The sequence below is a fragment of the Copadichromis virginalis genome, linkage group LG7 (assembly GCF_057382275.1).
Source record: "Copadichromis virginalis isolate Kocher_CV1m ecotype Utaka linkage group LG7, C_Virginalis_male_GT1.1, whole genome shotgun sequence".
Taxonomy (NCBI): domain Eukaryota; kingdom Metazoa; phylum Chordata; class Actinopteri; order Cichliformes; family Cichlidae; genus Copadichromis; species Copadichromis virginalis.
The window spans coordinates 25673728-25817906 of record NC_140624.1 but is presented as its reverse complement, the minus strand read 5'-3'; the positions used below and the strand labels follow the sequence as shown (position 1 = coordinate 25817906).

The window sequence follows — 144179 nt, the reverse complement described above, 5'->3', positions numbered from 1 at the left end:
ACCCACAGAGTTTGAGGACGTCACCAACACATCTACCTCAGTGCCATCGGACACCCCTAATGGGCACATCCCAGAGTCGTTGCTCCCCAAAAGTGACCTCTACGTGGAACGCTATAACCGGAGGACCAATGTGCTCTTTCGGAAGTCAAAAAGTGCTAGCCCACAGAAACTACCCCGGACCCAAGAGGTCTCCTCTGGGTCCCCCCCACCCCTGGGCGCCAAAACCTTCCTGTCAGTAGTGATACCTCGATTGGAGACGCTCCTTCTGCCAAAGAAAAGAAAACGCAGCAGCAGCGCTGATGGTGAGGACGACGAGGAGTCGCCGATCAAACGCCTTGGTACAGGTGCCAGTCAGATATTAATTATTTTGTTTCAATTGCAAACAATGCTGGTGACAAAAAGATTCAGTGAGTTTAAAACAATTCTTGTATTATTATCCCTCTCAGGAATGGCAAACGGTTTTGTGGTGGAAGAGGAGGGTGTGGTCTCACAATCTCCCCGTTTGCTTGAGCCACGCCGACGCTGTGCCTCCGAGTCGAGCATCTCTTCAAGTGGAAGTATCCTTTGTGACACAAGGTGAGTGAGAAAAGAACCAACCAAATCCTGAGTGGCTATGCTTATTTTCATAATTTTGTCCTTAACTTCTTCCAGTGTTAACATTGTGGTGACCAAGTTTATAGTATAATCAGAACAATTAATATATGCGCCTCCAAGGCGAAAGGTGCCAAGACACTTTCTGTTTTCAAACCAAATTAGTTAACCGTCAGTTGCACACAGAGGTTTTCCACAAATGACAATACTGTCACAGTAAGTCTCCTTCTGTGGTCAACACCAGACCTTTAACAAACAAAAGATCATAGCAACAAAAAACTCACGCGGCAAAATGAAACGACTGAAATTAAAAAGGTGCTTGTTTGTGGTTATAACATATAAAAATAGTAGAATAAAAAATGTGATGACTTTAAATTACAGAAACAAAAGTCTTGATAGTGTCTATAAAAAGAACTAACCAAGAACAGTCACAGGTGTCACAGCTGGTTTATTTAACGTTTTCTTTGGTGTGTGGGGAGACGCTGACATGCGGAGTTTAAAACGAGCTTCATTTTGTAGTGGATGACTTTAGCTGGTGGAATACATTTGTGGTGCTGCTACCTTTAGTGGCAATAGTTTTACGGCATCCTTCCTGTGAAATCCAAATGATAGTCTCCATCCCTCGCTCGTCTGAAACTCCTGCTGCGATATGTTTTTCCTTATCTGGTAGTATATAAACACACATGCTCAGTGCAGTGTGCCAGGTAGAAACATTTCTGGTAGGGAGCGGGGGATTAATGATTCATTGGATGCATGGGAGAAAAAAAAACTCCTAGTAAATCCCATGCAGACAGCCTAGTATTGCCATGGCAATTTATAATTGTTTTAACCATCGTACGTGGAAAACTTGCAATAGATCAAGTATATTCGATATATCACCCACCCCTAGTTTGATGTATTATCTATTAGCTTATATTTTGTAAAACTAAAAGTTCTTTTGAAGTATAAAATTTGATATTTAATAATTTGGAACAATGTCATAAGACAAAAATATATTTTTAATAATATGAAGTAGGTTTCTTTTGGTTTCACTTGCTTAACTAGATTTGGAGTTTGAAAATGAATTGGTGAAGACAAAATTAATAATTGTTAGTCAATCATTCCAGCAGCTCATACATGAGGGTTTTTTAAAAAACAAAACAAAAAAACATTTTCCTCATTGACCTTTGCTCCTGCATCTTTCAGGACCGTTATCCTGTCTAAAAGTGGTAAAGGGCGACCGGCCACCGCTCGACGTAGCACTGTGGATGACAAAAGCACTCTAATGACCTGCATTGAAAATGGCGAGTTCATCAAAGCTGCAAAGATCTCTTCAGGTGAGCCGATCAGCTCTGGATTGTGACCTAATGAGTGTGCATGAAACAGCTTGGCAAGCTTTGATTTGTCATTTCTTACTTCTGTCTTCTGAAGACATTTACTAAACTAATTAAAGAGTGGCTCTTTATTGGGATACTAATACTTCTTATGTCCAAGCATGCAGCATTTTATTAAATTAATTTCTTGCTTTCATGTTACATCTTCACTTTTCTACTTTTACACCTGTGTAATACAGAGCAATTGAAGTTGAATGAGTCATGTTGAGTGTCATAGGTTTTGATGTAAAAATCCTTTAAATAGAAATCCTTGAAAAGGGGTTACTACAGAACCATGAAATCACCGATTCATCAATGGAGTCTTCCACACTGGTTCTGAAACTGAGGTTAAGTGGTTCATCAGGTACTGGATTTAAGTCAGCATATTCTGCGCTCACACTGAGTTCAAGCTACAAAGGAAGTTGTGAACGCAGGAGAACAACAGAAACGGGAAACCGCGGATGGACGAGGTGGAAGTGAACTAAAGACTGGTATTTTCTTTGTGGATTCAAAGCGAATTATACACTCGTGCCCGTCAGCTACATTGTACTTGAACTGATGTGGTGCAACTACTAAAACTGCATTGTTCATCATTACTGCCGACGTTAATGAACATTGCATTATGACAGTCTTGAAGTTAGGAAGTTGGATTGATTGTGTGTGTGTGTGTTTGTGAGAGTGCGTGTGCAGTTTGTTTTTGAGTGTGAGTGTTTGCAATGGTAAAAGCAAATCTAAAGAAAGTTATTTCCTATGCCATTCATGAAAAGTATCAGCAGTACGTGAACTTAATATATAAATTAACACAGACATATTTATATTAAAAAAAAAAAAAAAAAAAGAGCCAGTACCCACACATACATACGATATACACCCTAAAAATGGTTTACATGGTCTACTTAATAGAAAGTATTATTGGCGGTGTGTGTGCGTTGAGATTGGTTGTGCTCTCTGTTGCAGTGTATCCTTCATAACTTGCTTGTTGTTGTTCCTGTAGAGGTGTGGAAACCCACTGCTGCTTCTCCATTTGTTCTGGAGCCTCTTAAACTAGTTTGGGCTAAATGTAGTGGATATCCCTCCTTCCCTGCCCTGGTGAGTGAGTGTTAGTCCCCTCTGTATCTCATTACCCATCTGCCCCTCTGCCATTGTCCATCCTGTAGCTCGTAATTTGTGCTCATGGCCACGCAGGAGCTTCCAGCTGGCTGATAGTGGAATGGTTGTTGTTGTCGTCGTGTGTAGTGTGGGTCGCTTCGCTCTGGGTGTATTGGGCTTGACTTGGCCTTGCATGCTTGTCTCTCTGAATGCTGCCTTCTTTCACCAGGTTATGCACTTCAGCTTTTTTTCTTTTTTTTTTTCTTAAAAATACTGGAAATCAAGTGCTTTGAATTAGAATACAGAAAACACAAAGGACATGGAAGTGACTAAATATGTCAACAAACAGGGCAATAATTTAAGATACATCAGTTGAAAGAAATCTCACGCATTCACACAACTGTCAGTTCAAGATGGGGGATTACATTGGATTAGTTTATCTAATTTTACAGGCTTCTGCAGATTGTTTCACTTGTGTGCAGCATAATAAAAGTCAGCTCCCTAAATTTAGTATTAGGATAATGAATTTCAGGACCAGTGAGTCATGGAGCTGCAGAGCAATGTGAAATTGATCTCTAGTTAAAGGATAGTCCCTGAAAGTTTGCCCACTTGGGCAAAGGATGAAATTTCCCTCCATAACATGCATTGAGAACCAGGAAAAAGGCTAAGTGTCACAATGGTAAAGAATTGTTCCAAAAAGCCTGGATCCTTCTCCTGATTGAACCACAAGTTAATCACTTAAGTTGGGCCAAGAACCCACCTCTGCTAAAAAACATCATGCTAACCCCATCCATAACATTTTGTGTAAATCTGCTAACAAATAGAAACACTGAACCAATCCCCCTTTTTGGCAGAATTAACAAATAAAATCCAGTAAAGTTCTTTTCAACAGCTACCTCCCAACTTTCACATATGGAAAGAAACAATGCATTCTAAAATCTATCCCCTGTTACCAATGACAGGGTGGAAAGAGACTGCGCTGAAGGGTTTAAGGTCAGAGGCAGTCTAATGCAAATACATTACATCATCATGTATAACAACAATTTGCTCCTTGCAAATCTGGGCAGAATAGTCTCTTTAAAGAGCTTAAGTTCATTAATATGATTTTAAAATACAGTTTGCAAGTCAGAAACAAAGATCTTTCGATCAGTGTCACTTAAAAAGAAAGTCACTTTACAGGAACTGTTAGTTTGTATAGAACAGCATCCTTCAGTTTTAGTTACAAACTTTAAAGTTAGCAACATGAAAATCAAGTCCACTTATAGTTAAGCATGTAATTTATTTCTTACATTGTCAAAAGCCTTAGCTAAATAACTTGGCTGGCACAATGTCAGTGTCATGTAAGACTTACACTGCTCACACAGTACTGTCTAAAAATAAAGACAGTACTCTGTATTTAATTGGTATAATATTTGCTAACTCCTTAGTCTGAATGTCTAACAAACTGGGGTGTTTTTAGTCACTGCAATTAGACATAAAATGTAAGTCGAGTAGTCAACTTGTAGCAGGGCTACAAATAATGTCTTTAGCTTTACTTGATCAGCTAGAATGGAAACGAGTGAAATGAGAATTAGGAAAAAAAAAAAGCTCAGGGTCAGATTTTTCTAATGCAGAAAACACTTTCAAATATGCCCATCCAAAAAAAATAACATTCATTAAAACATCACATCTACTGTAAGAATGAAATAGAAATAGTAATTATAGAACTGTTTAGATCTTCTCTATTTCCTTTACTTCCGAGTGGAGACAAAGCTAATTTTGCATTTTGAATTATTTGATCTAGCTCAGTAGGAATTGAGCCATTTGGAATTAATAGTTTTTTTGGACTTCTCAGTTATCAGTACCTTTTACAGAAAGATTTTCCCCCAAGCAAGACGTGGACAACTTACAGCTTAGATGTGGAGTTGATGGCAGAAGCAGATATTTAACTCTTCACAGAAATGGCACTGACTTGGTGATGTTAGTGGGCTGTTCAAATAACACAAACAAACCAAAAGTAATGTACTTATCAAGACAAATTAGTATTTTTGCAAGTTTTCAGCCAGCCATTTAAATTAAAAAAACAAAACAAAAAAGTCCCAAACTCCAGGTGCCAATTTTTGGCCACACGTTTTCCTGCGAGAAGTCTGCCTCCCTCAGTGTCCCGCTCCATTTTCTTGGTCTTCACAGATCATGGACCCCAGGTCACGGAGGACAATGTGTCGGCACAGCGGGGTGGAGCTTCCCCAGCCACCGTTGGACGTTCTCAGAGCCGGAGAGCGGATGCAGTTCAGGTCCGCAGAGAAACTCTTCCTCGTCCACTTCTTCGACAGCAGGCGCAGCTGGTGAGCAGCCAACTTCTTTCACTGTTAGCTGGGATTGAATTAATCTTGCTTAAACAAAACAAGTGATCAAGACAGATTGTACGTTTGAAACCTATTTAACCTGGAAAGCAACATTTGATCCACTCTAATCTACTCCTGCTGTTGTCGATGAGCTCCACCAGTCATATCTGTGGCTAGCCAATGTATGAGTCACTGTAGCCTGCTTAATGACAGCTTTTTAATGTGTTCATAATAGGAAACTTAACTATTGTGATGTGGTCCCCAAACAGTTTTTCCAGAGACCTAGTTTGGGAGAAGAGGGGGAAAAAAAAGAAAAAGAAAAAAGGAAAGCTTCACTTTAACAAAAATTTACTTTTGTACTGATGTTGTTTAAGAGTGACTTCTGAGACAAAAAACAAAACACGTTAGCCACTTAATACAGACCTTTTTTTTGTCCTATGTCAAATTATTACTATATATGTAAAACAAAACCAATTTAGACTGATCAGACTATGAAAGAGATGCTGAACTGCATTCTGTGTCTTGTACAAAAGGTCTTGAAAGGAACTCCACTTCGTCACATGTGAAAACATTTTCCAAAATGGTCTTCTCTCTCATCAGGCAATGGCTTCCTAAATCCAAAATGGCTCCCTTTGGCGTCAATAAGATGCTCGACAGAATGAAGCTGATGGAGGCTCGGTCGTCCTCCGTCCGAAAATCTGTGCGACTCGCCTTCGATCGAGCCATGAACCATCTAGACCGAGCTAGAGAGCTCAAGCCGAACACTGGCCTTGGTGTCACGATTTGAAGCCCCGCCACCTCAAGAATCCTCCCATCTCCCATCTCTTAATCATGTTTTTGTCACTGCAGAGAACACGGTGTCTGCTGTATACGCACAACACAAACACATCTTGTTTACTATGTCCTTCAAACTGGAACCAAATCATTTCCACCCTTCCTCACACACAGGTTCCACCTCTCTGAAATACTGTAGCTTGAAACAGTTGTTCTTATTTGTCAAGAGCTATGCAATGAAAAACGTCTTTGTTAGTGGATTCAAAAAGTTGACAGGGGAAAAAAAACAAATCAAATCTTGGCTGCGAGGACTGAAAAGTAGCAGGTCTAAACCTGTTGAATGTGGCAGAGTTTGGCCTCTGACCTCCTTAAATGTGCTGCAAGACTGCTGCAATCTCACTGCCATGAAATTGTCCATCATTGTGTGTGACAGCAGCAGCTCCTGTAAATATCCTGTACAAGGCCTGACACTAATTTATTCATTCCCTCAGTCAGTTTTGGTACACAGCATTCTGATATTTATACAGTGAGGTGATGATTCGCGCTGTCAACAGCACTGACAGTGTTGGGATTTCTGCTGGTGCTATCTCTACAGAGAAAAATCAAACATGCATACTGTATTGAACCTTTTTATTTCACCTTCTTTTGTACGTTTTTTTGTAAGTTATTGAGTTCTCAAGCTTCAAGTTCTCATCTTTGGCATTAATGTGTTTTTGTGTGTGCTTTTTTTTTTTTTAAATTCTGAATGTTTTTACTGGACTACTTTTTTTTTTTTTTTTTTTTTACTGTTTGTACATATTTATATAACATCTATAAAACTCTCAAAGTTTAAAATGCCCAAAGTGCATCATTCACACCAAAACAAAGGAGAAAAAAAGCTGCCCACAGGTTCCCCAATTATCTTTTATGGGGTTTTTATTAGATTTTTTCAGGTTTTTGGCCTGTTTGTTTGCTGTGATGAGTTCAAGTCTTCTGTAAAAATGTCATAGAATCACCTTCTCAACCTGGAGTGGACAGTCAGCTGTAGGCGAGAAGAGAATGTGCCTGTACTAATTTATTGTAAATTCAAAAATGTATATGCATTACTTTATAGAGAAAGTAAGAAAATACTACAGGTGCACTAGGAGTCACATAGAAGCCCCTTCTCTTTTACCTGTGTCAGTCTTTGTTTTCCCATATTGATAGCATTAAATCTGAAGGGTGAGGTGACAGTGTTTTATTTTGGCAGGGTAGCAGTGGGTAGACTTCCTGTTTTCTTTGGTCCTTCTGAATGTGGATGTTGTGTGTAAATAGATTTGGTACTTTAGCTGATTCTCTGGGAAAAACCACAGTTAACAGGGAACAGAACCCAGCTGACAGCAGGCTGGTGGGATTTTTATACTAAAACACTGAAATTAAAATATGTTATTAAATCAATCCGAATGTCTTCTGGCTTTGTTTTTACACATTTTTCATTCAGACTTTACAAGAAAAAAAAAAATCAAGGCTGTTTGCCTGGTTTTATAGTACTTGTTATACTGAGAAGTTTTTATATTGAAAAAAAAAAAAAATTTGAGTAAACAAGTTCAGCAACTTCCCTGTATATCACCAAGTGACCATTAGATGGAGCCATTGCACCTTAACTGATTAAAGGAAATATGTCTTATTAACACAAACAAGAATAATAAATGCAGAACTCAATGCATTGTAGCCATTTAGGGACAGGGATAAGTCATCTATTCATTCCATATACTACATCACCATGACACTGTTTGACAACACAAATCAAAGTTGCACTACTTTATAGAGACACGTGCTTCTTCTGATAATGTGGATAGAAGTTGTTCTTTAAGAGCTGGAGCTTCCAAAGTCTGCCTGACCTCAACTCTGCTGTGGATGTTGTTTTTGATTTTAATGTCAGGTTCACTACATTTTCCACATGCCTTCAATATGAAGTCTGACCAATTTAAGTGTTAACTGAGCACTGAAATGTCACAAAAGAAGGAAGAACCATTTCCACAAATTACTGCACTAATTTTTCAAGTGAGAAAATATAATTTCATTCAATATTTAATTGCACTCATTTGCACTGCGAGTATGCATTCACTAGAAGAAGAAGAAAAAAAACTACTTTGAAAGACTATGATTACACAAATGAAAAGTCATTCTGCTCCATTCTTCAAACTGCGGCTGCTGTTTGTTTTTATTATCATTGCTGGTTCAGTTTTGACAGCCGTCCTTCAAATGTTTTTCTGATGACTCGTTATCCTTCAATTAGAAGCAGGGTCCAGGGGTTTAAATGTCTTTGAAGTTGGAAATTGTTAATTACCCATTTGGATGGATAATTAACAATTTCTAGCTAATCAATAAACCTAACACATGTTGACAACAATGCAGCTGCCACTGCTGCATATACGATGCTGGCTGAATCAACCAGCTTGCATCTGTTTGTTTGTGTTGAAGGTCATGAAACTTATTTTCTCCAGAGTGAAATCTAAAAAGCTGAAACAGTCTCTCTAAAATTCTGACAAATTCTGCTGAAATCTCCTTCCTGTCAGCACCAGTTGGATTCCTGTTTTATTATGTAAAAATCATGGTGTTTGATGCAGCATCACTCGAGCCCTAACCAATATCGTTGTCAGAATACAGTTTTTAGTTGAAGTTTGTGTTTTGTTTTCTTTCACTTAAGCCAAGAGGCAAGGATAAACGTGAATGTGCATTCATGTGTATGGAGGAGGATTTTGAGGACTGTTCAAGTCTAAAAATTCTGGGGGATTGGAAGGTTAAAAACACAACCCACTTTCAATATTTTCCTTGTTACAGGGACAATACAGCTAATGTTGAGTCCACAAGTTCACATAACACAATCTTATTCTGGTTGATGAGATGCCATCCCACAGTGGGTAACCATCAGGAGGTGGTTCCTCTACATGCAGAGGGACCATTAACTCAATAAATTGTTATATTGCCAATATGACTAATCATCCAGTCCAATAAATGATGAACATAAGTCAATATCAGAGTAAAGAAAGATTGTGCACGTTTTTCATAGACATAGTGCATACACTCACACATCTTATGCTCAACCCCAAAATGCATTTTCCTTACAAATGTGCCACAATTTCAAGGGAAATAACGCCAATAGCATAAGATTTATTGCCTAGAAGCGCAGCTACAACAAAATAATCATGGTGTCACAAAGTGTGCCAAGTTTAATTCCTTCCTCTTCGAGGTAAAAAGGAAATTAAAACACAGAAAGGAACTTTAGTCTGAAGTGATGCCTTTAGTTGAAAAAAATAAGTTTTTAAATCAAGAACTCTGGTAAAATCTATTTAGTGTGCACTTTGCATAAGTCTGAGCTGTGAGGGATTATGCTGAAAACTGGGTTAATATAATTCAGTTCATTTGTATTTGCCAACTGGCTATTAAGAATTTTGCTAAAATATGTAGTTAAAATAAATAAATAAAACCAACCACTGCTGAGATACCTGGAGTATTCCATTAGTGAACAAACTGCTCCCAATATATCAACAAAGCCTAGAGCTGGAGGCAGCCACCCGCCACAGCACTAAAAACAAAGAGGACAGAACAACAAATATGAAAAACACAGTTATTAAATAGCTAAATAAACAATACTTCAAATGAAAGCTAAAAAATAAATAAATAAATCCCAGAATAAACAGCAGTCAGTGCTCCTGAAAAAACAAAACATAAGTTAGCTATGGCACCTACAAATTACTAAATGGAAATATACCAGTACAAAACAAAACACTGGAGTGGGTAAAACTATTAAAAAGTCCACTATTTCAGCTCACCAGGCAAAAGTGTAAATCAGTTCAACCCACAGGGGAGCCAAACCAGAGTCCAGGACAATGGCAGGAAGCAGTCCCCACACCTGGCTGCAATCACCTATTTAAGCCTTTGTAGTCCCCTTATGATTGGCTGTTCAACTGCTACACCTGTATGACTGATTGTAAATCCAGCAATAAACTTTGAAATGAACTGTAACCAAACACTTTTATAATTGTCTTTTTTCTTGGCTTGTCCTTTTTAAATCTCTAAATAGGACTTTTTTTTGCCAGCTCAAACCTTATCAAGTATAAGCTTCATAAAGTATTCTCACATATCCTTATAGTGTTATACATACTTTAACTTATGTGTGTGCATTACTCCTCACTGTATTCAGTCCAGGTTTTACCATAATAGCTTTACAGGGTAAAAGAGAAGAAGCTGCAGGCTTTATTAGAAGCCTTCTTTTTACCTTTTAATTATGGGGGAGTGCGCTGCAAGAGCTGGCTGATTGAAAACACACTAATTAACCAATCAAAAAGTGCTTGGGCAAGTGGTTACCTGTGTGATCACTCTGAGTGCAGTTTCCTTCTGCCTCGTCCCCTGATTCCTGATCTGCTAATGAGACAAAAGTGTTGGAGTCTATCTTAATGAAATTCAGTCATTCCCTCACATGCTGAAGCAAGTGCTCAATCTTCTGTCACATGGGCTTTTTGTAGCCCCTTGGCATTTGAATTTTTTTAAAGAGGAGAGATGGTTTCCTGATTTGGATTTTTGGATTCTCTCCTCGAAGAGAAAAAGGTGTTGGTGGAGGGTGGCAGGCTCTCAGCATGAAAACCTCGTCTGATTTCTTTCCCTGCTCTTCCACTTCTCATCTCTTGATGGCCAGGTCATAATTGGCTGTGACTGGATGAAAATGGCACCTTCAACCTTCCCGCTGCCTGGAAATAATATTTCCTCATATTTCTAACATGAGAAAATCTAAAACCAGGTGAAAAGAACGGGGTGGAGAAAAAAAGAGTACTTTTGTAAAATCTTATTTGTTTATTGGTGTAACATTTTGATTTACAGGACAAAAGCCAAAAAGTATAAAACCTTAGTTGAGAGATGAATTTTTAAGTTCTTTTAAAAATTTTGTTTTAATTCAAGGTAATATGTCTGAGGTATTAACATTACTACTAATTCCTAATTACTACTATTAAATCTTTCTAATTGTACACTATCTAAAAACTCATCAGTGCAAATTTGGATTAATCACCTGCAGAAATGTAAGTGTTTGAATACCTTTTGAGAAAAAGTACAGTCCCTGTTTTTTCCTTTCCCTGGAAACTATCAATTTCAGGTTCGCTAATCTGGCCAGAACATTTTTTCAAGCACTAATCAAAGCAGAAATAGAAAACAATGATGTGGCTTTATGAGATACAAACTGATTTGCAAAGTTTAAAAAAAAGGAAATTATTAAAAAAAAAACACCCACACCTATGAAATATAACACACAAAAATACCACTGGGGTCTGCATGACCCTGGTCAATAAGATGAGGGTCCAAACATTTGAGAAGACTTTAAATGAGATCTGGATCAATATGAGTAACTGATGTCTTTATTAAGTCAAGTCACAGACGTAAAGCAATAAAGAATACATTGTTGTTGTTTGACAGTGATGAATGAGCTTTTAAGGTTGTACAACCTGCCATTATATCCAATGGAATGTTGGACAGCTCTTTGTGTGTGTGTGTGTGTGTGTGTGTGTGTGTGTGTGTGTGCACTTGTGTATATTGCAGGGAAAGTGATAGTATAATTTGCAGAGGTATGAATATTTTATGGAGTGAACTCATTAGATGCTCGGGCTCTCGGGAGCTGAGAGGAGAGTTTGTTTTGTTCCAGATTATTTGTGTGATAAATTATACATCTCTGAGACTCAACAATATGAAAACAACACAGTTACAATTAGAGGAAGGGGGGTGAAGGGCTGTATTTACACTCCACACATCAAAAAGAAGCCTGGCCCACTTTTTTGTCCGCTATGCACAGCTTACTCTGTGAAGGCCACTCTGAAACTAAATCTAATTCTTAGATCAAGTCATTTCTGTTATGACATATTTTAACGGCAGTTCATTCTTAATTCAAGACTCAAGTTTGCACAGTCACAGTAGATACAAAATGTCAGTGATCTGTCATCATTTTAAGATTTCGTTCACTAGTCCAAATTATCTGATGGAATAGTTCACATACACTTCCTTTTGTTTTATAATACAATTCAAATTTGTATGTTTTCATCATCACTATAAAAATAATTTCTTAAGGGCTGCTGTCAGAGCAAAAATGTCATATTAATTTAATTATCGTATCCCTTCTTTCACACAATTGCAGCTACTTCACTAGAATTTGTGTCAACATCCAATCCAAAATTAAAACAATATAATTTTTATTTGGTTTCTCTTATCCCTTGTCTTGGTATAGCTCTGATATTTTTTACTTCTATCTGTTCTATTCTACACTATAAATGACCATATTTTACTTGGTACGTAATAATAAGGCGACTTTAAAAGGAAGGGCTACCATACTAAATCACCTTCTCCCTTGAGATCAAACTTAAAATAGAATAGGAACATCTATTTAATTCTTAAATACTGTAGGAAACTGGTAGAAAATCCGTTCCATATCTAAAACGCATTATACTTTTAACAGCATGGTGGCAATAATGATGGTGGGGTAGCACTGGTAACTGTGGGGTTGTCTCCAATCTCCTCTGGCTCTATTAGAGAGTTGACAGGCTGTGAATGGGCTAGAGGCCCTATGGCCTCGGAGCAATCACCATGGCCATTTCACACCCTGCTGATCTCCTCATCTGCAGCAGATATTGGGGTGGGGTGGGAGGGTTGTAGAAGGTGCAGAGGCCCCAAATGAAGTTTTGTCCTCACTCTCAAGAACTCACAGGATTAAAAAAAATTAATAAATGAAAAATTGTCATCCTGTTCAAAGTTAAAATGGCCACTTATGCTAAGCAACTGAAAGTTTTATATTGATATGAGAAAAGTGCCTCCGGAGTACCAAGACTACAAGAACTTGGTAAATTGTAAATGTTTACCTATGAAGTTTATAACTTGTCAGATTTTTTTAAAAAAGCACAACTTTAACAAACTTCTGATTGAGTCACCGCAAAAGATGTTAGAGGAAAAACTACGTTTTTAGCACATGATGTAACTTCAGCACATGTTGTTTTTAGTGAGCATAATACAATAGACAGCCAATCCTTATTGTTTACAGGTACTTGATTTATTTTTCAGTTGAAGGGTATAACTGAGCCACTACGTGATGATGAAATATAATCTATTGTGAGTGATTACTGCACAGTGGCCCAAATGAACTACCAGCAGCAGTTCAAAAGCAGACCAGTGCAATCAATTAGCTTACTGCCAGAGCTGAACTTGGCTGAACTTGGCTCTCTCATTGATTGTCTGACAGGACAAATAGTGCACATCTTCACTAGCTTTGGGAGTTTGAAGGTGATACATTGAGTATGAGTATTACAGATGGATGACTGGATGTACATCTTTTATGATGCTGTTGTTATGTTTTGTTCTAGAGATTAATTTGTTTTGGAAATCTTTGGAGCAACGGCTTTACTCCTCCACATAGAATGGATGAAATCCTAACTCTATGTCTAAGGGTTCTGACAATTGTACTTACAATTTCATTCAGTCACTATACAAAGTTTGTGGCCATAGTTGAGGGTAAGGACGAAGATTGACCAGCAGCTTCACTTTCACACTCAGCTCTCTCTTCATCACGACAGACAGTATCTGTATCACTGCAGTGGTAGCCCAAATCCATTTGTTGATCTCCCACTCCCCTCTTCCCTCACTCATGAACAAGATTCCAAGATACCTGAACTTTCCCCCTTGGAGCAGCAACTCGTCCCTGACTTAAAGTGTGCAGTCCACTCTTTCCCGGTTGAGACCAAAGGCCTCAGACTCGGAGGTCCCAGTACTCACCACTTCATACTCTGCTCCAAACCGCTCCAGCTAACAGACTCACAAGTGGAGAAAGTGGTGACAAAATGATAAGAGAGAAACCTGCACAACCAATTCAAGAAAAGTCTACTGTAGCAAACCTGATAACAGTGTCTAAGGTCCAAGTAGGAAGGCACAGATTTCCAAATTGTTTCTGCGGGAGTAAAAATCTTTTAAAAAATAGTTGGGGCGGGTATACCGGGACCTTAAAAGCAAAGTGTACGGATAAGTGTTTCAGCGGATAAGCTGGAGGAGGTGACTGGGGAGAAGGAGCTCTGGGCTTCTCTGATTCAGCTACTGCTCCTGTGACCTGGCCCCAGATAAGCAGAAGAAATGGATGGATGGATGTTAAAGCCTACACCTTTATTTGTTTTCCCTTACATATATTTTTTATTCATTCCGAGCATTTTGGTGCAGTGACATTTAACTGAAATTTTGTGGAATCACATGGACACAGCTTGAGGAGCAACTCAGTTGTACCAGTATTTAAAAGCTCATCCATAGAGATTGTCATTAAATAAGATTGGGAGCCAGGGACACCAATAAAAGAATGAGGAGCTGCTATTTAGAATTTTATGTCATTTAACTTTAGACTTGAAAAAATGTAGAAAGTGAAGACTTTTCTCAATCAACACCATAATCTGATTAAAGGTTACAGAATTTAAACACTCCAGTGTGTTAAAAAGAGCTCCAAGGCTGTGCTTATTTGTGTTAATTGAAATAGAGAAGTACCCATTTCTTGCTTTATTAAGCTCTTCATTAAAAACAGTCATTAACACTTTCGTTTGACTAACACTTTCATCACCCTGAACTGGTCACAGCAGATGGCCACCCCCCTGAGCCTGGTCCTGCTAGAAGTTTCTTCCAGGAAAAAAGGGAGTTTTTCCTTCCCACTGTCACCAAGAACTTCCTCAAAGGGGGTTGTTTGAACGTTGGGGTTTCTCTTTATTGTTGTAGCGTCTTTGTTATACAATATAAAGTGCCTTGAGGTGACTGTTTTTTTAATTTTGTGCTATATAAATATGGTTGAATTTCAATTAATTGAACTGAACTTTTTGATTATGTACTTCCAGACTTCTTGCTGGAGCATGTTACCAACATATAGGGGGCCCCAGCAGACCAGCACAGTCAGACTCAGAAAAACCTTACTCTAATTAAATTTGGAGGTCATCTCCCTCTGCACCTCTGCACTGCATTCAGTGCTGATGCTATTTTTAGATTGCTCTTTAAATGTTTTGCCAACTATTTGCATATCAGCACTGGCCGTATGCGCTGGACCTGTGAATCTTTAATGTAAATTTCGTATTGGGGAAAAGGGATTGAGCCACATTTGGTGAGTATGGCAGTTGTTGATCAGAGATTGTCTATCTTGTGAAACATTGTGTTTAATTTGTACAATCTGATGCACAATATTTATTGAACTGAATGCTCTTCCAGGTCCTCACATCCCTGTTGACAGCCCGATGCTAAGGATCAAATTTAAGGTGCACACTCCTGCCAAAAAATAAAAGAAATGATGACAATATTCCTTGTAGCACTTCTATTTGTTCTTTGATTTCACTGTAAACCTCAAAAGCCTGTAAAACAGGACTACTAGTGGTTGATCTAAAATTATAAGCTACTCTGTTGAAAGCTGCACGCGGCGATTAACTGAATTGCATAAGGTTTTACTATTTAAGAGCAGAGGTGCAGTGTCTTACTATGAGTAATGAATGTAGCATTGAAGTATGTCATTCATGAAGCATCAAATCATAGTTGTTATAGATTGTGAGTCATTGCTGTAAGACTACATGTGTGTTTTCCAAATCTCTCTGATCTAAAGAGCAGAAGATGAAAACATACTATTCAGTTCCTCTTCAGAAGGTTGTACTATGAAAATATTTAGTTGGAATTTCGGGAGGAGAGCATTAACAGCAGCATACTGTGTTAATGCCTGTACTGTACGTGCGTGTGTTTACATGTATGAGTTTGCGTGTTTAATGCAGCGTTTAATGATAATCTAATCTAATGATATGATAATGCTATCTGTAGTGTGGACTTATGATAACCAGCAGGCCTGCTTACTGTGTGCAGAAACTGGGAAGTAGCAATAGAAAACACATAAATAGGGCTGTAAGTGGCAATCTGCTGCCCAAAACTAGAAATAAGATGGAAGAAAAAAAAAAAAAAGAAATGCCACATTCACAGGCTAATGCCATTCCATTCATGTAATGATCTTGAATCAGAGTCCAATAAAAAGAGTTTTCCTCCCATGCTTTAATGTGTTATACTCATCAGCTTCTCTGCCTCAAATGGAACTGATGTGCACGGTCTCTGGCTGTTCCTAGGGAATGTGAGAATTTCACTTACTCCAACTCAACACCAGTTAATCTTAACTTCTTTCTTAAGTCATGTTCATGTCTGCATTTGGGTGTTCCATCTAGGCATTTTCCTCTTACAACAGCTTGGAGAATATGAGAGTGGCATCACTGAGCTCCATCAGGACATTGCACCGACCCCACCCGCTGCTCCCTGCTCAGCTCCTGGGGAATAAAGGTCAAGTAATCAGGCATCTGGAAGGACAGCTCATTTGTCACCCCTTGATAAATGCATCAGTGGCTAAACTGTGGAGCAGGACCCCACTGTGATGCACTGAACAGATAGGTTAACTGATCCAAAACAGGAAGAAATGGTGGTCATTTCTGGGCAAGTGGGGATGCTCCAGCAATAACACCCACCCACTGCTAAATGACAGCAGACTGTGAATACTAACTGTGACAAGACATTAAAAGTAAAGAGGCAATAAATTTTACTGAGGGAAGGAAAAGCTGCTCACATCAACCCCTCTCACACTGACTTTTCTCCTGGCCTCCCCTTAGGTTCTCCACTCATCAAAAGTGTTTTCCTAACACAAGAATCCAAAAGATAGATTTTATGATACATAGTTATGATGCAAAAATAGAATATCAGTCCCAAGAAGTACCTTCATGGCTTGTATGGATTCCCTTAGTTGTTTCAATTGTTTGATTTGGTGATTCTGAATGTCTGAATCACAGGATGTTTGGATCTTAAACTTTCTGAAGTGTTTCCAGACAAGCCAAGAGTCAGCAAAGATATTTTTATCTTTAAACTGAATTACCTCAAAACCCATGATTTATGAGGGGAGATTTGCATCATCAGTGGGACCTATTTCCTGGAGAAACACCAGGTGTACCTATAACAATCAACTCTCAGCTTATTTAGACTGACAAAACACAGCAGTGTAATTAAATTAGTCTGTATTAGATTTTTTATTGGACAGATTTTTTTTCAAGTGTCTGCATTATATAAAAAATATTCTCAACCCAAAATGTCCACTGTTTCTTTTGGAAAATAGTTTTTCAACATTTTCTTTTATTGAATTTTTGTCTTGGAGTAAGGTTACAAACTTCAGAAGGAGGCAGGCCAGCCAAGAGACAAACCGGGGGGAGGGCAATTTAGCCCTTGCTGAAGGCGTACTGACTCTGTGTTTCCTTTCACGAATTCAAGGAATAGTTTGATTCAGATGGTGAGCAACCAAGAAAGGATTGTAACCAAAGAATCAAAAAAGCCCATGAGAAGTGGTTAAAAGCACAATTTTTGCAAATATTGGTAATTATAAAAAAAAATCCTAAAACCCTAAACAATACTAGAAAACAGAAGAAACACTTTAAACTTGCAAAACCCCTGAGACTTCTAAAAGAAAAAGTAATTCTTATAACCTAGGATTAGGATGTTTTGTTTGGATCACAAGGCATCCTCAAAGGCTTTCAAGGGTTTAAGGCTCCAGCGGGTAACTTCAGGTTTAACCCCAGGTCTTCAGCGTTATTTTGCAGGTACCACCAATCCTCATAGATACTCTGGATGTCTGTGCACACATAGTAGACAGGCTTATAGTTTTAGGTCTATAATTTTAGAGGCTAATTTTGTTATTTACTTTTTTCCTTTTGGCCGCAAGCAATTTTTTAGTTTTTTAAGCTTTAATATAGTGAAATATTCCTACAAAAGCGCACTACTGTCAGTCAAGTATTTGTTGATGCCACTTAATTCAGACATTCATGTTTCCTTAAGGGTGCATTACAATAGCCGATGATTCCTTAAACTTTTATCTGTTACCCTTATTAATCTAATATTTAATCTTTCAAAAAGACCAAAGATCAAGACGTGTAGGCTCATATTTAATTCCACTTCATCTTGGTTCAGTCTGCAGCAGACTGGAGGACACAAGGATCAAACCACCAACCTTCCAATTAGATGATGACCTGTGCTACCGCCTGAGCTACATGCTCAGCTGCGTTTTGCATGTACAGTCTTGATGACCTTACTATCTTCAGGCTAGCAGCTTAGTCTACAGAAAGACTTAATAAGTACAATAGCCCATCAAGTGTCAAAGTATGGGATATATTTTTAATGTCTTCAAGAGAATAGATTGTAAAAAAATATACAGATAAAGAATTAAGACAATTTTAAAACATAAGTTCAAGAGGAAATACTAAATTTAAAAACATATTTCAGATTTTAGAGAAAAATATTGATTCAAGAAAACAGACAAAAAAGAAAAATCTCTGCAGAGGGCAGAGAGCCTTTTCACTAATGCATCCTTAGTAGCACAAAACTGTGTTGATGCTTGCCAGAGGATTAATCTTGACTTTAAAGATTGGTCTTTTGCTTTTATTTTAGAACCATTGTTAGGATGAGGTTACAAATTTTTAATGAAATGTCTCAGATACGTGAGATATTCGTGTAACATTTGGCAGGAAGACAGTTTTACTCCTCACAGGATGAAAAGAATCGGAAACAATGCAGCAGCGCCACAACACAATACAGGGTGTGTACTGAGCCCTCTCCTGTACTCACTCTACACCTACGACTGCACAGCCACTAACAGCTCCAACATCATTGTGAAGTTTGCGGACGACACTACAGTGGTGGGTCTTATCACCAACGGTGATGAGACGGCTTACAGGGAGGAGGTCAGCGCCCTGACCCACTGGTGTCAAGACAACCATCTCACCCTCAACGTCGCAAAGACAAAGGAGTTGATAGTGGACTTCCGGAGGTGCAGAGAAGTACACACCCCCATCACCATCAACGGCGCTGCTGTGGAGAGAGTGAGCAGCTTCCGGTTCCTTGGCGTACACCTGGCTGAGGATCTTACGTGGTCAGTACACACAAACAAAACAGTGAAGAAGGCGCAGCAGCGCCTCTTCTTTCTCAGGAGACTGAAAAGATTCGGCATGAGCCCCCGCATCCTCAGGACCTTCTATCGCTGTGCCATTGAGAGCATCCTCACTGGATGCATCACCACCTGGTATGGCAACAGCACCGCCTACAACTGCAAAGCTCTCCAGCGAGTAGTGCGGTGCTCTGAACGGATAATTGGAGGTGAGCTTCCCTCCCTCCAAGACATCTACAGGAAGCGGTGCCTGAGGAAAGCGGGGAGGATCATCAAGGACTCCAGTCACCCCAGCCATAAACTGTTCAGACTGCTTCCATCAGGAAGGAGGTTCTGCAGCATCCGGTCCCGAACCAGCAGACTGAGAGACAGCTTTTTCCATCAGGCCATCAGACTGCTGAACACGTCATAGACACCTCAGCTTCACTACTGGAACTTCAACATTATGCACTCCACACTGTATATAAATGCCACTTGTTTTGCACATATTCAACTCTGTATATTTTATATATTTTATTATTATTATTATTATTATTATTTTATTTTATTTTTTTACTATTTAATTTGTAAAAATGTGTATACACACACACACACACACACACACACACACACACACACACACACACACACACAGGAAAATATTTAGTATACACATCCAGAAATGCATACACTATTATATATTGTACATATATTTATTAGTTTCAGGTTGGCCATTTTTGTATTTTGCTCGTTTGTGTTGTTGTGTTTGCACATCTCTGTTGCTTGTGGGGCTCGCACACAAGAATTTCACTCGCATGTGCTGTGCCAGTGTGCCTGCACATGTGATGTGACAATAAAAAGTGATTTGTGATTTGATTTGATTATTGGCTGGCCAATAATTAGCAAATTGCATGCCAGTTACTCAATCTTAAAATATTTAACACATATTTTTCCGTAATTATTTACAATTAGCTCAAGCAGATATGGCCAAAACAATGCCTTCATCATCAGTACATTGACATTTTTGTCAGAGGCTGCATATGTCTTACCATTATACTGGTCTTGCACTATAGTCCCTAATCAATCAGAGTGATACTGACCATTGAGAAATAACCTCACTGCTTTAGAAGCCTACAAGTCTACATGAGAAACTTGGAAGACTGGTGGTAGTATATAGTATAACCTCCAGCTTTATTGGCCAGGGGACACTGGTTCCCATCCTGTTTGGATTTTGTACTTTTCTCCCAGAAACTGACTTGTTTCCCTTCAACTTCTTTATGGAGTAGACTGAACATTTCTAAAGTGTACGGTTGCAGAGTCAGTTGTAGCTTTTTTTGTTTTGGAACCTGACAACATGTCCACTGGTTTGAGTGCTTTCAGGAAACCATTTACCAGTAAACCAAATCTGCATGTCTTTGGACTTTTCGTGTTTTTTTTTTGTGAGAACGTTGGTTCGTTCTAGGTGTTTGTTCACAGACAATAACTAAATCATCATCAGAAGTTGAAACTTCACTTAAAGAACACCTTAAAATTTCTTGAGTTATTCATATGATTCAAACATTATGTTTTGTGGGCAGGGTTCACCTCCTGTACTGTGGGGAGGCCAAAGTCATCTTTTAAGAGAGATGTCAGTCACACACAAGCACATTCATCATCAAGTCAAATGACTGATCAATCTGCTGATTCATAAATAAAGCTGGGCAATATTCAGCTGCACCACATCTGTGTGATGGAATAGAGATTGAATATCTGTCAGTCTCCACACTGACTTATTAGCATATTTCAGACCGTTAATTAGCTCTGACACGATTGGCTAATGAGCTTGCAAAAACTAAATCTTTGTACAAGGTTAATGCTTCTGTGTGTGTCTGCATTGTAACAAACTGCAGTCCAAGCAGCTAATATGCAAAGCTGCTGATTCAAAGAGAAAATGACAAACATAGTTATACATAGTAGAGCTAGCTAGAGTTAATTACAGATAGTGAAAGTGTGTTTTTCAATTTGAAATGTTTTTAAGTTGTGAAACAAGAAAAACATTTATCCTAGCAGCAACAAATGAGTGATCAACAAAGCCAAGACAGCTTCTTAAGACATTCACCTCACCCATTCTGCAGTCCAATAATATAATATGACAATCTTGATATTAGTTTGCAAAGCAGAGTGCTGCAGGCACACATCTATTGCCACAACCCTGCCAAGGAGGTCCTGAGGTAATGACCTAGGTGTCAAGTGATGCTGGGGAGGAAGACACTGTGACTTTTTTTTAAAATGGTTATGGAGATGATCAAGGGCAGATTATGTCTAGGAGACAGACAGACAAAATACATTAACCTAACCAGATCTAAACTGTATCTTATCATACATCTGCTGATGGGTAATCAAGCAAGTTCTTTTTGCTATTCTTTTAATATAACAGAATTTTCCCATTATTTTAAACAGATGAAATAATAATAAAATTACAAAAATAAATAAAATAGTGCTTTTTGGCTAGCTATGGGGCGCAAAAGAATAAGTGAGTAGCCACACTCCTGCACAGAGAGACAGAATAACTTAACAGCAGGAAGAAAAAGAGAGACAGTTCAGAAGACCATAATACCCAAACTCAGGGAACCAAAAAGGCAGTGAGAGTAAAATGCCAAGTCTGTAATCTAAAAAGCTGAGGACATTAACAGGTCATCATTCAGCAAAGCATAGTATTCTGGAAAAGGCAAATCCAAACAGCTGTACAAAATAAAGTGCAAAAACAAGGCGAGGAAAATCAAACCTATGACTCAACAGGAAAAACATGGGAGGACACAACAAAAAACAAACAGAGGCAGACTCATGAGACAAAGGGTTGCAGAACTAAATACAAGGCACACGAGACGAACGTCTATCAAAATAAAACAGGATATAACAAACACTAAGACTATTACTGAGACATGACGTGGGAACTACATCTTGTTCTGGAGAAAATCATTGCTACAGAATCCATGCACAGTTATTGCCACTGTGGAAAAAGACTTCATATGGAACTATGAAACAATATTTACATGTTTTTGTTTTATATATTTAATTCATAATTTATAAAACATTATTCCCCCTTAGTATGTAATTTATAAACATGGATGTAAATGTCTTTATATAGGGGGGGGGGGGGGGGGCTGGGAGGAGTTCACCGTCCGATTGGGGTCTGGAATGTGGGGCCTCCCTGCTGCTGCGGAGTCGGGGCAGTCTGCTTCTCTCCACCCCAGGAAGAGGGTAACACTGACTGGGTCTCGGTGCAGTTTCCCCCTCTGGGGGCAAGGGTACCTAGACCTGGGGTATACGCTCATGCTCACAGGTGTACACACGGGTGCTCACAGACACAAACTACACCCTTTTTGGCTCCTACCTCAAAGCACACTGTGCGCTGTCGGTCTTACATGCTGCACAATAATATTCAGTATTTAGTATTTACTGTTATATTCACATAGATTATTGTGATGATGTTGTTTATTATACTGCTCTCTTTTTTGCTTGTTTTCTCTTTTTTCTTTCTCAACAGGTGATCCAGGTGATTGATATATGCATTTTTTGTCTGTTTGTTTTGTTGGTTTTTGTTTTTTGCCCTTTATCCCCATCCCTCTTCTCCGCTGTTTTTCTTTCCCTCTTTCTTTCTCCCTTTTCTTTCCCCCAGGCATGTCTGTCCCGCGTGTAGCAAGTGAAAATAAAATAAAATAAACAATAAAAGCAAAGGTGAATCAAATAGACCAATACAGCAAAGCTGGGGTGGTCCATTTGGTAAAGTAAATCTGCTGGGCATCTTTCTTTGCCTTTAGACAATAATTCTGATAGCAAACCAAACGGGACATGCGGGAAAGAAAAAAAAAAAAAAGCAGAGAGCTCCTTAAATCACAGTGAATGGCTAATTTGCATCGATTTTTCTCCAAGGACCAAAGGAATCACAGAAATGCTAAATGGGATGGCTAATCTGATCCCAAAGCTAATACATTAACTAATTTACAAGTTAATCCTGTAGCTAACAGGAAATAGAAGTGCAGTCAGGAAATGAATTTGAACATGACATTTCCTCCTGCTCATGGCCACTAAATCAGACCCATGTCATGTCTACAGTGACAAATGAGCAGTTAAACTATGCATTTCCCTACATTGTAAGAACATGCTATGTGGTGGTCGACCAGCAAATAGTAAAGTGTAATGAAAAGCTGTGAAGGAGAGTTAATGGAGCTTGATATTGGCTCTTTAAAGTTTAGTTCCCTGTAGCACTGCAGTGTCTAGATCACTACTGAATGCTGGCAGATTGTAAAGGTGATGTGAGACCACTCCAATGTCTCCACCATGATGGTGATGGATGGCTGAGTACTGCTATCATTCAGTACAAATCTGCACCAGTATAAATGTTTTACTACTCTTATGGTAACAGTTACAATGTAATATAGCTCCAATCCAAGAAATAAACACTATAAAGGGAAAATAACTGTCTGATCACATTCATTGGAGTATTTATGTACTAATAACGGGGAAGCAAAAAAAAAAAGAAAAAAATTACAAAAAATTTTTGAAAATCTGTTTTTTAGGCACTGAAATAATATTCACATGATAGCCCTTTGATTTCACTACATCTCTTGTATCTTCTTTAAACCTTTAAAGGTTTATTAAAGGATTCATAAATTTCAGTTTCCTTTCAGCACTCAAAATACTCCATAGTTACAAAGTAGGTTCGGGGGTGTCCAGAATCAATAAAAACCAAAGTAGAAATATGGTAAAATGGTGATGGGGAGATGGTTCTGATGCACTTGCGCCAAAGAAGGCATGTCAGAGAATGGTCAAATAAGTACTCTTTGTGCTGATGTTAATTTCTAAATTGACAGCTGCACACAGAGCTTTCAAAACTTTACATTGGATTCATTCAAATAAATGAAAATATTGCTGTCCCAAAGCCATGGAAATCTCTTTAGTTCAGTTTAGAACAAAGTAAAATGTCTATTACACATATTGCCTCGATATTGTACCACAGTGACAATGTGACAGATACTTTTTGTTTCATTTACTGGTGTTAGTACAGTACACAACTTATAAAACACAACTGCCCAGCAGCAAATCCAGCATTGATTGAAAGAATCAATAAAATTGGCATTTCCAGATGATTGTGAACAAAAACTCAGAACATACTAAATCCCATATTCAGCAAAAGTTACCAAAGTGACATAGCCAGGTAAAAAGAGAGCCACTTATGTGACACTAAAAATTCCAACTTCAAGCCATTACTCTCTTCCTTCATAGTAAACCCGTCAGATGTGTGTCTGTGACAGCACTGCTTTGTTTAGTCTTTCACATCACTTGAAATCACTTTAGGTGTTTCAGAAGGTGTTTCCTCACAGTGTTTTGAGTCCTTGTTGAATTGCTGATAAAACTTAATGGACTGTGTATCTAGGTTTGTTTCTTTGCATAATAGAAGTCCAGTCAGACTGGAGAAATTACTTTCTACTTAAATAAAATGGTTGCATCAGCTTCGGACTTCACATCAGACGCTGATGCACCATGGGATGACCTGATTGACTTTTTTACTGAATGCTTAATTTTTTCCCCCCATTTTTAAAGGGTTTGAGCTCTCTCCCTTTCATTTACTTTCTTTTGTGGGGCAAAATTCAATTGTTTGCAATGCCACAGTTTTGAAACTTGCAGTAGCCACAAATTCTGCTTATAATTGGCAATTATCTATATTTAGTCTCAACAGATGAAACAACATATTGAAATCAAAGCTAGAAACAGAATATAAAAAAAGTTGATGACTAATGTATTTAAAATCACACATTTTGGTGAAAATGCCACCTGTTAGCCATTTTCTTCTACACATCTTAAAGTCGGGGTAGCCATCACAACAAAAGAGCTGATCCTGGCTGTTTTTATCAGTCTTCAGGCTTCAAGAGCAAGCACTTTAAAATAATAAAAGATCGTTCCATAAAAGAGTTTTATTTTGATATAATGTTAAATGTGTTTCCCTGTTATATTTTATTGAAAGGATATTAACAAACCGAAGATGTGCTATAGAATTCAAGATAGAATCATCAACAAATCTGAAGGAAATCATCAGATAACTAGTGTAACGAAGCAACTGCAATTATCAAATTTATGTATGTTTCAAACATGAATGTTTGTTTCAATCACATTTACATTTACTTAAACCTTAAATGCTGCTTTTTCCCTTTTACTTGTTGTCTAATTGCCAACAAGTAAAAGGAGAAAACATTGTACACACTATCTCAGTGAAACAATGCAATCCTTTTACAGTCAAAAAGTCTGTTGCAAATAAAGCTTGCAATCAAGCAATCCAATCAAGAACTCAGTTTCTAAATTCTTGATTGGATTGGAAAATTAAGTTCATAACTTTTTGTTAGCAGTTTTTAGGATCATACGTTTTTGACTAAGGAACAGAAAGAAAGAGGAAGATGACACTGAACTCTCTAGTAAAACAGCTCTTTGCTGATGCCCTCCTCCGACATTGCTCCAGTTTCAAATTCTCCTCATGTTTTCTGCTGCTGAGTAATAACTCACTGGAGTTATAAATATAAAACTGCATATAAATATATATAGTCTTGCCTGAAACAGTTTGTGGAGTAATTTGTCTTCAGCGCTTATGATCAGGTTATGTAAGTAAATATGGAAGCAATCCATTGCCGGTGACATTGCCAGTCACCCCCAAGGTCACTGGGGGTGACTTGGAATGAGTGAGTAAATGAGTGGCAGCTTAAGATCAGCTAACTGTAGGCATCTAAAAAAAGATTTTTTGCTCCTGCTTACTGCAGTATTTATTGGTTATAGATCAGCAAAACAAATCAAACCAATGGCTGCACATAGAGTAGATCAGCAGTCAAAGGTAAAAAAAAAAAGAAAAAAGATGGATTTGGGTAAGGAGTAGCTAGAAGCAAGCAAAGAACACTTTTAGCATTGTTCAGTATGGAGACAAGCACCGTATTTACAAATGCAGAAGATGGAAATGTGGAAATTTGGAGTTGTTTTAGGATTCCATTAATAAGTGAGCTAACAGAATTGCAGCCATTGAATGATTTATTTTTTTAAATGAATAAAAAATCAAACAGTGGCTGGCCTTCTAAAGAAAAATTTGAAGTAGGCAAAGTGTTTTATTTCAGTTTTCTAACCCCTATTTTAGGGGTTTTAACTTTTAAAATCTTTTTTTACTTTTAACACAATACATTTTACTTAATAGTTAATAACAGGACTCGCCCATCAGCAACTACTGTGCCAATATATGAGAACAGTTTAAGATATTCTAAAGTTTAGGGAATATAGTATTTTGTTATATTAGGAAGTCACAGAAGAAAATTAAGTTGACACATTTTTTTAAACTAGGCATTAAATGTTTCAGAATGTCTTTCTGAAACATTGAGCCATAGCAACATTCAATCTACGGGCGACCGTGGCTCAGGGGGTTGGGAATGGCATCTGTAACCGGAAGGTCGCCGGTTCGATCCCTGGGCTCTCTGTCCAGGTTGTTGTGTCCCTGGGCAGGACACTTTACCCTACTGGTGTTGGCCAGAGGGGCCGATGGCGCGATATGGCAGCCTCGCTTCTGTCAGTCTGCCCCAGGGCAGCTGTGGCTACAACTGTAGTTTGCCTCCACCAGTGTGTGAATGTGAGAGTGAATGAATAGTGGCATTGTAAAGCGCTTTGGGTGCCTTGAAAAGCGCTATATAAATCCAATCCATTATTAATATTTATTTTTTTATTATAATTTAATTATTATTGTAATTATTTTATTATATATATTTTTCTTTGTTCCAAGAAGCATAGGCAATAATTTTCACATCCTTTTCAAAAGCACATAAAATTAAGTCTTTTAAGATATAAATTTTAAAATGTAAAATATATTTTTGATATTTACTTCAGAAAGGTGCAAAATTGTCTCCAAATCCCTGCCCATGAAGATAGCTGCCTTGCTTGTAAATTTTCACGCTTCTTGTGGATTCCTGCTCCACAATGCAATGCGTAATTAACCTCCTTGGACCTGGTGTCCACATATGTAGACATCACATTTTGGGTTGTCTAGATGAAAATACTAAATTTATCTCTACAAGGGCCTGATATCCACGTACGAGGACATCATGCTGCCACTGCTCTATTGAAATTTTAAACGAATATCCTCATATGTGCATCTCATTTTTGTCTGAAACAAAAATAAGGTGAAAACAAATCTGGCAATTCTTTGTTTTTACATTCATCAGGTCCCAATATGCCCAAATATTAAAGAGAAATTAAAAATGCATGCCATGGAAGAGTTCAGGTCTTAAGGGGGTTAAAGAAATACAGATAAAAACCTGTGAAATATCAAAACAGAAAATTCCTTCATGGAAAAACTGTAGATTGTACAGTATTTTTACGGATTTCTTTTTACTGTGTGTATGCTGCAAATAACAGTCTTGCAACTTGCATTGGCCACAAATTCTGCTTATAGCTCTTCATTGTTATACGTTTTGTGAAATGGTTTATGCTCCCTGCTTCTATTTTCATACCTTGGTTTCCTTGTGTTTATGAGTTATTATTATTCAATATTGTTTTTCCTCTTTATTATGCATCTCTATTTTAAATGTCTCAGGTTTATTAGTTTACCCTTTAGTGTTCACTCTTGTCCTTATACACTCACCTCTGTATTTTGTATTTTTTAGTTTCTTCCATGTTAAGTCTGCCATGTTTGTTTGTTTTTGTCTATGTCCAACTCATGTGTCTTAGTATGTTAGTGTTTTATTTTGACAGTCCCCTGTCTCATGTGCATTATTTCAGTTTTACTCCCCCCGTCTCATTATGTCTAATTTGTCCCTACTGTGTTTCCCCGCTGTCTCCACTCCCCTAATCACCCTCCAGTGTATACATTGTATCACTTTCGCTTTGCCAGCTCATTTTCCCAGTTTGCCATTCATCACTTTCCCAGTTTAGTTCTACTAATTTGAAATTCTCAGTTCTTTTATTTATTTATTTTATTTTAATATTATTTTTTTTGTTTTTGGAATAAATGTCTCACTTTTATTAAGATTAATCCTGTCTTTTTGTATTTGGGTCTTTTACCTCAGGACTCAGTCTGCACATCTTACAGACCTAGACACCCATATTGATTAAAAAATTTTTTTTTTAAAGTACTAAATATCAACTATAGATTGGGTTTTTATATGATACTACATAAAAATGTTTTTCTTGTCCATATTTACTTTTAAAATGGTATTCTGATAAAAAAATAATGGATGTACCTTTTTATGTTTAAGATGTTCATAAATGGTTGTTGTAATTACAAATCTTAATAAGTACATACTGATTGAAAGGATGTTATTACAGATAAAATCATGTGTATTTAATGCATATGAATAATAATTTTTTTGAAACAGCTGCACTTAACAGGAATAACTACTCATCTGTGGTCTTACGTAGCTTTTTGACTGTGTCACATCTGAAAATACTTAAGCCTGTAAGTTCAAGTAGGAAAAGATATCCCATGATTTTACACACAATGTCATTGCATTTACTTGTAAGGTGTGTCGAAAACATCTGTTTCTTCACTGGAGATGGCAGTAGGCAACATGCACTGGGGATACTATTTGGTATGCTTAAACATGGTCATTGGAGCATATAACTTTTTTTATGTTTTATTTTGAAAAGCAACAAAAAAGACATAAAGTTTAATGCAGGCTGCTGATATATTGTCCTGCATGTTAAGCTGTAATATTCAAAAACAAACTTCATATTCATTCAAGTCCACCAGCATACAACAGACCCCCACCCCTTCCCTGAGCTAATAGTTTATTCAATCATCTCACAAATCATCTGTCATGTTATGACAACTTATTAAACGCTAAATGAAAACCATTGTTTGCCCCTGAGGACAACAGCCATTTTCACTGACTGCTTGCTGTTTTCACTCAGAAAAGATCTTTGTTCACCTTCTCCTGCCGTCAGAGTGCCGAAGGGGCCGTGGCTGCCACCACCAGCTGCTGCTGTTTGAAACAGTGATAAATGGGCTATCAGTGCTGGTGTAAACAGTGTGACTCGGACGGCTTAGTCTGCCGCAGTGTTGACGTGTGAAGGGCATGGTCATTGGTTTTAAAAAAAAATTGAATGCCACTGACTGTAATTGAGCTTTGACTGGTGATGTCATGCTGAGGCTGTCGGCGCTGGCCATTTTTATGTGACCTCATGACAGAGTGACGATATGAGTGCTTCGAATATTAATATTTTTGTAGGGTAGTGTTTTTGTCACTTTACATTCTTTGATTCTTATGAATCAAAGAATCAATGAATTTAGTGATGAAGTACCATCACCAAAGTATTTGACTCATCCCAACTTCATTCAGCAGCTTCTTCATTTGGAAGGAGTCCTACAACAGATAACAAGGCTCCAACAGTCTCATTTTTTAGAAGTATGAATAAAATAAGACAATATTTGGACTGTTCAAATTTATATCAGCTAATCTTTAATAAGGAAAATATGTCATTATTGAAGAAAATTTAGCCAATATCACACCATATTTGTACATAGAATACAAGACTGAGGAGAAAGAAATGCTGGTTTCTATGGTTGTTTTCTAAATGTTGTCCTTACTTTGATTTAAGGTAAGATGGAGAGCTCATTAACACATTGGTTCTTTTCCTTTGTTTATAGTTTTCTTTTAAACGTAATGCAAACCTTTCCAAGATATCCATTGTACAAAAAGAGAACACTATGTTTTCTGTAACTGAAACAGCTAATGTAAAAACTGTAGACGACGTGTTTTTAACTTCAGAGTCAGCACCTCTTGAGTGCCTTCCCAATGACATTTACAAAAGCTTTTCGAACGAAAGCATATGAACCTCACTCAAAATCTGTGTTTCATGCTTGTAAATCCTCTAGAGCCCAGCATGAGTTTTATACTGCTGAGCATAGATGTTTCACTCAGATATTGAATATTCTGTTTCCCAGCCTGCTGATTCAGAAGCTGTTTTTAGTAACCTTCAGGAACTGTATATTATGCTCCTGAACTGGTTCTTCCCAGAGAAAGTTTAATGTGCAGGCCTGACGAGAGACTGTTGCTCCACCTGTAGCAGTGCAGCTTTGCCTGTACAGCTGGAGCAATAGTCTTCAGTGTCTCTCCAGAGACTGAACACCCTGCACCTATAATTGCATCTAGGGTGTGTGTGGCCAGGGCCCAGCCCATTCCTGTTCCAAAGTTGAGTGCAGCCAGTCCCCAGCCTCACCTTCAGCTTCCAGAATTGGCAGTGGGTCCTGTGCAGCCCCAACCTTCTGACAAGACTGCATACCCTGCAAAGCAGGCCCAATCATCAGAGGAGAATGTGAACCCTGCACAGCCCAAACCCTCTGAGAATCCTGAGCTTCCAGGGAACTCTGAGTCTTCTTTATCTCCAGTACCACTCCAGCCACCTGAACTTGAGCCAGTGGGTCCCACTTTGCCTGAACCAGAGATTTCAGAATTGGGTCCTACACTGCCTGAACCTGAACATAATGACCACTCATATCAATCACACCATTCAGTTCACTGTGCAGATGAGTGATGTGTTATAGAGTGAAGGGGTTAATGGGGCAGTCCAGGTTTATGCTGCCTTTTATGCTACAATAATTCAAGAATTATTGTGTTGAAACAAGAGCAAGCCATCGTGCAGATATGGAGATCTGACCTGTGGATCAATACTAACAATAGAGTCACACTTAAACAAAACAAATTGCACTTTTCTTTTTTCTTGAATGAGTTTGGGATGGAGACGCTTAAAACTTTACTTGTCATTGTGCACAAAAGGCATTCGGCTATTAAGAAGCTCAAAATGTGAAGGACAAGTTTTATGATTCAGTGAAAGCTCTGCCATTAAGTGATTTCTGGTCATAATTCAGAACTTTAAGATTAGAACAAACTGTGGCACTTTTATTTTTAAGGTACTAGCATGAGTCCTTGGCTGACATTCCTCCAGTGAACCTCCATACTTTAAAAACCTCAGTCAGCTACTCTCTCCCTCTGCAACACAACAAGTTTCAGACGTGAAATCAAAGTAGAGAATTAATAACAGTCGACAGCTTACCTGAGCTCCCTGTCTGCTACCTACTCCATGTTCAAGGAATAAAAAAAAATATTTGGGTCAGAACGTCCCCTCTGGTAACAAAGGATCTTCTGGCTGCTGTTTCTAGAACAAATTGTGTGGGGATTTCAACGGGATGGTTCCAATTCAATAGAGATTAAGCAATTAACCTCAATGTCGCTGTAATTATTAAGACATTTTAGCAAGAAATGAATTAATTTCCCAAAAGGTGTCAGAAAAAAAACGGATCTACTGCTCCTTGCCCAAAGAGAAACAGAGAGCAGTAACATGCTAATAGGTAATTAGAAGAAAATACAGAGTGAAAGATAAAGGTGACATCTTTTAAACACATAGAGATGTATGGAATCAGTAAAAGCTGTACTCGTTCTGACTCCACAAACCTTTAAATATTGCTTTCATGTTGGTGAAGGTTCACACAGAGATGATTAAAGGTGAGACAGCATGTATGGACTATAACCAGAAGCAGAAACTCAAACTCAAATCCTATTACTTTGGCATAATCTTATACTATGAAATAATAAACATATAGTTTCATGAATCTGCCTGCACTTCTCAGTGCGTGCATGTCTCAGCTTATATAGAAAGCATGTTAGCTGAGACCAAGTTGCTATGTTGATGTTGTTCCTCCAACTTTATTGCAACTGACAAATCAGTTGGGATGTCATAGCTCACACGTTTGGACAACACTAAAGTGCAGCTCATCTTGTAGTGAAAGAAGTGCATAACAACAAAGTCCACATTAAGATCAGGTTGTGGTGGATGAAAGGATCGAACACTGGACTTTAATCCACGACAAAAATATAATAATCAGTTCCACTCATAATTGCAGTGTGGTATAAAAATAACACCAACACATTTCATAGGAAAATGTAAAATAGTCATGAAAAGACAATTTGTGTGCATGAAAAAATTGTCAGTTTATAGCAAACTATTCTTTGCTAACCAACACCATAATTTTATTTTAAACCGGACTTTTTTAGAGGCTTAACCGGCTGCTTTTTATGTCATTAACTTAACTGATTATAAGGAACTGTTTTCAATGATTAATAACTCAATTAAAAAGTCCTAAAATCTATCCCACTCAAACTGTGAGCTAAGGTGTGACCAGTGGCATGATTGTTTTTAATGCAAACCCCTCCAAACTCAAAATGTGGCGTTTTTTCACCCTTTAAAACAGAAGAATCTTCACTTTTTATAGAATGACAATCACAAAATATAAAAATGTAAAATGTAAAAAAAATAAAATTTATGTTAATACAATGAATAAATTAAATGACTATATTATAAGCTATGTGAGACTGTGCTGTCTAACCATGTTTTTGTTTTTGTTTATCTTTAGTGTGTACTCAAATAGCATTTCTAACTAAAAAAGTTTGAGTGTTGCCTGTTAAACTTCATTACAGCTGTTTGGACAAGGAAAAACATTTTTATTTCTGTTTTCTCTCCTTTTATTCAGTGTAAAGATGCATTTTTATTCACCGAAGAATCCACACAGTGTTAGGAGAGGGGTTATGATTGTGACCATGCAGGAAGACTATTTAAAATGTTCAGCTTTAGTTAGTTTAGTCCAACATTATTTGAATGCTATGGTTCACCCAACTTATTAAACCCTCTGTTTTACCAAAGGCGTCTTTTAGCTCACATTCACACATTATTCACACTTTTCTATGCATGCTTAATGTGAGACCTTATCACTGATTATAGCTTGCTCTCTGCCCTGAAATACACAGTGCTTTTATAAGGCACACTTTTATTTGCGCTGCTTATTTCAGGAAAGCACTAGTTCCTTCTAAAAGTATAATTATTAAAACCACTTCATTAAAATTATTTTCACCTTTTCTGTTATCATAAATTGAAAAGTGCAGTTTAGTGCACTTTAATGAAATGACTCATGAATAATTTGCATGACTGAAATAAGCTAAGAATCTTTCATTTGAGTCAATGGCAACTTTAACACACCCACATACACATCACTCCTTATTCCACTGCTGTGCTGAATTTGACAGACAGGTGCGATCATGTGGGTGGACAGAAGTTGCCGCCAACATCATTACCACTTCAGAGATTGATATTCACCTCCAGTCACACTACTGGCTCTTTAATTACATCTGAGGATACTGAGGATTAATGAAATAGGTGACTTCATAACAGCACTGAGGGGTCAGAGGTCAAAAGGAGACCACAGAGAGTAGTGTTACTGAGTGGGAGCAGTGGGACTGCTGTGGGATTTGATGGTATTCTAATTAGTGTGCTAATCTACAACAGTTTAAATGTTTCCAGTACGTTCTGTTTCCATTGTGCTGCCAAGTTAGAGATTGAGATCTCTCGGCTCATGTTTATCCAAAAGTGGAATAAAAAGATTTAACATCCAGCCTTTTTATGGCTAAAGTAATTCACAGTGCCAAAACAGAGTTTATCTATATGTGGATATGCAAATAGTTAAGAACATTTTTAAACTTCAGACTTAAACTCTTTTAGGATAATAATGTACCATGAGATCTTTAAGATGTGATGACACCCATCTGGCTCCCCAATCCAAACTGGGAGCTGGTTCCAAAGAAAAGGCGCTGGAAGCTGAAGGCTCAGCCTCCCATTCTCCTTTTTTAATACTCTAGGAACCACAAGTAAACCAGCATTCAGAAAGTGCTGGGGAGATGTGATACTATGAAGTCTTTAACTTCTACCAGTTTGAACCAATCTGACTTTCTACTTTTAAAAGCATAATTGATCAATCGAGAAGTTCGAACTCGGATCATGATTCCCTCCCATCCCGGATTTTAAAGGATGCGTTGATGTCATTGGGCCTCATTTCTTATCATGGATAAACGTATCATTACTCACGGGCCGTGTCCCATCTGCATTTAAACATGCAGCGATGGAACCTGTCCTAAAGAAAACTAGCCTCGACCACACTGACCTTGCGAATTATAGGCCAATCTCTAAACTTCAGTTTTTATCTAAAATATTAGAGAGAATCGTCCTCTCCCAACTACTGGCCTACTTAAATGCAAATAATATTAGTGACAAATTTCAGTCTGGTTTTAAACCTCACCACAGCACTGAAGTGGCATTGCTGAGGGTTTTTAATGATCTTCTTTTAATCACCGACTCAGGTTGCCCTGCCATTTTAATTTTATTGGATCTGTCTGCTGCTTTTAATATGGTAGACCATAAAATTATTTTAGGGAGACTGGAACATGTTATAGGCATCAAGGATTATGCCCTTAATTGGTTTAAATCCTACCTCTCGGGTAGGACTTTCTCTGTCTGCCACTGCTCCTCTTTGTTGTGGAGTACCACAGGGGTCTGTGCTGGGCCCTCTACTGTTTGCCTTGTACATGCTACCCCTGGGTTCTAGCTTTGACAAATATCAGATCTCCTACCACTGTTATGCTGACGACATTCAAATCTATTTCCAGTTGTCTGATGACCTGCCAGCTTCACTGAATCGTTTGTCTGACTGCTTGAAAGAGGTTACAGAGTGGCTGTCAGCCAATCCTCTCATTTTAAATGAGAAGAAAACTGAGATTATGGTGTTTGATAGTCACACTCCACATGACCAGCTAGCTGCCCGATTTGGTCCCTTTGCTTGCTTTCTTACAGATACTGTAAGTAATCTAGGTGTTTGCCTGGATGGTTCATTTAAGCTGGATAAACAGGTTTCCTCAGTAGTTAAATCTGGCTTCTTCCAATTGAACCAAATTTCAAAGGTCAAACAATACCGCACAAAGATCTTGAAAAACTGATACGTGCCTTTGTGACCTCCAGATTAGATTACTGTAACTCTCTCTACTCTGGACTCCAACTCGCTCACCTCCACTGATTACAGCTCGTTCAGAATGCTGCAGCTTGTCTCCTAACTGGAACTAGAAAGTTTGCCTCTATTACTCCAGTGCTCTCTGACTTACATTGGCTGCCTATTAAATTTCGTATTGATTTTAAAGTTCTGCTGCTTACTTTCAAATGCCTAAACAACCTTGCCCCTGACTATCTCACTGATTGGTATCTTTTGCCACATTTACATTTTATTTTCCAGAGGCAAATATATCTACTGTTTGTAGACAACCCAGAGCATAACAGCAGGGTGCAAGATGCTAGCAGGGCATAAATAGAATGCCATAACCAAGTGGCCGGCATAGTATACAGGAACATCTGTGCCGATTATGCCCCGGAAGTCAAAATAAGATACACTCCCCAGGGTGGCTGAGAAAGACTAAACCAGATACAAATGGAGTAACTGGTGATGGCTAACCAACTGGACATAGTAGTGGTGAACAACCAGAGGAAGACGACAGTAGTGATAAATGTCACTAAGGCTGACAGCAACATCAGGAAAAACAAACATAAGAAGCTCGAAAAATACCAAGGATTGAGAGAGGAGTTAGAAGTTCAGTGAATAAATAAAAACTATGAATGAAAGTCAGGGAACTGAATAGAACATTTAAAAAAAATGTCATGAAGATTAGACTCAACAAATGTACAAATGGATATATTCAGTCAATTAAATAATTTAATTAAAATGATACATTCTAAACAGAATTGTATACTAAATGATTTTTTGCATCTTTGAGTGAAATGACTTATTTTACAAATGTATTTTATCTATATCTGTGATCCCTAAACAGAACCTTCGGTTCTTAAATGTCAGGAAGTGGAAGTGAAAGTAAACACTCCTGCCTGTTTATCTGTCAGTCTGTAAACCATTACAATCAGCCAACTGGTAGCAGGTATTAATTCTTATTCCCATCATTACCCTAGTAATTGGCCTTCTGTTGTGGTGCAGCTTATTAAATACTACCACGCCAATGAGGACACACCTTTATTTATCTTAACAAACACTAATTACAACTGTTTGTTAAGTCTTAACAAGCTTGTCCGTAACATTACAATTCACAGTGCCTTTGAAGCTGAGACCCTGGAAAAGATGTCCCCAGCACTGTTGCTATCACACAAAGGAAAAAATGTTACAGTGCAAACTACACAGTGCATTGTCAGTAAAATGTGCATGTATTCACCTTATGATACAGAAATTGTGTAAAGTCTCTTTAACACTGCCAAACACAGTTACAGAGCACAGAATACATCAAGAACACCTACAAAATTAATTTCACTTTACAGTTCATTATATACATGAATGTCACGGCACTTTTTAAAAGCTGATTTCTTTGAAATATCCCTTTTCAGGGTGGAATGATTGTACAGCATACAAATTTAGTCTTTCAAAAGCAGAACTTTGGTGCACAAGTTGAAATGTATTTTGGATTTTCTGTAATGCACATAGGCTGAGAAGTGGTGCTTAAGGTTCTACAATGTCCTTCAACATGACAAGACCAAGGTGGATTTAGCAGAAACTGACCAGTTATAATTATGGATAAGCATACTGTCAGTAGAATAGCTGGTTTTACAAAGGAAGATAAAACTAATGTCAGAAAAATCTTCTATATCAATAAACTTAAGCCCATTTGAAGTTGGAAAAAATGTTGATCGTGGAAGTGAACAAACTTCAGTTTCGCAAATCGAAAGAGTTGTGTAGACAGGCACTACACAAGTAACAGTCCATTTACCACAACTCTGCAATTAAGGCATGGGAGACTCACATCCAGGTATCACCCCTAAATGTGTTATTATTAAGCAAAAAAATAAATTAATTGTTTATAAGAAAACAATCATAAAAATGCAAGGCTGTAACTAAAACACTACATATTCATTTTTGTTTAGGTTAAACAGGTTAGAGTTTTACAGGGTGGAGATATGGTCATGAATCTCACAGACTGTTGACGTTTACAACAAGTGTTTGGCATGTAGAAAATTCTATAGATGCACCTGCTTATGTTCCAGTAATCAAAGCTTCTCTTTGGGTTTGTAGCTCCCATCTGGATCAGAGTTTCTTTTTTCTCTCCCTCTTTCCCTCTCTCTCATGCACAGTGGTGAATATATAGTTCAATAACAATGAAACAACAATAAATTATTATTTTTTGTGAAATAAATATTTTATTATGCATTAAGAGACATTCCAGAAACATACATTCCAATATTTGTTCTCACCACATCCAGGTTTCGAGGCAATAACTGAATGATGTGCAATAACATTCTTAGATTCATGTAATCTTTTTTTATCTGCTTCTTTTGGAGAAGATATGTGTAGGTCAGAGGACTTATTGATGCTAATATCACATTATGATAACAGTAAGAAGCAATTTATTTATAAAACAGAAAACCCAGGTTTAACCCTGAAGTTATGTCGATAATCCCAAATCCTGCTTCATAGCACAGGCTTCTGGTCTGACCCACTTGAGATCAAATTGGGCTGTTTGTGCCCCTTGACCTAAAATGAGTTTGACACCTCTATATTTGATTGTTTTGGTAATAAAATAGTGTATACAAAATAATGGCATGTCATGAGGCCCTTATGCTGTGTTGTTAAGCAACTTAGTTATGACTGTACATTTGATTTTTGTTTAGTTTTTTCTCTCCCCCTCATTCATTTATTTCTACTGCTATCCTAATAAATATTTAAACATTCTTCTCTTCGTTAGCTTGGGTCGAGTAAAACGTATAAAAAATTGATAACTGATAAAGAAGTCAGTCAGTGTGGGGAGATGAGAGATGGGTATTCCTGGATTACAGAACCTCCTGGAACAACCAGTGAATATGGCTCACTCTCTCTGTTCTCCAGCTCTCCCAAGAAAAAGAAAGGTCAAACTTTCAAATTTCAAACATCATCACAATTTTGCTTCATTAATGTCCACATTACATTGACTTCATGCTGAGTGCGACTCTCTTGTTGTGTAAATCTTACTGTCAGTATGTTCTTAGGGCCTTTTTCCAGTAATTGTTGCTGTTGCAATGTTAAAGTGTTTGTTCTTACCATTGCTGCATATTTAAACTAGCAGGCAAACAAAAATAAATGCAAAGCTGTTAACTGAGCTAAACTTTATTACCTAACTGTTATTAACAAGCTGTTGAGGTTGTTTAAAGGACATACCTCTGAACAAACTTCCAAGAAGGCAGAGCAGAAGAGTCTCTCCTTGTTAAACCAGAGAGCTTCCTGTCCCTTGGCCAACTCAGTCTGGCTTTTCTTGTCAGTTTGTGATTTGTGGGTCTCACAGGAGAGGAATGGGAAGAGCTCCTCTAGGTTAAAATCTGCAAACAATGAGTCTTCTGCGAGTGTGATGGATGGGGCACATCCTAGTCCATTTGTCTGTGCTTTAAGCTTGCCCATATCAATTGTTAAGAAAACTTTGATTAACATGCAGTCCTGAGTGTTGGCTGGCCACAGTAGAGCAAAGAAGAAGAGACTACAAAAGAAAGAACATAAGATGGATGCTCACTAGGTTCAGGAAGTGGGGTGTAAGGCACGGCAGTGGGGAAAGTGTCAGTCTATCACAAGGCCAACAAAGAGATACAATCATTCATGCTCACAATCACACCTGTGATAAATACATTTTCATGTGACTCTATGCAGTCCTGCAAAAAACTAAGTACACCCCTTGATTCAATAGCTACCTTCAGCAGCAAGAACTTTAAGGAATACATTTCTATATTTTTATCACTCTTTATCACTGTGGAGCAATTTTGGCTCTTTATAGATTTGCTTCAGTTCATTGAAGTTTCAGATTTTAGTCTAGATTTTGATTAAGTAATTTTAATACCTTGGATCTTTTCTCTTTTTTTTCAGCCATTGTGTCAGTGTGCAAGTGTGCTTGGGATCACTGTCCGGTTGTGTGACCCAATTTCAAGGTTTAGCTGTTAAACAGACGGCCTCACATCTGACTTTAGGATATTTTGCTATGCAGAGGAGTTCATGGTCTACTCAGTGATTACAAGATGCCACATCCTTTTGCTGTAAAAGAAGCTAAATCATCACCCCTCCACTACTGTTTTGACAGTTGGAATAAGGTTTTTGTGTTGATATCCTGTATCTGGTTTTTGTCACTCAGCATTACTGTTAGACATCTTTAACCTGGACTCATTTGTCCAAAAGACACTGTCCCATCTCGTTCAAGCTTTTTCTAATTTTACTACATGAATTTTAATGTTTAACGTTGCCAAATGAACCCTGTAGAACATGAGGAGCTCTTGCTTTTTGTTGTTGTGGTTGTTGTTGTTGTTGTTGTTGTTGTCTTGAAATTTCGGAGCATTGTATGATCTGCAGGAATTTGCTGGGATGTGCGCTCCTGTGGAAAATTGTGTTATAGTGATACCTGAAGGCCAGACAAAACAACTGCTAAATAATTTGTATTTAGAGGTAATCACAACTGCTGCTGATGTATTAATCAAGTGCATTTGATTAGCAGCACTGGTTTGCTACCTTTTAATTTGTATGGAAGCACTAAGAGCATACTTGTTCTTCACAGGACAGCATAGCATCCTGTAAAAACGTGTTTTTTCAACATGCCTACGTGGTCAATTTACAATCACCAGTCAACCTAACATGCATGTCTTTGGACTGGAGGATCAAGCTAGCATTCTGGAGAGAATCCAAGCTGTTCTGTTTATTTTCCAAAGGTGGACATTCATATAAGTAGTGAGCTTGTCATGACTCTTGAAATTAAGCAGGTGTAGAGACTGTTATTGAGGTTTTAAAGAATAAACCCATATTTTTAAAATATATCCAGCAAGTAGTATTTGTTACCCTTGATTACATATTATAAAAAGCTGGACACACACTGTATAACTGAGCTTGTTTAGTGTACAACATAACATAATTGATATCTTTATTAAGGTATTTTTATTTTATTTTCGTAAAGTTATCTAACAAGCACTGTGTGATGTTTGACTCTTGTATTACATAACTATACTAAATCATATTCGAAAACCTTCTGGAATCAACACAACTTTGTTACTTGGACTTCTGTGTGCAGTGATGGAACCGCATTTGGTCATTTGCTAAAATGAGACTTGCGTTGTCTTTGACAGGTTCCAGATTTGTAGCCATCAAAAGAACTGTCTCATCCGTGTGCCACCGCTAAAAAGTTTTTAAAGTTCAGGGAAAACACTAACTTTTACTTGGAATTTTCATGAGCAGTTTAAAGCTGTGTATTTTTAGCATCTTTTGTACCATATGCATAGATATCCAGTCCATTTGCTCCTTACAGGACCATCGTTTCGCTTCATGTCCGGCCATCGTTTTGCTAATTAGACCTCCTGAGAAATAATTAGATGACTCGATGAAAGCGACCGGGAGTTTTGGCTTCACCAACAAACGCCACGTTTCTCTCTTTTGTACTGCATATCATGCCGCATTTTTGTCGCCGCAGGAAATGCCGCCTGTTAAGGCAGAAAGTCTGTCAAAACTTTTTGATGATGAAAATCTCCATGTTTTTAAAGAAGACCACACAGTTCCTATGTTAAATTTATCTTGGAGGACAACAGAGACCGTTGTCACAATATTCCAGGAGAACTGTTGGCCCACTAAATTTTTTGTTATACTTCTACTTTTCACTTTAATTCAAGCACAATTTTTCCAAGAGGGATATAAAAATAGATAAATATAGATTATTTACACCCCTGTGCATCCAGTAAAGAAACAAAATACAAATCTGAAAGTATTTTGAAGGGACAAGAAAACTGTTAATATTCTGATGATTCAAAACAATTCATAGAGTCAGAGTGAACTAATAATGCAACAGGTCTGAAAGTTAATCTTTAAATGTATAAAGAAACAATCTGATTTCCAAATGGATTATATGTTCAATAGATAGCAAATACAGAGATGGCAGTATAGAGGAAATATTGCAAATTACATGTGTCACTCGGGATCTTGCACTAGCATTCTGCACCACCAGCATTAAGGCCTTACCTTTTCTGACAGTGATTTGCAATATTCCAGCCTTGAAGTTACAATCAGTCTTTGAAAGAAAGCAAGCGTTTGGCCACTTTTATTCTTTGGCTTTTAAATCAGAATGATTACTACTACTTTTATTTGTCTTATTTCTTACTCAAATCTTTTCATTTTATGCTTGTATTTCTCAATTTTTATCATTAATTTTTATCATGTTTTTTAATCTCTTTTGATTATCTTAAATGTATAGCACCTTAGTCAATAGTTATTGCTTAAATGTGCTATATAAATAAATCTGACTTTGACTTAGCTAAATGTCAGATGATGAAAAAAGATTATTTTGACAACAGAGCTAATTTGTAAGTATAGTTTAGTGGATTGAAAAGCCAAACAACTACAAGCATTAATAGGAGTTGGTGTCAGGTTTCACTGATAGGTATGTCCAACTATTATCGCCATCAAAGTGAAAGGCAATATTATATACAGTGTTGGGATCATTACTCAAAAATTACAGATTACTTTATTAAGTTAGTTAAATTAGTTAATTTTTTCTTAGAAGCAATGTTGTGCATTACTTAATTACTTATAATTTCTTACTCCACTCATTACCTGTTGTTTAGATTACTCCAAAAAATAACTTAAAGACATTATCACAAAGCATTTAAATCTTAAATCTACAGTTCCACACACCAATACAATACAAAATCCTATCCTAATGATAACGCATACAATATTTCATTCAGTATTTATGTATGATTACAAAATGACAACACTGAGCAAAGTTGAGCATCAGCCCAAAAGGACTGAAAAAGCGATTGTCATTCAGTTGTAGAAACATGCACAGGTAGAAATGGAGGGTACGCTACAATGTGTAGAAACATCTGGAAAGGTATCAATAACACTATTGGGAAATCATGACAAACCTAATGAAAGTCAGTGTGTCAATTAAAATGAAAAGGAGTTCTTTGAATGAAAGGAAAATAAAAAGCGGAAAATGAGAGAAATCTTGGCAGTGGTGAGTGGAGCAAATGCTAATAAGAAAATATTTAGAGTTTAAATACCTACATTCTACTAGTCTGTAACATAACTCACACCATTACTTTTTGTTTACTTTGACATTATTAGTTAGCTTAGCTAGCAGAGGAGTCTGGTATGGTGATCTCCCCTGGCTGTTATGTGACACTGGCAGTAGACTTTTTAGTGTGGGTAGCAGAGTGAAAGAATGCAGAAGCTAGAAGTCATAGTATTAACACCTTATAATCAGCCAGTTTGGTCTTGATTATTGTAACCAAAATAAATAGTCTGCTTTTCTTGAGAAATGTTTTACCTGTTGTGTTTTTTGAACACCAGTCATGGAGTGATTTGGAGGGTAAAATCCAGTATGTTGAACAACACTTAACTACAGTAACTGCAGTGCTTCCAGCACGTCACTTGTTCCATTTGTTGTCACATTACAGTCTTATTCCAAAACAGATTAAATAAAATGTTTCCACATCAAAATTCTACACTCAGTAGTAATAAAGTAATAAAATGAGGGTATTTTGCTAGAAATTCTTGCAAGTTTAATAAAAATAAAAAACACATAAGTATTTTACTAGAGGCTAACTTCAAGGACATAGCACAGGCTGCCATCAAGTGCGGGATCTACCAAGGAAATGCGCTTTCCCCACTGCTATTCTGCATAGGCCTGAACCCCCTCAGTGAGATCAATGACAAGACTAGCTATGGATACATTGATTCACCGAGCCACACCACCAGGATATACAACAAGGATATCGGAATGTCATTCGGATTAGAGAAGTGTAGTCGGATGGTAACAAAGACTGGAAAGGTTCTCAGAACTGAGGGGATCAAACTTCCAGAAGGCAACATTGCAGTCCCTGGCAATGAGGACAGCTACAAGTACCTGGGAATTCCACATGCAAATGGGAACCATGAAGAGGCTGCTAGGAAACTGGTAGGAACAGAAGTCCTACCAGTGGCTGGACAAAGCTGGACTGAAAGACAGCACAGAGGCACTAATCATGGCAGCACAAGAATGAAAGAAATCTCCGTCCCGGGTTTCTCCATGGATCGGGTTTCCTCCAAGGCGTGAGCACCGATAAGCAGAGTTCTGTATAAAATTAATTATTCAAAGTAAGCTCAGGTATGCCGTTCAGCAGGTTAGTTACAGCGCCGGGAGTAGCTTGGGAGAACAAAATGACACAGAAACTGCTTCAGGTTGCTCTTCCAAAATCAACTCAAAGGTTTATTCAGTATACAACAGTTTATATAGAGGAAAAAAAAGGTTCGTGTGTCAGCAGATTCTCAGTTCAAACCGGTACAGACCAAATAAGGAAACGTCTTCCTGCCTTCTGAGCAAAGAAGTATCCTTTGTGTAGTTTATCAGTTCAGCTACAATTTATGATCATTCCAGCAAAATACACTCCTAGACATAGAATACAGAGTTCTTTCATTAGTGAATTCTGAAACAAACCACCTGGCCTTTAACAAGCTCTTTTCTAAAAGATAAGGAAGGGAGGATGGGAGTAAGGAAGTGATCTCTGTGGTGTTTTCGACCTTGAGGTACCATCCTGTGATTCTTACACATTAATTCTTGGGTCACAGAGAAAGAGAAAAACAACTAGTAAATGGGCCTTATTGAGTAACAGTTTTCCTGTATAATATCACTATAAAACAATATCCTGTAAATGCTACCATGGTATCAAAATATCACAACAAAGAACAAGCTCTGAGCACAAGATCCAGAGAGGCTGGGGTCTATCACACCAGGCAAGACCCCAGGTGCAGGCTGTGTAAAGATGCCCCAGAGACAATCCAGCACATAACAGCAGGGTGCAAGATGCTAGCAGGCAAGGCATACATGTAACGCCATAACCAAGTGTCCGGCATAGTATAAAGAAATATCTGTGCTGAGTATGGCCTGGAAGTGGGAGACGCCCCCTGGGGTGATCGAGAATGACTAAGATCCCGTGGGACTTCCAGATACAGATCCAGATAGATGGACAAAATGGTGATGGCTAACTAACCAGACATAGTAGTGGTGGACAAGCAGAGGAAACCGGCCATAGTGATAGTCGTAGCGATCATACTTGCCAACCTTGATGCCTCAGAATTAGGGAGACGTTCAAAAGGGCTGTTGGGGGGGGGGGGTCGTCATCAGTGTTGGGTGTAACGCGTTACTAAGTAACTGTATTTTACTTTTTACGTTACTGTATTTAAATTACTTTTCCACTGAGAAAGTAGAGTAACTGATTACTGTTCATTTTTAGGTATTTTAAATACAGTTACTTACAATGTACTTGCGTTACATTGTAAAATAACTAAACTCGCTGAAAATCATTATTTAATTTCAATAATTTATCTTCTACAGGTAAAAATAAACTCTGCCGCTTTAAAATCGCTGTAGTGCAGCTGTACGTCATTTCGCGCCAGTTTGCCGCATAGTCGTATTCTACAGCGGAAGATGTCGGACTCGGCTGAAGCGAGGGCCTGTTTTATGAAATGGAAATATTCCCGTCATTTCACTTTTCTAAAACAAGCAGACAAGAACATTACGGTAATATGTAAGCTGTGTCCTGGGGAGAAAAAATTATCGGCCGCTGTCAATAGCACGAGTAATCTGCTGAAGCACCTGACACGGCAGCACAGACAAAGCCTTCTGAGTGAGCCATCTTCATCATCCATGGATAACACCGCGGCAACTCCTGCTAAGCAGACGAAACTTGATTTCACTTCAGCAACACAGAAAGTGTCTGAAGGTGAGCTGAAGAAAATGTTACGTTGTGGAAGAGATGCTACCGCTGCGTACTGTAGAGTCTCTGTCTTTTAGATGCAAATTAAACAAAATACCTGTGTGTGGCAAAAAAGCAGCACTGCATGATCGAAAAACGTTTTCTACTTACTTCGATAAGTGTTATGCTGACATGGAAATGGAGCTTAAAGAGACATTCGAGAGTTTGGAATATATTTCCACGACTGCTGACATGTGGACGAGCCATAACAAAAGTTTTCTCGGAATGACGGCACACTGGATTGATCCTTCTACTTTTGTACGAGGACATGCAGCGCTAGCATGTAAAAGAGTTCAAGGGAGACACACATATGATGTCATTGGCAATGAAATCGAGCAAGTACATTCGGCTTATGGACTCTCTAAAGTGACAGCCACCGTGACAGACAATGGGTCCAATTTTATCAAAGCTTTTAGAATGTTCCAAAAATCAGACTCTGATGAGGAATCGGAAGAAGATGAAGAGGTGACATTTACTGATGTTGAGCAGACCCTCTCCACAGAATCTGAAGGACAGTTTTCTCTCCCTCCACACTTAAGGTGTGCATCACACACACTCAACTTAATTTTTCATGATGTTGAGAAATGGCTTCAAGCAAATGAGGCAAAATTCATCTACAGAAGTGCAACTTCAAAGTGTTCTGCAATGTGGACAAAAGCAAACCGTTCTTCTGTTGCTTCAGAGTTGGTAGATAATTTTTTCAAGAAAAAACTCATAGTAGCTGTTTCAACAGGATGGAATTCATTTCACGACGCTCTGTCCAGGATCACTGACATTCCCCTTGCTGAATTAAATACTGTCTGCACTCAGTTTGGAATCAAATGCTTCACTGATTGGGAGTATCTGTTCCTAAAGGAGTATTGTATCGTGTTGAAGCCACTCACTGTTGCACTAGACATATTGCAAGGAGAAGAGAACTGCTATTTTGGAATCCTTCTTCCAACTCTGGAGATTCTAATGTCCAGGATGCTGGCACTGCAGGACGAGCTTAAGCTGACAGCATCCCTCCCTGATATCATTGTTAAGGTAATCTATATATAGCCTTACCCTAAAATAAATTTTTGTTTTATTTATCATGCTCTTATGTGAAGTGTCTGATGTATTTTTTCTCATAGGCGATCAAGGTGCGCTTTTCCTCAATGATGGACAATAAAGAAGCTCTCCTGGCTGCAGGCACTTTGCCTAAATTTAAGTTACGCTGGATCAGAGAAGAAGAGAAAAAAGACATGGTTAGGGCAATGCTTACTACAGAGTGCCGTGGGTTGTCTCTTGAAGACCAACAACCTGCTCAAGATCACAAGAACCCTGCTGACTCCACTGATGACTTTTTTTCATTTGAGGAGGACGACTGTACCTACTCTGCTGAAACAGAGGTGATGGAATATTTGAAATCTGCTGGGTCTGAGCTGGGTGTTCTTAGCCAGTTTCCCAGGATTAAGGCCATTTCACTGAGGTACAACACAGCCACACCATCAAGCGCACCAGTCGAAAGGCTTTTTAGCCTCGGCAATCTTGTGCTTACACCCAGAAGGAACAGACTGTCAAGTGAACGCTTTGAGAGACTTACATTAATGAGATACAACAACTTTTTCAAAAACAACACAGCTAAGTAGTACAAAAAATGTTTTGGAAAACATGAGTGCATACAGCATGCAGGAAATATGGTGCTCATTGGTTTGAGGAAGTTTCAGAGGAATTCTGTTTGTTAACCAAAGTTCAGAGTTAACTTCACTTTGTTGAATCACATGACATGATTACATACATTATGTATGAATATGTTACTCATTGCTTTGAAAATGTAAACATTTTAATGTTTACTGCGTGAAATATGTCATGTTTAACATTTCTTAAGTTAAGCTTTTTTGTTATTCAGATATGTTGCAGAAAAATATATTTGTTATTCTGGAATTGTGTTTCTTAGCTAAAGAAAGTTACATTCCTTACTAAAAAATGTAATTATTAAAGAATGTTTTTTTTATAGAATGTAATAAAGATGATTCAGGAAGCAAAAAGGCTAAACTATTTCATGTTGACTCGTATTTTTTTTTTTTTACTTATTTATTATTTAAAGAGTTTAATTTCTATTGTTTGTCCACTCAAGGTTTATGGGGATTTTAATAAGTATTTAGTTAAATTACTTATTGAGTAATTAAGTTACTTTTCAGACACAGTAATTAGATAAGTATTTTAAATACAATATTGATTAAGTAATTAGTAATAGTAATTAATTACGTTTTTAAAGTAACTTACCCAACACTGGTCGTCATATACATATACAGACAAAAAACTTGAATTTTACAGTGTTTATTTATCAGACAAAATAAGTTAAATTAATTAGCTGTCCAGTACCTGTGCAACAGATGGTAGTGATGGTTCAATAGGAGCATGCTATACAACAACAGATACAAGTGTATACATAAACAGAGAACTGAGGATACTCTTCCCTAACGGGTGGAATTTGGGAGAAATTCAGGAGAATGGTGGCTCCGGGAGATTTTTGGGAGGGGCACTGAAATTTGGGATTCTCCCGGAAAAATCGGGAAGGTTGGCATGTAGTGATACCAAATAGCAGAAGAAGGAACACGAGAAGCTGAAAAAGTACCAAGGGCTCAGAGTAGAGCTCAAGAAGATGTGGATGATGAAGGTAACAATGGTCCCAGTGGTCATCGGGACCATTGTTACCTCCCTGATAACGACTGTGTTTAGTCTGTTCCTTCCCATTCCATGCAAGGCCACCTGGGTTGGCTGGAAGACTGTTTACTTAGCCTAGCAGGGCGAAGGACACTGTCTCAGCTGAACTCTGGACACGCACACACATACATATACACTGATATGCACACCTCATCCCCCCTCCCTTTCCAAACGCCTTCGATGCTTGTTCCCTCCTGGGAACACGGCAGGTCTGAGCCCGCGCTGGAATGGTAGCGCTGGGCAGGATGGCTGCTGTGTTTGCTACGGATTACTCCTCACCCCCTACCCAACCCTGTGGCTTGTCACATGTTCCATAATGTTGTGCTGTGGACATTTATGTGCTTTTTTGTGCAGAGGAGTTTTTTTGTTTCCTGTTCTGATGCTGGCATCCCAGGAGCCCAGCATGAGTAGAGGTCTCTTTTTTTCATCTTGTACTTTCCCATTGTATATTTCAGTGTTTTTTCTGTAACACTACCGATCTCCGACCTGTATCCCCATGCGATGTCTGTGTTGTGTGTGTAAGGTCGGGGGGGGTTCCCATTTCACTGCAGGGCTACCAGCACGTGGCGAATAAAGCCTTGATTGATATATTGATTGATTGATTGATTGATTGATTGCAGTGACTCCCAAGCTAGGTGAGTGGCTCCAGCAGATCAACAACATCCGAGATCTCTGTCCAGAAGAGCGCAGTCCTAGGAACAGCAAAGACACTGCACAGGACCCTCAACATCCCAGGTGTCTGGTAGAGGACCTGTGCTTGAAGGACCACCCGCAGGGACGAGACGGGAATAAATATAAATCTCACAACAGCAGTCACCTCAAGGTGGTTTATATTGTAAATTAAGGACCCTACAATAATACTGCACAAACACACACACACACACACACACACACACACACACACACACACACACAAAGGGTATTTTATACGAGTAGACTGTTTTGACTCTTTCTTTGATTTTTGAGAAACACTTTGAAGACCCCTGGGATGAAGGGAGAGAGTACTCCCCCTCATCAGAGAGGGCTGCCTGTAGTGCTATTACAGTACATTTGTGTGTGTTGGACTCTGCTGATGGTCTGCTAATGACAAATGGATAGACTGAGCCAATGGGGAGCGAGCCGTGTGAAGTCAAGTGCAAAATTGATATTTCAGGACAGCTGATGCATTGTGGGAGCCAGGTCTGCTTAGTATCACTGGCTCAGTGGCACAGAGATGCAATACTGACTCTGTTTCTATCAAGGGTTCAAGAGTTTTTTATTTAAAACCTCTCCTAAGTGAGGAAAGAATGCAAAGGAATTGTCTTTAGAAACACTAACCGATGTAGATGATAACAAATACATTGGTTTTTGAGTTTTCAAGCTAGAGTTGACAAGGCTAAGCATCAGGGTTTAAAATGAATGAAAAGTCTGTATTAGTCTTTGGTTGATTAATAGGCTGGAATACCAAAGTAAACACAAAGAGAAAAACTGACTAAACATGGAAGATCTAATAGAAACACAGACTAGGTACAGGGGACATGGGAGAAAAGGAAAAAATCTTGAGAATAACTTACAAAGAAAACTAGGAATACTAAATCAGAATGAAAACATAACATGAGCAAAGGTGATATTCAAACTGAAAACTACTACAAAGTCAAACAGAAAATATCAAACAGAAACCGAGAGTCCAAAACTGAAAAACAAAAACAAAAAACAAACAAAAAACAGGATTAGATGCATGAATGCAGAAGCATTTTATATTCTCAGATGACAGTGAGGAAGATGCAAAGGTTGGAAAACATGAGTGAGTCTGCAGCTAATAAAAAATAATCCTCTCTGATAGCTTTGTTTCCTGTTTCAACTTCTTCTGTTCCTACACCAGCACTTCTGCAGTTTCTTTTCCTTTTTTTCTGAATTGCATCACCCATCATTTTGGGAAAGACTCAAACAAATCCACCATGTCTCAGTTGCAGGTGTAAATGCTTCTGTGTTCAAGTCACACTTTGTGCAATCATTACCAAGATTTTTTTTCTTTTGCAACCACTGAGGCCAAGTTCTGGCTGAAAGCACCTTCTTATGTATATACATGAGTGCAAGTAAAAATAAATATAAGCAAATAAAGTGATCTGTTTGTCCCCTGAAATGATCAATAACACTAAATTAAACCTGGCTTTAGTGTTTTTCCAGCTGATAGAATAAGAGCAGGTTTACTGTTTGGATCCTGCATGTTCTGAAGCTGGATGATGAAGCTTTTTCAGCTGATTTATTTCACACAAAATGTTTATTTATTGGAAGGAGCTCAAATCCTTCGACTCTGTGTGGATTTAAAACTGAAACCTGCAGTACCGGACTTTTCCTCTCTGGACTAAACAGCTCACCACCTCCCCTTGCAGACCATGATGGATCCTGGAGATTAATAAATGGATAAATTTCTCGGGAAGCTGAGGATAAACAGTACTCAGTACAGAGCAAATTCAACAACACTTGTTTCTGATAGTTGATGGAAGTATATGAAAAGGGCACTGCCTATGTTTACGTCTGCATTTGGGGTTCTCATCCACAACTCATAACATAATGCACTGGCAAATAAAATAGACTACTCAGACTATCAAGTTTTTGAAGATGTTCTTTCCCTTTCACAGAAGAATATTGAAGTTAAGACAAGGCTCATGCCATGATCCTTGGAGGACTTGCATGGTGCATGAGGACCCCCACTGGAAGCTGTGATCCCAGGGCATGCCAGTGCATGCAGGAGGTGTACACATTGCATGCCCTTTTTTCACCTGAGGTCAAAAAGGGTTTGTTAAACATACAGCCAGCTAGCCACCCACCTGGTGCAGTGACTGCTAGCCACCTGCCAGAGCCCACTTCCTCTCTTTTGACATTGTCAGTGTTTGCAGCAGCTCAACACCCAAGCCTCGTCACTGCAGCCCCACCCTCCAGAGTTGACTATGCAGTCTACATTGCACCAGCCTGAGTATCCTGAGCAACCTGAGTGGCCTGGGATGCCCAGGCAACATGTGCAGCGGCAACCATCCACTCCACCAGTATATACCATATATTCGTGCATTCGAGCCAGCCCAGTATAAGCCGGAAGATCCTGAACCTGCAGAGTTTCAGAGCCAACAGAACCCAAGTCTCTGTGCCCTGCTGAGGATAATTGGAGGTGAGCTTCCCTTCCTCCAGGACATCTACAGGAAGCGGTGCCTGAGGAAAGCAGGGAGGATCATCAAAGACTCCAGTCACCCCAGTCACAAACTGTTCAAACTACTTCCATTAGGCAGGAGTTACTGCAGTATCCGGTCTCGAACCAGCAGACTGAGGGACACCTTTTTCCATCTTAGAAGGTCTTAGAGTGTCTTAGAATTTGTTATATCTTTGTAGTCCAAGGTTATATTCTGGCTCTGGGTTTTGTAACATTTTAATGTAACAGTTTTGTAATCTCTTTGTTTCCCTCAGTCAAGCCACAGTGTCTGTCTGTTCTGTGTTTTTTCTCTGTATATATCTTCTGCCTTAGTTTAGTTACGTTTCCTGTTTCATTGTGATAGTCTATTGTGTGTGCACTGTGTTGAGTCTAACTTCCCCTTTATGTATATTAATGAATGGTTCCCACTTTGTTTCCCTTGTGTCTCCACTTCCCCTAATTGTCTCAGTCTCCCCTTGTCCTTTATCAGAGTGCAGTTCCTCAGTTTTTGTTCCCTAGTGGTTCCTTGAGCAGAGTTAGTTTAGTTAGTTTTTATTTCCTGTTGGATTTGTATTTTGCCTATAGCTAGGTTTTTTGTATCACCCCCAAATGAGTTGTGGAATCACAGTTTTAAATGTTAGAAATAAATATTTCTAACAAGCGGCACGGTGGTTAGCACCGTTGCCGCACAGCAAGAAGGTCCTGAGTTCAATTCCAACATCAGGCCGGGGTCTTTCTGTGTGGAGTTTGCATGTTCTCTCCATGTTTGCGTGGGTTCCCTCCGGGTACTCCGGCTTCCTCCCACTGTCCAAAGACATGCAGCTTGTGGGGATGGTTGATTGGATAATCCAAATTGTCACTAGGTGTGAATGAATGTGAGTGCGAATGGTTGTCTGTCCCTGTGTGTTAGCCCTGCAACAGACTGGTCACCTGTCCAGGGTGTACCCCGCCTCTCGCCCTATGACAGCTGGGATAGGCTCCAGCACCCCCCGCGACCCTGAAAAGGATAAGCGGAAGCGAATGGATGGATGGAAATAAATATTTGATTTGTTCCCCTCATTTACTTATTTCTCTTTGTTAAATTGTATTTTGAAAAAGATTTTGAAGATCTGTTTTTTAATTTGGAGTTCAAAATTGATTTTTGAAATGCATTACTAAATCCATAAATGAATTTAGTAATGCATGTTTTATTGCACAATTCTTTATTTTGATGCATGTGGCTCTTTTGGTCCTCTATAATTGGTCCTCCCGATGTCTGCATGGAATATGAAAATATGATGTTTGTGCATCATATCCTGCAAACATGAAGCTCCCAAGTCTTAATGATTTAAAATTAAAATCCTCTGAAACACACAAACTCACACACACTCTGTCATGGTCCCCACGTTTTTGTTTTTGTTCTCTCCCTCTCCCCCCTGCCGTGGCGGTTCTCATTGTGGGCTCCCGCCCCTGGCCCACGCACCTGTGCTCATCATCACACCTATCGCTGATTGCTACAATCAAAGGAGCTTCTTAAGATGGCAGACCTATGCTACTCGTCGCTGGAATGTTGAGCCACCAGCGTCATTCTGTATTCAGCAAGTCTGAGCCTGTAAGTCTTCGTGCGATCTTGTACTAATTAGATTTTCTGTGTGTGTAGATCTTCACTGGACCCATCCCTGTATCTTTGAGTGATTGAGTGAGCTAGAGGAGCGTTGGAGGAAAAGGAGTGGGATTGTTGCTGAGAGAGTGGAGTGTGTTTTCGGACCCTTCCCCTCGGACCCCTCTCCCGAACACTTTGTATGTATTATCAACTGGTGAAATCACTGTAAATAAATGCACTGCCAGCTTTTGCAAAGGTCTCCTGGTCTGCGCCTGAGTCCATCTACAAAACCATGTCACACTCCCTCACAGAGACCCACATGAATTTAGTGCATAATTCAATTCATGTTAATATGTATTCTCCAATGAGAAGCCTGCATTATGTTTGATAAAGTGTGTAGGTATGTATTTCATCATGTTAGCGCTACATGGAGGATGAGAGTTTTGGGAGAAGCTGTTGCATTTTTCATGCCTTTTGCATTCATATAGCCCTCAGCTTTAAGGCCTATACAGTAACCATCTGTTATTAGCAGTCGGGACCTAAGGCTAGTATCTGCAGATTGAATGTGTCCAGCAGATCCAGTTTCAAATGCATAAGGATAGGCTGAAAAACAGAGTTAATTTGCTGATTCAGTCAGGTCAATAATTTATTAGATAGACATATTTTTTTAGTAACTGATTATAACAAATATATGGTATATCCACAATATTTGTAGCTGCTTTTGTTTTAATTTCTAGTTGAATGTAATCACTAGGCTAAATGTAAATTGCTAGAACTCTCAAGGAAGGAAAATTTGTTCCCTTACAACTGAGCCAGAATTCTGACTTTCACAGATAGGAACAGTCAGTTAAAGATACTTCTGATCTCAACTCATTACATGTATACAGCAGTCTACAGAATCACTTTCTTCATTCCAACCTCTGGAGCTTGGAAAGACAAGCACCTGGACATCTTTAAGTTTCTTGAAGACGTTTCTGTGTCAAATACTGAGCTTCAGTGAAGATTCAAGTTCCAGTTATTTATATTTCCTATCACCTTAAATCCTCACTCAAAGACAAGTATCTTTGACAGTGTATATATAGGTGTATCATATATAAGAGACATATTGTTTGTTTAATTTGTTGGCAGCACTAAATTTGGCTCAATACTTACATATATGTGTAAAAAGCAAATGTACGAGCTGTGATAACTGTTTCTGATCGAATGAAGAGCAGACTGATATATTAAATATTCCTTTATTGGGTGAGAAAATCAGACCATGTCATAACTGCTTTAAGTCATACAGAATAGATATCAGAGCCTTAAACAGGCTGACGTCTGCTAAATGGGTCAAACTGGGCAGAAAGTATCCAAACACATAACATCCTTATAGAATATGATGTAACACTATAGATCAACTTACCTCAGAATATATAAAGCATATAAACAATTACAGCAATATGATGCAACAAACACAGCAGTACTACTAATCCAAAATACTCAAAGCTTCATAGAACTGAAACAAACATTTATTTTTAGCTCCATTCTGCTGCTGATACATACTTTAGGTTTCTAAGCATTAAACTTGTTGCTGCCTTTCATAGTGTGTAACTTGAAGGCCCTGAGTACTTTCTCCCACACTGAAAACACTGGAATGATCAAATTATTTGAACATTACCTAATAAGACAGTCTGTCTATTCTCTCCATCTGTCAGCTGCTGCAGGCTCTTCCTCCTCCTCTTCCTGACACACTGCTGAGGTTTTTTTTTTTTTTTTTTAAATAAGTTGACTTATGTAAGTTAGACTAAAGTGTTTTGGGTTATGGTAGTTTGGAGCATCTCTAGAGCTGAAATAATATTATTTAATATAAATAATTATTTTACTAAAACCTTATAGTAAACCCCAAGTGTGTGACTAATCAGTGATAATTGTTATGACTAAGTTTAGCAAGTGTCAGACGTTAGGAAGTGTGCAAAGCTTTTGTTATAAACATAAAAGGTATCGTTCGGTCAAAAGCATTTTTTATTGTTAAAAAAGTTAAAAAACAATACATAGATGAGTATAATTTTAATATCTGATTTCAAATTTCTTGCATAAACACAGACGTTTGTAATGGTTACAAGTATGGCTGCAGACATACAGCAGGTCATCCACCAATTACAAGGTTGGTAGTTCATTCTCTGGCTCTTCCAGTCTGTATGCCAAAGTATCCTTTGGCAAGATACTTAACCCCCACTTTCTCTCTGATGCATCCATCAAACTATGAAAGTGTGAATGATGGCTAGAAAGCACTTAGGCACAGAAAAAAGTGCTTGTATGAATGGGTGTGAATGTTGTATAAAATGCTTTGAGTGCTCAAGTAGATTGGAAAAACACTGTAAGAGAGACAATCCATTAACCATATTATATTTACATAAAACTTAATGTCGAGATCTGTAAAGGGAGACCCAAATACAAATATGAGAAGCAAAATATCAAAATAAAAAGATGTACTTTATTCAAAAAGTTGATAAGCAAAAGTCCAAATAAAAGGACAAAGAAAAAGGGAACATGGAGTAGAAGAACTCAGACAACCATTTGGAAGGACCACAGGGTAAACAACTAGAATGGAGAGAAAGACAAGACTGTATTTACACAGGGGGCTGATCATAAAATGTAAGAAGTGAAGAATCAAACAGAGGGGAAATTAATGAAGAATAATCACAAAGCATAGGAAAGAAACAAATCCTTAAAAAAAACAAAACATGAAACAACCCAAAGAAATAAATCCATGACATGGAAACTATACATGATGAGAAATAGGAGAATGTCAAAAGCATGGGAAGAAAAAAAGAGTTAGAATTAATTAATTAATTTGTTAATTAATAAAATTAAAAACTCATAGAAAATCATGGCGCCAAGACCACTAAACTAAAAATTAATAGTAGATGTGAATAACCATTTTAGTAAACCAAAATTAAACTAAAAGGAAAAAATAAAAACCACACAAGGAAAGAAAAGTGAAACTAAATACAAAATAACTTAAAACTTTGGAACTAACTTAGGAATATAATGTGCATACAATGTATTTAGTCTTTGCCAAACTGATCGAATTTGTGATCAAAAACCACTACACACTTCTGCATACATGTTTACTGGAGACCGAGATCTCATCATTGGCAATCATGTTTTATCTGACTAAAGATATACGGAAAATAAACCTAAAAGTATATACTCATTCATTAATAATATAAAAAAGCAAAAGTACATACTTTTAATTCTTTAAAATGATCTGAAATTTAAAATATATATACCGGGTATATGAAATCAAATTTTTATAAAGGATGAAAAATGCAAAACCACAAATATGTCTGAAAATAGTGTATTACATATATAATGCAATTAAAGGACCCTCAAGCAAACAAAATGAATGTGGAAAACAATATTTAATTATGCCATTGTACTTGCTGTACACAGATCGAATGCATTTATCTGCTGCAGCTTTATCTTTGACAAGGCTACCATGCAGGTATGTAAAAATGTGCTCGAAAAATATGTGTGTGGATGTATATTTTTACATGTCTATGACAAAAATAAACTAGGGCACAAGTCCTTTCTGAGATTTCAGCAGATCCAAACACCCCACTGAAGTCTCAAAAAGGGCAAAACACAGCACAGCAGTGATTACAAACACTAGATTCCTGAAGATGATGATAGTACAGAATCACTGAGATTTTTTTTTTTTTTGATGGGGTCAAATTCAATGAGGGGTGGCAGCGGCACTCTATGCTTTAATCACAGCTGACAGGATGGAAATAGGCTTTTGAAGGACCTGGCAGAGGAGGTGAATCTTCTCATTTAGGTGTCAGATGAACAGTCAGAGGCTGCAGCTGTTCACTATCACAAAGAAGCAAAGGGGAGAAATGCATCATAGTGATGTCACATTGCAGCAGGATCGAGCTAACTGATGAGATCTACTCCCAACTCAGCCTTACTTAAATAAAGGGTGAACACGAGTTTTAACTCACTGTCTGCTCACCAACTTGTTCATGCTAGCATGCCAACATTTGCTTAATACCATCCAGTCATCTAATTCAATATTAGTAGAGTGGCTGAACAGAGTTACTGTAATTTTATATTTTCTAATTACCGGTAGATTTTTTTAATGCCACTTTTTCTTTTTGGTTTTTAATTCAGTTTAGTTTCAGTTAGTTTCCAGAGTGAAGTTTCTCCTTTCAGTTTAGTTTTTTCTTTGAAAATGTGTAGTATTAGGGTAGTTTTATTAGTTTCATTGTTAGTTTTAGTCTTTTACTCTTTATGGTATGGAGGTTTTGTATGGAGATTTAGGAAAATCAGTACGGGAAAAACGTAGATTTTTTTAAACAGTTGACTCAGTCAAAGAGACATCCAGGTTCTCAATAAAAATGCTCATCAATGCCCAGCTAGACAAGTTGTAATAGAACAGACACGGAGACATGACAGACTGGGGAGACTAAGGGACAAAACACAGGTACAGGACTACAAATGTATTCACAAAGACTGAACACAGAGAGACTAGACAGACAAAGGGATGTGATGACAGGACGCAGAGACTAGACAGAGACAGATTGGACATGAAGGTGAACAAATATAAACAAACCAGAAATCAAGACCCATACCTACCTACCTTAGTTTGATTTTGTCCCCAAAATCTAGTTTAAATGTTAATTAACTAAAATGTTTCCAAGTATCTGGATTTGAGTTCTCTACTCTGCAATACTTTAAGTTCAATCTATTTTGGCCTCTTACTTGACAAGCTTATTTCAAAAATGTATTTGTACTTTAGAGTTTAATATTTTCATTTAAAACCTGGCTCAGGACTTTTTCACAGGATGTAATGCCCAACAATTGCATTTTTTCTAATTCTTCTAGACTGCAGACCTCCTGGCTCTCCTTTGACTTTTCTTGTCACAGCCAGCTGGACATGGCTTTCATGTGCCCTGAGGAAGAACGTCACATAGTTAATCGGTTTGTGATCGCTAGATAACAATAATGTCTGCCACAGCCATGTCCATGTTTGTGAGTGTCATATAATTAAAATACCATTGCATGTTGAACAGCCACAAAATCATAAGCAATAATATCTCACCACCAGCTTGTAAAAAAAAAACTAGTCTGATTTATAGTCAAAGGAGCTTGCAAAGAAAAGCGTCTGGACTTCTTTAAGTTGCTTGAAGACGTTTCACCTCTCATCCGAGAAGCTTCTTCAGTTCTAAGGTCAAATGGTGGAGAGTCCCAGATATAAACCTAGTGGGAGTGACCCCCCACAGAGGGACAAAAGGACCCCCTGATGATCCTCTAATCGCCTGAGCCAAGGTGTGAAACTGGGTGTGGGTCCCAATCAGCCAGAGTTTCGGGTGTGTTCATTGTGAAACCTGGCCCCACCTTATCATGCGAATTCCTGAGATCAGATGGCCCAGGATGTGAGTGGGTCAAAATCAAAATCAAGACACAAGAAGTGGAATCCTTCACTGCGCACATTAACGCTGTGGATAAAAATATCAAGTTCACCAGGGAAGACACAAAGGACAACTGTCTGCCTTTCCTGGACTGCGCTGTGCACATTGAAGAGAACGGCAAACTCAACATCGAAGTTTACCGGAAGCCCACACACACGGACCAGTACCTCCACTTTGACTCCCATCACCCTCTGGAACACAAACTTGGAGTAATCAGGACCCTACACCACCGGGCAGAACATGTTCCCTCTAAGCCTGAAGGAAAAAAGAAGGAACACACACATGTAAAGGAAGCACTCAAAACGTGCGGCTATCCTAAATGGGCGTTCTTAAAGTCAGCAAAGAGGCACAGAAAAGAAGACCAGACACCAGCGAAGGAGGATAAGAAGGACAGACGCAACAACATTGTCATCCCCTATGTAGCCGGTGTATCAGAGAAACTCAGGAGAGTTTTCTCCAAGCATGACATTCCAGTGTATTTCAGACCCAGCAACACACTCAGACAGAAACTGGTTCACCCGAAAGACAAAACGCCAAAACACAAACTTAACAATGTGGTGTATGCTGTACAGTGCAGCGAGGAATGCCCAGACCTCTACATTGGAGAGACCAAACAGCCACTTCACAAGCGCATGGCACAACACAGAAGAGCCACCTCCACAGGACAAGACTCAGCAGTCCATCTGCATCTTAATGATAAAGGACACTCTTTCGAGGATGCCAATGTTCACATTTTGGACAGAGAGGACAGATGGTTTGAAAGAGGAGTGAAAGAAGCCATCTATGTCCACTGTGAGTGACCATCTTTGAACAGAGGCGGGGGTTTACGACACCAACTCTCTGCCATCTATAATCCAGTTTTGAGATCCCTTCCCAGACGCCTTAACGCCCACTCACATCCTGGGCCATCTCACCTCAGGAATTCGCATGATAAGGTGGGGCCAGGTTTCACAATGAACACACCCGAAACTCTGGCTGACTGGGACCCACACCCAGTTTCACACCTTGGCTCAGGCGATTAGAGGATCATCAGGGGGTCCTTTTGTCCCTCTGTGGGGGGTCACTCCCACTAGGTTTATATCTGGGACTCTCCACCATTTGACCTTAGAACTGAAGAAGCTTCTCGGATGAGAGGTGAAACGTCTTCAAGCAACTTAAAGAAGTCCAGACGCTTTTCTTTGCAAGCTCCTTTGACTACGATGACCTGGATGACTGAGAACCTTCACAGACTAGTCTGATTTATAATGCACAAGTGAACTCCATTAGGCCCTTTCCGAGACAACAGAATTACAGTATCTTTTATAAATGAAAATATTTGAATGTCAGAAATTCTTGTCATTAGCCTATCCTTTTGGACACATGCATTTCAACTTGTTTAGAAAAACTAACAAACAAGTTTGGATTGTATTATGAAGTCTTGAGTACACATCCGATCAGGATGAGAGTGCAAGGAGCTTAAAAAGAAGGCAACTCAACTTCTCTAAGTAAACTGTAAAAACAATTGTAATTTTTCATTTTTAAATGCATGTGATATCAATAAAATTACAAAAAATTGTCTGTAAATTACCATGTCTAATGAACAAAGCTACTGGTAATTTTTTTATTCACAGTGAATTTTTTACAGAAACTGTATTTATTTTTTCACAAAAAATACACTTATAAGTTTAACATATTATCACAGGTATACCATGTTTATTTAAAAGATAAAACTATTCTTATTTTATATTGTAAATACATATTTAAAATTTGATGCATTCAGTGTAATGTGACAAAAATAACAGTAACAGAAGTAAAGGTTCTGTCATATTACATGGGTTTGCTCATTAAAGTGGACATGAAACACTAAATGTATAAAGGCAAGTATACCAAAGCCAAGTAACAATAGCTTTCTAATATAATAATAATAATAATAATAATAATAATAATAATAATAATAATAATAATACATTTTATTTAAATAGCGCCTTTCAAAGCACCCAAGGACACTGTACAACAGATAAAAACTGGAAATATACACAATGGTAAAAATAGAAGATAAAAGTTAAAACATACAGAAATTTAAGAATAGGCAATTTTAAACAGATGAGTTTTGAGGGTGGACTTAAAAAGAGAGAATGAACTAATATTTCTGAGGTCCGGGGGTAGGGAATTCCAAAGTCGAGGGGCAGAGCAGCTAAAGGCCCTCCCTCCCATTGTGATCAGACGAGCAGAGGGAACAGAGAGAGAAAGAGAAGATGAAGATCTGAGGCAGCGGGATGGGAGCTTCATCTGTAATAAGTCAGAGAGGTACGGTGGAGAGAGAGAATGAATAGCCTTGAATGTATACAGAATTATTTTAAAATGGATGCGAAATTTGACCGGGAGCCAGTGAAGTTGCTTCAGGATTGGGGAGACACTTATATGTCCTTACTCTAGATTGGCATTAATCCCTATACTCATATTATTGAGCTATTATTAAGCTAAACCAACGATTCCCTTCAAGATAATATTAAGAGGAGAGTGGGCTTGCTAGCAAAGCTAATGACTGTGACAATGTTAGCAGCTTTAGCTATTCAGCTACCTCTACACAATAGTTAGCACATGTGTTTCTTTGGATTTAGACAGATTTATCTATTTAAGTGTCTCCTGCACTCACACAGACTTGTTTTTCTTTCTGTCAGATGATTTGCATGGTTTTGCATGGCTCGTCTAAGATGGCGCCGGTGATGTCGGCTGCCGTCGCGACTGCTCCGACCACTTTTTCTTTGTCTTTGTTTTTTAAGTTAGTTTTCAGCGTTTCTAAATCGGCAAAATCACCACATTAGGTATGACAGTGACACTCTTGTTTCTATTGGTATACAATGTACTCACAATTCGAAGTTTTTAACTCCGGATCCGAGCTGGCCGAGTGAGATCTTGAGGGAGAACAAAGGGAAGCGGCGGCGGCCTAGAGGGAAGCGAGCCGGCGTCAGGAACAGGCTGAGAGCTCGTGCACACCGCACACCTCTGCCTAGCATCCTGCTCGCCAACGTCCAGTCACTGGAGAACAAGCTTGACGACCTCAGGGCCAGGGTAAAGTTCCAGAGAGACATTCGGGACTGCAATCTCCTCTGCTTCACCGAGACATGGCTGAACCCAGCGGTGCCGGACCACGCCATCCAGCCGGCCGAGTTCTTCTCGGTTCACCGCATGGACAGGACACGAGACTCGGGGAAGTCAAGGGGAGGCGGCGTGTGTTTAATGGTGAACAACAACTGGTGCAACAGTGCGAACGTTGTTCCTCTCACACGCTCCTGCACACCAAATCTGGAACTACTGTCCATCATGTGTCGTCCTTTTTATCTACCTCGGGAATTTACATCGGTCATTATAAGTGCCGTTTATATTCCACCACAAGCGGACACGGTCACCGCCTTATGCGAGCTGCATGAGGCACTCACACAGCACCAGACACAACACCGGGACGCTGCGCTTATTGTGACGGGGGACTTTAATAGCGCCAACTTCAAACGCGCAGCGCCGAACTTTTATCAACACATCACCTGCCCCACCAGGGGTGAAAGGACACTGGACCACTGCTACACTACGGTCAAGGACGGCTACAAGGCACAATCCCGCCCTCCTTTTGGCAAATCTGATCACGCCGCCATCTTCCTCATCCCAAAATACAAACAAAGGCTGAAACAGGAAGTTCCGGTTCAGAGGAAGGTCGCGCGCTGGACGGATCAATCGGTGGCCGCGTTACAGGACGCACTCGATGACGCAGACTGGGGCATGTTCAGAAACAGCTCCGATGATGATGTCAACGTGTTTACGGAAGCGGTTGTGGGATTCATCGGGAAACTAGCGGATGATACCGTGGAGACAAAGACTATCACAACGTTTCCCAACCAGAAGCCGTGGGTGGATAAAACCATCCGCGACGCTCTGAGATCCCGCACCGCTGCCTACAACACGGGACTCAAGACGGGGGACATGGACCCGTACAAAGCCGCGTCATATAACGTGCGGAGGGCGGTGAAAGAGGCGAAGCAGCGCTACGGGAGGAAACTAGAGTCACAACTCCAACAGAGTGACTCTAGGAGCCTGTGGCGGGGACTAAGGACAATAACGGACTATAAAGCACCAACAACCGGTATGACGAACGCGGCCGTGACTCTGGCAGACGAGCTGAACACTTTCTATGCTCGCTTCGAGGCTGCAGCTAAGGACTCCAACGATGCTAGTGTTAGCGGCGCTAACGGCTGCAGACAGGAAGATACTGCCAGCACCGGAAACGTGCTCGTCATCTCCGAGCATGAAGTAAGGAGAGCCTTCAAGAGAGTGAACACCAGGAAAGCAGCAGGACCAGACGGCATCCCAGGTCGTATCCTAAGAGACTGCGCATACCAGCTAGCTCCTGTGTTCACTGAGATATTCAACATCTCTTTATCTCAGTCGGTGATCCCCACATGCTTCAAAGAGTCCATCATTGTTCCTGTCCCGAAGAAACCCCACCCTGCTTCTCTCAATGACTATCGCCCTGTAGCCCTCACCTCAGTAGTGATGAAGTGCTTTGAACGCCTGGTCAGAGACTTCATCATTTCTTCACTACCAGACACACTGGACCCACTACAGTTCGCTTACCGTCCAAATCGTTCCACAGACGATGCCATCTCTCATCTCCTCCACACATCACTCACTCACTTGGACACTAGAAGGGGGAATTATGTTAAAATGCTCCTCATAGACTACAGCTCTGCATTTAACACCATAATTCCCTCCACACTCACCACCAAGCTGGAGCATCTGGGACTCAGCTCATCTATGTGTCTGTGGATCTCCAACTTCCTAACTGGCAGACCACAGGCAGTAAGGATGGGCGGACATGTCTCAGCCTCCACCACTCTCAGCACTGGAGCCCCCCAGGGGTGTGTTCTGAGCCCCCTGCTGTACTCTTTGTACACATATGACTGTGTGGCCACTACCAGCTCCACCACATCATCAAGTTTGCTGACGACACCGTCGTGGTGGGCCTGATCTCTGATAACAACGAGACGGCCTACCTGAAGGAGATTAGGAATCTGGAGAACTGGTGCCAGAGGAACAACCTCCTTCTAAACGTCAGTAAGACAAAGGAGCTGATAGTGGACTTCAGCACTAAGCAGGAGAGGAACTACCAGACCCCCGTCATCAACGAGTGCCCAGTGGAGAGAGTGGACAGCTTCAAATACCTCGGAGTTCACATCACGCAGGACCTGTCATGGTCCTGTCACATCAACACTGTGGTGAAAAAGGCCCGTCAGCGTCTCTACCACCTCAGACGCTTGAGAGACTTCCAACTGCCCTCCAAGGTGCTCAGGAACTTTTACTCCTGCACCATAGAGAGCATCCTGACGGGAAACATCTTAACCTGGTTCGGGAACAGCACCATGCAGGACAGACGAGCTCTACAGAGGGTTGTGCGGTCAGCTGAGCGCACCATCCGCTCCGAGCTCCCTGACCTGCACTCAATCTACAGCAGGCGGTGCTGGACCAAGGCCAGGAAGATCGTGAAGGACCTCAGCCATCCCAACAACAGACTGTTCTCTCTGCTGAGGTCAGGAAAGCGATTCCGCTCCCTGAAGACCAACACAGAGAGACTGAGGAGGAGCTTCTTCCCGCAGGCGATACGGTCTCTCAATCACACCACCACACAGTACTGACCCACACATACAGTTCTTACACACACTGGACATTCTGGACATTGTTTTCACTTCATTACTTAAATCATGCTGCTGTTATTGTGTATATATTTATTTATATTTCTTCGTACATTCTTACATAGTTCTATATTGTGTATTTTGTTGTACAGTTATTTTATTTTCAACTTTAATTTATATATTTTATCTTATTCTCCCAGTTAAATTTACCCTTCATTCTAATTTGTGTTGTACAGTTATTTCATTTTTAACCTTAATTTATATTTTATTCCTTCCTAGTTAAATTTACCCTTTTTAATTTTCATATTTATTTCCTATCTTATTCATAGACTTTTCCTTTTTTGTTTTCTTTAGGTCACGAGCAGTTGTCCAAGCATTTCACTACATATCGTACTGTGTATGACTGTGTACGTGACAAATAAAATTTGAATTTTGATTTGATTCTGTGAGAACAAGTCCCACTAAAGGACTGGAAGTGTCTGTTCTGTACCTCATTGCACTGAGACCATTGGTCCTTGGCTCAGTTGATGCCTTTCTACGGTCCCATCATGTCCTACTTTTCTCATTTAATAGCTTGTCCTCTGGCATATCTACCACACTCTTTTGACTGTGCTTGGAGATAAAGGAAACCTTCTTGCAACCACACATACAGATGTGGCGTCCTGGTAGAGCTAGACTGCCCGTGCACTGTTTTACAGTGAACTTAGACTGTATCTGTTGTCAACTGCACCTAGATTGAAACATCATTGAAACAACTAATAATACACTTACCAAAAAAATCACACCATTTTATATAAAATTGTTCATTAATTTCACAATCGACAGGACCCAAAATCTACATCATTGGGGACAGCTACATCCGCCTTGGAGAAGCACAGGCAAGGGAGACCATTGGGACCAACCTAGGTCTGGATGCCCAGGTCCAGTGGTTTGGCTGGGGTGGGATGGTTTGGAAAAACCTGATCCCTTTTCTTCTTCAATGCCTTGGAAGAAGAGCTTTTCCAGGTGTCCTGTTGATCCACTTTGATGACCTTGGCAACATCAAGAGCATCAGACTTGTGTCAGAAGGACTTTCATGATCTCCACTGACAGTTCCCGCAGATTCAAATGATTTTCTCTGCCATCACCCAGCGATGCCAGTAAAGAAATGCCCATTAAAAGAAGATGGACAAGGCTTGACTCTTTGTCAAAAGTGTGATGGCTACCTTCATTCTGTCTGTATGTGGTTGTATTGTACAGCATCCACAGATAAAGCGTAGAAATCCTGACCTGAATCCTGAATAATATTGCCCTGTGTGTGAAAGGCCAAATCCAGTAAGGTGACGCTGGCTTTGGCCTTCCACTAAGCTTTTGGCAGTAAAATATAAATCAGGAATTTTATTTTTTATACTGTTTTTGCTTGTTCTTAAAAAATGATTTTACATGTCAAAATATTTTTTGGATTATTAATCAATCAATCAATCAAAGCTTTATTTGCCACATGCAGGTTGCCCTGCAGTGAAATAGGACCTCCCCGACTTTACACACACAACACAGACATTACATGGGGATACAAGTCAGAGATCGGTAGCGTTACAGAAGAAACACTGAAATATACACTACGATGGGAAAGTACAAGAGTAAAAAAAAGAGACCTCTACTCATGCTGTGCTTCCATGGTAGGACAGCATGAGAACAGGAAACAAAAAAAAAACAACAACAAAAAAACAACAACAAAACACTTGAGTAAAATGTAAAATGTACTCGTTCACTGTAAAAGATAAAAGAGCGGATAGTCCTATATTAAAATCACAGTAAATACTGGAAATACTAATCTAAAATTTTTAATTAGCTAGTAAAAGGTTTTTAACTTTTGAACAATTTCAAGAAAATACAGACATCAAAGATCTGAAGGGGAAAAGCAATGAAGACATGAATTTTTCACTGCATCTGAACAAGGTTATCGCTCAGTCGGAAATAAATCAGACGACTGAGGCGACTCTTTACTTGTCGTAGCTCTTCAATTAATAAAAAGATGAGAAAGAGAGGCATTAAAATTTCGGCATCCATCATTTCCCGCTGTCACCAAAGGGAAAAGTGGTAGGGGCGGGAACAGCTGGTGACGCAAATCTGAAGGCTAGACCTGGCCTGCGTGGTATTTGCCATCTTCAAAGGGCCGGGTCCTTTAAAGGATGCAGCCTATGAATTGGGACACAGCTAAGATTCCTCTGCTGATGCTGAAGGATGAGGAGCATGTTTGGCCATGTGCACCGCAAGGCACAGTAATTAAACAGGTCACCTATACTGCCTGTTGACCTCATATTACGTTTGTTGTAAATTAAGGCTTTATTTGTTTTGTTTCCAGTTTCACTTTGATCTGTGACAAATTAAAGCGATTAGCACCTCTCCTTTATTAGGCTGTGGAGCAGCGAGCTTTCTTTAAATAGGTCCAATCGCTGTTGCCTCAGAAATAAATAGCCTCACTGTGCACTCACTCTGCCATAAAATATTTTACTTGAATAAAAAAATATATTTTACTGCTTTGTGTGCTAAATTACGGAGCCCCGCAGGGGACATGGGAGAAAAAAAAATTAAGACGGACTTTTGCGAGATCTCGCATGATGATCTGTTAGATATTGCCAACACCATGTCTTTCATGCGAGCATGCAGGTGAAACGTGGGTTAACTTAGGAAGTTAATAAACCACACCTAACCCTTAATTATTATAATTCATCATAAATCATGTAATATTGATTTTACATTTCCCAGTTGTGGTACAATATAATGAAAGGTCAGATTAAGAAAACACAAGGGGTACTGTAGCAACTGTCTTCTGTCCTAGATCAGATCATCTAGCAGGAAGTAGTATGATGAAGATGTATTATGATATGATAAACGACCCATATAGAACCAGTGAATGAAAAGTCCATTGTGTGAGCTGATCAGTTTGTAGAAATATGATGATTATTAATCTAATGATTTTGGATCTGATTCTGAAGTGTATGGGTGTGGAAACAAATAAGCAAAGTAAGGATGTAGGCAAGAAAAAGGTGTGCTAGTGTGTGCAATTAATTTATCTGTTATAAATACTAATACCTCTGTTTGGGCTTAATTATCTTTTCCCCAAAATGTCTGTGTAAGGCTCTGTTTCTGAGAAACTGTGATTAGAATATGAAAAGCAAAGATCTGGAAAAGATGGCCGTGACACAAATAAAGCCTCTCACAACACAGGTCACATTTTAATTTCATCATGGCAGTGAGGCTGCCTGAGTTTAATAGAGCTCTTTTGAACTTGCCAGATTAAACATTCAGACTCATTTATAGAGAAAGGGAGTTAAATGAAGACATTGGGCATTAAAAGGATATGTCATGTGAAACAGAGCATGTGGGAGGCAGGGAGTGGACCCAAAATGCAGCTGACAGATGAATAATTTAAAATCACAGCTTTATTGCTCGCAAAACGGTGACAAAAAGAAGCAAGATGGAAACACATAAACTAAGCAAGTCCGAGACAGGCAAACTGACAGATGGACAGAGGCTACATGCACCACGAAGGAGGATGAGAACAGAGGGAGACACAGACAATATACAGTGGTGTAAAAAAGTGGTTGCCCCATTCCTGATATCCTATAATGTTTCTGATCATCAAACAAATGTAAATATTAGACAAAGATAAGACAAGTAAACAATGCAGTTTCTAAATGAGGGTGTTTATTATTAACGGGGAAAAAATCCAAACCTACACTGCCCTGTGTAAAAAAGTGATTGCACCTCCTGTTATAACATAAATTAACTGTGGTGTATCACATCTTTGGAAAGCTGAGTTCAATTTCTGCAGCCACACCCAGACCTGATTACTGCCACACCTGTTCTCAATCAAGAAATCACTTAAGTAGGACCCACCTCACAAAGTGGAAGAGACCAAAACATCCTCAAATGGCTCCTCAGTTTCATTGGATCGTGGCATGATGTCTGGCCATAATGCCGCAATCCAAGGAAATTCGGGAACAAATGAGAAATAAAGTAATTGAGATCTCTCAGTCTGGAAAGGACTATAAAGATATTTCTAAAGCTCTGGGACTCCAGCAAACCAAGAGTGCAGTGATGAGGTCACAAAAGGCCCCAGAAGAAGATCAGAAGAACTGCAGGCCTTAGTCGCTCAGTTAAGGTCAGTGTTCACGACTCCACCATAAGAAAGAGACCATTAAACATCTTGATGAGCCTCAAGACTTTTGGGAAAATACTCTGTGGACTGATGAGACAAAAGTTTAACATTTTTGAAGGTGTGTGTCCCACAAATGGGAAATATATTTACACTGCCATACACATAGTAAGGGAAAAAAATATTTGAACCCCAGCTGATTTAGTAAATTTGCACACTAACAAAGAAATGATCAGTCTGTAATTTCATATAATTTCAGTGGTAGGTTTATTTGAACAGTGAGAGACAGAACAATAACAAAAAAAATCCAGAAAAATGCATTTCAAAAAAGTTATAAATTAATTTTCATTTTCATGAAGGAAATAAGTATTTGATCCCTTTGCAAAGTGTGCTTTAGTACTTGGTGGAAAAACCTTGTTGTCTTGGTGTGTCTTGTAGTTGGTCGCATTGGGGGATATACCCACCCACAACTCATTTTCAATGGCCTGCTGAGGGAAGAAGGTTCTCAGCCAAGATTTTCCCATCTTCCCTTTGATGCAGTACAGCTGTCCTGTTCCCTTGGCAGAAAACCCCCCCCAAAGAATAATGCCTCCACCTCCATGTTTGACGGTGGGGACGGTGTTCTTGGAGCCATAGTTCACATTCCTCCTCCTCCAAGCACAGCAAGTTGAGTTAATGCCAGATAGCTCGATTTTGGTCTCACCTCACCACAACATTTTCACCCAGTCCTCCTCTGAATCGTTGCGATGTTCAGTGGCAAACCTCAAACGGGCCTGTACATGTGCTTTCTTGAGTGTATGACCTTCGGTCCTTCACAGCTTAGTGTGTTACCAACTGTTTTCTCGGTGACTATGTTTCCAGCTGCTTTGGGATCATTGACAAGTTCCTCTGGAGTAGTTTTGGGCTGGTTCTACAAACATTGGTCTCATTATCATTAAAACTCCACGAGGTGAGATCTTGCACGGAACACCAGACCGAAGGAGACTGGCAGTTATTTTATGGTTCTTCCATTTGCGAATAACTGCACCAACTGTTGCCACTTTCTCACCCAGCTGCTTGGCGATGCTCTTGTAGCCCATTTCAGCCTTGTGTAGGCCCACAGTCTTGTCCCTGACATCCTTGGAAAGCTCTTTGGTCTTGGCCATGGTGCAGAGTTAGGAATCTGGATGGACTGATTGCTTCTATGGACATCTGTCTTTTATACGTGTGTGTGTATATAATACATATTAAAATTTTTAAGCAGTGCACCTTAATACCAATTATATTTTCTTTGCTTTTTTGCTTTTCAAATTTGCGTTACACTGGGATGGAAATCTGTTACCAGCTATTACAAGTTAATATTAAATGACACATAATTCAATTAATAACAAATGGCAAAATATTTTTCTCCCTCATTTTTTGTTGACTGATTATTATAAGAAAACTTGCAATAAGGATTCACTATTGACATTGTTCTGAAGTCTGCACACCTGCGAAAGTCCTCAGAAAATAAATTGAGGTTGTTTGCAGACTCAGACTTGCTAGAAATGTGCCTGTGAAGGTCACAAGTCTGCAAGGGCAGCAAAGTCTAGACAGCAGTATTCAGCTCTTGTATGAGATAAAACCCAAGATTTACTGGCTTAATGTTTACAGTTTTCTCCAGCTGCTGCTCCACATAAATACCATCCAGTGATAACTTCCCACCAGCCCTCCCTTTACTTTATTTCACCAAACAGTTAATAAAGAGAATCATCTTTCTGATTATTTTCTGTTCTGTGTATAAAAGTGGGTTATTACTGCTGAGGAGTTGAAGTAGGGCAGAATATAGAGTTAATAAATAAAGGATAATCTAAGAGCAGTGAGGCCTCGGAGAGCTCACCCTACATTCTGCTCAGTATTTTTAGTTCATCTGAACTCTGAAAGTTGCATTCACTCCATGTATTCAGCAGTAAGGCTGCTTTTTGACAGAAACACAGCTAAGCTTGTTTCTGTCAAAAAACAAGCTTAGTTGTGTTTTGCCTGTCAGTCTGAGGGATGAAGGAGGGATCTGTGGATACAAATCTGTATACAAACTAATACGTTACTGGCTTTGTGAAGGTATTTCAAGGTTTTTCTTTGAATATTGGTGGCTTTTACACTCATTTTTAGCCCTTGTACCTGATGATTTTAATAGGAATAAAAAAAACCCAACCCAAAAACCTTTCAGCTGAAAACTTAGTGTACAGTGTTTCCTTGAAATGAGGAAACTAGAAGTCAGAAGTGGCAGGCAAAATCATGTCCTTGAGAAAAATCCTTAGAGACGATTGTAGCCCTTATATCGTGGTTATTGTCATGTCATAACAGAAGTAGTTTGGTACAGACAAGTACTGTTGGATTTTTAATCAATCTGGAAAACACCTGATTGGGAACCGCTTCATTTTTCAGCATGACACGGACCCAAACACACTGAAAATGCAGTAGAACAATATCTGGAGAGAAAAACTTACTTCCATCGATCCATTTTCCTCTTCCCAACTCTGAGATATATTCCCTTCAGCTTCACTCTGCAGCAAAGTTCAGGTTGTTTCTTCCACTTCTACTATTTCTACAGTAACCGTAACAGTAACTGTAATTGTTGTAATTGATGTAATTGGAGTCCACATATGTGGACATCACATTTTGGGTTGTCTAGACCAAAATATGGGTGAACAGCTACCCTGAGGTACCCCTGAGCAAGGTACCGTCCCTACACACTGCTCCCTGGGCGCCCAATAGCTGCCCACTGCTTCACTGAGTGAATGGGTTAAATGGGAGAGAGGAATTTCCCCATGGGGATCAATAAAGTACACTTTCTTTCTTTTCTAAAATACTAAATTTTTTTGCTCTTCAAGGGCCTGATATCCACTTACGAGGACATTATACTGTCAGTGTTCTATCAAAATTTAAAACGAATGTCCCTTATATGTGGATCTCATTTTTCTCAGAAGTAATTTTCACATCTGAAGACAGTATGTTTGAATGCAAAGTAGAAGGCCAGTTGCAATTATAGGTTTAAAATGGTGATAATGACTCCCATTTTCAGACAGACACTCGTGGAAATATTGTGATAGTGTAACATAAAAGTGCCATGACACAGAGTAAACGAATGAATAAAGACCTGGAAAGAAGCTCCTGTCTCACCTCCAAGCACCTGGTAAGTCCCAGTAGAAATTTGATTTGAATATCAGATTTAGTATTGCATTTGATTCATGCAGCATTATACACCCACTACAATTCTAGTTGCTGATTGTGAACATTAGTGCTAGTAATGTGCAGCTCTTCATACAGAAGGAGAGAGGAGGGAGACAGAGAGACACATGAGAGATTATATCCCATTTCCAGCATGAAGAGAAAACAACATAAACCAGAGAACTGAATAACAGCTGACCTCATTCATATACATACAATCATTTAACAAGCCTTAATTAATGGACATAAGTGGATGTTTATCAGCTGTTTTATATGTTTGAAAATGGAAACAGTAATAACATAATAGCAAACTTATTGGTTGTTGTTATTCTGTATATTAAATAAATAACTACTTACATACATAGATAAAAATGCAAGAGCTTATGCTGGAAACAATTAGAAACAATACCATCATCCTGAGAATTCAAGTAAACCCTGTTAAAGGATAAATTCTATTTCAGCCAGGAGTTTCCTTTTTTTTTTTTTTACTCTTTGGAGAAATGAGTTGGACAGTATATACTGAAAAACAGAAGCTCATCTCTGAAAAGAAAAACACATTTTTATTTTATTTTGACCCAAAGAAAACAGAGGATAGTCATAAGCTTCCCACATTCATCTTTGCACACTGGTTTGTTGTCCCACATAGGTATTATTGTCAGGGTGCTGGGTCACTGACCCAGCATTTTTGTTTATTTTGCAATCATGATTCTTTTGCTGAGTATTCGCCCTCTGTGCGTGTTAGTCGTGTTGCTGTGATTTGTCTCCTGTGCACGCCTTGTTCCCATGTCTGTTTCTTCCCTGACCCCAGTGTCAAGCCTGTCTGTCTCAGTCTCAGTGTGTTTCCTGTTTTATTTTGACGGTCTCCTGTCCTGTGTTCAATGTGTTCAGTTTTGCTTACCTCGTCTCATTATGTTCGTTCACCTCAGCTATGTTCCCATGCTGAGATGAACAGCCTTTTCCTATTCACCCTTGTGTGTGTTTGTGCCATGTATCTTTTTTACCTTGTTGGATTGTCTGTCCATCTTCCTACCATCTTTCAGGTTTTCCATGCCTCTTGTTTGGTGTTGTATGCCTTATGTGCCATGTTCTTAGTGTTTAGCTTTCTGTTCAGTTTAGTGTCTTAACCTCCTTTTTCCCGTGTGTGTGTGTGTGTGTGTGTGTGTGTGTGTGTGTGTGTGTGTGTGTTTGTCCTGCCTTTAATAAACTGCTTGCCTTTAGTTAAGCTCTGCCCTGCCTTGAGTGTCTGCTTTTGGGTCCTCTCTGCAAATACTGTCTGAAGCCACAGCCCGTGACAATTATCCCTATTACCATGTAAATTTTGATAACACTGAAAGGCAAAGACAGAATTCCCTTGTTCTTTCATCTGCAATTAAAGTTTAAAATGAGAAACCTGAAGCTAACATTATTCCCACCTCATGTCAAGACCAATGTTCCCTCTAATTTTTTATTTGTCTGAGCGAACACACAAACTCCCTGAGCGATCCCGTGGACCACTGTGAGCAACATTAGACGTGTGCACTGTGGTCACGCCAGCATCGAATCCATCCAAGTTACATGGTTTATTAAAATAATCAAATTACAGCATTTACATTTCTGTTAGACTACTTTTAATTAACTGCTTTAGCCCACTTACAATGAAAATTAAAAAAAAATCTTGTTCATGTGGCAGGATGAACATTATTCCTTGGTTCAACCCACTTTCAGCCTGGCACATTAGGGGGCGCTAGTATAAATAGTGGCCATTTGAGCATTCCTGGATCGCTTACCTGTGATCTCCTTTTTGGTCACCTGACTTCCCTTTGGTGTTGTAGAGATCATTCTGAAGCCTCCATCGTGGCTGGTAGGTGTTCACTCATTGTAGTGTGTACATTACCTTACTTGGTGGTAAACAGATATTGTTTTTAGGTCATAGCTGTAGAAGCCTCCTATGAGCCACTCTGCTCATGTTTCATGACGCGGTTTACTCGGTACGTAATTCAATTTTGTTACAATCTCTGCCTTTTATTCTTTTATAGTAATAACTTATTATGCTTTGCAGGAAGTGTGGGCCTTAGTTTTACGCAATGCCACGCTAACTGAAGTGCTGCTGCTTTGCTTTGCTTTTACCGTCTGTTCCCGTTGCGAAGAGTATTTACTTTATTCTCACCTCGTGCTGCCACATTCATGACCTGTGTAGTATGTTAACATTATTAGAAGTAAAAATAACTTGAACTCCAATTTTGAAAACACAATTTTTTTTTTTTTTTTTTAAATAGAGCTCTGACTTGTATTATGAGTCTGTGGTCTGGGAGAGAGTCCTGTAACCCTGTCTGCCAAATAAAGTATATAATGACCAATGTTGGGCAATTAATTATATAGTTCTTCAAAAAAGTTACTGAGTTTTGGAAACAAAGTTTTTTGCAGCTGTTTACCTAAAAATGCAGCCAAGGTGTTTTTTTTTTGTTTTTTTAAATAAACATTTCGAACTATTTACAGAACAATCAGCTGTTCTGCATCAAATTTGATGCCACACAAATTCTTTGTGCCACTCCAAAAAATTTCTGTCCACTATGAGATAAAGGAGAACAACATGATACCTGCAGGCCTGCAGTGTTGGGGAGTAACGGAATACATGTACCGCCGTTACGTATTTAAAATACAAAATATGAGTAACTGTATTCCGTTACAGTTACCGTTTAAAAAGGTGGTATTCAGAATACAGTTACTTTGTTGAAATAAATGGATTACACTGCGGTACTTTCCTGTTTCATTTTGTCGCGGGTCAGGACTGTTTGGGTTTTGTTTGACAGCTACGTTCTGTTGTTCCAGGCGGCAGCGTTACGGTTGCCATGGTTACAGGGCGACGCTCGCTCTCTCTGTGCGACTGTGTGTTTCCTGGGTGAGAGAGCGCCTTTTCGTTGTTGTTGTTGTTGTTGTTGTGCTAAGCTAACAGGCAGAATGCTACAAGCATAGCTCTAAAGAATGTAGCATCATGGGCAGTATAGTCCGTGTTGCAGGGAGAATGGACTGCCATACACGTTATGTGTCTGTGAGCGCGAGGAGGGAGAAAAAGGGGAGTGGAAAGGTACGAGTTGTCATCGAGGAAAAACGGGAGCTGGAAGCATGTAAATATAATAATAACCACTGCAGCCAAGAAGAGTGCCTGACGAGCCCAGTTGTAAGTAAGCTATTAAGACTCGACTGTACACCGTGTTCGTGTTTTCATCCGAAAACAATAAGTTCCGTTGGAGCAGTCTTTCAACGCCTCTCTCTGTCTCTCGCAAGAAAAGTTGACCCACACAACAAAGTAAAGCTATTTTTCGGCTACGAGCCGACAGGGACCCCGCCGTATTAGTCAGAGGTCCCTTTACTACAGTTCGGAGTCGCGGACCTTCAGTAATAGTAATAAATCACACAGCAATAGTACATTCACGTTGTTGTAAAAAGCATGATAATATATTAAGTAATCCAAAGTATTCAGAATACGTTACTGTCATTCAGTAACGTAACGGAATACGTTACAGAATACATTTTGGGGCATGTATTCTGTATTCTGTAATAGAATACATTTTAAAAGTAACCTTCCCAACACTGCAGGCCTGACAGCAGGAGATGTATCACTCCTGTAACACCTGTAACATTCAGCAGTCGCCTCATTGTTCTGACACACACAACAAAACTATTGACTACACTACACGCTAACTACACAAGATTTGCGCTAAACGTTGCAAATCTCTCACAACTCAAAACACCGCTGTCACTCCTAAAACTTCCCGTTTCTTAACAACTAAATGCCATGTTTTGATTGGTCGACATGGTACATTTTTCGACCAATGGGAAAGGGTGGGGTGTTTTGGTTTCGTCTTTGCTCACAGGTGGAGAGCGCTTTCGAGCGTTTTCCTTATAAAACGCCGTTTTTACCGTTTCTCCCCGCAATAAATATAAAGAACGATAGTATTCAGGAAGAAAACCAAACATTGCATTTTTTTTTTTTATCATAACTCTGGTTTTACGTGGCCTATCAACACAATTTAAAAGCTGGTATAAAGTCCACACACTCCGTCAATTGTTCCGTCTGTCCTGCTCACATCTCCAATGGTTGTACACATTGTCATTAACGTGGCTTCACTCCACATCAGCCACGCCGCTTTGCTAGCTAAAACACTAGCACATATTTACTTTAATTTCAATTCAGGTTAGAATTCTTTTTGTGTGCGTAACACAGACTTTCTCTGCGCAGAGATCGTGCAAACAGTGCGCAATTGCACACGTGCGCAGCTTAGAGGGAACATTGGTCAAGACCCTAAAAATAGTGAATATTGAGATAGTTGCGGATTTGTTCCCTGCACTTGTTATTTTCCATATAAAAGTATTTAATTTGTCACCAGAAGAAAACATTTGGGAAGATAGGCAATTAAACTGCATTTTCTATTTAGTGAAAAAATGGTTCCATAAGGACAGAACAAGGGAACAACAACTTAATTTCCCATTGCTGAATAAGAGTGAGATAAGGCGATGACCTACAGAAACATGGAATTGTTAGAGTTGGTATACATTTAGCTGTTGAAGGGGGAAAATAAATCAATGTCACTTTTTTGTTTATTTTTTGTTTTTGCTTTTTTCTTTTTTTTACTTAGTGTATAGTTGTATAATAACTGATTTTAATTCCTATAAATTAGCTTGCCCAGGTTTGAAACATCTCTTTCACATAACACTTCATATTTGTCTTCTGCTATCTGTAAAGAGCTGGTGTCAACCAGTTTTTGTTTACTACTGTAGATTTATTGGCTTAATGCACAACTTGATTTTTAATGACAGTAGGTGGAAAAATGTAGGTAATATTTCATAACTGATGTAAACAAATGATCAGTTATTACTTTAAGTATTACTTATGATATGTAAGTATTTGAAAGGTAACCCATCAGAAAGTGGTCAAAATGAAAACACCTTCTCAGTCCCAGCTTAAAAACAATATAACTGTCAGACCAAGCTTTGAATAACAACAGGTTTCAAACATGAGTCAAGCATGGCTTTCTACTAACATACAATGTATAAAACTGTTAACTTTGGAACTTGAAAATCTATTGTGTTCTTATGTGTTCTGCTCTCAAACAGAAATAGTGTGTGGTATGAAATTCCTTGCTTAACTGAAATCGTCATTGCAAATTGCATGTTGGCCAAATATAGAAAAATGTAGAAGAATATACAATGTAGTCTGGTGGAATGGCCAGGAATCCTCTATAAATCTGTAGTTTGATGGGGTTTTTTAATGAGGGATAGTGACCTGTAACCATCGGGAGCTACTACACTGCATTGTTTTATCTGAAGAGACAATATTATGTTCCTGAAATATCTGATGTTACTTATCCATCCCATCCATTCACTTCCGCTTATCCTTTTTCAGGGTCGCGGGGGGCGCTGGAGCCTATCCCAGCTGTCATAGGGCGAGAGGCGGGGTACACTCTGGACAGGTCGCCAGTCTGTCGCAAGGCTAACACACAGGGACAAACAACCATTCGCACTCACATTCATTTGCACATTCACACCTAGTGACAATTTGGGTTATCCAATTAACCTATCCCCACAAGCTGCATGTCTTTGGACGGTGGGAGGAAGCCGGAGTACCCGGAGGGAACCCACGCAAACACGGGGAGAACATGCAAACTCCACACAGAAAGACCCCGGCCTGATGTTGGAATTGAACTCAGGACCTTCTTGCTGTGCGGCAACAGTGCTAACCACCACGCCACCGTGCTGCCTAATTTAATTTATGTCCTAATTTAATTTATGTCTAAATTAAATTAGGTGAGTTCACATTGCTGAAGTTCCATGCATTTATCAGCATCACTGCCTCAGTTGTTACCTGCACAATAAAACTGAAATCTTTGACAATTGTAATGTCTGATATAACATAAAAGTGAACCCAAAGAGGTTCAAAATCAAGTACTATAAAAACTGTCTGAGGTTCACTTAGTTCCATTGTTTTAAGTATGCGCATCAGTTTGAACAGTTACTGTATATTTTTCTACTTGTTACCACACTCAAAGTGTTCCTGCCTGGTCGATGGAAATTTCTATCTGTAAAACAACATTTCAAATGTCTACATAAAGTGCAAGTCTTGATGTTTCTATCATAAAAATGTCAGATATGATTTTTTATCCTCTCTACCAGACTGATGTCCAGCACATAGCCAGAGTGTCTCAACAGAAACAACAGCTTCATCTCTCTTCATCCAGAAACACATTTTTTTTTTAAATAACTCTTTATAACTTTTTTTTAAAACTTTTCTTAGTTAAGCCATGTAGTAGATAATTATACAATATTTTCATTTCTATGCAAAGATATAGTAGGTATAGTGGCATTCTGAATGTCTCATCCCCTCCAAAAACATGTCTTCGTGGGCTCTGTTCATCTTTGGTATGTAAAAATGAAACAGAGTTTTGTGCCACAAAAAAGATATCCATCCAATGCACTAAAATTGCTTTTCAAATCTCTTGGAAAATGAACACAGTCACTGTTTTTCCCCAAAAGAAGTTTAAGCTTCAGTTTCCAGAGTTCACCGATGCATCAAACAGGAAGTGCTGGTGCTTTGACCTGCGACTCTGAAGGCTGCGGTGTTCTGTGATTGGTCTTCAGCAACTGAAGCTGGAGAGGATGGTCCGCTAGCTGATGATGGGTAATGGATGATGGGAACCTGTCTTTCTGGTGAGTTGTAGTTGTTGTAGTTGTCAGTGTCAGGAGACCTAGAGGACAGATTTAAGCAACATTAGGAATATTTCTCTTTTAGGAGACATAAAGAGGGGCCATTGATCAAGAAAGAAATTCCAAGTCTCCAAGTCAACAGACATTCAGAAGTTCTCTGAAGAGATGAGAGAACCTGATTAAAGGATCTCAACAGCAATTCTTGCCACCACAGGGAGAGGACTTGTTAGTAAAACGATATGGCAGCTTGTCAAATTGCTTTTTAAAAAACTACGAGGAACTATGAGCATGAGGAAGACATTATCTGATCTGATGAGCCCAAGACTGAACTGTGAGGGTGGAATTCCAAGATTCCAAGATTCCAATATTATGTTATTACATTACGTTATTTCTGTAATCTATAATCCCAAATTTTGGCGTAGCTTTCATGGGTACCTTTTATCATAACTCTTCAATGTCTGGATTGAAAGAGCCTACTGAGAACCAGATCACAATCTTTTCCTTACCCTTACCTAATCATTACCAAGCAGTTATGGTGTTTAAACCTAACAAAACAGTCAATGAAAATAAAACCAAATACAGCATGAAATCAGCAACTGAATTCCTTATTGCCTGTATAAGAATCGCTGTAACTCCTAAACATTTAATGCAATTCAATACTTTTGTTAGATCATTTCATTGATACTTTTTGCCCTTTTAGTAGATTTTCTGACAGTAAGAAAAGCAGCATCACTAGAATTATGAACTGCTTATAATGCTGAACATTACCAGAATAAATCTCATACAGCAGGCATGCCCCCCCCCCAAATAAAGGAGAACATGAAACTTAGTGAAAATAGATATTTACTTTGGAAAAGAAGCCCTTTTGTAATTGCTTCTAGCTGAAGCCTCACAACGAAGTGACGATGAAGTAGCAGCGGCACTACTTCTGAACAGCTCTTCTCTGAATTATTCATGTCCATCCTGTTTGACTGCCGCTGGAATTCTAAAAGAGCTGGAGGAATCAGATTACACTGAGAATGATGTATAACTTTGAAATGACGTCAACATTCAAACTGCTCTTAAAATGCTCTGCTCACAGTTGATTACCATCAAGTGAAGGTGCATTTAGAGCATCTGTTGCCTGCACTCAGAGTAAGCATGGCAGATTTCTTGTAGGTGGAGGAGGCAACTGAGCTCAGAAAGTCGTCCTTGTGCACTCAGCAACTGGATTTTCTTGCGTTAGGCCAAAATACACTGCTGACACAATACCCTTATTACAACCAACTCTTTCCATGAAATTCATCATTTCTGATGGCCAATGAGAAAAAAGCTGCAGTAAAAACTTTAAATGCTGTCTCTTTATCACTGTCTGAAACCAAACAGGGCTACTGGATTATCGCAAAAGTAATAATCAAATGTAAAGGGTGTTATAATTCACAATTCAAAATTGAATGTGGCAAAATGATCATTTTATCTCAGTCATTTTGTTTGCATAATGATGATGATAAACTTCAATATGCTTCTCATAAAAATATTAATTTCAAATTAAAGTTGCAAACAGCATTTATCAGGCCCTCGTTTCTCTGTGCACATCCACTCATGCTGCACTCTATCCATATTACAGGTCGGTTGGGTTGTAGGCGAGGAGTTTCATGTTGTCATGTGAGTGTTTTAAGCCCAACACTAGGTGTTGCTGGAGAATATCTACTAATTATATGCCATGCCACAGTATATCATCTGTGGAACCACCAATGAAAATTTGATGTACATGGGATGATTATCGCCTTCTGCTGATTTCCTGTACCACTACATGGTGCCATAAGTGTTACCTAATATTGGCACATAGACATCTCCAGACTTGGACTTCCGTCAAGCATGTCAAGTTTGGGACAGACTGGATAATGTGCACTTGAGATATAGAATTTTCTATATCTACCTTTGTAAGTTAATCCCTGTAAGTGTCTACTGCTGATAAGCTAAAAACAAGCAGCTGTATTATTTTATGTTTGAAAGAGAAAAGGGGAGAAAAACCCCATAATATTCAGTTTCTAAATTGCATTGTGTCACTTTCACATCCTAAGTAAATGGATTCCCTTCTCTCCAAGGAGAACTGGATTTTTCTCTGAGTGAGTAGACTGTGATTTACTCCTGTCATTTTCTCCCTGTGTGACTGAAAATAGATAAATCCCCCTGCAGGTTGCCACCACATGGCTGCCTTCAATACAACACTTAAGGAAACATAAAGGTATATATATATATATATATATATATATATATATATATATATATAAAATATATATATATAAAAACACCCAGCACGCCCCTGCGGGCGGTTTATCCTTCAAGCTCGGGTCCTCTACCAGAGGCCTGGGAGCTTGAGGGTCCTGCGCAGTATCTTAGCTGTTCCCAGGACTGCGCTCTTCTGGACAGAGATCTCCGATGTTGTTCCCGGGATCTGCTGGAGCCACTCCCCTAGCTTGGGAGTCACCGCACCTAGTGCTCCGATTACCACGGGGACCACCGTTACCTTCACCCTCCACATCCTCTCGAGCTCTTCTCTGAGCCCTTGGTATTTCTCCAGCTTCTCGTGTTCCTTCTTCCTGATATTGCTGTCATTGGGAACCGCTACATCGATCACTACGGCCGTCTTCTTCTGTTTGTCTACCACCATTATGTCCGGTTGGTTAGCCACCACCATTTTGGCCGTCTGTATCTGGAAGTCCCACAGGATCTTAGCTCGGTCATTCTTCACCACCCTTGGGGGCATCTCCCATTTTGACCTCGGGACTTCCAGGTTATACTCGGCACAGATGTTCCTGTACACTATGCCGGCCACTTGGTTATGGCGTTCCATGTATGCCTTGCCTGCTAGCATCTTGCACCCTGCTGTTATGTGCTGGATTGTCTCTGGGGCATCTTTACACAGCCTACATCTGGGGTCTTGCCTGGTGTGATAGACCCCGGCCTCTATGGATCTTGTACTCAGAGCTTGTTCTTGTGCTGCCATGATTAGTGCCTCTGTGCTGTCTTTCAGTCCAGCTGGTAGGATTTCTGGATATCAGCCACCTCCTCTATCTGCCGGTGGTACATATATATATATATATATATAAAAAAAAAAAAAAACACCCAGCACGCCCCTGCGGGCGGTTTATCCTTCAAGCTCGGGTCCTCTACCAGAGGCCTGGGAGCTTGAGGGTCCTGCGCAGTATCTTAGCTGTTCCCAGGACTGCGCTCTTCTGGACAGAGATCTCCGATGTTGTTCCCGGGATCTGCTGGAGCCACTCGCCTAGCTTGGGAGTCACCACACCTAGTGCTCCGATTACCACGGGGACCACCGTTACCTTCACCCTCCACATCCTCTCGAGCTCTTCTCTGAGCCCTTGGTATTTCTCCAGCTTCTCGTGTTCCTTCTTCCTGATATTGCTGTCATTGGGAACCGCTACATCGATCACTACGGCCGTCTTCTTCTGTTTGTCTACCACCACTATGTCCGGTTGGTTAGCCACCACCATTTTGTCCGTCTGTATCTGGAAGTCCCACAGGATCTTAGCTCGGTCATTCTCCACCACCCTTGGGGGCATCTCCCATTTTGACCTCGGGACTTCTAGGTTATACTCGGCACAGATGTTCCTGTACACTATGCCGGCCACTTGGTTATGGCGTTCCATGTATGCCTTGCCTGCTAGCATCTTGCACCCTGCTGTTATGTGCTGGATTGTCTCTGGGGCATCTTTACACAGCCTGCACCTGGGGTCTTGCCTGGTGTGATAGACCCCAGCCTCTATGGATCTTGTGCTCAGAGCTTGTTCTTGTGCTGCCATGATTAGTGCCTCTGTGCTGTCTTTCAGTCCAGCTTTGTCCAGCCACTGGTAGGATTTCTGGATATCAGCCACCTCCTCTATCTGCCGGTGGTACATACCGTGCAGGGGCCTGTCCTTCCATGATGGTTCCTCGTCTCCCTCCTCTTTCTTGGGTTTCTGCTGCCTGAGGTATTCACTGAGCACTCGGTCAGTTGGGGCCATCTTCCCAATGTATTCTTGGATGTTCCTTGTCTCATCCTGGACTGTGGTGCTGACACTCACCAGTCCCCGGCCCCCTTCCTTCCGCTTAGCGTACAGCCTCAGGGTGCTGGACTTGGGGTGAAACCCTCCATGCATGGTCAGGAGCTTTCTTGTCTTTATGTCAGTGGCTTCTATCTCCTCCTTTGGCCAGCTTATTACCCCAGCACGGTACCTGATCACGGGCAGGGCGTATGTGTTGATGGCCCGGATCTTGTTCTTACCATTCAGCTGACTCCTCAGGACTTGCCTGACCCTCTGCAGGTACTTGGTGGTTGCAGCCTTTCTAGCGGCCTCTTCATGGTTCCCATTTGCCTGCGGGATCCCCAGGTACTTGTAACTGTCCTCTATGTCTGCAATGTTGCCTTCTGGTAGTTCAATCCCCTCAGTTCTGACTACCTTCCCTCTCTTTGTTACCATCCGACTACACTTCTCCAGTCCGAACGACATTCCAATGTCATTGCTGTATAGCCTGGTAGTGTGGATCAGTGAATCGATGTCTCGTTCACTCTTGGCATACAGCTTGATGTCATCCATGTACAGGAGGTGGCTGACAACTGCTCCGTTCCGTAGTCGGTATCCGTAGCCAGTCTTGTTAATGATCTCACTGAGGGGGTTCAGGCCTATGCAGAACAGCAGTGGGGACAGAGCATCTCCTTGGTAGATCCCGCACTTGATGGTAACTTGTGCTATGGGCTATATATATATATATATATATATATATATATATATATATATATATATATACACCATATATACATATACACAATTAACAGAAAAGAAATAAAATCCGCCATTCACTGAGAACACGGTGATCCAGGCAGTTGACATAATATAAGTAGAAGCTGAGATGGAGACCTTTACTACGCTTCTTAGATCCAATGAAACAAATACAGACAAATTTTAGAAAGCAGAGTTCTCAGAAATATAAAACTTTCTAAAAAAACCCTCTAAAAATAATCATTAAAACAATCTTGTACTGTTTAGTAGACTTGCAGGTTAGTTATACTTCATTCCTTATTGACTTACAGTGGTCATCTAACATACAACACTAAGTGCAATAATCCTTTCTGGCATCGTTGTATTTTTACTCAGTTGTATATAGCATTCGTATTCTATTTTTATCTTATTGTATATTTTTATTCTATTTTATTCTACTGTATATAGTATATTATTTTATTCTATTCTGTACAGCTGTGTACTGTATTTATTCTTATTGTATTCTAATTTTTGCGTCATAACTTTTGCACTGTCCACTTCCTGCTGTGACAAAACAAATTTCCCACGTGTGGGACTAATAAAGGTTATCTTATCTTATCTTATCTTATACATTACTTCAGCAAACTGTAACCACATATCCTTACATTCAAATGCTCCGACTATAATGTGAAATCTGTATATTGTTTCTTGTGTGTGCCCCTGCAATTTAAACTTGTTTTATTACAAGATGCAATAAAACAAGATTAAATCTACAAATCTTCATGTCTTAATAACATAACAGTGTCATCTGTAGCTTGCACCTGTAAGTGACAGAGATGACAGATATGAGCTTAACTGTGTTACACGCTAGTTTAAAATACATTACTGCTCTACAATGTCATATACCGGCTCCCGTCATTAGTGTCTGTGTGTTTTATCTGCCATTTCCATGATAAACACCACAGCTGAGAGTAAACTGGAAAGCAGGCAGCTTTTTTCCCAACATAATTGCTTTATGATGAATTGTGGCTGGTGATGACAAATAATGAGCTCTGTTTCTATTTATTTCACCTCTAAAGCAAACACAAATCACAACTTATCCCATTAATATTGAATAACTTATAGCATCTTAATTCACCCAACCAACATATGTTTAAATCCTGCTGAGATACAGTGGGGCAAAAAAGTATTTAGTCAGCCACCGATTGTGCAAGTTCCCCCACTTAAAATGATGACAGAGGTCAGTAATTTGCACCAGAGGTACACTTCAACTGTGAGAGACAGAATGTGAAAAAAAAATCCATGAATTCACATGGTAGGATTTGTAAAGAATTTATTCGTAAATTAGGGTGGAAAATAAGTATTTGGTCACCTCAAACATGGAAAATCTCTGGCTCTCACAGACCTGTAACGTCTTCTGTAAGAAGCTTTTCTGTCCCCCACTCGTTACCTGTATGAATGGCACCTGTTTGAACTCATCATCTGTATAAAAGACACCTGTCCACAGCCTCAAACAGTCAGACTCCAAACTCCGCCATGGCCAAGACCAAAGAGCTTTCGAAGGACACCAGGAAAAGTATTGTAGACCTGCACCAGACTGGGAAGAGTGAATCTACAATAGGCAAGCAGCTTGGTGTGAAAAAATCAACTGTGGGAGCAATCATCAGAAAATGGAAGACATACAAGACCACTGATAATCTCCCTCGATCTGGGGCTCCACGCAAGATCTCATCCCGTGGGGTCAAAATGATCATGAGAACGGTGAGCAAAGATCCCAGAACCACACGGGGGGACCTGGTGAATGACCTACAGAGAGCTGGGACCAAAGTAACAAAGGTCACCATCAGTAACACACTACAACGGCAGGGAATCAAATCCCGCAGTGCCAGACGTGTTCCGCTGCTGAAGCCAGTGCATGTCCAGGCCCGTCTGAAGTTTGCCAGAGAGCACATGGATGATACAGCAGAGGATTGGGAGAATGTCATGTGGTCAGATGAAACCAAAGTAGAACTTTTTGGTATAAACTCAACTCGTCGTGTTTGGAGGAAGAAGAATACTGAGTTGCATCCCAAGAACACCATACCTACTGTGAAGCATGGGGGTGGAAACATCATGCTATGGGGCTGTTTTTCTGCCAAGGGGACAGGACGACTGATCCGTGTTAAGGACAGAATGAATGGGGCCATGTATCGTGAGATTTTGAGCCAAAACCTCCTTCCATCAGTGAGAACTTTGAAGATGAAACGAGGCTGGGTCTTCCAACATGACAATGATCCAAAACACACCGCCCGGGCAACAAAGGAGTGGCTCCGTAAGAAGCATTTGAAAGTCCTGGAGTGGCCTAGCCAGTCTCCAGACCTCAACCCCATAGAAAATCTGTGGCGGGAGTTGAAAGTCCGTGTTGCTCGGCGACAGCCCCAAAACATCACTGCTCTCGAGAAGATCTGCATGGAGGAATGGGCCAAAATACCAGCTACTGTGTGTGCAAACCTGGTAAAGACCTATAGTAAACGTTTGATCTCTGTTATTGCCAACAAAGGTTATGTTACAAAGTATTGAGTTGTATTATTGACCAAATACTTATTTTCCACCCTGATTTACGAATAAATTCTTTACAAATCCTACCATGTGGACCCATTGGCACATAAAATGCCACCCTTGCAACAAGTCAGTTTCCTTCCTCCTACATACTCTGAAATCACCTATTAGTGGTATTATTGCAAAGTGGAAGTCTGTTGGACCATCTCAGCCATGAAGTGACAGACCATTAAAATTTACAAAATAGGATCAAAGAGTGCTGAGACCCAAAGTGCATAAAAGTCACCCACATTCTGTTGACTCAATAGTTGCAGAGTTCAAAACCTTATCTGGCATTAACTATAGATGGACCGATCCGATATTACATATCGGTATTAGTCCGATACTGACCTAAATTACTGGATCGGATATCAGAGAGAAATAAAAAATGTAATCCGATCCATTAAATATCAGGAAAGCACCTCACAAAACTTGCAACACGCTGTAGCTCGCCTCATAACCTTAGCACTTCGGAGCAGTATGCATCACGTGATAGAGCGGCTGTGGCCTGCCAGACCTGTCAGTGGTCTGGTTGAGCATTTGGAGCTTCGCTAGCAACCCGGCATTTCATCTCCGACAAAGTTATCCCCGAGAGAAGTAAAGCAAGTGTGTAAGTCCATCTCTGAATGTTTGTACAGCATTCCCACGTTAAGCTTAACAACCGATTTATGGAGCTACTGCCTCTTCTCTCTTTCTCCCTCTCCAATCATGAAACTGCTTAATGATCAGCTGATCGGCTTTTCTGTCGCGAGTCCATCTCTCTTGTTTGTTTTTGTCCCACTTTGCACCAGAAAGAGGAAACCAGCGGCTGAACAACAGCAGCACGTTTAAGCTTGATAAGCTGTTGTTAGAATATATTTAATATTACTTTCTACACCAGGATCCTTTTCTACTAGGGGTGCAACGATACTCGTATGGATATTGAACCGTTCGATACAGTGCTTTCGGTTCGGTACGCATATGTATCGAACAATACAAAATTTGTAATTTATTTTATCAACTTTCCTTCTGACGATGCTGTCTGTGTTGAGCGCTCAGTGAATCTGCGTTCGACTACTCTGCCTAGGCTGCACTGTCAAGCGCAGATCCACTGAGCGCTCAACACAGACAGCATCGTCAGAAGGAAGAGCGCAGGGCAAGCTAGCGAGACAGAAGTTAAGCTCTCCTTGCAACATGGAAAATTGAACCTCCCCGACCCTCATTCAGATCTGGCGTTTGGAATTATTTTGGTTTTCATGTGACGTATGACCCTGAAGGTAGGCGCGTCATTGACTAAAGTAAAACAGTATGTTGTCATGGTCGCTGTGTGGCAGGCAGGATGAGGACCCAAAATGCAAACTCACGGACTCAGGGGATAAACTCAAAATGCAGCTTTATTGCTGACAAAAGATAATAGGAAAAACTAATCTGGGAAAAACTAACATAAAGCTCACCAGGAAACACAGGGGGAATCACACACAGCATGAGGGAGAACGCGACACAGAACTGAGGAAGACGCAGACATAAATACACAGAGGGTTAACGATGGAAGTGGGAGCACACGGGGAACACAGGTGACACTGATAATCATAACAAGACACGGCAGGAGTGAACGCAACACTAACGGGAGACGGGCAAAGTAAAACAGGAAGTACAGAGAGAGCACGGGGAAAACACCGGGCTGGGGAAAACATAGAATAAAACACAAAGAGAGACGAGGGCTCATAAATACACAGAGGGGCACACAGGGGGTAAGAGTCACGAAGGGAAAACACTTAGGGAACAACACAACAGGGCAACTCAGGAAACATGGCCTAAATAAAGAACGAAATACAAAAATACATGAAAACTAAGAATACTGGGCCCACATGGCCCAGGACCATGGCATATGTTGGATGTGCCACGCACTAGTGTGTTAGCGCAGTTAGCTCGTTAATGTGTTGGCCGTTTAGCCCCACGCACTGAGATTTGCCGTGTTGTGGCGTTAACGTCATTTCAACGAGATTAACGCTGACAGCGCTAGTGGGAACACAACGAATATGACTGCACATTTACACCGACATCATCCTAGTGCAAAGACAAGTGGAAGAAGACAAAAACAACAAGCATGCATGCTACAAACTTTACCCGAGTCATTTAGACAGCCGTTAGCACATGATTCTCCTTATGGGGACCTGATATGTTTAATATTGTGGCGAGCTCAGACAAGGTGGAGACGGAGGTGTCGTTTAGTCTTGCTTCCCGTGAGCTAGCCAGGGAGCACAGCCCTTTATTGACATCTGCAGAAGAACACTGCCGCTAGCTAACTGCTCAGCACGGCAACCGCACAGCAACAACAATACACAGGGCGCCCTCTGACCCCGGAAGGACACACCGTCGCAGCGAGAGGGCATCACCCGTCACTATGGCAACATAAACAAAACATAACTGTGCAAACAGAACCCCGAACAGCCCTGACCCGCTACATAGCCCCCAACTAAGGGGTCAGTCGTCCCCGACGACCCCATTACCCCACACAAAGTCCTGCAAATGTCCAGGTGCCTTCTTCTGGCGCACCGGCCGGTCACGACCGGCGGGGAAAAGTCACTAGGGTCAGAACATGGGGTGCCACCATCATCCCACTTCTGACACCAATGTGGCGAGCTCAGACAACGAGGAGACGGAGGTGTCGTTTGGTATTGCTTCCCGTGAGCTAGCCAGGGAGCACAGCCGTTTATTGACATCTGTAGAAGAACACTGCCGCTAGCTAACTACTCAGCGCAGCAACCGCACAGCAACAACAACAACACACAGGGCGCCCTCTGCCCCCGGAAGGACACACCGTCGCAGCGAGAGGGCGTCACCCGTCACTATGGCAACATAAACAAAACATAACTGTACAAACAGAACCCCGAACAGCCCTGACCCGCTACAATATGCTGCTGAGAATATAGCCCAGAAGAAGCGTATAGTATAGCTTTTATTTTGGAAAGAGCCATTTCTCTGTAATAAACTCTCTTTTCCAAAGATGAGTGATTCCTCAATCAGATACAGGGCTTGCAAAATCGCTAGCCCGACGTCTGTTTTACAAATTTGGAAGATCCCAAGAAGTTTCTCTAGGTATGTTTGTTTTTTGTAAGCATGTTTGAGATAAATTAGATAAAAAAAAGCTTTCCGTCTTTCTCCAAAAGTCCATGATAATATAATATAATATAATATAATATAATATAATATAATATAATATAATATAATATAATATAATATAATAAAGATATATTAGGTAGTTTTCCCCTCACTCACATTCCTCCAGTTCAAAAAGTCTACATCTGTTGGCTTAAAAAAAAAAAAACCTTGTTAGAAAGAAAACTTTTTCCTCTGTGATCTGAGGGTAAAATTATGGCTGTAAAGTAAAAGTTCCTCAATGGAAAAGGTTAGAAATGAGAATATTAGAGGGGCAGCTCAGGTTGAGCAGTTAGGACTCAAACTTAGAAAGGCAGGGTTGAGACGGTCTGGGCATGTGCAGAGGGCTGGATGTTGAATATGCAGCTGGTAAGGAGGAGGAAGGTTTATGGATGTGCAGGAGTGAAGGAGAACATGGAGAGGGTTGATGTGGGATGCTTGATGTAGAGATCCCATCCCATAGCAACAACTGTAATGCCAAAGAGGTCATTTCTTGAAGACGTTAAGCTGTTAATTTTCATATTTTTTCTATTCATAAGCAAGATTAGACAAAATAAGTATTAAAGATTAAGTTTCTGAAAATGTCGTAGGTTTCACGAATGGTTATTTCATTACACATCATAAAGGTAAATATGTATTGTATGTATGTAAAATTCACCAATAAGCAAATTTTACATCTAAATAATTGATATAGAAGAAGATAATTATGGAAAAAGTCAAAAGTGAATTTTGGATAACAGGTGGCATTAGTTACACTAAAAAAAAACAAAAAAAAACTACAACAATAAATGAAGAAAAACTCTCACTGCTAAATTTATTGAACAGGTCATTGTCTGCATTTTAAAACTGACCTCAAAATTAGGACACATTTTAATACATTATTTACTGTAAAAGTACAACAGTAAAAGTTTCTCACACCATCTACAACTGCCTGTGCTTCATTGGATATGCAGCCTTTCTCTTTCATTAAGCATCCACAGTGCTGCACCTCAGTCGGCAGCCTTTGAGCCTCTCAGCTTTTCTCCTGTTTGGGACTGAAACCTGTCCGACTTCTGCTCACTTCATCTATGGCTCCCCTGCTGCTCTGTGCAACCAGCAACCTAGGTGTGGCTAGGCAGTCTGGCTAGGCAAAATTACCTTTTTATACCAATTTCTATATGGTCAAAATGACATTGTCATCTTTCTATCCCTATTACCCCCAAATTCACTATATAATGAATAATTCAATTTTTGAAAAAGTAATGAAACGAGATCATGGAGTTTAATTGCAGAGAGTTACACTATTTTTAAAATGGCCTCAAAATGACCTCCGTCTTGGTTTTTGTGTTAAATATTTAAAACTGTGATGTTTCTCCTTTAAACTGGTTTAAAACATCTGGAGAGAAACAGAAATTGACATTTCTATTGTAAAAGGTTGAAAAGCAAATTTAATTTGAGGCTTATCTTAACATGGTCATGAACTCCAATAGCTAACTGGCAACATTTAACATTTTTAAAATCAGAGATATTCTGAGCATACTTTTATTTTTCTAAAATTAAGAAGGGGCTTTAATTTTTTAAAAGGTTCATAGCATTAACAGTTTCATATTCTTTAACTGTAAAACATGTTTATGCTCATCTAGATTTGCCACAAATTCTATTGAGGTGCTTTAAAGTGTGCAGATCTGAATAATTGTTTTGTTTGCTTAGCATTAAAAATGTGGTCAGGAGAGCGGAAATTAAAAAGGAGGTTGTTTCAACTTTTCTTTACTGTAGCCTTCTCATTTACTTGAATGGAGAAGGAATTTTAAGGATCTTTTATGTTTTTTCCAGGTTTTTTATTTTATTTTTAAAGGCATAAAAGGTTTACTGGAAAAAATGACAGCATTGGTGTAAATAGTGTATCTACAACAAAGGTGTGGAAAGCAATGGGACAAGAGTAAGAAGAGAGACAGATTAAAATCAGTGTTGAATGAATTTTCTGGCAAACATTACATGTGAGTACTGAAAGCTGAAATATTTTGCCTGCAATTGTCTGAAAAGGAAAAAAAGACTGAACAGCATTTGTTGAAATTACTGTTAAAAATGGAAATAATTACAAGAGCTATAATTAGGAGCTACGGGGCATCAAAAACTAGAAGGCTTTGGTCTTAAATTATTTTGTCTCCATGGTACTGAATGACATTACCTCAGGAAAAGTTGAATGAACCCAACAATCATACAACGAAAAACTATCATGGTGCTGAGTCTTTGACCCATTGATTTGAAATTTATTGTGGACGCATCATTCTTCTTTTATTTTATTTATTTATTTTTTTACAGTAAGAGATGATTTATGTTCAAGCTCTTTGAACTTTTTTGAGGTTTGTTCCTCCTTGTGCCTCTGAGATTGTTATCTATATTTCTGGTTCATGGATTATGTTTGTCTCCCTTTGGTTCCAGTCTGTATTTTTATAAGGTTATGTAGCCTTTTGTTATCATCATCTTTCCCTTTCTGTCTCGTCAGTCAATCATGTCTTCATGTTTATTTATTGCCTGTCACTGTATCACGTTCATATGTTTTATTACTGGTCTCAGTCTTTGTTACTTCCTGTTTTATTTTGATAGCCCCTCATCTCGAGTGGATTGCGTTTAGTTTTGGGTCCCCTTGTCTCGTTAATCAGATTCCATTCAGCTATGTTCCCTGGTGTTTCCCTGATGTGTATATATTGTTTGTAATGTAGTGCCTTGTGGTTGTGTCTTCCCTTGCAGTTTGTGCTCTCTGCTGTGAAGTTTGGATTTTCCTTGTTTTGGACTTTTTAGTTTAATGAAACTACCTTTAATTTACCCTTTGTGTTTCTGAATCATGCATTTGAGTGCTGCTACTTAACCAGCCTTGTTAAAAACTCGATAAACAGAAACTTAATTTGTTGAACCAGGTTAATTTCATTCTGTTACAAAAACATGGGTAAAAGTAGCTGAAGATTGTAATGAATTAAACAAAAAAAACCTGAACAACACAAATTTAGATCTTCATTAGACCAATGAACATTCAGATGGGAAGAATGAAGTTATATTAATTCAAAAATGTTCCCTGTTTTAACTCATTATTGTTGGGTTGTTTTTTTTTTTTTTCCAGTTTCTGCTCAAGGATTGTTAATATAATTCTCAAAATTACTTTTGACAAGACTCACGGTGAACCTGACATTATATTTTTCATGGACAACAAAGCTGAACTGTGTATGAAATATGGGAATTTGTTTTTCATAAGGTATTTAAAAGAGAAAAAAATTATAAAATGATTACTCCAAATTACATCTGTTGGAAGGCTGTTGACAACTGGGGGGAAAAATAGCTCCTCCTTCACAGTAAACTTGCACCAATAAAGACTGCACACCTGAGGTAGGGTGTACAGCTTTCTTCATTCTTACAATTTAAGTTCCCATGTTTGGAGCTTACTTAAACTCTGTGATTCACAGTTTTGTAAAAATAGGATGACTCCTTGAACAATACAACAGGTTTTGCTTCTATACTTTCTGTTACTACATGCAGCTAAAGTGGTGAAATCAATTTCCAGTATGTTTTGCAAATATGTTCAAATCACCATTTTTTCAGTGGTAAGTGTGTTTGTATTTGTCAGCTAATCTTGTTTTCTCACCGTGGTGGTTTTCACTCTGCCTCCTGGTTGAGTGCAGGTCCAGCCTGACTGATTGACCAGGAGATTACAGCCTTCATCCTCTAAGCATGGAGTCATCTCACACCACTGTCGACTCGTGATGATACGAACTGAGGAGGACGACAAGAGGAAGAAGAGGTAAGTATGCTTGAGCTTCAATTTTAAGTTTTTACGTTATTTGTGTTTTTTCATCAGCATCTTATGGCTGAACAACCCCCCCATCTCCTTTATCATAAATGATGATTTTATTCTTGTTGATGTTTCTCCTTTTACTCCTACTGTTAATAATGAAGAAATAAGTGCAGATACACAACTGTATTTGAAAATTCTACATAATCTGTAATCTATATTCTGCAATGGCACTCTGAGTTTGCAGTGTTTGCATAGAGTGTAAATAATTGTTGAACATACCAAGCTACTCATGCACAGTCTTTACAGAACATTGACAATTTTATTAAGATACACATACAAAATATAACAAGAAATACCAAGGGCTTTATGGTAAACATTGGTGAAATAACCCTTTAAAACAATGTTGCAGCAGATGTAGAGTAACAAGGGTTCTGTGATAGTTAACCTCTGTCCAGCATTTTCAGTCAGATGTGTGTGACTCTGGATCATGTCGAAAGAAGACCATCAAACATCTGTTATTAACAGCTGTATGTGTTTTCAATTAAACACTATAAGTGGACAACACAAAATAATTTAATGTTTCTCATTATGCAAAGGAAATGTGAGGAAAAGGTGTCAAGGGTAAAAATAAATAAAGATGAACATTAGTCAGACATTTACATGCACTCATCATGTGCATAAATATCATGGTAATTTGGGCCTTACCAGATGATCAGAATGAAAGGCAAAAGCAGTCACTCTACACTCTACAGCTAATGACATGTGAAAAAGTTTTCAAAGAAACTGGAGTCCAGTTTAAAACTTTGCTCATAATTCAACAGCTCGTAAAACCATCTTTAGCAGCAATAACTCAAAGTAACCATTTTCTTTACAATGTCATCATTGAGTGATAGAGGGATTTTGGTCCACTCCTCTTTACAAAATTGTTTCAGTTCATTGAGGTTTGCGTCATCTGTTTAAATGCAACAATATTTCAGTTGGGTTGAGGTCTGCACATCGCCTGGGCCATTTGAACACTTTGGTTCTTTTTTTTTTGTAGACATTCTTTTCTAGATTTTATTGTGAGGGTTATTTTTTTTTCTCTCTTGGGCATACAACAACAACAACAACAACAACAACAACAACAACAACAACAACAACAACAATAAAAATCTCCTTCAAAAACATAACAAAGAACATAAGAGGTTTAACCTAAAAATCCCCCCAATCACAATCTTATTAAATATCCTAAAGGTCTTAAAGGATGTGCTGCTAATACTATTACAGTAGATCTTTAAGAGGTCTTGCAGAGTGCATATCTGGACAAGTGAAAGCAGCTGTGGGAGCATGAGGGTTACTTACCAGGCAAGTGGGTTTAATGTTGTGGCCAATAAATGCAACATAAAGGTAATCTAATGCAGTGTGCATAAAGGTAATCTAATGCAGTGTGCATAATTAATGTAGCATGACATAGCATGAACAAAGCTTATGACATGCCATATAATATATTCTAATATATTATGTAAAATAGAATGACCTGAGTTATCAGCACTATGTGGAAAACACACACACACACACACACACACACACACACACACACACACACACACACACACACACACACACACACACCACTTCACTTGCAGGGATATTCCTGCTGTTTGAAGTGATTCTTTACTGACCCAGTCTTTCAGTTCTTGCTCTCATTCCTGGCACTAAATTACACACACTCTGAGCCATGTCTGGGGAAACACAAAGAAAATGAAAGACTGTAGAGGCCTGTAATACATAACCTGGTAATCAGTTCGCCCATTGGAGCAGTGGTGTGATTGTGATAGCCTGTGAGTCCCCAATTATCAAACCAATTTCCTACTGAACAACAGTAGCATTGCTCAGCCATTCTTACATCCCCTCACACCTCTATCCAGATGGAGAGATCCTTCAGGAGGAGGAAACAGTTCAGCTTCAGCAGCTCATTTTTATTGAAAATCTTATTATTAGAATTTAGGTTTAGGAAAAATTACAAAGATTAGTATGGTTGTAATTTAAAATATAAATCTCTATAAAGATTTCTGGCCTTTGTTGGAAATGGAGTATATTTTCTTGTTCCTGGTATCATTAATAGGAATAAATGAAAAATCATTTGTTGTCATATTGAATGTATACTAGCAATATCATCTGTAGTGTGTAGGATGACTTCGCCTTCTTCTTGATTTCTAAAGTTAAGGATAAATTGGTGGAAGCGGAAGGAAAAATATTGCACAGAGTTCATTGAGGAGTTGAGATGGGCTCTGAGTGGTTACCACGATCGTGGCTCAAGAGTTGGGAGTTCGCCTTGTAATTGGAAGGTTGCTGGTTCAAGCCTCGGCTTGGACAGTCTCGGTCGTTGTGTCCTTGGGCAAGACACTTCACCCGTTGCCTACTGGTGGTGGTTAGAGGGCCCGGTGGCGCCAGTGTCCGGCAGCCTCGCCTCTGTCAGTGCGCCCCAGGGTGGCTGTGGCTACAATGTAGCTTGCCATCACCAGTGTGTGAATGTGTGGATGACTGGATATGTAAAGCGCTTTGGGGTCCTTTGGGACTAGTAAAGCGCTATACAAATACAGGCCATTTACCAGATGACTGGGAAAGTACCCCTGAAGTGCTGAGGGAAACACGGTATTTGATGTATCCTCTGGAAAAAGGAACAAAGACAAGCAGACTTGGTATGGTATGACCAAACAAAGGAAAGGATCTGAAGGAAGAGGAAAAAGCAAAGAAAAAGTCGATTAGCCAAAGAGATGAAAAAAGTAGACAAGAGTACTGGGAGTTTAGGCGTATGGGAAACAGAGAGGTAGCAAAGACAAAGGAAAAGGCTTATATTGAGTTGTATGTGATGTTGAGGAGTAAAGGACTTGTATCAAGCTGGAAAAGATGTGCAGAAGATTAGGGTGATTAACGATGTGGCTATTGAGATGAGCAGTGAGAAGACTGTGTTAAAAAGATGGAAGGAGTACCTTGAGGAGCTGATGAATGAAGAAAATCAGAAGAGGATGGATGGAGGACAGTTTCATGGTCCATAGCTCCATGAATTTGGAAAAACTAAGTGTGAGCTCAGTCGTGCTCCTGACTTAATGCAGCATCTTTGGATTTTGACTCTTACTCTTGAAAAAACCTTTTTTGGTCTCAGGATCATGGGCAGAGACCAAGCTGTCAGCACTAGCATCTGTCTTCGACATGAAATTTGGGTCAGTTCAACATCAAAGTTGACCTCCTCACAAGTTTAACGTCCAAGATGAAATTGTACGTGAAGATTTCCACAACTAGACTTACAGAAAGTGATCAACACAAAATTTGAACATAATAGGAATGCTTCACTTAGAGGTTTGCTTTTTGTAAGTTCAGTAATTTGATAATAATCAGACACTGTATTAGAGCCTAGTTATTTAAATCTAAAACATGAATTGCTTTCTAAATATCTGCTTACTATTATTATGTCTGCATTGTTTTAAAAAAAGGGGGTTTCAAAACTTTAGATTTTTAGATCAAAAAAATGATTGAATTTCTTACTAAATTTTTGTTTAAATTAGTAGTTTTTATTTCCTCATGTATACCACATTCCCCTGAAAGTCTCTTAATGTCTAACCAATAACAACACAGGATGGATGAATGCATTTCAAGGTGAATTACGTTGCAGAGTGTAGAAAACAGGAAAGAGACTTTGAATCAATAGTGTGAAATGGAGAATCAGTGGATTAATAGCATGTATCGGTAAGTACCCGAACACCTGTGAGCGCTGCATCACTACTCTGACAAATTAATGACTGCAATGCAGATCCATCCACCACCGCCAAGCACAGTTCATTTATCCAGAAAGCGAGGAGGCCATTTTGTAATGACTTCATTCATCAAAGAGGGTGACCTGAAGGAGGGTTGCTCCTTTGTCTCTAGAGAATGAGACAATCCTACAGGAAAGAACACGTTAGGACTGAAGTGCAAATGAGGCAAACAAAAAATCCGTGCTAAACTTTAAAGTGGACACATCGACAGTACACTGAGAAAGGGTTTTTTTGTTTTGTTTTGTTTTTTAATTTGCTAGAAATTAAAAAATCTGTGCTAAACTTTTACGTGGACACAGACACCAGTTTTAATAGGATACTGTGGTGGTGAAAGGTATGTCATCACCTGAGTCTCTGCTCTGGAGCAGGTTTTCTTGAAGTATTCCACTATTCACTACAGGGATGCTATTAGCAGGTGATGGGCAGTGTCTGGTGTTAAAAAATATAGTGCTCAGAGGTTGTTTTGTGTGAACACTGTAAAGAATCTTTGTTTGTGGTCTCAAAGATGTCATGCTTTTTCATTTTTAACTTGTAGTTCTATTCCTGTTAACCAGTAAATAATGAGATAAATATCTAAATTTTAAATAAAGTTGATTTTTAAATAAAGTTTTTTTCCCTCAAGAACTGCAGATATTTTTTTTTAACCTAAGATTACAAGAGAAAATACAAACTTGCGCTTTCGCCTGCAGTGTGAACGTAGCCAGAGAGACATGACTGACTGGGGAGACAGAGGGAACATGGAGGCAAGAAATGAAATGTGGAGCAAAGGGAGGACACAGAGACCGTAACTAGAAGCTAAAAAACACAATAAATTTAATATGAACAGAAAACCATCTACCAAACTCAAAACCATGAATAACAATAATCAAGGAATACAAATTAAAACGGATACAAAACGCCGTGACAAAAGAGGAGACAGCTACTGATGAAATGCAAAGAAACTTTGGGCTTTATCCATCTAGGCAGTGACTTTCTGAACTCCACATTCAAGAAGACAATTGGAAGAGTGAAAGCTTCACTTATGTTTTCTCATAAAATAGAAGTACTGGACTGATCTGTTGTCTTAGAACAGGGGTGTCGAACTAAAGGCCTCGAGGGCCGGTGTCCTGCAGGTTTTAGATTTCACCCTTGGTCAACACACCTGAATCAAATGATTAGTTCATTAGCAGGCCTCTGGAGAACTTCAAGACATGCTGAGGAGGTAAATTAGCCATTTGAATCAGCTGTGTTGGATCAAAGACACAAAACCTGCAGGACATCGGCCCTCGAGGCCTGGAGTTCGATACCTGTGTCTTTTTTTTTGTATATTCCTAGAAAAACAATTATTCACAGTATGTTATATTATTTTAGTAAATATCTATTGGAGACCTATTCCAACAAATTTGAAATTAAATGATACCCTGTATCTGAAGTTCTTAAGCTAGTAAATACTGTCAAACAAGTCCTTTTTATGTTGACAAACTACCAGTTGTAGTCAATCGCGATGACTAAAGAGAATTTAATAGGCATCGTCAAATTAAAAATCATTGTGGAATCTTCAACACCACTTATTAAAAGACTTAACTGAATGCATATATACAGATTTTAAACGTGTATGTATACTTTTGACCCTGTATAGATTAGAGAAAATCCAAAATAAACCCAAACATGAGCAATACAAATTTAAAGTAAATAAAGATGCGTGCTGTAAGATCATTCCATCCTGGAAAAAAAACAGTTCAAAGAAATAAAAGTCTCAAATAACTATAATGAGTTTACATAAACTTCTGACCACAACTGCACTTTTATTATCTAGTATTCTATTAGACAGATGCAGCCAGCCATAGCAAACATATTTACCATAGCATGCTCTAAAAATAAATTATACAAATACAATAAAAAACAAAACAAACAAAAAACAGGAAATGACAAAAGCAAATGCTCAAACAAACATAAACAAATGTAAACATAATAAAAAATATAGAAAAGTCAAATCAAAGATTATAGATAAGCAAATAAAAGTAAGATCACCAATACTGTCAGAGCTTTGCTATAAAAGCACGCTCATCTTGTCATCCAGCTAACCCTTCATATGTTATAGCTGTAAAGTACAGAAATTTGTATCCAAACACAGAAACATGTTATTCCCATGAGTTAAGTTATATCCTAGAAAGCGGATTCTGTTCATCTGGATGTGGCGTGCTCAGTGGGAGACATATTTCATCACTCATCCAAGTGCCTTCAGCAAGCAGTACTTTTGTATAGCGCACTGTTATGTAATGTTACTTCTACACAAGAAACCAGTTTTTTTTAAGTTCATTTGTAACAGCTAAAAAGTTGTCAAATTAAACCAGGCCAACGTTTCTGTTTGTTTTACTGTTTGCTATTCAGCCTCAAAGCTTTTTTTTTTTGGATTCATTTGTATTATGACCAAAACAAATGCCACTGCTAATATGAGGTCGGTTTCACGATCATTGACATATGTGTAACCATTGATCAATAGCAATGAGTCTCTGTGGCTTTCAAACTCCAAAGCTTGATTGAGCAAAGAGTTATGGAAGCCATTTATGTGAAAAGGTAACATCCATCTTGGACCAGAGGCCGAGGCCTTATGGTTCAGCAAGGAGAGCATGTTCAGAGTCTGCTGGCAGACGAAGAAAAGGCTGTCTTCCTGCCGGAGCTCTGTTCCCACAATCTGAAAAATGCATATGTTACCCAGTTCCAGTGACACGGAGTTAGTCGATTGGAGTAGGTAAAAACCTCTCTCCCCTGTCTGAACAAAAATGTCTACACAGATGGACACATTTGTGTACACAAATTACACTTAATGGTACATCTTTTACTTACTTACAATGCTATGATTGGACCCATTCCTCAACTCTCTGTGAATGGTTCTCATTGCCATTGATCACTGGGCATATAAATTTGCATATTCATACTCACAAAACTGACCTCACAGCGCATTGTTAGTCATGGAGCAAGTTTTGGTCATCATGTAACTGTGCTGATTATAGGGTTGGGGAAACCTGCAGTCAGCTGAGACTGAAGAAGACACTAAAAACGCTGAGTCCAGATGAACATAACCAACTTTTTGGGATTTCCTTAGTTCATTTGTGGTAGCCAAAAAGGTGTTAAATGAAACCTGGTATTTTCTACCTCTTTTTACGGTTTGATATTCAAAATGTAAACTTTTTTTCCTGATTCACTGATTGTCTTATTTAACATAATATATTTTTATATATTATTCATCGTATTCACCAGTCAGCAGCAGTCGTCTGAGGACAGTGAGGATCTTACCATCCACACAGGCTGGTCTGGCTCTCGTCGTACCAGCAATCTGTTCCTTCTTGCAGGCGCAGCGAGCTGTCTGCCGTGCGATGGTCCTCCTGGGCTGGCTGCTGTCACGGTCCAGAGTCACAATCTCACAGGTCCCTGCTACCAGCTGGCCTGAGGGAAGCGAGCAGGAAAATCCCATAAACTTCATCGGTCAATTTAACTTTGATGACAATGTTTTACATTCTGTTTATTTTAACGATAATTGTACATCTTTAACACTTTATTTTCACTGAATACACTCAGCTTCCAGCTTAAAGTTTCAAAGCTAAGAACATCTCTAAACTTGTTTCCTGAACATGACAGTGACTTCAGGGTACTTAAATGATCTGCACAGTCACAAGCTCAGTCACAAGCTCTAAGTCCAAGAAAGCATCTTTGGGATATGATGGAATAGAAGATTTGGCTGTACAGTTGATGAATGTGAACCTTGCTGCATCTATGCCGCAAAGAATTAAGGTAGTTCTGAAGGTAAAAGGAGTCCCATCTGGTACGAGCAAGTGTACCTAAAGAAAGTTACCGGTGGCTGTATAATAATCAGGCCCCATCTTATCTTAATGACCTTGTAGTACCATATCACCCTATTAGAGCACTTCGCTCTCGCTCTGCAGGCCTACTTGTTGTTCCTAGAGTATTTAAAAGTAGAATGGGAGGCAGAGCCTTCAGTTTTCAGGCCCCTCTTCTGTGGAACCAGCTTCCAGTTTGGATTCGGGAGACAGACACAATCTCTACTTTTAAGATTAGGCTTAAAACTTTCCTTTTTGCTAAAGCATATAGTTAGGGCTGGATCAGGTGACCCTGAATCCTCCCTTAGTTATGCTGCAATAGACGTAGGCTGCCGGGGGATTCCCATGATGCACTGAGTTTTTCCTTTCCAGTCACCTTTCTCACTCACTATGTATTAACAGACCTCTCTGCATTGAATCATATCTGTTATTAACCTCTGTCTCTCTTCCACAACATGTCTTTATCCTGTCTTCCTTCTCTTACCCCAACCGGTCGCAGCAGATGGCCGCCCCTCCCTGAGCCTGGTTCTGCCGGAGGTTTCTTCCTGTTAAAAGGGAGTTTTTCCTTTCCACTGTCGCCAAAGTGCTTGCTCATAGGGGGTCATATGATTGTTGGGTTTTTCTCTGTATCTATGAAGCGCCTTGAGCCGACTTTTGTTGTGATTTGGCGCTATATAAATAAAATTGAATTGAATTGAATAATCATATCATGTCATGATTTTCATGTGAGAAATGAGCTTTCAAGCTCCTACTTTAACATGAAGGCTTTGAAAAACATTTGTAGGGACCCATACAATTTGCCCATACAACCCCTCACCCCTTCACCTATGCAGATGTATAATTAATCCTCAGAAACAAAATTAAAGTGCCTTTATTACAATAACACATTCTGTCAATTTGTTATTTAAATAAATATTTCTCATGAAAAGGAAAAAATAGAGAGCAGTGGAATCGAATCACAGTAGAAGATTAAAGCCTTGGGATTTGAAGAGGTTGGGTGTATGTGGTTTCTGTGGTGACTGCAGCAGTCCCCCCTGCATGCTGATGAACTGTCATCAATAGGGCTATGGATGGACCATCGCCTTTCCAGAGAGGTCCTGACTCACAACAGCCAGGAGCTCAGAAAAGAGAAAACAAGAGGCTCCGTTCAGAGAGGGGTCAGCAGGGTCACAATATGAAAAACAGCAACGACAATAGAATAGCAGCAGTGCCCACAGCAACAGCCACAAAAACAAGGGGAAAAGTTCATTAAAGATGAGGCATTTTCAAAAGGTTCAGCAGCATTACTCCCTGGGCAGCTGGTCATTTTTGTCAACAGGCATGTCTGGAAAACACCTTTGTGGACACAAATTTTTCCAAAAGAACAAAAGAGAAAAACAGAGAAGGAGATGTTTGTTCTGCCCTATGAGGTTTTTAACAGCTGGGCATAGAATGGGAGGTCAGATATCCACGGCACCTTTGAGGGACCTCCTGAAACGTAATAATTAATTCTTGTATACTATCTGTAATATGTTCTTCTTCATTTATACCTGTTCTTTATGGTTCTTTTGTGATCTATTTATTTAATTTATACACTCATTATATTCGTCATGGGCAGAATGGTGGCACAGTAGTTAGCACTGTTGCTTCACAGAATGTTCTTGAGTTTGATTCTAACATCTGGCGAGGGCCTTTGTGTGAATCACAGAAAAAGTTTCTGGCACAACTTCACCTACTTCCAAGGTGCATGGAGAGGATGAAACAATTCACAATGCAGGAACTCCCGCAACGCTTAAGGGAAGAGGAACAACTTTATTATGTGACCAACGCTTTTCGGCTTGTGGCCTTCATCAGGGTCATAGTAAAACATTGTAGAAGTTTGCTTAAATAAAAGACAGGGAACAGAAAAAAAATTCAAAATAACCAATCACATCTTCATAGATAGATAAGATAATGTATAACAGGTTGGTATTTGGTTAAGTCACACCCAAGTAAACATACTGGACTAGATCATTAATGATGAAGATAATCATCAATAATAAGGGACATAATCCCCAGCTGTCTCAAAATAACACGTGTGAAATACATAAAAAGAATATTATGAATATACAAACAAAAAAAACAAACATAAAATGGTTACAAATGACAGCATTTCATAAAAAAATAAGGAGGTTGGTGCAGCAGTTAAGAAACAAGAGGAAGTCATAACATGAAAACACATTTGTGGAAAGGTCCTCATTTATGTCTCTACAATGTAAAATCTCTCAAATGTAGACTTAAAACGAGATGTCTAGAATGCTACACCTTCTTTTGCTGATAAAATAAATATAAATAAATAAATAAACATTACCCATGCGAGAATATTGTAACTGGGAAAAAATAATAATAAAAACATAAAAAATATAAAAAGGTTTAAGCTCACAAAAACTCATTGATAGAAAAATCCTCATTCACACCTCTAGGGTGCAGACTTTTAAAACGGAATATCCAAAATGCTTCTCTTTTTTTCCGGATAAAATTAGTATTACCACCTCTTTGGTTTAGTTTAATTGCTTCAATGCCAAGAAAAAATAAAGGTGAACTTGGATGTTTATCATTGAAGCGTCTTGCAACAGGGTTGGTTAGATCATTCCTCTTGATCGAACTTCTGTGTTCATTAATTCGATCTTTTAGAGGGCAGGATGTTTCTCTTATATATATTTTAATGCATGGGCACTGTATCATGTAGATTACATTTTTAGTTCAGCATGTGATAAAGCCCTTTATTGCAATGGTTTTGTTACTTATAGGGTCTTTGAATGATTTTACATTTTTGGTGTATTGACAATTAATGCATGACCCACACTTGAAATTACCTTGTACGTTATGGCTTATTAGGATTTTATCTGAAGTATTAGGGTCCTGGCAAGCTCTATCTTTAATATTCCTTCCTCTCCTATAGGTTATCATTGGTGGTTCCTTATACAGGGAGTGCAGAATTATTAGGCAAATGAGTATTTTGTCCACATCATCCTCTTCATGCATGTTGTCTTACTCCAAGCTGTATAGGCTCGAAAGCCTACTACCAATTAAGCATATTAGGTGATGTGCATCTCTGTAATGAGAAGGGGTGTGGTCTAATGACATCAACACCCTATATCAGGTGTGCATAATTATTAGGCAACGTCCTTTCCTTTGGCAAAATGGGTCAAAAGAAGGACTTGACAGGCTCAGAAAAGTCAAAAATAGTGAGATATCTTGCAGAGGGATGCAGCAGTCTCAAAATTGCAAAGCTTCTGAAGCGTGATCATCGAACAATCAAGCGTTTCATTCAAAATAGTCAACAGGGTCGCAAGAAGCGTGTGGAAAAACCAAGGCACAAAATAACTGCCCATGAACTGAGAAAAGTCAAGCGTGCAGCTGCCAAGATGCCACTTGCCACCAGTTTGGCCATATTTCAGAGCTGCAACATCACTGGAGTGCCCAAAAGCACAAGCTGTGCAATACTCAGAGACATGGCCAAGGTAAGAAAGGCTGAAAGACGACCACCACTGAACAAGACACACAAGCTGAAACGTCAAGACTGGGCCAAGAAATATCTCAAGACTGGTTTTTCTAAGGTTTTATGGACTGATGAAATGAGAGTGAGTCTTGATGGGCCAGATGGATGGGCCCGTGGCTGGATTGGTAAAGGGCAGAGAGCTCCAGTCCGACTCAGACGCCAGCAAGGTGGAGGTGGAGTACTGGTTTGGGCTGGTATCATCAAAGATGAGCTTGTGGGGCCTTTTCGGGTTGAGGATGGAGTCAAGCTCAACTCCCAGTCCTACTGCCAGTTTCTGGAAGACACCTTCTTCAAGCAGTGGTACAGGAAGAAGTCTGCATCCTTCAAGAAAAACATGATTTTCATGCAGGACAATGCTCCATCACACGCGTCCAAGTACTCCACAGCGTGGCTGGCAAGAAAGGGTATAAAAGAAGAAAAACTAATGACATGGCCACCTTGTTCACCTGATCTGAACCCCATTGAGAACCTGTGGTCCATCATCAAATGTGAGATTTACAAGGAGGGAAAACAGTACACCTCTCTGAACAGTGTCTGGGAGGCTGTGGCTGGTGCTGCACGCAATGTTGATGGTGAACAGATCAAAACACTGACAGAATCCATGGATGGCAGGCTTTTGAGTGTCCTTGCAAAGAAAGGTGGCTATATTGGTCGCTGATTTGTTTTTGTTTTGTTTTGTTTTTGAATGTCAGAAATGTATATTTGTGAATGTGGAGATGTTATATTGGTTTCACTGGTAAAAATAAATAATTGAAATGGGTATATATTTGTTTTTTGTTAAGTTGCCTAAAAATTATGCACAGTAATAGTCACCTGCACACACAGATATCCCCCTAAAATAGCTAAAACTAAAAACAAACTAAAAACTACTTCCAAAAACATTCAGCTTTGATATTAATGAGTTTTTTGGGTTCATTGAGAACATGGTTGTTGTTGTTCAATAATAAAATTATTCCTCAAAAATACAACTTGCCTAATAATTCTGCACTCCCTGTAGGTACCTAATAGGTTTGGGTCATTTTGAAGTATATGCCAGTGTTTTAAAATGATTTCTTTAATGGTTCTGGTTTTTGGTGTAAAAGTTGTGCAAAAGACAAGGTTAGATTTAAGTTTTGGAGATTTCTTAGTTGCTAAATAGAAATCCCTTCTTACTGAATTCACCTTCTCTTCTGCAGATCTTAACCACTCCTCTTTGTATTTTCTTTCTTTAAATTTGTTCAACATTGTTCTTTGCTCTCATTATATTCATCTGGAATTTCACAGATACGTTTGAGTCTAATCAATTGGCTTGAAGTAATGTATTCCAATCAGTGGGTTTAGAATAGAGACAGGTGGATAGAGATTTGTCTTTTTTTGTTACTTTTATGTCCACAAAGTTAATTTCTTCAGTACTGTAATTGAGGATGAAATGTAAGCCTGCAAAATGTCCATTAAGGAATTCTACGAACTGTAGTAATATAGAGACTGGTCCTTTCTGAGCGGTGAAGTTTGCATGTTCTCCCTGTGTTTGCCTGGGTTCTCTCTGGGTACTCTGGCTTCTTCCCAACTAACCCCACTAACAGGCAGTTAGTGGGGTTTGGTTAATTGGTCATTCTAAATTGCCCATAGGTTTGAATGTGAGTAAAATGGTTGTTTGTCTGTCTCTCTGTGTTAGCCCTGCATCAGGTTGGCGACCTATCGGGGATAGGCTCAAACCCTCCCCAAGGACCCTGATAAGGATAAGTGGAAGAGAATAGATGGATGGATTACAATCATCACATATACCCATTTTATCAAAAAGAAACACAAACATATTTAAGAAATCACAAGTACTAATTGTTTATTTAGTTACATGAAGTGCTTTCAAATGTCTGTTTCTGTTTCTGTTGTCTTTGATCATTCATATAGTTGTTATCAGTGTTGAGTAAGTTACTTTAAATTAGTAACTTAGTTACATTACTAGTTACTTCTATCAAAAGTAACTCAGTTACTTCAAGTTACTCGTTACTTTCAACGTAACTAGTTACTAGGGAAAGTAACTTTGGTTTTAGTCAGAATTCTCTTGTTAATGTGTTTCTTCCATAACTTTGCCAGTCTTCTAGCTTGCTTACTTGCCACAAGTGCACTGTGCCACCTACCAATAGAAAAACAAAGTGCATATTTCCACGAGAGAAATCCCACGCCTGGACCGTCATTGACTGCTGCCATGATTCTAGCCTACGTCACAGCGTCATGTGTGCTTTTTACATCCAACACAAAAACTGCAGTCGTGGTGCTTTCGATTGTAGTCAGAACTCGGAAATTCTGCCTTCCGAATAGGAAGATGTAGGTAACACCAGACTGCAGATGAGCTGCATACAGGGCTGGACTGGGACTATAATCGTTCCAGGCATTTTGACTAGAGACCGGCCCGCCATTATGGGAAAAATCATAAAGCCTTTGAATGAAAATAAACACTGTTGTGACAGTGATGTACACTGTTCTGATGGTATATATGTAACAATCTATCAATCGTTTGTTGTAAGATTCAGATAATTATTTTTTAAAAGTAAGACATTTTAAATGAGAATAAGAAAGAAAAGTATTTTTTTGTGCCCTCCTTTCCCTGTTAATGCCCTACTTGGCCCCCTGGCAAAAGCTTTGCTAGACCCGCCCCTGCACAATTACCAGCTGTCAGCTACGTAAAAAAAGATCCTGGTGTTATTTGTCTCTCAGAAACAGTTCATAACTTCCCTTCAACTCATTCATGTCAGCTAAAAGATAAACCTGTTTATAATATAAACCAGATAAACCACTCAGACCAGCGGCCGCCTCGGGTCTCTCCTCCTGCCTCTCCTTTCCCTCATCCACCTGCCATTCTCCACCACTTGCTAATGTTACTGAATCTGTGGAAGCTCCGCGATAGCCACCACACGAAGTAACGAATAACGAGCCTATCTAAATCCCAGTAACGACTAACGTGTTCCTGATTTTTGCATAATAACTAGTTACCGTGCTCGTTACCACAATAATAACGTAGTTACTGTAACGCGTTACTTAATAACGCGTTAGTCCCTACACTGGTTGTTATGGAGATAATATTCAGTTGCACATGTCATTTTGTATATTTAAATTTACATGATCTGTCCTTTAGATCTGATTAACTTGATGGCAGCCAATTATCATGCATTAAATATGCAAAAAACAAAAAGGGCTTTTTTTGTGTGTGTACCTAATAATTTCCTCTGAATGGTGACTGAGAATCTTAGATCCATCACATCTCAGCCACCTGGAATTAGTGTTCCTTCTGATCAGATGTTCAGTTGTTATAAACATGTTGGTTGTTTTGTACCATCCAGTTTCTATCATCTGCTGAAGAGTGTCCATTTTACAGCTTTCACAGTTCAGTTGTTATAAATGACTATTCCTTTGCCCCACCAAATCCCTGGATCACCTAAAAATGACCCCACATGCCCCTGCAAGCCTTCTCACAAGGCTTCTTTACACTGGCCTTCTATAAATTTTAGGGATCAGTTTAAGATTTTGGTGATCACTTTTCTGTAAGCGGTCTATGCAGTTTTAATACTATTTTTCATTGAGTTTAAATAATTCGAGAACAGCTTCACAGCCTCTCTCAGAGGCCACTCTGTCCTTCAGCTGCTTTTGTATTCATTCTGTCATTCTGTGGTTGGGGCTGTTTGAAATACTGGCTGCTGGGGTGAAAAGCCTGTCAGACTGAAACATGGCAGAGTGTCAGAAGTGCTTGGGAGCTCAGAGGTTCTGAAGCAGCATGCAGTGTTTGCTGTCAGCAACGCCTCGATGAAACATGAATAAAGGCGCAGTGCTGTTGTTTCTATCAGCTCGGAGTCATTGCTGCTGTGCGTCACAGAAGTAATCACTCAGGAGGATTAATGTCTTTGTGACAAGGCATACTTTCTCCTCTTCAAAACACACAGGATCCTTTAAGTGCAGGAAAATGGCATTATCGAAACAATAGATGAAAACATCAAATGAGCAACAAAAAGTGTCAGTATGCAAACAAATTACCCCCCTAGTGTAGAGAAGGCTTGCTGTATTACTTCAACTTTGTTAGATAAAAAAAACTACAACATGCTTTCTCCTAAAGTCTTTTAATGGCAGGAGCTCACCCCTCAGTTTACATATAAGTCACAAGTCCACTTGTTTCTGTTTTTTTTTGTTTGGTTTTTTTATTCCAAATGTATGGTTCATTACCAGAGTGCAAACTCAGAGTGTCACACTCAAGAGTGAGTCACCACATACAATAATATTGACATTAAGAGTGAAGCTGAGGGCTTGCACTTAAAACACAACAGTATATACTAATAAAACAGGAAATTCGAGAAAAAAAAACCCCACACCGTGTGTCTCTAATACAAGCCTGTCTTTAAATGGAGTTGTGACTTTCTGTACATGAGGTTCATACGGGGCTGGTTATTATTTGAGGACAGACACTAATTAAAAGATGCAATGCTAAAACTGAGCTCTGTGCTGATGAAACACATACAAAGAAAACAGTTTCATAAAAGTGAGTCTAACAGTAACATGATCTTTCCTAACACTAACACTGCACACAACTTTGTGCTGAGACTACACTTTTGATGAAGTTCAGGTGTGCACACAGGTGTACACACAAGTGTTCACACAGGTGTGCACACAGGTGCTCACACACACACACTAAATTGGGCTGCTGTTGCCTCTAAAAATATCTTGCATTATTAGTACTCTGTGCTGCTCAGTAACATTGTCATTGTTATTTATGCTGGTCGTTGCCGTGGTTTCTCTGCTGTTTTTTCCCCTCAACAGGTGTTGAGAGAAAAAAAAGTTTCTCTGTGTTTTTCCTCTTCTCCTCTATTTTTCTCTCACTGTCTTTCTCTTAACTTTCTCCCCCAACTTCACTTTCTTTCATTTATTTCCTTTTCTGTTTCCTGGGTTGTAATAATCCAAAACAAAAACTCCTAATAAAGTTCTAATAAAATATGACCATCAAGTGGACCATTATAGTCAATGCCACTATGCTCCACTTGTGAAAGTAAATCTGTTTGGCGTTTTTTGGCCTTCAGACAACAATTCTGATTGCTACACTGGTGGACAGGCCAGGGGGGGAAATGAAGTTCATAATTACATATGACAGCCTGCATTAATAGCACTCCAGCTATCTCTCTGGTGTGACCTCCCGCTTCTGTTAACCTCAAGGCAGCATGGAAACTGATCACTGCCTGAGAGTTACCATGATAGTAGTTATGACACTTCTCCCTCTTTCTCCTCTCTGCATAAAATCAGGTCTGTAAGATTTGTCAAATCACTGATTTACTTTCCGGTTCCAAAAGGCCAAAGTTAATCTTGGGGAGATGACATTTCTCCATCGCTTTGTTTGCTCTCATACCAACAAATGACACTAATACAGTTAGAAAGTAAGAAAAACTGCTGTCTGTCCGGACTTTCTTTCTGACCTCAGGAATTTTTTCCATCAACCTAATTCATTATGTTTTCTTGGTCTCAGGGATTTCTCTGGTTTTTGAATTTGATATTTTAATTTTGATATTATTCCAGTCATGTTAAACTTCAGGTCTGATTTTTAAAAAATCCTGCTCATTTAATTATCATTGCAATCATTAGTTTTAGTTGAATTTTGATTGTGAATTGTGATTTTGAATTTAAGTTCCTGTTTGTTAATTTCTCCACTGGAAAAACTCTGTTCAAGTTTTACTTTAAAAGTGGACAAGAAAAATAACCTTTTTGTCAAGACATTTCACTGTAAGAGGCACAGTTGTAGCTGAACTTAACAGAACTAAAGCTGACATTCAGCATCATCCTTTGTTTTACAGCAGTACACTTTCTGTGCAGACTACCTGCCAGTGGGTCCTTCCTCTGATCTCTGCTGTTTCTCTCTGCAGTGAAACACTTGTATGATTTTTACTCCACTGTTTGGCCAAACGAATCGCTTTAAACTCGGCTGTAGCAGAAAAGCTCAGATTACAGGAAAATAATAACAGTTACAGGACATTGTTTTTTCCACTTGTATTGCTGTTTCCTTACCAGTGGGAGCTGACACACAATCTATTCATGGAGATGACAAAAGATAAACTGACACCCAGTGGATATGACCTTTTATTATCTATTGTCTTTTTTTCAATTTCCCTGCAAATTGAATTGTTTACCGTAAGAGGGAAGAAAGAAGAATAATGATGAGGGTGAAACTGATTTTGACGTGATAAAGCAGCTGTCTGCTGGCCCTCTGATGACAGTTAATGAGTCTATTATTGTGCACCAGGAAACAAATTCAGAATCCAGCAACGGGTGAGATGGAAGTCTCTAAAGCAGCTTGTTCTCAGACGGCAAACTAGCAAACTATCAAAGAAGTCAGAGGTTGTGTTTAACATGACGTAGAGCAACTTTTGGAGAGGAAGTATTAAAACAAATCTACAGAGACACCAAACTGTTAACTATTTGTTTGTTTGTTTTTTACTTCTTTTTCCTGCCTCCTGTCTTTCTTTGTCTTTTCTTTCCCCTTTCTTCAGTGTAATGCGTGGTTAGCATTACTGTGGAAATTTACAATTACTTTCATTGTGGGTATTTTGTATGTTTTTTTTTATTTCCTGGATTTATGATTGCTTTCACTGCCCATATTAGTTTCACCAGTGTTCTATCACTCAATGACCTCTCTGTGTATTTATTGTGGCCTTTACTGTAGATTGTATGTTTGATGCTTGATATTTGCCACTGTGGCATCAAATATCCATTAAGCTAATCCATCCACACAAGCTAATAAAGATTTCTAGCAAAATGCATTCATAAACTGTGCAGAACAATGCACAGACACAGAAATCTGCTTATGTGTTCAAGGTAACAGAAGGAATGTCTGTTATTATTGTTATTATTTCCAATTTTAATTAATGACACATTTAATTGATACCTTTGTTGCATCTATTAGGTAGACCATGTAAGTATATTATTAAAGTGCAATGTTAAATATCAGGGAAAACTTTGATTTATAAATATGAAATGTAAAAAGATAAAATGAAATGCATAACTGAAATAATTACATAATTGAAATACAAAAAATATTACTACAATATTATTATATAATATTATTATTATATAATATTCAGCAATATATTATTATTAAAAATTATTATTTGCTTTTTTTAAATATAGAAGCCCATGGATAGTGACAGCGTCTGCTGTAACAACAATCACAGAAAGCATGTTAGCATATGCTGCACACATGTGACATACAACCAGCCAGCTGCAGAGAAGCTACATGACCTGCGAGAACATGACAGAGTGTTGCATGTGCAAAAGAGTGATGTACCACATAGCGTTGGCATCGTGAACATTGGTATTTCAGAAATAAACCTCTCGTTTTGATTGAGTGATGAGACTTTAACCACCCACCCTTCAAAAGAAGCTGCCATCGTCAGTCACATTCAGTGTTGCTTCCAAATAGGATTTTTTTTTAAGGTTTTGAATTGTATATTACCCTTTCTTAAACCCTGGAGTCCGACTCCTCTATTTTGCACAGGAACATATAGTTTAACTTTTTTAAAACGAATGTTTTCAGTTGAGCTCGTGTTTCTGCTGAAGACACTTTTATTTTGGAAATCAAAGCTTGTCAGTGTTTTGTGCACACACGGCAACAGATCCTATCTTGTCTAGCTGAGCCAAGGGGGTTTTGGCTTTTTTTTGTCACACTTCCATGCTTACCGCTGAATCACTCGCTGATGTGCCTCCTCCAGACCCATTTATTCAAATCCAATTACACTCTCTGGAGCTTTTCGCTTTCTTAATTTTTGTTGTGTGTTTTTTTTCCTCAGCTGATGATTCCCTCTTTCATTCAGTTGCTGTGTTCATAATTCCCATGAATATATGCTCAACTTAATGGAGCATTGAAAATTAATTTGGGCTCTGAAGGTTCCTTAGTTAAGCTTTCAACACCGCAGGCACAACAGCGTGTCTGCTGCATAACAGGTTTGTTTCCAGGATCTAAACGAGCTTTATGAGCAGGCAGATAAAAGGAAGGAAACACAAAGTAAACAGACAGCATAAGGAAATTAAACTTGATCTGCGGTTTGTCTTCATTAAAGTGTTTCACACTGTGATGATCAATGAAAAAGAGACAACCAAAACAACGTTCTACAACTGATCTTTTATACTGTGCTTTTTTTACCTTGTGTTTTGATGTCATGTAAACTGGCAGACCGTTTTACAAAAACGACTCTGCAGAATCATTGCAAACGTGCAGCTGCTCACTTGACTCTGTTTGAGCTATGACTGATGAATTTCAATGAGCAGCTGCTGGACTTTATGATTTTCCTCTCTTTGCAGCAGCACTGATTATCTGAAACATCTGCATATGATGAAGAAACTCGGAAGCAGCTGCTGAATAAAAACAAAAGAGCAAGTTTCTGCTTCACGGAGAGCAGAGGGGATTTTATTGCTTTCCTGTCATACATCAGAGACTGAGGAGAACTTTAAATGTGCCAGTGTTATGTTGCATCTGGCTGCCTCAGAAATGCATATTCTACCTGAAATAAAAACAGTAACATCTATGAAACATGACTAATTCCAGGTATCACCCACAGTGTGAAAGAAGTCTGGTATCAGATCAGAAATGTCAAAAATCACTTTCACAAAGAGCCAGAGTGGAATTGTCACATCAAGGACAGTTTCTTTTCGAGGCTTGTACTATGAATCGAGCTCAACATACCGAGGCCAGCTTTCTGTTACGTGAACAGCAGCGATCACATGACTCTGGCTCAACTTGGGTTTCCTTTGTGCATTCACATTAAAGAGGTGGTGTTGTAGTATCTGACCAACCACAATTATTGATAAGTGTACTGGCAACAAAGTGGCTGATTTTTCAACACAAAATAAAACTAGATGAAACGCACAATAACTGAAAACAACACAACAGTGTGTGAGAGAAGAAAAGCACTGTAGTATTAAATGTGTGTGCTTTAAGCACATGGATCAGTAAAACTGGAAATGAGATGCTATAGTAAAATGGCCTGTATTTAGTATAGTATAGTAATACACATTAGCCTATTTTAAGTCATAAAGGAAAACTAGCAAAAATGCTGACTTCTGTGAGTTACTACTCACAGCTTTGTCATTTATATACAAAGAATTATAATGGATTATAAACAAGTAGTTCATTCTCTTCCACCTTTCCTTTTCATGGTCGTGGAGAGGAGTGGAGTTGGGGGGGGGGCTATCCCAGCTGTCTTAGGGCGAGAGGCAGGGTACACCCTGGACAGGTCACCAGTCTGTCGCAGGGCAGTAGAACCATAAGACTGTTTTAAATGAATAAAGTTGCATATAGAAATATATATTCAATACATCACACAGAATGGGAAATAGACTTTTGACTCTATTAAAAAATGTAAACCTTCCAACTCTCACGGTTCTTCCAGGAATGGAGGTACAACTTTCTAGAGAACTGATCAGCTGATTTCTAATCTGAAACAAGTTTGCTGCAAGTTAAGGTTACCATGGCAATGGACCCCTGTAAAAAGAAATACTGAAAACTTAGAGATGGACGATCCGATATTACGTATCGGTATCGGTCTGATACTGACCTAAATTACTGGATCGGAGAAATAAAAAATGTAATCCGATCCATTAAATATCAAAAAAGCACCTCACAAAACTTGTGACACGGCATAACTCTGCTCATAACCGTAGCACGTCGGAGCAGTATGCCTCACGTGATAGAGCGGCTTTCATCTGAGGAAGTTATCCCAGAGAGAAGTAAAGCAAGTGTGTAAGTTCATCTCTGAATGTTTGTAAAGCATTCCCACGTTAAGCTTAACAACCGATATATGGAGCGACTGCCTCTCTCTCCCTCCCCTTCCTGCTGCTACTTCAATCGGGAAACTGCTTAATGATCAGCTGATCAGCTTTTCTGTTGCGAGTCCGTCTCTCTTCTTTGTTTTTGGCCCACTTTGCACCAGAAAGAGGAAACCAGCTGCTGAACAACAGCAGCACGTTTAAGCTTGATAAGCTGTTGTTAGAATTTAATGCCGATAGGGCATTAACAGGGAAAAGGGGGCACAAAGACATACTTTTCTTTCTTATTCTCATTTAAAATGTCTAGCTTTTAATAAATAATTATCTGAATCTTACACCCAAAGTTTTAATCTGATGTAAAATGTATAGAAGTCCATTACTCTATATAGTAACTGTTAAGTCTAATATACCCTACACACAAGGCTGGACTGGGACAAAAAATCGGCCCGGGCATTTTGACTAGAGACCGGCCCACCAGGATAAAGATTTAAAATGTGACGTCATTCAGGGGTAAAACCGCAAAAGATTCTGGGAACTTGTGGCAAGAGGTACTAGCGCACGCAGGCTTTCAATTGAACTCAGTTACACAGCAATAAAAAGAAACCCAAAAAAATGGCAAGAAGCTGTTGTATTATTAACTGCAATAGCCGGTCGCATGACAGCCACGGGAAGCCGACGGGCAAAGAGATCGTTTTTTTTATCAGATTACGTCGTTGAAGAGAAATTTTTTAAGCCATGTTTCCGAAGTAAGAGCCGACGGATGGTCTGGATATACCAAATTCTGAGACGTTTAATAATAATAATAAACGTCTCAGAACACTCCAGCTCACATGTTCGTCTGCTCCAAGCATTCCCACAAAGGTCAGAGTTTTGTAGTAGTTAATACGTCATTTTCATAACATAATTAGTGACATAGGTTACAAGCAAGTCTGGCGCTGAACAGAAATTGTTGCTCTATGCTCCTTTGATTATTGTGCATAAATAGTGAATTGTCCTGACACAATATTGCGTTTCGCTTCTGTTATTACCATGGTACATTGACAAAAACATATACTTTTATTCACAGGGTAAAACAGTTGTTTTGTATCACTAATTGCCCAGTACGATTACAACATACAATATTATTGTCACTGCTACATTTCTGTAATGCTACCAGAAATTATTTCCACTACAAATTAATTACCGTTGAGCTCAAAGGTTATATTAATAAACGGTTAACGAATGTGTATTTATGACGACGATTTGTGAGACTGGTAAACTTAACCTTTGTTCGTACAATGGTCTTTCGTTCTACACGGTGCATTTCAAGGTCCTGTACCCATCCGTCGGTAAACTGTACCTGGGCTTGTTGCAGTGACCTGAAGTTACTAAACTTCATGAGTGTATGTGTTGTGATGATTTCTGATATGAGGTTCAGTTCTACAGTGGTGATCGCAGGGTGTGCACAGGTCAAGTGCCACTATGACCCTCCAGAAAATAACGAGGACAGGGGATGATCGTTCAGCTCTTTAATGGCAGATTTAGCGTGGGTGTGGGTATGTGTGTGTGTGTGGTTCTACAAACAGAATGGAAAATAGAATACAAATTACAATCAAATTATAGACAACAATAATCACCATATAACATATTACAGCCACATACTTGTCTTATAGGCCCTAATACTAAGCTGGCGGCTTTTACTTATAGTCTGAACCATATTTGACAACAAAGAAAATAAACATCTTCCCATCACTTAACTCTTGTGCCCCACTCACTTATGATGCCAACTAAAGAAGGCAATACACATAACAAATCACCAACTTAAACTGAACTCAGTTTGGCCTAGGCGAACTTAGCTTAGCTTAGCCTGCTTAACTTAGCGATAACTTAGCTGATAGAAAATGTACAAACAGAGGACGTCCAGAGCAAGAAAACATACAGGCTATCCTTCTTACACAAGAAATATCCTGTAACTCACCAATCTTATGGACGCACACTCTCATTGAACCCACATAAACTGCTCTCGAGCATAACTTGTGATTCACACTGCCTTCATGAACACCATTTTCCATCCCAGTCAAACATTACTCACAAAACGGCCGCGCCCTCTAGTGGCGAGGCAGAAAACTGCATCACAGTCCTGCCTTCAGAACAGTATGCACTCACTCCAAGAACCGTATAATTATAAATATGAGCGTGGTGAAAGTTGGGCAGCACGCTGACGTCTTTTGTCCACTCTGTGTGCTCGTAAGGGTCTGACCCCATAGCTGGACTGGCCATCGGGCATACCGGGCATTTGCCCGGTGGGCCGCTGGCGATTTTTTGTTTTTATGGGCCGATGGATATTTTTTTTTTTTTTTTTTTTTTTTTTTTAGGAAGGGTATATATAATGAAAGGTGTTGGATTGGCCAATTGGTCATGATCGACTCTGGGCTGGACCAATTACAGCCGAGGAGGCTGGATGCACCCTCCCCCTTGTTTAGCAATCACGTGATTTTCGCGCATTGCATGCCGGGAACTCGTGGCAAAACAATCCAAGTACCGCATCAAATGCAAGCATTTGCAGCACCGCAAAACGTTCATTCTCCGGTTCCAATACCTTCTTTTTTTTTCTTTGCCGCACAAAAAAGGAATGTACAAAACAAAAGGAGAACAATGCCGGTCCGTACAAAGACAGACTCGACGAAAAGACAAAGAAAAGATACGAGGAAAAAATCAAAGGAGTGAAAGGGTCAGACCCTTACGAGCACACAGAGTGGACAAAAGACGTCAGTGTGCTGCCCACTTTCACCACGCTCAGATTTATAATTACACGGTTCTTGGAGTGAGTGCACACACTCATGAAGTTTAGTAACTTCAGGTCACTGCAACAAGCCCAGGTACAGTTTACCGACGGATGGGTGCAGGACCTTGAAATGCACCGTGTAGGACGAAAGACTATTGTACGTATCATAAGTTTACCAGTCTCACAAATCGTCTTCATAAATACACATTCATTAACAGTTTATTAATAGGACCTTTGAGATCAACGGTAATTAATTAGTAGTGGAAATAATTTCTGGTAGTGTAACAGTGTTTGTGGTATTATTCCACTTGCCACAAATATCAGTGTAATGGGGAAACAGCGCCCCCCCGCTCTCAGTGTGGCTGGTTAGGTGAGGCTGGCTGCAGTAATCGCTGCCAGTCTGCCGTAGCCATACGAGAGGTGAGTTGTATTGTTCCGCACACAATATAGCTAAGTAGTACAGACACATAAAACATGTCTGATTAGCTGACGAGCACCGAGTGTAATAAGTGCTTAGTGGACACATGTCCAACACCAGTTTTATGTACTTTTCATTTGTTTATTACAGTTTTTTACAGACGCTAGGACACATTTCTCAATACTTAGGTCACGTTTGCAAAACTCCTCACACAGTGAGCACAACAGAAGTCTATGTGGGCTAAACTGAGGACCAGTTATCATTGTTTTGGCACAAAATGCATTCAATGACTACATCTCTCAAATTACATGAATCATCTTCTCACTCAGACACAACAACTGCCAAAAACCTTTGTACGTACAGGACATTTTGCATGTGCTTACATACTGTTTTCAAAACTGTTAAACTCATGGTCAAAACAATAACACAATGCAAAACTTGAAAAGACAGCAAAATCCAACGGCAATATTTTACTGAAACATATTTTAGATCTAACAATGCAGTTTAACCAGCCACAGCTGATTCTCATTGTGGATGAACATCTACACAGTTGTTACTCCTTCAATTTTTCAACTCCTTCAATTCTGGCATGCCAGAAGATTCTTTCCTAGGTGTGTTGCCCAAGATGACATAAGATGTGATGTGGATGAGAACCTGTGGCCAAATGGATAAGACCGAGTAGATTAGCATTACTATTGTATGTGTATCAGTGGATGGTGTGTATACGAATTCTTGTATTTTGGGATTACTTAGTGCAAAAAAATAAAAATACATAAACATAAATACATGATGTCTGATTCATTCCAGTAACATATATTGAAATTATAAACAGAGATGTGTCCTTGTTTTACACAGGAAAACACTGTGTAATGCTACATGTTGTTAGTGTTTTTTAGGTCATTGTTTTGTGGGTGACAAAGTGTGTTTGTCGGCTGTCAACCTTTGCTAGTGTTCTGGAAGAATGAGGTTATTTGAGACCTGAATGAAGTGTTTTGGTAGTTGTAGTGCATTTTGAATGTGGAATGAACTGCTTTGCCAAGCTGAGGGTCAGTTAGGAGAATTGTGTGAAGAGTTTTGCAAAAGTGACCTAAGTATTGAGAAATGTGTCCTAGCGTCTGTAAAAAACTGTAATGTGTGAAACTGTATGCTAAAGCGGAATGCTAATGAGATGTTCTGCCGTAGTGTGCTGTGCGGAGTGGTGTGTGGCGAGCCTGTGCACTGATAATACACCGTTGTTTCCATTCAGGTACATAATTTGTTGTTGCTGTTATTTTATTGTATATTAGAAATTGTAATATTGCTGCAGTAATCGCTGCCAGTCTGCCGTAGCCATACGAGAGTGTGCTGTGCGGAGTGGTGTATGGCGAGCCTGTGCACTGATAATACACCGTTGTTTCCATTCAGGAAATAAAGTGGCAACGATCGATCAGAGACTCCTTGTCTTTTTAAAAACACTACACAACGCAGAGTCGAGGAGTCTGTTTGGGCCGAACTGTTGCAGCGGGATGAAGCAGAAACCGGTTACAGTAGCATTACAGAAATGTAGCAGTGACAGTAATATTGTATGTTGTAATCGCAATGGACAATAAGTGATACAAAACAACTGTTTTATCCTGTGAATAAAAGTATATGTTTTTGTCAATGTACCATGGTAATAACAGAAGCGAAACACAATATTGTGTCAGGACAATTTACTATTTATGCACAATAAATAAAGGAGCATAGCGCGACAATTTCTGTTCAGCGCCAGACTTGCTTGTAACCTATATCACCAATTATGTTAAGAAAAATGACGTATTAACTACTAAAAAACTCTGACCTTTGTGTGAATGCTTGGAGCAGACTAACATGTGAGCTGGAGTGTTCTGAGACGTTATATTTGGTATATCCAGACCATCCGTCGGCTCTTACTTCGGAAACATGGCTTAAAAAATTTCTCTTCAACGACGTAATCCGATAAAAAAAAACGATCTCTTTACCCATCGGCTTCCCGTGGCTGTCATGCGACCGGCTATTGAAGTTAATAATACAACAGCTTCTTGCCATTTTTTGGGTTTCTTTTTATCGCTGTGTAACTGAGTTCAATTGAAAGCCTGCGTGCGCTAGTACCTCTTGCCACAAGTTCCCAGAATCCTTTGCGGTTTTATCCCTGAATGACGTCACATTTTCAATCTTTATCCTGGTGGGCCGGTCTCTAGTCAAAATGCCCGGGCCGATTTTTTGTCCCAGTCCAGCCTTGTCTGACCCTTTCACTCCTTTGATTTTTCCTCGTATCTTTTCTTTGTCTTTTCGTCGAGTCTGTCTTTGTACGGACCGGCATTGTTTTCCTTTTGTTTTGTACATTCCTTTTTTGTGCGCCAAAGAAAAAACAAGAAGGTATTGGAACCGGAGAATGAACGTTTTGCGGTGCTGCAAACGCTTGCATTTGATGCGGTACTTGGATTGTTTTGCCACGAGTTCCCGGCATGCAATGCGCGAAAATCACGTGATTGCTAAACAAGGGGGAGGGTGCATCCGGCCTCCTCTGCTGTAATTGGTCCAGCCCAGAGTCAATCATGACCAATTGGCCAATCCAACACCTTTCATACCTTTTATACCCTTCCTAAAAAAAAAAAAAAAAATCCATCGGCCCATAAAAACAAAAAATTGCCAGCGGCCCACCGGGCAAATGCCCGGTATGCCCGATGGCCAGTCCAGCTATGCAAGTTAGTACTTTTTCCTTTGGGAAAGTACCATCGGTAAATTCTGCAATTCTGTTGAAGAAAGATGTTGAATCTATTTAATTATTCTTGAAAAATAATTTATTTCTCTGCATTTTTGTTCACCCTGCATCAAATTAAAGTTGATTACATAGATTAAGCATCATGAGGTGGAGGGTGGGGGGTGGCTCCCTATTTTTTATTTTTTTTTGCTGGGAGTTTGCAACCCTATTAGTTAGGTTGCTTAATATTTCTCTAAGTACTCTTTAAAATACCAGAATAGGGAGGATGGAGTGGGTTTAAGTTTATTAGATTGATCAGTGTTGCTCAACTATGAAATACTTTGGGTGCAGTGTGTTTTTTACATACAGGTATAACAGAATAGCTTTAGTGTTGTTGTTTATTTAAACTTGAGTATGAACTTATACAAAATGCAGCACGATATTAAAAAAACAGTTTTATTGATTAAAAAACACACTATATCGGATTCATATCGGTATCGGCAGATATCCAAATTTATGATATCGGTATCAGTATCGGACATAAAAAAGTGGTATCGTGCCATCTCTACTGAAAACCCAGGGTTAAGCTTGAACTTAACTTTATAAGGAAAAGTCCTGCTTCATAGTACAGTCATCAGGTCTGCCTAAATCCCTGAATCACACACAACTAAAAGAAAATCTTTAATCAAAACAAGCTAACTACCATGCAGCTAGTGCAAAATCATGAAAAGGACATTTTTCAGGCCTTTGCATTTTATTACATAAAATACATCCGGGTGTAAAAGCAATACAACAAATTGTTAAAATTTTACCCTCAACCTTTGAAATCTTATGTGGTTTTTACATACCACACAGACTAGACTTCTGGTGTGAAATTGGTTCCAAGAAAACATAAAAACCTTGGTAAACTTTTCCCCTTCTCAAAAATAAAGTCTCTTTGCATTTCTTTCCCCTCTTCAAGTTTTTGTCTTTACTGGTGTGTGAATTCAAAACAAAACCCAAATCTCTTACAGTCACAGGCCTCTCGTTACACTCAATAAAACAGTGCTCAGTTTCCCACCTCTCTTGGGAAATTTGCCGTTTAACAGTCATCCCACAAACCATAAGGTCTCCTCAGCACACACTCAGATGTACACTACAGTGTTAATTTCCTCAGTCACACCATAAAGACTGTGTGCTCAGCTATAACTGCTCAGCACACCAAACTGCACACAAATCATAACTGAGCTCTTCTTTATTAAGCTGGCTGTAACCTCTCAGTCTGTGTGCAAGAGAGCCTCAAGGTCCCAGCAGGCTACCGCATAACAAGAGAGAGGTGGGATTAGTGAATGTACAACACCTGTGCCGATCAGCCCTCCCTCAGACCGCTCCCTGAGCAAAAACCACAACCTGCCACTATAATCTGCCTTTATGATTAACTTTGTTTTTTGTTTTGTTTTGTTTTTGCTGTTTTTTGTAGCTTAGGGTTGGAGGCGAGTCTGTTTTAATCTGGCATGTCCGTGGGGTGGGCATCATTTTGCAGACAACAGTTAGCAACAATAGTTATCTCAACACACTTTGTGGTAGAAAAACAATATTAAACAGAGACAAGACTAAATTAACAATCTCCTATGAAGGCACTTGGTGATGGTGGTAAGAAAGAACTGCCTTGTAAGAGGAAGAGGACACCAGAGGATTGCATAGGGTAAACACAATAACAAACAGGACATAACACAAATTACAAGCAAGAGTAGATCAAATTTAATGGTGTGCAATAGTAGCACAAAAGGGGGAAGTGGTCAAGCCCAGTGCATTATGGGAAATCACCCAGTCTCTTGAGCCTACAATAATAACAACTTAAGCTGTGAACCTAATCCCAGCACTATCACCGCCAATGACAAAATATTCCAAAACAGTTCTCTGGAAGAGAAAGTCATAAAGGTAGAAAGAGTGTCTGCCTGGTTTCACAGGATAAGGGGCTTGAGCTCAAAGTGGGCATGAAATGCTTGTACTGTCCATAATTTAAAACATAAATGTATTACAGTTTTCACACTGTATGGTCTAAAAAGTGGGCTCAGTTTTGTTGTGTCCTGGCAATAGCAATTACAAAAACCAAGGAAAGACTGTTAGCTTTTACTCCATGCCTCAAAAGTGGCAAGTGGTTCTTCAACACTGGCTAGCTGGAAAAGTGACCTGATGGATGTTAAGACCTACAGTAGCTAAAGATGAGGCCCTGAGAAAAGTCATTAGACCTACCAAGACACTAACTAATGCTACCCTCACTGTACTTTTATTATCGTTGGAATCTTTTTCAGTTCACTCCACAAGTAAACAAAAAATAAGTTCACTTCAATAACTGCAGATTTTATGTGCAGTATTAACCAAAGATGAGAGAACTGAATATGTTCTCACTGTATTCTTGGCTGATGCAAATTGTTATAATATCAGTTCCAGTTTTTGATATTACAGCTGATGATGTCGTTGAGTGTTAATGCAGCTTAACAAAACACTGATTATAATACATCCAGATGTTTCTCTCTGTTTTTCTGCAGGTGAACATGATGCAGCATGACTGTTAGTATGTTAAAATATAAACTTTCTCCTGCAGATTTTCCTCTGCAGAAGCTGCTGATGAAGACTTTTGCAATCATATTTATGGAAAGCCTACAACAACATGGAGGCTGCACTAGGCTGTAGCAAAGACACTGTGCTGGCACAAACTGTATTAAAGATGCATTTTTTAGGCTACATCGACAAAATGTTTGCTCATCAGCTGACCTGTTCACTAGATCTGGCTCCTTGCAACTTTGTCCACTTTTCCAAAATTAAAATTGCTCAACTTACTGGACACGATCCAGCTTACACCATAGAGGCAAAAGACATTGTTTAATTTTTACTGGCCCTTTCTGATCACAACTTATTAACTCATTTTCACTTTTCATTGGAAACGTTTGAGCTTATTAATGTTACTGCTCTCTTGGTATCCCAAAGGAGGGGCATGTTCAACACTGCAGAACCCCCTGATGAGGTGCTTTTTGCAAACTAGTACTGACAACCACAGAAAAATCAGTGCTGCTAGAGATGGAAGCAGAACAGGTTGATTTTTTTTTTTTTTTGTTCTCTTTAAAGTAAACGCTGTGGTGCTTTTCCACTTGGATCACTGAGCAATTTTATATCAGTGTTTTTAGTGAATGCAAAGTACGAGTGGGACTCCAACACTAAGCTGGAGCATTGTGTGTGTGGTGCTTCAGGGACAAGGCTTCGTAAAAATGCTCTGCACTTCCTTCTTTTCTTTACTATCCACCACAGAACAAACCTGAACACTGAAATTTTCACAGTGTTGGCGACATTTCAGCCAGATGAGTCCGGAAGGAAGTTACAAAAAGAATTTCTCTACTACTGCAGTGCTGCTTGTTTTGGCAAGAATCACTCAGCTAAAGATGTAAATAATGCAATGTTTCAAGAATGACAATTATATTTATTATGTTTTACTGGTGACTGGAGTTTGTAAGCAGTACAATTTATTTGTTAGTGCAAACAAAATTAAGACCATTGTCTGTCCTTTCTCTCCCTCTCTATCTATCTATCTATCTATCTATCTATCTATCTATCTATCTATCTATCTATCTATCTATCTATCTATCTATCTATCTATCTATCTATCTATCTTCTTACTATAATGATCATTATGTATGTTTGCATATATGTACACTATTTCTTCCTCAATGTGCAGGCCAATCTCCACAAAAGGGTTCGTGAATATTGTCACACATACAGCAATTATTCAAATCTATAAAAAAAAATTTAAATAAAAGATTTATTATAATATTATATTTGTATAAATCATCCCCCTGCAAATGCAACGTTTTATTCTCTGTTTGTATTTTTTTCCACAGGTCACGTTCAACAGACATCGCCTGCACTTAATGTCACGATCACCAACATCTGTATCCGTGACAGAATTTTGTTCTTGTCGCCACTACATATGGAATAAAGACAGAGCGCTGTAATTTCGAGTAATAATAACTAAAGTAACTTAACCTTTTAACTCTTCAGAACTCTTCAATGTCTCTTTTTACACGAGACATTGTATGTTGAGTTCGGCTTTTGAACCAGCTGCTTAAAGTCCTCCTTTACTACTATGTAACTGCATTACTAATTTCCATGCACTATTTTGTTCTTCCTGTCATATTCAGCCTAACGAGAGAGTTTGATGGAGTAATTTATATACTTTTAGGTCACATACCATCAGCTGCTTGTATCATCTCTTCACATGCCGTCATAGCCTGGTTGTACTGTTTCCACCTTTGGCAGGAACAGTTTTCTCACATATTTTACAAAGCTTTGTGCTTTGTTAGCAATTGCTGATGAAACTCCTGTTTTCCTGACTTTGTCTCCTGTCACGTGTATTATGCAAGTAAACACTTGGCATTGTTATAACATTGTAATATGACACTTTTATGTCACGTAAATACTTCATATTATCACAAATAATATCACGAATAATCTGATATGATATATGACATATACTGATATAGTGACTGCTAATAAGAGATAGATTCTTCCGACTATCTAGACTACAATATCTGAAGATCCGTTTAAAGTGAAAGATCTCAGAGGCTATAGGAGAATAGAAAAGGAACATTATCAAAGATGAAGAATTTGATAAGTAAAGAAAATAAGGGATCCACCAGCAATGACCCTGTTATAAGAAAGTTGCAGGGGTCTCAGAGGATGAGTAGCAGTATCTAAACCACTTCTTAGGTGGGGAAACAAGATCAAATGCTTAAAGTAAACTAAAAAAAATAGATGATGGTAATATGCGTTCTCACTCCCGAGGCGTAACATGTCGACGTTTTGTCACGTCCCGCGGCGTTCCTGAGGAACGCGAAAGGAGACCTTCAGCGTTCTTATGGTACGCGGCGGGTTATTGCTGGAATCCAGTGCAATGACGCTCCCGCGGTAGTAGACGTTCCAGCCCTGTATTCCAGCCCTAAACCTAACCTTATCCCTAGCCCTGACCATAACCTTATTCCTGACCTTAACCAGGACTTTAATGATGTTAAATAGCGTGTTTCTAAGCGATTTGAAGAAAAAGAGCGAACATGTGTAGGTTCAGTCCAGACGGTTCTCATATTTCCTCTTTTTCCGAGGTCGTCATTTAGGAACGTGGTGGGTAGCCGAAAACGTAATATGGTGACGATTTGTCACCTAGCGTAAAATATTACGCTTTGGGAGTGAGAACGGGTTGGTCTCCGGGTACTGAAACCACAGAGACAGAAACCTTTCAGTACATTTTTTCCCATATTGTATCTGACCTGTTGAAGCACTCTGGCTCCTAAGTTTGACCACAAACATACACAAGCACATATGTATGTAACTATGTAACCAGAAAACAGAAACACTACCTTCCCTCAGGATTTGGCTGTGGAGGAGCAATAGGAGCAGGAAGCAGACCGCGGCGGCAGTCAGAGCCCAGGCCGGCCGAAGGAACTGCATGAGGTGAAGAATGTGTGGGCAAAAAACTCCAAACTGTCCTCAGGCTAGTGCCTCCTCACGACGCCACATCCATCCACATTCGACCAAGAGGAGGACAGAGAGAGGAGACACCTCTCATCTTCGAGATGTGTATTCACAAACGGGCCTGAAGTGACAGATCTTCAGTGGAGGAGATCTGGGATCTGAGATCCACTACACGAGAAATCACAGGGTCCTCACAGAGCTCCCCGGCGGTTTCTGCGGGCAGCAGCAGCTTTTGATGTGGGAAGTCCTCCGCTGCAGAATCACAATCCAATAAGCTTCAAACTAGAAGTTTTCCAGCTTTAACCTGCAACTTACGGCTCGGTGTCCTTTGGATCCATTCACTAACTCGTCCACGTAAAATCCGCCAAAGATTAAACAACAGACACCGGGTCCAAACCGAAGCGCCTCGGGGGGCATACTTTACGCTTCTCCGCGGGGTTTGTGATCCTGGTCGGTGCCTCGGTGCTTGCCTGGCGATAAGTGATGAGCACGGAGAAGGATGAAGAGCAGGTAATGTGTGCAGGTCTGTGTACACCCCCCCCCTCCCCCAACCACACACACACACACACACACACACACACACACACACACACACACACACACACACACACACACGCTCTCGCTCTCTCTCAGTCACATACGAGCTGACGTCACACCAGTTACCAGTTACAAAGACCACTATGGAGGAAAATAAAGCGTGCACAGTATTTAAGACAACCAGACTGAGTGAGGCTACTTCATGATGGACAGGAACGGAATCAGAGCGTCCCTGACCTCCGGGGAGGACTCTGACGTTTGTGTGGGGTGGGATTAAATTGAATTTATCGGTCAATAAATTCAGATTCATGAATAAAAAGTCTCATCACTTGTAAAAGATTATTTTAAATTACTGCTATTATTCCATTATTGGTATTTGGTATCTCAGTTTCCACAGGACGCAAACACAACCTGGAAACTGAAAGCGTCTTCTTAAGGCTTCAACTTGTTTTAATAATGTATTTTTTTTGATAATAAACAGAAAATTTTTTTATTCATCATTTATTTTATTTTTTTTGATTTTCATTGAAATAAAAAAAAATATCACGTGTTCAGAGAAATTAAGAGGAATCTCCATTTCAAGTAAAACTATTTGCAAACCTACTTTAGTTAACATTGGCATGTTGGTATTTTTTAAATTGCAGAACAAAAGTACGTTTACAGTATCGTCCTTATTTTGTTATATATACGACAGTAAACACATGAAAAATAGCAGAAATGTCAGAAATATGTTTTCGTGTATTTATTTAGTCATTATACATTCATTTAGAGCAGGGGTGAGATGTTTTCCCAGGGGCCACATGAGCAACTGTGGACTGTCTGATAGGAAAGGCTTCTCGTGTGAATCGCTTTGGTAAACATTATAGTTGGAATGTTCTGCGAAGTTTCGGCGAGCCTTCAGGTCCACCGCTCAAATTAACGGTCCTCGGCAGAGTCTCCAGCCGGAGCTGTCGCCGCTCCGGAGATGTTTAGTAGTGTGCACCGGTAGCTGCCACAAGCTCGAGCTGTTACACTGCTGTGTTAAAAGTATGCAGTGTCACACAACTCGTGGTATTTTACAAGCCGTTTTTAGCAGCTGGTCAATGTATTTTTCATCTTATTTATTCCCTTTTTTTTTTTTACAAGTGAATAACTTGTCACTGGCAACACTTCAAGCTCCTCCCCGCCGATCTGCTCCAGTAAAGAGGAATCATGCTCCTAACTCTGAATCACTGTCCATACCACTGCTGCTAATTATTAATCACCTCACAAATATTAGCATCCATCAGCAATCAGTATACAAGAAAAATACTTTTAAACAGATTTAAAAGGTAATCAGTTAAATATAAATACAAAAGTAGCATATATAGGGTTAAGTACACTGTAAAAAAATCGTGATATAAAAGTATTTTACTGTGTATTTTACAGTTTTGTACTGGTCTTCTAGAATATCATTAAATTCACATAAATAGACTGTGATTTTACATTTCAAATGTAAATTAACGTAAAATCACTGTTTTAGTCTGTTTTAGCCTGTTGTGTTAGGATGGACAGCTACAAATAACAAGTATAGCCTAAAAGAAGACAAAAAATAGCTTAAAAAGATACATAAAATCTTTTTTATAATTGAATTTTTCAACTAACTCGATGCATCGTTGCACCCCTGATCATGTTGTGTCATATGAACTAATAATGTCGCTACTATAATGTCGCTACTGATCAATTACATTTTAAAACTTGCTAAAAAGGTCCAAGGAAGTTCCTTTTTCTCTTTTTAAGGAGAGGTCAGTACCACATCATGGTTTTATTAAGTGATTAGTTTCAGTTAAATGACAGGAAACAGAAAAAAACAAACAGCAAATTATTAAAACAAACATCTGTAATGAACACATATACATATACCTATATAGACAACACAAGAACGCTACACTGCAAACCTATTACAGTAAATAATTAGTGAAAGCTATAATGGGAAACAGTGCAGACAACCAAATTTCATTGATTTAGCTGAGCTCATGAATCACAAAAGTGTCTTCATAACTGGGGAGAAAAGAAGAAAAACAAACAAATATGAATGTTTGTGAATGAATGATTCTATTCCACTGAGTAAAGCCTGAAGTTATCTCGGGGGAGATATTTTATCAAATAATTTTTCTTATATTAAGCAGCAATATTTTTTTTTTCCAAACTTCCAAACTGATAAATATCATGCAGCAACGTTTCTCCTTTGTGTTCAGTATTTAGAGATGAATGAGGACTAATAAAACTGTTGGTTGATGATGGAAACATTTGAAGACAGTAACAGCAGTGCATCAGTTTTTCAACCTCTCTGAATGAATCCATCCAGCTGATTGATTGCTCAGCTTCAGAGGCTCCAGGTTGCTTTCAAAGACTCTTATCAAAGCTCTCAGCGTCCTGTCAGACAAACTCCATCAGAGCTGCCCTACTGCTCTGATGGAGATCCGTCTTCATCAGGTCACGCTCTCTGGATTTCTGCCGGCAGTGATTATTGCTGATGTTTTCCTGCCATCGGTTAGCTTTCCACAGAACTGTCAGTCAGAGGTGTTGTATGAGATGAATCTACAGAGAGAGAGACATCAACAAGAATGCTGCCAGGACCTATCTGGTGTGTGTAACAGCACAGGAAATGAAAAGTGTCTGACAGAAAAGGAACTGAGGAGATGAGGTCAATCAAATCAACCAGAGGTCTAAATTCAACCTGTGCGCAAAGGTTCTGTCTACTCACCAGAGAACCTAGATGCTGCAGAATTAAGTTTTCATTTGTATGAAGGAAACAAATCTGGCATGGATTTTTCCAAAAAGACCATTTTTTCACTGTCATCTCAGATTCATATTCAGAAAATAAGTCATTACTGCAGCTGTGTAGAGAACTGACTGATCCTGAAAGTATGTATCAATGCAACACATTATCACACATGGACAAGACACAGCACTACACTGTAATCCCAAAAGTTATTTGCATTCAAATGGTTTAGCTATAATCACTGATGGTAATTAATTTTCTTTGTAAAACTAAAATCATATAACTGTGTCAGACAGAACTCATTGGTGGAAGCTTTTTGCACTTAACCTATATTGTTTTGCATGTGATGCACTAAAATGAATACATTTAACATGGTCCTTTCTATTTTAAGTTTATTCTAATAAATAGTTTAAGTTCAATTTTTTATAAGAGAATAAGTTTTAAACTCAACACTCAAATAATAAAAGTAAATTTGATGTTTACTGATCATGTTTAGTTGAAAGCACTTTCACTATTTTTAAGTTTTTGTTGCCCCTCCCATATTTTTCCCGGCACTGGAACCGAAGAGACGTCTGGACTTGTTTGTCAGGAAAAATTAAGACAAGTCGTTTTTGGTGGTTTTGCCTGGGATTGGACATGTTTGTTTCAGTCTACAGTCGATAGGGAGTACTTTTCCTCAAACCTCCACGCACACTGGTGAGTTAAATCTTTTTATTTCAACTTTAAGCAAAAATAGTTGCATGTTACATTACGCAAATGTGCACGCTAATTCAATCTACAGTGAACCCTCGTTTACCGCGGGGGTTACGTCCCAAAAACAACCCGCAATAAGTGAAATCCGCAAAGTAGTGAAAAGTATTTATTATAAATGTTTTAAGGCTGTAACCCTCACAGCCTTAACCCCTGCTCATGCGTAATGGTTCTAGCATCTTCCTCGTCCATCCAAACCGCGCGGTTCCATTGTGTGATGTGAGCACATCCAAACCGTGTTCAGGGTTAGCCCGGGTCCGGACTCCGGCCCCGGTCAGAGGAGGAGGACCAGAGCACGGCCGGGCACCTCCAGCCGTTCACACGGACAAATAAACCTGTCATTATTCTCTGCACAGCCGAGCTCTGACACTCAGCCCCTCGCTGAGGCTCGAGGGGCTGAACACCGCTCCTCTGCACCTGTACGGCCTCTCATAAAGTTTACTTTATTAACATGTGCGCCGCTGCAGCGCCATTCTCTTTACGGGTTGCTGCCTTATCAACATTGAAGAATGGGTCAAATGCAGAGGACAAACTTCATTATACAGTTGTATAATGACAATAAGCCTTACAGATTCCCCAAATTTTCCTGTTTTTTTAAATTTTATTTGAACAATTAACTTGTACTTAAATAATAAACAACATTTATAGAAATACAATACTTTGACCTTTTATACTTGTGTTACTCTCCACCAACAGGTTAACTCACAGTTTTTCCCCCCCTCTGTAGAATGCTGCTGATGGTGACCTTGAAATCCCAATAGGAATCATCTTCAATGGTGAAAACGGAAGTCCAGAGCAAGAACTGAACCCCTGCCAGCTGGGGATCCTTCTAGAGGGCAATGTGGTAATGGATTCCATCTGCAGTCTTCCTTTGGCAATGTGTCTCCTGTTTGGACTGACTTATGCACTCCACTTGGAGTACCCAAAGTGCATGAAGAATACATTCCTGTTTATCCAGCAGATTATGCTGAATCTGGGACGAAACGATCCTCCTCCAAAACTCCAAAGGCTAAAAAATGAGCTTTCAATGTGTGTATAGATACATTGAATGTTCATTCTTCATTGAGCAGCTTTTTCTCAAGTTCAGGAAGTCATTATTGTGTTTGTAATTGTCTTTTTTTGTTTTTAGTGGATGGCAAAACCAGGGCTTAAAGGAGTAGTTCACTGATTTTACATACTGAGATATGTTCTTACCTTAGCTTTGAAGAGTTGATGCATACCTGTCTTGTCTTTGTGCGAGAGAAAGGCTCTCCCATATATTCCAACTACCTCCACTTTTTGCTCCTTTTAGAAGCTACCGAGCTCCTCCACGTTTTCCCTATTTATGTAAAATTACATGAAAGGTTACACTATCTAAGTTTAGATTCACTAAATTTAATGTATAGATTTTTTAAGGCGATAAAAAGGGGCACTATATTACAAGCGCGCAGTAACCCTAGTGCACTCTGGAGCATAGACTGAGTTACTGGGGGGATGAAGAAGTGCTCCTACAGTGTTATTACACCTTGTAATATAGTACCCCTTCTTATCGGCTTAGAAAATCCACACGTTAAATTTAGTTAAACTAAACTTGGAGAGTGTCACTTTTCATGTAATTTTACATAAATAGGGAAAACATGGGGGAGCTCGGTAGCTTCTAAAAGGAGCAAAAAGTGGAGGTATTTGGAATATATGGGAGAGGCTTTGCTCCATTTGCATGACTGAGGGCACGCACAAAGACAAGACTGGTACACATCAACTCGTCAAAGCTAAGGTAAGAACATATCTTATTATGTAAAATCAGTGAACTATTCCTTTAATTTCATTGTCTCGCTGGGGCCATTCCTTATTCCATAGTTTTTATTTTTCCAAGTTAAAATATTTGTGAAAATAAGTTTTACTGTTACAACTTGTTACCCAGAGTGTCGCACCAAAGTTCTTTACTTGTGATACACAGTTTTATCTGTTTAAAAGGATTGTTTTAAAGAAAATGTTTTATTGGAAGTCCAATTGTGCAAACAAAAAACTTACTGTTCAAAAAAAACTACCTCAGAGACCACAAATAAATTCTTGTCAAAAAGTGGCTAGGAACAACTGAAATATTGTGTTTGTTTCTGTCATGACCCTGTGCCTTCTCGGCTGACTCTGTATGGCTACAAGTGTTTTTGTTGCGCTGCATCTCTCTCTCTCCCCTGCACTGCGCTCTACCGGGGCGGAGTCATGACGGCTCCAGCCCCTGGCTCGGACACCTGCAAGCAATCATCTCACTCACTTCTTAAGGCGGCTGCTGAGAGTGCTTCCTCGCTGGATTATTGTGTAACACTCGTCAGTGTCATCACCTATCTGAGCCTTTTTCTGAGTTTCTGTCGTGCCACTACTTACCTGCCTTTCCTCTCTGTGCCAGGATTCTCGCCAGCTTGAGGACCGCCGTTGGTGAGCTAAAGCCGGAGTCCGAGCGACCTGAGATTCAGTGGATTTTGTACATAGCCCTCTTCTTCCCGTGCCTGTGCTTCCCGGAGACCCTCTTCCTGTGCCCCCTCACCTGTATATATTCGCACCTGGTGTCTGTGTGTGTAAATAAAACGTGAACTTTAGTGACGGTCTGACTCCGAGTCCCTGCTGAGCCTGACAGTTTCTGAAAGAAATGTCTTCTTAGAAGCGCCATGTGTAAAAATTGGAATACTGTTCAAAGGAAAACAAAAGTCTTGTTTTGTTATAAATAAAGTAGAAAACAAAAACAAAAAACACTTTAGTGGTCTTTGGTTTTGAGTGTGTTTGCCTTGATATATTAAGTTTTAGTAATAATAATACATTTAATTAAAAGACGCTTTTAATTAAACACTACGCAAAAAAGTGAGTTTTGTAATATTAGCACCACTTAAACAATTTAGTTTTTTCTATTAATATTAAGTTAACTGTACTTAAACAAATTATTTTTGAAATATTGAATACTTAAACACTTTAGGTAGCGATGACTCAATATAGTAAATTGTGACAATTTTACTTTTAAGTTTACTTGACTAAATCAGTTAATTTTTTGTTTTGGGTTGATTACTCAAATCATTTGAAGGGAATTGGTTTCCTCAAACGATTTAAGTGTATTGAACTTATCCGGGTTTACAGTGTAGGGCCAGAACCCAGCCGCAGAAATGTACTAAAATTAAAACTAATCAACCCACCACCCTCACAAAAAGGATTAAAAAGGGTATAGTTCAGGTACATGGATAAAGGATACACACTCACAAAGTAATTAAGAAATCATACTACATGTACTATAGGACAGTAAATAGCAGAATTAATATCATGTTTCTTTACAATGACCATCCAAGGTGAACCAAATGTTCTGCAAATGATTCAAGTAAAAAGTCTTAGTAAACAAGTCAGTATGTACTAAGGCAGCACCTGAGGAGGTGGCAGTGCTATATAAATGATAAACAAAGCGTGCTAACCCCATAGCGGTAAAATTTAAACTATTAACAGGCAAATGTGGGGTTACCTGTTAATAGTTAATGTTAGTGGGGATGACACTCATCAGTGTCAAGGTGCAGCCAGGCAAGCAGGACGCACTCAAAAGTTCAGTGGATTTATATACAAGGTAATGTGCAACAACAATCCAAACAATTTCCACAGTGTTGATTATCCCAATCCCCATCTCTTCACTTTTTCACTAGTTTTGGAGTCCTGCAATTGAGTCCTGCACCAAACAAATTGTGACAATACCTTTGCCAGGGACACTGTGCCGATCAACGCCGACTCTGCATTCACCAACGAGCTGAATCGGTTCTACGCCCGTTTCGAGGTTAGCCAGGCGGCTAATGCTATCTACCGCCTGACTACCGAGGACAGTGACGTCATCAGCGAGAGACCGGTGACCAGCATCGCGGAGCATGACGTCCGAGCGGCACTGAGGAGAGTGAACACAAGGAAAGCGGCGGGGCCAGACGGCATCACCGGCCGTCTGCTGCGCTGCTGTGCTGACCAGCTAGCAGGTGTGTTCACTTACATCTTCAACGAGTCCCTGGCGAAGTCTGTGGTCCCCACATGCTTCAAAAGATCCACCATCATCCCTGTGCCCAAGAACAGCAAATCCTCATCCCTGAACGATTACCGGCCAGTTGTACCTACCTCAGTAGTAATGAAGGTGTTTGAGAGGCTGCTGAAGAACATCATCTCCTCCTCCATCCCAGACACCACAGATCCGCTGCAGTTCGCCTACAGATCCAACAGATCCACAGAGGATGCCATCGCCCACGTCCTACACACCACTCTCAGCCACGTGGACAAGAAACAGGGTAACTATGTGCGAATGCTGTTTGTTGATTACAGTTCAGCGTTTAACACAATAGTGCCCTGCAGACTGTTCACAAAGCTGAGGGATCTGGGACTTAACAGCCGTCTGTGTGCATGGGTGTTGGACTTCCTCACTGGCAGAACTCAGGTGGTGAGGGTGGGCAGGTGCTTCTCCAACAGCATCACCATCAACACAGGAGCACCTCAGGGATGTGTCCTCTCGCCACTGCTCTACTCCCTCTACACTTCAGACTGTGTGGCCACCCATGGCTCCAACACCATTGTGAAGTTTGCTGACGACACAGTGGTGTTGGGTGCCATCTCCAACAACGATGAGGCGGCCTACATGGATGAAGTGAAGAATCTGGCATCGTGGTGCCAGGACAACCACCTCCAGCTGAACGTCAGCAAGACCAAGGAGCTGGTGGTGGACTTCAGAAGGGGTCAGCACAGAGACTACAAGCCCATCATCATCAATGGAGCTCCAGTGGAGAGGGTGCAGTCCTTCAAGTATCTGGGTGTCCACATCTCCTCAGACCTGACATGGGCTGCCCACATTCAGGTCCAGACCAAAAAGGCTAGGCAGCGCCTGTATCACCTACGACAACTGAGGAAGTTCAGGGTCTCTCCAAAGATCCTCAGGATTTTCTATACAGGCGCTGTGGAGAGCATCCTCACACAGAACATGACATCGTGGTTTGGGAACAGCTGTGTGAAGGACCAAAAAGCTCTCCAGAGAGTGATCCGTACAGCAGAACGCTGCTGCAGGATTGCTCTCCCCCCGCTTCAGGACACCTACACCAGGAGATGCCGGACTAGAGCAGCGCAGATACTGAAGGACCCGTCCCATCCTGGCAACAAACTGTTCCAACTTCTGCAATCTGGTAGAAGGTTCCGCATCTTCCGGGCAAGGACAGAGAGACTCAAGAGGAGCTTCTATCCCCAAGCCATCCGTGCCCTAAACACACACACCCGCCCTCTCACATCATCTATAATTGACTGAGACAGGACTCTTCCAGACACTAAACCAAGGCACAATGTACATTTCAATTCCTTTAATTTTAAATATGTTTATATTGTCTATCCTGTAAAATAGTCAGATGTCTATTCATATTAATGTACAGAATTCACCTGCTTGCTGCTACTACTGCAAATTCACCCAGTGTATATACTAATATATATATATATATAATGTTCTTCCTCTACCCCCCCCCAATTTTTGCACATGTCGAGGAGCGTGTCAGGCTACATTTCACTGTGTGTTATACTTGTATAACTATGCATGTGACAAATAAAGAGCCTTGAACCTTGAACCTTGAACGTTGTTTTACTTTGGTTGACTTTGGTTGCTACAGCAGAAAAAAGATGAAGAGAAAATTTCATCACACAAATCGGTGGTGCAGATTTACAATTTACCTGAAACAGAGCAAAAGTGCTCTTTAAATAGCTTAATGAATATTAAGCATGTAAAGGAAGACGTGTGCATGTGTGTTGGTGTATGTGTGTTAGGAACATAGATAGGACTACGAAGGGGTGAATGAGGTACCAGGATTCAATGGTACTCCAAAAGGCTCACTTCTGTACACTCGGTGCAACCTTCTCCTTTACACTTAACTGTTTATCAGCCCTTAAAGGACAGTGGTCACTTCCTACCGATGTCTTTTTTAAGTACCCTTCATAACAAACACGAACCAATGAATGTAAGACTAGTGTGAATTGTTGATTTTTCACCTGCTATAATATTTACCCTTCATTGCAATTACCCAGTAATGTGCTTTGTGCATTGAAGTTCCCAACCCAAATTACATTTCACTCAAAATATACACCAAGTTCCTCCTCTGATTTTGTTCTCACCCTTTCTGCCCTCTCTCTCTGGTCCCTCTCTCGATGCTCCCATAGGTGACATGTTGCCTACCAGTTTTGCACCATTCATGTTGTAAATTATCTCAACATTCTTCATCTCTGTGCACACTTCCACACTTGGAGCACCTCTGCATTCATTTGCACGCCACAATTTGAGCATGTGTTTTACTAGTTTCTTCTATAGAAAAATAAAAACAAAAATAATAAATAATAAAAAAAAAGTATTCATTTTTAAAATGTCACTGAACACACATCCTGCTTTTATCACAGTAACAGTAGCACCTGAGTAGCCAGCGGTGAGGGTAGAAACTTAGATACACCAATAAGGAAACAATAATAATGACAGAAATGGACCCACATGTTATCTGGCAATGTTCAAAACAATAACAGGAACAAAAAATGTTCAAGAATAATTCACCTTAATTAGACAACTGGACTTAAGTAAAGTCTCGTTCAATCACCTGCCTTCATTTTATGGAGTAATTCACGCATTGGTGTTGGGCATGAACAGGAAAGGGGTCAGTCGGAGCTGCATATATGTGTCAAGGCATTTGTAATTTACAAAATAATTTAGACCTTCGAACATGTGCCTGAACAACAATGAACAAAACACTGAGAGAATATCAGAAGTGCATTAGGGCAACAGAATAGAGCCAGAAATTTTTTTTTTCTTAATAATAAAAATATGCTTTAAACAATAATAATCCTTTGCAAGGTTCTCTGCCATTTGCTGTTTTTTGTCCTTTGTGCTGTTGTGAAGAGAGCTGAGACTTGTTTGAGTCTCAAGGTACTTTAATTTTCATCAGCAAGCATTGCCCACAGTTTAGATGAGGACACACAAAACACTTAAGTAACAACTAATATCTGCATGAATTTACCATGAAATACACTACTGAATAAGCATTTACAAAACCTTTATTAGCACATTCGCAAACACACACGTGTGTATGCATCTAAATACTTTCTTAATAACTTATTTCAAGTTTATAAATGATACCACGACCATGTTATATATGAGCTTATTAATTAAGATATGTATATCTGTATTTATAAATACTAAGGAGGAGTCATGCTTTGTAAATATTTAATAAGTTATTCCATATTGTGAAACCAAAATGTGAAACACAGGCACTGACACCTTTCAAAATATTGTTTAATATTTTCACAATGCAACCCACAGCCTTATAGAGAAGAAAGCAATCATATCATGGTGAATCTAACTGGGAATCCTCTACAGCTAGAAACAATCCTGGTTAAATATAATCTTTATGTAAACCCAGATAGTAAACAAAACTCAATAGTGGTCCTTCTATTTATGACAGCAGGAGCATGGTGTCTTCTTTGTTTTATATTCACAGACTTCTCATTGCCTAAACGTGTATAGGGCAGATTAACTTAACTCAGTATAAAAAAAGCTTTCTTTAAAAGTTTCACTCTGAAGTCAAAGTGTTCAAATTTCTGCTGTAATAAGATATCAGGATAAATGTCAGCATGGATTAACTGGTTTGGGAAGTGAAAAAATGCTAAGCTTATCTGTGTTCTCTGCTCCGTTGAAGTATATAACCTCAGTAAGTGTGGGTTGAACTGCCTCGAGCAGCAGGTGGTTCACTGATCAAATGCCAGCATGGAAAGGTGAAAGAAAAATCATCGAGCTGTTTTCTGTGATGAATCTTGATGCTTTCCAGGGTGCGACAGACAGTAATTCTCAGTGTTTACATAGGTGTAGGTGAGATGCAACAGTTTGAGGTTGAAGCCTAAAACCCAAGAAAGTAACTAAATTCAGAGATATTAAAAAAGAAGGTTTTTGTTAAGTGAAAATGATTTTTAAAAAGCAGGTCTTGACTAAAGTTTTTAGGCTGGAGGAGGGGGAAGGTTTTTGTGGAAAGATAAATGTACAGAAATCATTGAAGTTAAAAGATGTTGAAGGAAGATGACAGCATGCTTAAATAGGCAAATTTATCCATTATAGTCTGACTGAATCAGATTACAGATAAAATATGAAACAAGTGAAAAATGTTGCATTTCAAAAATAGAGTGAAAGCACAGTAATGAGCAGATATTAGGATGGGTCCACATCTGCTGCACAAGACTTAAATAGCTCAGGATTTTATAACTATATCACAAACCTTCATACATAAAACTGCTGTACACGATCAAACCTCTATGTTATTTATAATAACCTCTAGTTATAATGAGGTACATTATAATTGCTTATTACTTTAGAATAATATGATGGGCAATATGGATAGTAGGGCAAATGTTAAAATTTGTAAACATTACATTTTTTTGTATTTATAAACATACCTACATTTATGAAAATATACAATTAACCATTCACAAATTTATTCCGAATGTTTCTCAGTTTCATCAAGCCTATCGCATTGCATCTTTCTGGGTGTTTTGCAAATTTGTAGGCAACATTTAAAGATGGCAAGGCAGATACATGTATAGTACAGTTTTTTTCTTAAGTTGAGCAGCTGCTACTTTTGTGCATTCATCCATCAAGGACATGAGCTGGTTTTTTTGTAGTTAAATGGAGTCTATTGTATCTGTTCTGCATATTTTTTAAGACTCTTTGGGTGGAACTGATTTGCATCAATAACTACACATTGATGCAAAATCAGTTCCACCATAGAGAGTGCAGCAGCATATCTTTTAGAGCTGGCTTTACAATATGGATTTTTGGCTAGTCCCAAACAAATAATGACCAACTTGAAAGATCTGCTGTAATATCTTTAGTCATGGCTTTAGAACTGTAGTCCTACATCGCACATTGGCAGGTTCAAAGATCATTTTTACAATGATCTTGTCAAGCAAAAAATAGCCTGGGACACACCAAACAGCCACTCCATTAAAAAATGGCACAATACAGAGGGGCTACCTCGACCGGACAAGACTCTTAAAGGATAGAAGTAACTCTAACAGACGGTTTGAATGAGGAGTGAAAGAGATCATGGAAAGAGTGGGGGGACAGCCCAGGCCCTTTTGCTTGCAGTGCTGATGGACAGGTTGACAGATGAGGTTAGGCGGGAGTTTCCATGGACTATGATTAGGGATGGGAATCGAGAATGGTCCCACTGGTTCAGTTCCTTGGGATCGTTAGTCTGCCTGTCTATTGGTCCCGCTTATTGGTTTCACATGCACTACAATCAGCTGATTTCAGTTTGTGTGCCAGGGGAGGAAAATAGTGGCTCAGTCCACAACGTGGATGTAAACATTTCTTTTATTGCACAAATAGATGAAAGCGCAATAGTAAAGTGGAAGTTAAAGTTGTTTCTGTCCTGCATTCAGGACAGCCAAGAATCCAGATGATGTTAAGATTGAGTGAATGGTGACCAGCCCAGCAGCCAGACCCTGAACTTCAACACATAACAAAAGCAGTCAGGCTGCAGCCTCTGTTTCTACCTGTTCATGTTTCTAAAGTCAAATCACTATAACAATCACTTTAAAGTCTCTCTGTGCTGGTTTTTATGATGAGATGGTGGTGGTGGTAGATTCGAAGATGTGGTGATTTTCAATGGGAGTGACCAAGATGAAAAAAAACTATAAATGAGTGCATCACAGAGACAGCTTGAGCAATTTGGAGACCAAGGCAGTGAGGCAAGGTTGCGATAGTTTGGACATAGTTTGGACAAGCGGGATAGTGGATATACTGCACAAAGGATGATGAATCTCCCAGGCAAGAGAATAAGTGAAATGCCCTCAGGGGTCGGTGTGTTGGTGGTTCTTGGTGTCCGGGCTGGGCGCTCAGGTATGTACCAGCTCACTCCCGGTGACTACTTGGCGGGGCCTGGTGCCTGTTGCTCGGTCAGGCCTCTTCCAGGGCAAAGGGGGCCCTCGGGCCTCCAGCCTCTGGGCTTGCGGCTCGGTTCACTCTGGTACAGCTGGCTGCCGGCGGAGCCGGCGGGCACGCCACTGCAGCCCCTCTGGCTTCTGCTCCATGGCTACTGGGTGACCCCTCATCTGGGGCTCTCCTCAGCTCTTCCCAGGAGGGTGGCACGGATGCCCCTCCGGTGGTCCTCCTTTGGCTGTCGCACTCTGGGGCCTCTGGATGTCTGGGGCCTGGATCTCCTCCATGCCTGCTTCATGCCCTGGGGGACAGGGCTATGGCTCTCTACATCCTCTAGCAGACCGTTACATGGGGGAAACCTTTTGAATACAAGAGCGCTGATCCACACAGGTGTGCACATGGGTGTTCACTGTTCGTAGACATAAACTACACCTCTATTGGCTGCTATTTCCAAGCACATTGTGCGCTATCGGTCCTATGTGCTGCACAACAACATTCAATATTTAGTATTTACTGCTGTTTACACTTAGCTAGATTAACGTGATGGTGTTGTGGTTAGTATGTTGCTCTGTTGTTTTTGCTTGTTTTCTCTTCTTTTTCTCTCAACAGGTGATCCAGGAGATTTTTTTTCCTTTTCTTTCTCTTTTTAACTGCCCTTTCTCACTGTCCCTCTTCCCTTCTGTTTTTCTTTTCCTTCATACAGTATTTCTTTCTCCCTTTCCTATCCCTGGCTGATCAAATGGACCAATACGGCAAGGCCGTGATGATCCATTTGGCAAAGTAAATCCATTGGGTATCCTTGTTGGTCTTCAGACAACAATTCTGATGGCTAAAGAACCAAATGGGACAGGCAAAAAGAAAAAAAAGAAAAAGAAAAAAAAGAGAATAGTGAAAGACAACATAAAAGATTTATGGATGTAGTGAAGGAGGAAATGGTGTGAAAGAAATGGATGCTAGAGACAGGGTGAGATGGAGGTAGATGATCCACACTGGTGACCTCTAAAACCAGTCAGAGTTGTTTGTTCATGCACTGCTTTGCTACCCAAAGCAGGGAAACAAAATACTTTTATGGCAAATAATAGCTTCTAAAACTAAAACTTGAGCCTAAAAACCATTTGACATAAAGTTAAACCATACTATAAGGAACTAATACTCCATACATTGTTTAGCCACTTTTGAAATCAGTCTGTTTGACATTTAAACTTGTTTTAAACCATCATCCCATTTATGCTGGGATAAAAGACACAATGCCTTATCCATAATATTATCTATTTTCTACTTAAAACATTTGATGCAAACATGATAAATGTCCTTGTGTATGATCAGCTGACTATAGCTGAACAAACACTAATGTTACCCAGCAGGAGTTCCATAAATCTATCACTGATATTGACTGATTGGTCTGCTGTGACAATCCAGGAGCTCTAAACAGAAGCTTCCAGCAGCCAGATAATAACAGCAATCATCTCAGCAGCAGCAGCAGAAATAGCAGAGCCGTCATCCTGCTGTGTTTTATCAGGGATGAATGAGGAGGCAAGATATCAGCTCCTAATATCCCCCTGCCGCTGTCTGTTGCTCACACCAGCACCACCACTGAAGCAAACGGATTCTTCATGCTTGCTTCCAAAGCATCACTCTTCCTCCTTCTCTTTTCCCTCCTGGCCAAGATTTTAGTGAAAACAGAACACTGTGAAGAAAAGAAAAGAATTATCACAGACAATCAGTTTGAAATTCTAATAGAAGCAAAAAAATTACATGTATATAGATAAAGGGTGGTGTGGCAAGTTATCAGCGAATGCTATCAAGCTTGTCAAATCAAATCAAATCAAATCACTTTTATTGTCACATCACATGTGCAGGTACATTGGTACAGCACATGTGAGTGAAATTCTTGTGTGCGAGCTTCACAAGCAACAGAGTTGTGCAAAATACAATAATGTAAACAAGCAAAATACAAGAATGGCCAACCTGAAACTAATAAATATATGTACAGTATATAATAGTATATGCATTTCTGGATGTGTATACTAAATATTTTTCTACGTGTGTGTGTGTGTGTGTGTGTGTGTGTGTACACATATTTTACAAATTAAATAGAGTAAACAATAAATAAAATATATAAAAATATACAGAGTGAGACATGTGCAAAACAGTGGCGTTACTGTACAGTATGGAGTGCATAATGTTAAAGTTCCAGTAGTGAAGCTGAGGTGTCTATGACGTGTTCAGCAGTCTGATGGCCTGGTGGAAGAAGCTGTCTCTCAGTCTGCTGGTACGGGACCGGATGCTGCAGAACCTCCTTCCTGATGGAAGCAGTCTGAACAGTTTATGGCTGGGGTGACTGGAGTCCTTGATGATCCTCCCCGCTTTCCTCAGGCAGCGCTTCCTGTAGATGTCTTGGAGGGAGGGAAGCTCACCTCCAATTATCCGTTCAGAGCACCGCACTATTCGCTGGAGAGCTTTGCAGTTGTAGGCGGTGCTGTTGCCATACCAGGTGGTGATGCATCCAGTGAGGATGCTCTCAATGGCACAGTGATAGAAGGTCCTGAGGATGCGGGGGCTCATGCCGAATCTTTTCAGTCTCCTGAGAAAGAAGAGGCGCTGCTGCGCCTTCTTCACTGTTTTGTTTGTGTGTACTGACCACGTAAGATCCTCAGCCAGATGTACACCAAGGAACCGGAAGCTGCTCACTCTCTCCACAGCAGCGCCGTTGATGGTGATGGGGGTGTGTACTTCTCTGCACCTCCGGAAGTCCACTATCAACTCCTTTGTCTTTGCGACGTTGAGGGTGAGATGGTTGTCTTGACACCAGTGGGTCAGGGCGCTGACCTCCTCCCTGTAAGCCGTCTCATCACCGTTGGTGATAAGACCCACCACTGTAGTGTCGTCCGCAAACTTCACAATGATGTTGGAGTTGTTAGTGGCTGTGCAGTCGTAGGTGTAGAGTGAGTACAGGAGAGGGCTCAGTACACACCCCTGTGGAGCACCAGTGTTCAGTGTGATGGGGGATGAGGTGATGCTGCCCAGTCTGACCACTTGGCGTCTGTCAGACAGGAAGCTAAGGATCCAGCTGCAGAGGGAGCTGCTCAGTCCTAGATCCTGCAGTTTCCTGTCCAGCTTCGAGGGAACGATGGTATTGAATGCTGAGCTGTAATCTACAAACAGCATTCTCACATACGTGTCTCTCTTCTCCAGGTGTGACAGGGCAGTATGTAGTGTCAGGGCTATGGCATCATCAGTGGACCTGTTGTGGCGGTATGCGAACTGTAGAGGGTCCAGTGAGTCGGGTAGTGCAGAGCAGATGAAGTCCCTGACCAGCTTCTCGAAGCATTTGCTTACGATGGGGGTCAGGGCTACAGGTCGCCAGTCGTTCAATGAGGAGATGGTGGAGGATTTGGGTACAGGGACGATGGTGGCCATTTTGAAGCAGGCTGGGACTACAGACAGAGAGAGGGAAAGGTTGAAGATGTGTGTGAACACTCCAGCCAGCTGAGCCGCACATGACTTGAGGACGCGGCCGGGAATCCCGTCCGGACCTGTAGCTTTGCGTGCGTTCACCTTCCTGAAGCACTTCCGCACATCCTCCTCAGACACAGTGTGCGCACTGACGTCATCCGCGGTGCGCACACTGTCCGGTCTCACACACACACACACACACACACACACACACACACACACACACACACACACACACACACACACACACACACATATATATAGATTGTCCATATAAATTCCACAACAAGATCGCCACAAATTAAGTTCACCCTTAGCCATTATACCACACCATGTACTGACTTAGCTTTACTCTATAGAAATGGTGGCCTCTCTTTCCTCCAGAAAATTGTGAAGATCCTGTGTAGAGATCCCTAGAAGAGCTGGCACAGGCATAAAAATAATTATTTCAACATGCATAAGAAAAAAAGCAAATAGTTCATAATTCTAGGACGCTAGCTTGGTTGCAAGCTAGATTGTCAAAATAAAAGCTCCTAAATATTAAAAGGTGTTTACCAGGATAAACACGAATGACAGAACCATTCCTAGATTGTCTCCTTCTTCTCCCCTGTGCCTCTTATCCACAAAGCCCAAGGTTGTTTATTTTGCGCCAGATTTCTCTTGTGGAAATTTTAAAAAAAATAGCCTTGGGCTTAGGAAGTTAAATGACTATGGCAACTGGGCCATTGGTAGCCTGTAATTAGAGTCTAGGTAGGGCGATTTACTGACCTGATAAAGTCTACTCAGAGACACAGCACCTGTATCAAGACTACCATTTTTCCTGTAAAGTTAGGCTACTGGTAATCATACCACAGTCTTTACACAGTCAAACCAATTCAGAGTATACTATTAAGACACAGAAAACAGACACTCTAATGAGTGTCTCGGATGAGAGGTGAAACGTCTTCAAGCAACTTAAAGAAGTCCAGACGCTTTTCTTTCCAAGCTCCTTAGACTACGATGACCTGGATGACTGAGAACCTTCACAGACATATGTCTAAATGGTGAGTGATCAGAATTTTAGGTCGCCTTTCCTACCCAAATGTTAGGCTATGCAAGCCTTGTCTTAACCTGTATATGTGCTCCTGGCTGACCCACCTCTCTCTGTCTGTCTGTCTGTGTTTGCTTGTACACTAACTAAAATCTGTAAAGTGAAGGACAGAACACAATAGACAGAACAGAAAATAACCTAACATGAAGTATCAAAGACAAAAGAAATCACTATGGACTTGGGGAAAACACAAAGAAGACCTCCCTCCACTAATTATCAAAGAAGCAACAATGGGGAGAGTCTCCTCGTTTAAATTTCTGGTGATGGATGTCTAGGAGGACTTCGCGTGGACAGGCAACTCCACTGCTCTGATTAAAACAAGCCTCAACAGCAGCTTTATTACTTCCTGACACTTAAGAAAGTCAATCCATCCACAGAGATGAGAAAATCATTTGACTCCCACTCCCCACACTGAATGACACAGGACTTGCTGCCTCCGTAAAGCCTTTGAAAGATGGAACTGACCTTTCATCAGCACCTTTTGTTCCTCTTACTGCCACCTCCAGGGCCATTCATAGCCCAGACACCTCCAAGCTGAAAAACAGCTTCTTCCCAAGAACCGTTACTGTACTAAACTCCCAGAAACACTCAAATTCACCATCTACATCATCCTAATCTCAGGACTATTATATTTGCATCACACCGTTCATGTGTAAAAAAAAATCTCATAACACTATGTGCATTATAATATATCTTATTTCATTATTGAATTCTCTCATGTCTGTTGGATACATAAGGTGCAATATTCTTATTTGTTTATTTGATTTATACAGCACAGGACGTGGTGCTCCTATCTTAGTACATGATTGGTATCTGTGTGTACGGTTGAGTGTGTGGGTATTGAAATACATGAGTGAAAGAGGAAAATGTAGCTTGGCGTTGGATAGTAGTCTGTAGGATGACTTCGGAAATTGGAAAAGAGATATAAAATGGTGGAAGTTCGAGGAGAACGAATGCTGCTCAGAGTTCAGGAAAGACTTGAGAAAGGCTCTGTAGGGTAGAGTTCCAGATGATTTATGACTGCAACGGTACAACTGAAGTGGTGAGGGAAACTACCACAAGGCATTCGGTGTATCCTCTGGACAGAGAAAAGAGGATGAGGAGACCTGGTGAGGATGTACAGGGAAATAGTCAAAGGAATGGATGAGCAAAGAAAATGTGGGATAGTCAGGGAGGTGAAGAAAGAAGGCAGGAGTACTGGGAGGTTAGGCATACAGCACACACGTAGCAAAGGAATAGGTTATATTGAGTTGTATGTGAGGTTAGATACTAAGGAAAGAAGAGGAATTGCATCAGTTGGCAGAGAGATCAAGCCTCTGATCAAACCTCAGAAAGACCCTTGGGGCTCAAGAGGTAAATTACAATAATTCAAATCAATTTTATTTATACAGCACCAAATCACAACAACAGTTACATCAAGGCACTTTACATTGTAAGGTAGACCATACAATAATACATACAGAGAAAAACCCAACAATCATATGACCCCCTATGAGCAAGCACTTTGGCGACTGTGGGAAGGAAAAACTCCCTTTTAACAGGAAGAAACCTCCGGCAGAACCAGGCTCAGGGAGGGGCGGCCATCTGCCGCGACCTGTTGGGGAGAGAAATAACAGTCATTTAAGATGCTTTACATGATAAAATTAAAAGCAAAAATAAAAGAATAAGAGGCAAAAGAAATACCAGGAGTAACAAGAGCACCCAGAGAGCACAACTCCCCCAAGGGGGTGGTTAAAGTAAAGTAAAAACTTTGATGGTTTTATTACAAAATTCTGATGTTTGCCTATTATGGCATTTGTTGTGTATGGAGCAGAAAAGAGACTCTTGAAGTATAAATTATCAAAGGATGAAGCAATCACACATAAGCAGTTGTGTTACCCCAGGTTACTGGTCAATGACTCA

General features: G+C 39.6%; 3 protein-coding genes and 1 long non-coding RNA gene across 7 annotated transcripts in view; 3 read left to right on the top strand and 1 right to left on the bottom strand.

The window, feature by feature from the left end:
* Window positions 1-7546, top strand: part of LOC146705119 (bromodomain-containing protein 1-like) — a 14536-nt gene extending 6990 nt beyond the window's left edge. The window contains exons 7-12 of one of the 3 annotated variants that reach the window (XM_085462705.1): window positions 1-338; window positions 447-576; window positions 1777-1907; window positions 2938-3032; window positions 5202-5356; window positions 5957-7546. The exon at window positions 1-338 is cut by the window's left edge and continues 394 nt beyond it. In XM_085462705.1, coding sequence (XP_085318831.1) covers window positions 1-338; window positions 447-576; window positions 1777-1907; window positions 2938-3032; window positions 5202-5356; window positions 5957-6143 — 1036 coding nt within the window. In that variant the 3' untranslated portion in view covers window positions 6144-7546. Of the gene's footprint in view, window positions 345-446; window positions 577-1776; window positions 1908-2937; window positions 3033-5201; window positions 5357-5956 lie in introns of all 3 variants that reach the window. The other 2 variants (XM_085462704.1, XM_085462706.1) reach the window with 2 other exon arrangements.
* A 37804-nt stretch (window positions 7547-45350) lies between these two features.
* On the top strand, window positions 45351-46327 carry LOC146705118 (uncharacterized). Its single transcript, XM_085460984.1, has 2 exons — window positions 45351-45740; window positions 45830-46327. Exons 1-2 carry the CDS (start codon window positions 45360-45362, stop codon window positions 46325-46327), a joined length of 879 nt encoding a protein of 292 aa, XP_085317110.1. The 5' UTR covers window positions 45351-45359.
* A 24805-nt stretch (window positions 46328-71132) lies between these two features.
* Window positions 71133-124303, bottom strand: LOC146705116 (chemokine-like protein TAFA-5). Of its 2 annotated transcripts, none has more exons than XM_085462703.1 (4): window positions 123665-124303; window positions 98565-98714; window positions 91345-91472; window positions 71133-77315 (listed from the first exon to the last, which is right to left on the bottom strand). In XM_085462703.1, the coding sequence occupies exons 1-4, from the start codon at window positions 123753-123755 to the stop codon at window positions 77307-77309; spliced, it is 378 nt and encodes a 125-aa protein (XP_085318829.1). In that variant the 5' UTR covers window positions 123756-124303; the 3' UTR covers window positions 71133-77306. The 2 variants fall into 2 exon arrangements, with proteins under 2 accessions (XP_085318829.1, XP_085318828.1); XM_085462702.1 differs by lacking the exon at window positions 123665-124303 and adding an exon at window positions 114352-114629.
* On the top strand, window positions 86124-98682 carry LOC146705117 (uncharacterized). The gene is made up of 3 exons (XR_014921286.1): window positions 86124-86143; window positions 91382-91500; window positions 98621-98682. It is a non-coding gene; the product is annotated as an uncharacterized LOC146705117 (long non-coding RNA).
* Window positions 124304-144179: the final 19876 nt, after the last annotated feature.

Bases quoted from the DNA above. Each gene is read 5' to 3' on its own strand.
- LOC146705116 (XM_085462702.1), bottom strand. From the start codon at position 114,445: ATGGAAAATGGTGTTCATGAAGGCAGTGTGAATCACAAGTTATGCTCG. The intron at 98,715-114,351 runs GTGAGTTACAGG...CGCTTCCCTCAG, and splicing joins AGTGTGCGTCCATAAGATTG to GCCAGCTGGTAGCAGGGACC. The intron at 91,473-98,564 runs GTAAGATCCTCA...CGTCCTCCTCAG, and splicing joins CAGACCAGCCTGTGTGGATG to TTCGTATCATCACGAGTCGA.
- LOC146705118 (XM_085460984.1), top strand. From the start codon at position 45,360: ATGTGGACAAAAGCAAACCGTTCTTCTGTTGCTTCAGAGTTGGTAGAT. The intron at 45,741-45,829 runs GTAATCTATATA...TTTTTCTCATAG, and splicing joins TCCCTGATATCATTGTTAAG to GCGATCAAGGTGCGCTTTTC.